This window comes from Saimiri boliviensis, chromosome 10 (assembly GCF_048565385.1).
Source record: "Saimiri boliviensis isolate mSaiBol1 chromosome 10, mSaiBol1.pri, whole genome shotgun sequence".
NCBI classification, from domain to species: domain Eukaryota; kingdom Metazoa; phylum Chordata; class Mammalia; order Primates; family Cebidae; genus Saimiri; species Saimiri boliviensis.
This window is the reverse complement of record NC_133458.1, coordinates 69647488-69791666: the sequence shown is the minus strand read 5'-3', so window position 1 is coordinate 69791666 and position 144179 is coordinate 69647488. Positions and strand designations below refer to the sequence as shown.

Below are 144179 nucleotides of genomic sequence, written 5' to 3'. Positions count from 1 at the left end.
ATTAGTTTGCATTCTCATTTAAGGAGAGGGGGAAAGCCTCTAACACTCCATCTACTATTTGGGTAGGAGACTACCATAGACAGCACAAGTATCATCAGATTCCTCCTAAGCAAGGGAGTCTGAAAGTCATCCCACCTAGGGCCCTCTCCTGCCTCTACCAGAGGCATATGACAGATGCAGGTCTCACTTATGTTTGGATGCAACATTAGTGTCTCAGGAGGATGGTGACAGCAGTTACTCGGTGTCAAAGAGTTTTAGGTAATTATGCATATTAATACATTTTGTCATGTAGCAGGCTAATGCCAAATAGAATATTGCCCTGAGAGTGGTGGCAAATGTAAGAAGAAGCATGTCCACTGGGATGGACCTCTTGTAAACCTCCAAATAGAGCATCAGGATGTGCTTTATTCAGTTCAAACAGACTTTTGGAGGTCATGCTTACTTCTTGGGCCAGAGCTTTCCCTGAGTGATGTGCAGTCCTCAGGGACTTGGATGTAAAACATGCTGAAACTTCAATGCTCTAGCAGGAAGACAAAACATCAGCAATGGGGGAAGAATGAGCTGTGCCTCAGATGGATGGTCTATCATGATAGCATGAATGGAGAAGAAAGAGACTGAAGATCAGAGAAGAAAAAATCTGACATTTAAATTTTTTCTCCTGGGAAATGTCTCTAAAGATAAATTCTTGAGAAAATGAATACTCAGGGTTGACCTGTCATAAAATTGGATATTTGCAGCACACAGCCTTACCCTTTCTAGAAACATTTTGTTTTCTTATCTAAGAAGATACAGAGTGAATAAGTTTATACAGATGCTTGCAAAGATTTTTTTCTACTTATATATTCTGAAACAATTCTTCAAACTCTTCACATCAACAAAATTGGTATCTCTCTAGGAAGCATGTTTCAAATCAATTACATTGGTCATATTGCATCATTTTCACTTCTGTCCAGATTGAGAAGTAGCACATTGAATCCATGGGTGGTGTGGTCACTGAATATTTTATCCTAAGGTATAGGTACCCATTTCCATAGCATCATGACAATTTTAATTATTCACAGATGTATATTTATTACCTTTACAATGTAAGACCTATTCTTGTATTTATTCTTTTATTTTTGTTTCAGTTTTTTTGAGGTAAGGTTTACATACAATAAAATGCATAACTCTATAGAGTATAATATGTTTTGATAAATCTACTGAATCATGTAATTCATACCCCTATCAAGGTAACAAAAAATATTTTTATCATCCAAAAATGTTCTTTTCTAGACCTTACCACCCCATTACACTCTCCCTAGGATACTAGTTATGTGATATTTTCCCCTCTAGTTTACTTTGTCCTAGAACTTAATGAAATGGAGCCATGCAGTATGCACTCTTTTGTGTACAGCTTCTTTCACTTACCATTATATCTGTGAGACAGTATATATAAGTCATTTTGAATTGTTGAATACTATTCCATCATATGAATATTCTACAATTTATTTTTCCACTCCCTTGTGGATGGATATTTAGATTATTTCCAGTGTTTGGATATTTTAAATAAATCTGCTGTGAATAATCTGTGCAAGTATTTAAAAGGTAGGTTTTATTTCTTTTGGGAAAACTTTAGGAAGGTAATTGTTGGGTTATTGTTAAAATTATTTTAAAAACTGCCAAACAGTACTTCAGTGTGGCTTTATTTTTTATACCCTCAGCAACATATAAAAGTTTTGATTACTTTACATTTTTGCCAACACTCAAAGTTGTTAGTTCTTTAAATTTCGGCATTCTAGTGGTGATATCTTACTATGCTTTTAATTGGCATTTTCCTAATGATAAATGCCATTGAGCAATTTTTCATGTGATTTTGGGCAACTTTTATAACTTCTTATGTTAAATGCTTCTTCAAGTCTTTTGCCCTTTTAAATTAAGTTGTCTTTCTACTATTGAGTTGCAGGAGTTTTAAAATATATACTGGAAATAAATCCATTGTCAGATATATGTTATGCAAGTATTTTCTCCCAGTCTGTGGCTTGACTACTCATTTTCTTAATAATGTCTCTTGAGAAGTGTAAGTCTGATCATCAACTTAGTCCAGTTTATCATGTTTTCTTTTATTTTTTTAAAATGTTCTGTTTCCGGACTAAAAAAATCTTTTCAAACTCCTAGATAGCGAAGACCACCTCTTGTTTTGTTGAGATGTTTTTTGGTTATTCTTTCTTGAATGAGTTTTGACAAACGGTATTTTTAAAAATGTGCTACTTCATATAAATGGTCAAATTTATAGGCATAAAACTGTTTATAATATTTCATTACTATCCTTAGAGTGCCTGAACGATGTCCTTTGTTATTCCTGATGATGGTTATTTGTATTTGTTATATCTCTTAAAATCAAACTTTCTACAGATTTAGCCATTTTAAAAATATTTTCAAGAAAATAATTTCTGGTTTTCATAATCTTATCCATTGTTTCTCTGTTTTATACTTATTTCAGCCCTTATATTTATTATTTTTATTACATTTTGGTAATCATTTATAACTTTATTAAAATGTAATTAACATTCAATAAACTGCACATATTTATGGATTCAAATATGTACATATACACACATATAAAACTATAACCACAATTAAGATAATAGCTACTCATCATATCTACTATCTTTAAGTTTTCTTTCTGTGTGATTCTTTGTAATCTATCCATCTATTCATCCATCCACTACGCTGTTTCCCCAAGGAATTACAAATCTGCTTCCCCCCCCCCCCCCCCCACTATGGCTTATTTTGTTATCTGGAAATATATGAAATGTATGTGTGAGTGTATATGTGTGTATATATATAAATTCATACAGTATATTTTTTTCTTTGTTTTCACTTAGCATTTTTATCTTGATGTTCATCAATGGTTTTGTGTATACAAACAGATCACTCTCTTTTTATTGTACTGTATGGATATGCCACAATTTATCCATTCACCTGTTGATAGACATTTGTAACATTTCTAATTTGAGGGTTATTATAGTAACACTTCTATGGACATGTGTTTACAAATTTTGTATATACACATATACATTTTCTTTTCTGTAAATACTTAAAAGGGGAGTGTCTGAGTCATATGGTAGTTATGTGATCAACTTTTTAGGAAACTACAAAACTGTTCTCCAAAGTGGTTGCTTCACTTTATAATCCATTTATCAGCATATGAATGTTCTAGCCATGCAATATTCTCATAAACCTTGGCATTGCCAGTCTTTTTAAGGTTAGTAATGTATATGATATGCTTATAGGGACCATAGGTTATTTCCATCTGAAAAAAAAAAAGGGTAATTTTGTTCTAACAGAAAGAAAGCTTGGCTGGCCTCAGTCTCTACTTTTGTCTCCTCTGTAGAGGGCAGGAGTTAAAATCTCCACTCAGTGCTTTCAGAATTTCAATTGGTATTTACAGAGGGCTCCCTACAATCTCTTCTATGCACATGGTTCATATATCCAGTTTATATTTATATTATTTCTGTCTTTTCTCTTATGGCTCTCTCATTTGGGGGCTTTCCAGTTATTATTACTGCCACAAACTCTATTGTCTGACTCCCACAAGGTTTAATGACCTGGGAAGAAAAGTCAAAATTAGTGATTTTTTTTTAAAAATTCTGTTTGGTCCAGAGTTTTTAGTTGATAACTGCAGGATGGTTATGCTGACACAAACTACTCTTCTATTATCATAAGAAGACATGCCCATGCCAAAACTTTTTAGAACAGATCATGGAAGACTAGTTATCAGAATAACCAAAGTTGAGTCAGACTGGTGACAATGAGTCCCTGAAACTCAATGGAGAAGAGTTATAGCTTGTTTGATATTTTCCTCTTACAAATAAAAACCATTCCATTCCTGGGTTGAGTACTCATCTGGGACTGGAATTAACCTACTAAACAGTATTCTTTGTGCTGGAAATTTGTTGTCTGAGTTCCTGTGGATTGAGGTATCCATTGTCCACACACAAGGAGCTAATGCACTGTTTCTTAGGAATGTACTATAAGAGGCAGGGTAAACCTTCAAATTAAGGTTACCTTTCTATGGATATGGATGAAGTGGAAACCAAGGTGAAACCAAGTTGAAAAAGCAATGAGTAATATTACAAACTAGAAATGGGGCATTCTATATAAATTTCTGATCTGCTGAATTCTTTTTTTCATTTACAGTCCATTGAATTTGATTTGCCACTATACAGCTCCAGTGGTGACTAACCTAACTTGCAGAAAGTGTTAAGGAATACAAAAAACATTGGGAGGTACAGACCAAATCCAGCTTTTACAGTTATTTCTCTCTAGGTAAATCTTACCAGTACAAACAATTGAGAGATCTACTATTAGATCAACAGATCTTCAGTTATCTTTGATGTATACTCAGCGTCATTTTTTTTGTCCAAGGACAAATATTTATTAGTTACCTGCACTGATGGTGATTGGAACAGATTAATATATCTTTATGTTTATATATCTTGTCCTGCTTGCTAAGGGAAGACAAGAAATATAGATAAATAGCATAAAAAATGTATATATCGGGCGATGTACCTTTTCAAAGTATTCCAGATGATCTTTCATTAATGCATAAACTCATATTACTTGGTTTCTATGTGTGAACTGAAAACAGGAAAAGAGACTGGCTGAATTTTGAGTCAGGCCATTTTCCCTATTAAATATAGTATTTGATTAAATTTAAAGAAATTTTTATTAATTCCCCACTTCTTAGAAACATGTGCCAGAGTTTGTAGTTCAGTCAAAAGTCTCTTTTCCTTCCTAATCTTGCTTTTGAATTTGGCAAAGGAATTTTATTGACCTTTATTGAAAACACAGATGCTAAATTGTCAAATGTCCTAGCTGTAGATAGATGTAACGTAAATCACCTCTCCTGTTGTTTTGAACTTTGAGTCTGTCAAGTTATTGATTTGAGTTTGTTAGCATGAATTTTAAATAGCATAAAATGTTGTTTTCCCAAAATTTTCCTCCAAAAAAGCACCCTTTACCATTTACTTGTGTTTTAAGAGGTTTTCTTTTTTTTCCCCACAACAAATCACATTTGCTAGACAGCAGTTTATGTTGTCCTATGATAGCTAACTATATAATTTTTGTTGGGCCTTTTAAATTATAGAAAATAACTTGTAAGTTCACACGTATTTCTGTTGTGTAAGTCAAAGAATGCAGGGACCTGAGTAGGGATGCAGTGAGTAAAAGAGCAAGAATACAATGGTTCTTTGATAACAACATCCATCTTATTAGAAACATACTTAAGACTAAGTTTCAATAAAAGAGAATCACTCTCAGGATTAGTAATTTCTGCTGATATCCAGAAAAGAAAAATGGCTGCCTGACATATTTGTGAACAATATTATAGAATGACATCTCATTGAATATATTTAATTTTTTGATTTCTAAGGAGAAAGTAAAGTTAAAAAAAAAAAAACAACAACTTCACAGAATGCTAAATACTTAACTGCATCTAAATGTTCTCAACATCCTTGATTTTCCAAATTTTCTCTTTTCTGTCATGTCAGTTGTTTCAACTTTCATGGAACTGCCCTGATAGAAAAGCATTCTCCCTCTTTAGAGGTGATAGAATGTCACTCTCAAAACAGAGTAATCCCCAAGCGCTTTCATTTATAAAGATTGCGCTTATGCTCTATTATACTTAGTGAAATTGTAAGGTTCATATCATCCTCCTTCTTACAGTTCCCACAGTGTCCCTCTCTCAGTTTTGGGGTCTGTTTTCTGTAGAGAGCTCCATATTATCCCTACCCCCCTGCCAGCTTCTGTCAAAACTTTTCCTTTCTATTTATGGTTACCACTGCAAATGCTAACTGTGTAGTAGCACAGGGCTAACTCATATGATAAATACACTTGTATTTTATGTCCCTAAATAGAACATGAATTAATTTCTAAGGGTGGAAGTCTTATCTTTATCTTCAGTTTTCTTTAAAAACAGGAAATGAAGTTAGTAACTTGGCCCTCTTCACTCTCCTAAAACTGCACACTGCTGATCTCCTAATGCTGTGCATAACAGGTAATTTTTAAGCTTATCTTATGTGCCATTTCCCCAGCACTGAGACATTGCTTCCTTCATTCTGACCATTTTTTTCTCCCTTGGCTTCAGAAACATGACTCTATCCTAGTCTTCTGTTTCTCTGACGCCTCTTTCTCCATTTGCTTAGTTCCCTGAGATAGTGGTGATTCCCAGGGTTCTATTCTTGCCACTTTTTTCTTATGTTTTTCTCCCTCACTGAATAAACCAATTTATTTCCTTGTTTCTAAGAATTTTCTCATCCTACACCTTCTTGAAATTTTGTCTGTCACACTCACATAGGCCTGTCAAGATTCAGTTGGCTGTCAGTTCCTGTTAATGATGCTTTGAAGCATCATCTCACTTACATTTAAAATCTAAAAAACTGAACTCAATGGTTACCAAAGGCTGGGAAGGATGGAGAAGTAGGGGGCAGGAGGGGATGGCTAAAGGGTACAAAAATAATAAAAAGAATGAATAAGACTTAGAATTTGATAGCACAACAGGGTGACTATAGTCAATAATAACTTAATTTTACATTTTAAAATAACTGCAAGAGTGTAATTGGGTTGTTTGTAATACTAAGGATAAATGCTTGAAGGGATCAATACCCCATTTTCCATGATGTGATTATTATGCCTTGCATGCTTATATCAAAACACTTCATGTACCCCATAAATATATATACCTACTATGTACTCACAAAAATTAAAAATGAAAAAAAAGTAAAACTGTATAAAAATTTAAACTTGTAGAAATAGAGAGTAGAATGATGATTACCAGAGGCTGGGCACGGGAAATGGGTGTGGAAAAGAGAAATGGTCAAAGGTTACAAGGCTTTAGTTAGACAGAAAGAATGAGTTCTGGTAATCTATTGTACAGCAAGATGGCTATAGTTAATAATAACGTATTTTATATTTAAAATTGCTAAAAATGGATTCAGGTGTTCTCATCACAAACAATAGGTACGTGAGGTGATAGAGATGTTGAGAGGTGTATGTTGAGGTGACAGAGATAGAGTTAATTAGCTTGATTTGCTCATTCCTCAATGTATATATGTATTAAACATCATGTTGTACCCCATAAATATATACAATTATTGTTTGTCAATAAACTAAAACTCAAAAAGAAAAAAGCCTGGCTCAGATTAATTCTCTCCTGGTTTTTGCAGAACAAATCAACCCCATACACTGTTAAGAACACTGATTTTTATACATACTTCTGTTATTGCTCTTATGATACTATTAACATGTTACTTTCTCCAGTGACTCTGTGAGTGACTGAAGGGCAAGTTTGTGTTTTATCGATCTTTGTCTCTCCCCCAGTGCCTGTCAGTTCCTGTTAATGATGGGGGATCATATTCACTCAGCTAAGCAAGAAAAAAAAATGGTTTGCTTGTTATATCATTACCTCCAGAGTATATTATGTGAGTGCCAATAAACTCTCTAAGTTCATTGAAACCAAGAAGGATTAGCATGGCACATGGTACATGCTCAATAAGTGTATGTCAAATGGATGACAGAGAACATATAAATATATAGGCAAATAAAAAAGTAAATGCTATTCACCTGTATTGATTCAAACTGTTTTAGACACCATAGCAGTTTACATAGCTACAGAGTTAGGAGGTGTTAGAAAGTTCCAGTTCTAAATGTGTGTAGTTAAATGGTACATTTTACCTTGAAATCATCCCATCACATGTGCTTCCAAAGTATATAGATTCATGTAAATTTGGCCAAGAAAGTACTTCTTCATTTCTACCAATTTTTAAATTTGTATTTTCTGATAGCCTTCAAAAAAATTCCACTGTCTATGCACAGTGGCTCATACAATTTTGGGAGGCTAACATGGGAGGATCACTTGAGCCCAGGAGTTTGAGACTAGGCAAACTCCTGGGCAACAAAGCGAGGCCCTGTCTCTACAAAAAATAGACAAAATTAGCTGGCATGCCATGGTGGTGCATGCCTGTGGTCCCAGCTACTCAGGAAGCTAAGGCAGGAGGAATGCTTTAGCCCTAGAGTTTGAGGCTGCAGTGATGTATGATGGTGCCACTGAACTCCATCCTGGGTGACAGGGTGACACTCTGTCTCCAAATAAATAAATAAATTCCACTGACAAATCCATTGTGTCTCCATTGTTCATGCTATCTTCCCTTATGCTTTAATTTTATGACATTTAACGATTTTCATTTATTTGAATTAATTTGATTGCAAATAAAATCTGACTAGGAAGCAAAAAAGAAATGCCAAAGGAGACTACTTCCTCTTCAGAAATAAAATCTGATTTTTAAAATTTGTTAATACAATTAATCTTTCAACATTCAGAAAAGTGCATCTGTGCCTAATGGTTAGAGACTTTGGGTAAGACTTATGATAAATAATTATTGCATTCAATAATACATTTGAGATAATTTCTTAATTTGTCTATCAGAAGTCTCTTGTGAAACTGAGAATTCTTTTTTTTTTTTTTTTTAATGGTATGGGAAGAAGTCCTTTATTTTATCAAGTGACATCATGTAACAGCTGCCTAACCACACAATGTAGATGTGAATAGAGAAGATGGCTCAGAAATAGAGTGTACTTATATTAGTGACCCAACTAGTGACCATTATGATAAAAGGATTAAAGTTTTGACTGATTTACAGGAGTTTTAAAATGTATTTTATATTGAGTAGTTATGTCATGGTTTCTTAGAGAAATTTTATTGAAATAAACTAGTTAGTTTGTTCACATAACAAATCTACATTCAAAAGACATGCTTACAAATTTTCCACTTAGTCTATTTTTCTGCTCACACCATTATTACAAATGTCTCATTCTATCATCATCATGTTGAATTCTTCAGCATCTTCTATATCAGCTCCAGGGGCATCTCTGGGATATACTGATGCCTATATTCCTTCAGAAGCACACTGATAACCCCAATGCACCCACAATTCACACCCTTTCCCTTCTCTGAGGTGTGCTGCTTTTTGGTACAACCAGAAAAAACATACCACTAAGATTTGAAAAATTCAATTCTGGGCCTGGTTAGGTCATAAACTACAGAAACCTTAGGTCATATATTCTCCCTAGGTGCTTGTTTCTCCACTGCAAAAAATAATTCATATTTGCTTGGTCCTTTGTAGTCCTTTACTATTTCATTTATCTTCAGATAACCCTTAAATTTAAGTAAGGTATCATTATACTCATTTTATAAAAGAAATTCAATCTCAAAGAGGATATAGTCTCCCAAAGATCCCACAAGTAGTAATATATTAAGCAGAGCTAAATAAACTCACACACTCTCACTCAAGATCCCAGTACTGGTACATGCCACACTAATTAGTTTGCTAAAATGGATGATGCGGCAATTTTTCAGGTCCCTTCCAATGATCCTGTTCTCTGCTTCTCCTTGTATTTTTTCTCTCTTGTCTCAACTAGGGTTAACATCCGAAACTATACATAGTTACCAAATTTCATTACCATGATGTTTTGATTTAATTATCCTTTAAATTTTTCTATTTCCATGTTAAATCCAGAGAAATGTTCCTTTTTTGAAAGTTTCTACTGCTGCCTGCCTCTCTGAAGGCCATGGGACTTACCTATTTGTCAAAGCAGAAATTTTCAACATTTTGTAAACACACTAATTACTTTTTATAACTGTAAAGACAATTATTCCATATTGAAAACCAATTCAAAATAAAATAAATCCTCAATACTTCTCATTCCCTGGAGTAGTAATTTTAATTAGACTCTACTGATTCATTATTCTCTACTGTGTGCCTTTATTTGGGGCCTACTTTGCTATCAAGTCTTCTTTCCCTAACAAGAAAATGTCAGCCTTAAGAGTCAGGAAAGCTTTTGCTTTCACTATCACGTATGAAGAATGAACTAAACACCTAACTTGTAAAGTAAAACTTAAATGAGGGATTCAGGACATTTTTGAAGGTGTCATATGACCAAATTAAAAGTTGGTATGATGTGTCTAAAATAACAAATTAACTCTTACTTTTAATAAAGGTACAGATGTGCTGATTAGTCATGCTGACATGTACATATGAAATATGCCTAAACCAAATTAAAAGAAAACAAAATACCTTCTAGGGCAATCTTGAAAATTCAGGGAGCTCAATAAATATTAAGAGTATGCTGCACAATGAGAGAACACTTGGTAATTAATATAATTGAATATGCAAAAAATGAGAAAATATACAGGATGAAGGTTGAGGACTACACATAGGAAATTTTTGTGATTTTCTTCATTTTTGATTGTATTACTTTCTTGTCTTCAGGAGGGAAGATCTTGACTTCAAAAGTAACAAAATATTTAAGAAAAGAATTCAAAATGGTTTTGTTCTAAATGATATTCCTGCACTATTTTCTCAGCAGTCCATGTTTCTGGACAAAGTTTATGATTATTGAGAAATGTCAATGCTTCTACAATGGAAATTTTGCCTTTAGGAATGTTCTTAATATTTATCATATCAAAATGATGGCCTTTCAGCAATCTGAATTCCTTTGGCTCTTGACCTGTTTCAGTAGCTTTTACCTGCAAGACACAGGATCTTTGGAATCAACATACACATCTTTTAGAAATGACAGTAGCTTGTCATCTTTATGAATAAAGTTCCCCTTAATTTCTGGATAGAGACTAATCTGCTCTTGCAGGAGGCTGTTGGTAGAGGGGTGTCTGGGAGCCGGAGAGGACTTCATCTTGCTGGTTTCCCATTCCACTGCGTTCTCTCATTGAAACTCCTGATCCCATGAATCACCACAGCCCCCATCTCCTCCTAACAGGATATCCTCAGGTTCATGCTACACGTGGGAACACCGGCTCAGGAAACCTCCAGCAAACCAATAATTCTTATAATATTTTATGCAATTAACTGGTCTTTTAACATTGTGCCATCATTTGTAAGAATTATATTCGATACCTTAATTTAAGCCACTCCAAAAATAGCGAAGCTGACAAAAATGACTAATCCTTGAAACATACCATCTTGTATATTCTAAGATCAACCATTCACCCATTACTTAACATTTGGGAAATAACAAATTTGAAATAATAAGGTTTTTCTCTCTCAACATCTCAGGTTTTGAATATCTTTTGGAAAAAAAGAGAAATTTCATTCTCAGACTCTTCCTATGGTTACAATAAAATCTTTTTGTTGACTTTTTTCACTCAGCTAAGAAAGAGAAAATAAAATGGTTTGCTTGTTATATCATTATTTCCACAGTAAATGATGTTGGTGCCAATAAACTCTCTAAGGTCACTGAAACCAAGAAGGATTAGATTGCAACACACAAACAAATAATTTGTCATGATTGCTGCTTATTTTCAAGCACATCCTTGCATATAATTAGTTCCTCTTCCTCAAAACAGTTCTTGTTTTATGCTTTATAACTTCATGTCTAAGATGAGAATATACTTTTTTGAATTTGATTTACACAGCTTATCCAGGGAGTAGTAGCATTATTTATTGTATTGGATAAGAAAGATTTATTGGAAATCCTACCTCTATTTTTTTCTTTGAATCTGCTTTGAAGACAAAATTATGAAACAAAGACATAAAAGTCCAATTGCTATTTCTCGCAATATTGGGTGAGCAAAAGATGGTAGCCAAAGAAAAGAAAGAAGAAAATTGTAGTAACTGTCATGGTTACCTTAATAGTAAAGTGCAGGAAAGTTTCCAGAAACATACCAAAGGAGTAAATTACTTTTCTCTGGATACATTCATGGCATAGAAAACAACTCATCATAGAGATCTCCTTTGGGAGTTGTCTAATAGATATAATGACAAATCTCATAAATGCACGTATCACCCTAAGATACAGCCATGGAGTTATGCCTTTCTATTTCCTAAAAGTTATTAGCTTAACCCAGTAACTATAATTGACGTTGCCATGTCTTTTAAAATTCTGAACCTTAGTTCATTACAGATGGCTATATTGAGTCAATGCAAAGGTTGAAGAATTGTTCTGGAGATCTAGAAATCTTCTCTCTATGCACTTTCTTCCTTTTCAAGATGAATTTAATTGGAATTCTGTAAGCCTGATATAAGAGAGTGGGTCATTATTCAGCATTCACAGTCTTTTTAACCCAAGAATGTAAAACACTTTAAAGACCAAACTAAATGCAAAATTTGGGTTGAACTCAAGGCTAAAGAAAATGCAAGGAGGCCGGGCACGGTGGCTCAAGCCTGTAATCCCAGCACTTTGGGAGGCCGAGGCGGGTGGATCACAAGGTCAAGAGATTGAGACCATCCTGGTCAACACGGTGAAACCCCGCCTCTACTAAAAATACAAAAAATTAGCTGGGCACGGTGGCACATGCCTGTAATCCCAGCTACTCAGGAGGCTGAGGCAGGAGCATTGCCTGAACCCGGGAGGCGGAGGATGCAGTGAGCCGAGATCGCGCCATTGCACTACAGCCTGGTTAACAAGAGCGAAACTCCGTCTCAAAAAAAAAAAAAAAAAAAAAAAAAAAGAAAGAAAGAAAAGAAAAAAAGAAAGAAAATGCATGCAAGGAGGTAGAAAAATACCTAAAATCTTGCATCCATTTATTGTTAAGGGCCAGTTACCCTAAATTGAAGAAGGGGAATGCAAAATGCAGTAAGGAGGTTACCACATTAGCCTAAGGAATTTTGATAATTATAGGAGTTAACTTGAACATCCACAAATCCAAAAAAAAAAAAAAAAAAAAAAAAAAGGAACAAAAATTACCAAAAGCAAAAGAACATAAAAAATTAATTGTATACCACTAAAATAATCTTAAAAAATAACTTGTAAATCTAATTCCAGTGGAAATGACATAGTGGCACGAAAGAGAAAGAGATATAAATTGCTACATAGTATCAGAAGGGAGTACACTATAATACCCTCTGAAGAGATCACTGTACTATTCAGGAGGCTCATGGAGGTGCTTCTCATCCAACTTCCTACTAAGCAACGTAATAATTTTTAAAATATTTTTTATGAAGGAGTAAGTCACACACAGACACATGAGTTATGTTCATATTAAGCCTTCCAAGAATGATTGAAGCATTACTGTGACTGCTGAAAGAGGTTAATGTTTTTCTAGACAAAGTTGCCTTAGACACGAAGAATGAATACCTGAAGATTATTTTGTCTAAAAGTTTCATTAATGCATGTAGAAGCATGGTAAATCTTCCTGCATATACGCCAAGAAAAAAAATTAGATGAATTTTGGGAACATGACCTTACGTTCCTGGTGGGATTTTAAATTTTGGTCTAATTAACATGGCATGGGGTTATCTTTCAGAAAGTCCCAAAAACACATATGTGAATAGGAATGCTTAAGATATACATAATTGTCCATGTTGAGTAAATCACATTATGAGGGCATTAAGTCCCCTAATAAACAGACTGATAGAAAATCACACAAATTACTTTTTTAGTCAGAGTCTAGAGAAAAAATTATACAAAGATAAAAAGATAAACTAGTTATATATTCACTTTTCAATTTACCTTTGATGTGATAAGATATATATCAGATTTAAGATCAATTAACTAGTAAATACTGTAAATCAGTTTGCTTATAAACACACCAGACATATGCTTATAATATTTAAAAATAGATTTCTTAAGGGAAATTTGACTTCTATCTATTTTTAAACTGTTTAATTACTTTGAACTACTTGGATGAAATAGTTAAATGGGTGTTAGTAAATAATAAAACATGTTACGATTTTGTTGTTTTAAATGCAAATTCCTCATGAAATGATACTTACAGAATAAACTTTTTGCTTTGGGGAATTTTTTATGCCAACAATTGTTACCAATGAGTCTTTGATGAAAACTGAGAGAGGCTAATAGGCAGTAATACAACAATTTCTCCCTATAGAGTGGATTTAATGAGATTAGACCAAGCTGTGATGCCTGTGTACACACACAGGCAATGCCTCTTGTTCCTGATAACCTGGAAATGTTTCACTGGGCTTATTACTTTTCATGACCACATTCTTATAAGGTATGTTAGCAAATATGTGGCAGCCTAAGTTCAAAAAAATAAATAAAACTACACAAGCCACATTATAATGCTAAAAGTGAAGCAAAGTCTTGCACTTTGTGTAAAAAATTCAGGTGTGAGCACAACCAAATTGGATAATTTGGACATTTTAGGAAGGGTCACCCAAATCAATATTTTATCATCATTATGATCAATATTTTATCATTATATAAACCAGATATTTGCCAAATAACTTATTTAATTTGTGAAGAAACACTATAAATTATAAAAATGGTTTAGTAGAAAACTTATGCTACATGATAGATTCTTACAAGTGAGATAAATCTGAAATGTAACCCTTAAGAAGGTCCATCACAACTTTTAGTGAATACTTTTAGTGACTTTTTGAAAATATTTTCCTACCTGAATGCCACTGAGGCTGTTATTCCCATAATTAAAGTCATGAGTCTAGGTTAGAAAATGTTTACAGCCTGGGAAAAGTAAGACATTAATATTCCATAAAGAATTAACCACTATCAGAAGGGTGTCACTTCCGACACATCGTGTTTAGGGTTATGAAGGAAAAGAACATCAAGAAATTTTTAACATGGAGATAGAAAGAATGCAAACTGTAAACTGTCTAGGGGAAGTTGGGACAATAGAAAGACAGAGAATGAAGGTTTACGGTCGGAATATCCACTTCAGAAAGGAATCTGAAGATTTATGTGGGAGGAGGGAGAGGAGAGGTGGGAAGAATAGAAGACAAACTGTGAATCTTCAGAATTGAGTTTGAAGGTGGTCTCTGTCTAACACTCATCAGAGGAATGAAAAGTTTGACAAGAAAATAACACCTGTTAGAATCTGTCATTAATAGAGTTAAGAGTGGGGTTCTAAAGAAGAGTCTCTGTAAGCATAAAAATCACAAGCGAGATTGACAGATTCCCTTTCCACATAAAGTCTGACAGGTAAAATTTCACAAAATATTAGTCTATGGATGACCAAATTTCCTCCTGTGAAAAACAGGAACCATGCCTTGTTGAAGAAAAGTAAATGGAAGGTGTCCAGTAAAACAGACAAGATTCTGTCGCTAGATTTTCACTTTATATTGACAACTATTAACCAACTGCTGCTTTGGGTGATTGCCTGGGTTAGGATGTCAGGACGTCAGGACATCAGACTTTGCTGTAATCTCAAACAGTACCATCAGGGTATTTTCTTGATTAGTCTATTTTCCTTTTTTGTGAGCTTTTAAGGTTTTAATATTATTGGGCTATTCATTCGCCTAATTTCTCTCCTTCCTGCAGATTATTTCCCAATGAAACAATGTTTCTGAGGGATAATATGACTTGATGATATCAATTAAGGGCTGCTCACCCAAGAGGATAATTTCCCATTGGCATATTGCTGGGCTCTCAGCAAAAATAGACACCTCCCAGGCAAAGAGCTTGAGGTTGACAAGAGCCAATGAAGAGGACATTTATGTCCAACTATATGAAATGGTCAGACTATGAGCAGGTACATGTTCCTATTATTCTGACAATCATGATGTTCTGCCTAGGGCACAATAGTTTTCACTATAATGAATAATATTGCAGTAAACATTCTGCTTCTGTAATACCTACATCACACAATTGTACAGTTGAAAGAGACCACGTATACTATCTAATCCAATAGTTTCCCAATTACTATAACTGAAATTCCTTTTTCTCATATGAAATCCTATGTAGCATTTCTCTGTCCCTGCACCACTCCTATGTGATGTAGTGCCTTAGTTGTTTAGAGGAAGGAGAGAGGTTTTTTGTTTTGGGTTTTGTTGTTGTTGTTGTTCTATCTTTCACCCTGAAGGATTTCCTCCATTTTCCATTTTGTCTGGGAGGTGCCTTTCACACTTCTTCACACTGACTTCACTCTTTAAAGTATTGAGCACATGGTTGGAGATGTCCTGCCAATAGGTTTATGTTGGCAAATTCCAAATAGGGACAGTAGTCTTGATAAACAATCTCATCAGTAATCACAATCTTCCTTCTCCAAACCTAGACCAGTCATTCCCCAGATCTCAGAGGCTTTTATTTTATTTAATAAGGTACTTTCACAGAAAGGCATCAAACTTGACACGTAAGGTTAAAAAAAAAAAAAAAAAAAAGAATTCCTAACAGAGGCTATTTTTATTATTTTCAAATAGTGTAGAATGATGTAGATACAAAATTGCATCTATATAATAATTTTTATTTCTCAAATAAGACAGTTTAGAAAAATTTTTACTCTTCAAATCAGAGGATTAAAGCATACATGTACCTAGAGCTCAAAATTGGAATATTTATCTAATAGTTCTGAACATTGTGTATATAAAAATCATTTGTTGTTGTTGTTGCTGGTTTGTTGAGTGATGGGTTGGGGGGTGGGGGTGTTCTACTAACTTGTGGCTGTTATTTTCTACCATCTCAATCCAAAATAGAAATTTATATTGGAGAACACAGAAATATATTTTCTTGCAAAGACGGTCACCTAAAACTAATAGAAAGATTTTAAAATGTTGAGTATTTAATATTGTCTTCAAGTGAAATAATGAGACAAAGATTTGTTTTCTTCCTTCTTTTCTTTCTCTGGCTCTCTCTCCTTTGTCACATTAACTGCTTTTGTTTTTCATATAGCTCAGTGCCTGCCATTTATTCATCTATATATGGTTCCTTTGGAGCAAGCAAATAGAATATTTTCTTGGCTTTTGTGCCTGGCAGGAACAGGACAAGAAAATAATTCCAGCACAAATATTTGGCTGTCTAGATCTTTTCCACAAAACAAAAATAGAAAATAGAAAAATGTTAAAAACTTGACTCTCAGGAGCAGCTGTCTGGCAAACTGTTACATATGCAAAGTAGTTTTTGAAGAGACAATCCCAGGAGAAGCCATCCCCCTTGTTTACAAGGCTTACAGGTCAAAATGAAGTTTTCTTGCGTGCTTACTTGGCTTTCTTCAAACACCTAGTAGTCACACTAGATGACTGGTAGGCAGAGGCTTTAGAATCCAATCAAAAAAGATACACATCTCAATTCTTAGGTATGTTTTCCAAATCTCCAAGCTGGGATACACAGTGTTCAAAGCAAAATTCTCAGTGTTGAAATTATTATGCCAATGTAGGCATATAGTACTATTTCCCTCAAGTGAAGGAAAATAATTTTATGACTGAATCAATATTATGCCCATACATAAAAATGAAAAGGGAAAATTTCAATGATCAAAATCAGCATTTCCAAAACTTACTTACAAATTAAAAAGAATTGACTAAAGTCAAACAGTATAAGAAGAGTTGTAATGCAACCTGCAATCTTGAATTTAGGAAAATGCAGAAGGCACTGATAATCCATTTGACACAGCATGAGGGGAGAGATTGTATGTTTTCCTCTTGCTTGGGTACATCCCCTCATCTGGGGCAATGAACAGCAACCTGCTTGAGTGAGGTGTGGTGCAGCTGGAATCTTAGAATAACTTGGGTGGTTGTTCAAACCAATATAAACTTTTATTGTCACACAAGTCCTTGATTTTGCAGGATTATTAACCCAGTAGGGATTATGGAAAGGAGTAAATCTCTGGTTTGATCATAAACCCACTTTGTTTGACACGTGCCTTTAAAATATTTGTCATCCCTTTATGAATGAGTTTTTAGGATTAGCATGGTAGATGTCATGTATCCTCTAAAACTGTTGGAAGGAAGGAACTAGAAACTGGAACTAGGAGTTTTAGTTAGAAGAAGAAAGCATTTCTAAGTGTGAAGTACTGAGTATGAGAGGTCAAAACTATCAAGAGTGAATAGCTGCAGAATTGAACTGATAGAAAATTAATATTAGTGGTCTCTTTTTAGTTGATTTAAAATAACTTATTTATTATCAAGTTTCAACTGAGCCTAAAATATGTCTCCAAGGATGAAAGACTGGAGTCCCCTCTCATAGATGCTCAATTTTATCTCTAGGTTACCTAGGGCATCAAATAAGCTCTTAGGCTGATCTAAATACAGAACTTAGACTATTAGCTCTTATTTGATTTTTCAATAAAGTTCTTCATATTTGATATGGGAATTTCCCTGTCATGCTGCTGCTTCGAGCATTAACTGATGATGCTGCACAGGTTAACAGCACTCCATTGTTTGTTATTGTTGATGAATAGACTGAATAACCCCTCTTTTTCTATCTCCTTCAGGCAAGCTATCATCTCTCTAACATATATATATATATATATATATATATATATATATATATATATACACTTTTGCCCTCCTCTCTTTGTCTCTCTCTCTCTCTCTCTCTCTCTCTCTCTCTCTGCGTGTGTGTGTGTGTGTGTGTGTGTGTGTGTGTGTGTGTGTTCCTCTGCTTCTCTTCCTGAATCATTTATTTAACCTTTGAGGAACTTCTATGATATGATTATGATAGTAGTTGTTTTTTAAAAATCTCCCTAAAACTTCTTAACATCAAATTGATTAACCATTATTAACAGGAAAAAAAAAAAAACTCAGAAGATTTTTTTTTTTTTTAACAAATTTTATACCACAATTCAGAATCCAGAGTATTAAAGGGAAATACTAGAAACTTTTCAACAAAGGACAAGAAAGCCCACTATCAGCATATCTGCTTAACATGACATTGAAGCTATTATCCAATGCAATTAGATAAATCCACTAAAGGACAAATAGTGAAAAGCAAGAGATAAAACTAGTGTTATCAGCAGTTGATATGATATGATTGAACTTTTCAAAATCCAAGAGAATTTATGAAAAAAAAATTGTTTTCATCTATGAGAATTTAGTGAAGGAGGTTATAAAATTAGCAGACAGAGCCGGGCGTGGTGGCTCAAGCCTGTAATCCCAGCACTTTGGGAGGCTGAGGCGGGTGGATCACGAGGTCGAGAGATCGTGACCATCCTGGTCAACATAGTGAAACCTCTTCTCTATTAAAAATACAAAAAACTAGCTGGGCGTGGTGGCACGTGCCTGTAATCCCAGCTACTTAGGAGGCTGAGGCAGGAGAATTGCCTGAGCCCAGGAGGCGGAGGTTGCGGTGAGCCGAGATCGTGCCATTGCACTCCAGCCTGGGTAACAAGAGCGAAACTCCGTCTCAAAAGAAAAAAAAAAAAAAAAAAAATTAGCAGACAGAAATTATTAGTCTTTATGTATACCTGCAATAGTCAGTTAGAAATATGAGAAGTCTCATTTATAATAGCAAGCAAAAATAATTAAAAGAAAAAATAGTTAAAGCCTTAACATAACAATACCTTTAAAAAGCCTTAAACTTAAAACGCTACTGAAAATTATACACTATGCTTTAAAAAGATTAAATTATCATGTTTTCAACAAAATATTCAATATCATAAATAGATCCATTTACTGATAATTCATAAATTAACAAATTTTCAAAATTATGTTAATTTATTTTTCAAATAAATTGAAAAAAGAATTCAAAAATGTTTTAAAGTAGAAATGATTATTAAATTGATATGGAAAAACAAGCAATAATAGTCACGATAACAGCAATTCATGCAATAACAATTCATAATAAAAATTTTCATCAAACTAAGTTAAGGTGGAAACTTTTTAATGTGACAAAGAACAAGCATGGGCAGTGGGGAAGGGGGTTTTATAGCTAACATCATACTTAATACGGAAATATTAAAGACTTTTTATTTGATATTAGGAACAAGGCAAGGATGCTTACTCTCATCCTCTATTTAGTACTATCCTGGAAATCCTAGCCATCGTAACAAGATGAGGAGAAAAAATAAAAAGTAGAAAGATTGAAAAAGAAGAGGTAAGACTATCTTTATGTTCTGAAACAAGATTATTTGTTAAGAATAGCCAGAAAAACTTTGGAAAAAAAAAAAAAGCAATGTCAGTGAGCTTGCTTTTGTAATTTAAAATGTGTGATGATGCATGAAGAAACAGAAAGAACAATGGAATAGAACAGGAATTCCAACAACAGGTTCAAGTAATGTAGAAATGTAGTATGTTATAAAAACAGGCATTGCAAATCCCTGGGGAAAAGATGGACTTTTAAATTTTTACTTATTTTTTATTATACTTTAAATTCTGGAGTACATGTGCAGACCATGCAGGTTTGTTACATAGGTACACACACACCATGGTGGTTTGCTGCACCCATCAACTTGTCATCTACATTAGGGGTTTCTCCTAATGCTATCCCTCCCCTACCCCACTAACCCCCCACAGGCCCCAGTGTGTGACGTTCCCCCTCCTTTGTCAATGTGTTCTCATTGTGTAGTTCTCACTTTGCATGGTAGAAGTGAACATTAAAAATGACTGTTCAAGCTAACATCAAAGCAATCTTTGGGAAATAGGAAAATGATCATTTTTCCATTACTTTTAAAAACGCTTTTCTCAAAGCATTGAAAGTTCTCTTAATGTGGGTTTTAAGTGTACAAAAGAATAAAAAATAGTAAAAGCAATATTTAGTACACTAACTTAAGACATTAGAAACATTGAGAAAGTTGAGTACCCTTATAAATATTTATCAAGAGTTTTTTTTAACAGTGTTAAGCTTCTTCTTATTGGCATATAACTTATGAAATATCACTGAGAGTTCTAATGTGATTTTCTTTTTTTGGCATCAGTTTTTCTGGTACATCTTCATATTTTTCATCACAATCATATTAGTTGTGTATGTGCAATCTCTCAAGTGAGAGAAATGTCACCATTCCCACAGTCAGCTATTTCTTCTATAATTCCATTTATGTTTGATTCAAATTTACTTACAGTATTTTTACTTTTTTATCTCATTTTCATCTTTGTTGGCCACTTCTTTCTCAATTATTCGTTTTTATAAAATATCCCAAGGACTTATCAGTAGAAGACATGAAAGTAGCACAACCACATGCTTTGCTATTATATTTGAACCTAATAATAGATGTACAGTGACCAACTACTGACAGCCTTTGAAAGAAGTAGTGTGACTTCTTACTGATCAAGATGTGCATCTCTTCATGTACTTCTGTTATTTACATAGTAGCTTGTAAACTAGCAGCAAAGTTTGTACTTCATGTAATTATAGCTAATATACTGTGTTAACTGAAACATTAATCATTTTATTGAGGGACAGTGTTATTTAACTAAACCGTGGAAACGTAAATCCATGCATATTGGATCCATGAAAATTGAAACTGACTGTAACCAATGCTGGGATAACTGATTAGCCATTTGAGAAAGATAAAATCACCTTCATATCTCACTCCATCACTAGGGTAAATTTCACAATAAAGACCACAGATTTCAACATAATAAAATGAATGTCACACATAAGCTAGAAGAAAATATGGATGAATTTCTTTGAAACTTGGGTATAGGAAATATTTTCTAATTATAGCAACATAAAGAATGATTAGTAGATTTTTGTTTTAAAAAACACAAAATAAACAAAGAAAAACTCTATAAACAAATCAAAGGATAAACTGGGCACTTACTAAAGATATTTCCACTAACATCCTCTATAAAGAGCTCCTACAAATCAAAAGGAAAAGACCAATTTCTAAGAAAGTGAGGGAAAGACATAGAGCATACAAGAAATATTTGTTTCTTAAAAGATTATTGGGCTTATGAATAAGTGCCCAGATCCACAATAATACAATAAAAAAGAATTTAAACTATACTGAGATATTAATTGTCACCCATTAGATTTACAAAAAAAAAAAAAAAAAAAAACAAAACAAAACAAACACATAAATCTGTTGAGGAGAACAGATGGAAGAAGAAACTATCATATATTTCTGATGGGGTTTCAACATGCTACAGCTCTTAATGGACAATGATTTGGAGTATCCAGCAAAATTATAGATGTATTTACCCTTTAATTAATCAATTGAAGTTTTAGAAATTGTTTTCAAAAAATTGACATAAATCGGCCAAAATGACTTAGGTACAAGTTAATATTTGTAGCATTTCTATAAATGCAAAAGGTTAAACTCAAATGTTCATCAATTAAGGACTGGTGAATAATCTATGCTACATCCATTTAATAAAATACTAAGCAGGCATCAAAGAATAAAAAAGCTCTCTATATATTGACATGCACTATCTCCAGGATTTCTTGTTATCTGAACAAATAAAATGTCAGAAGAGTTTATATCATTTGCTTTACTTTTGTACGAAATGGGAAGGAGGGAAAGGGATGCAAATGGTAATTCTCTGATTATACCTTGTTATATACATGGCTCTGATTCTAAAAATTTAGATGTTTTATATACTTTTAAATGATATTAAATCAAATTAATAAAAATAACAAAAATTGAAACAAGTAAATGAAGTTCATTGTACAGCAGCTTGGTAGCATTTGTTAACAGAAAAAAAAATGATTTTGAGTGACTTTAAAGATACTTTTCAATGTGTTTCAACACATTGTATTAATTGGCCAAAGATGGAGCAATTGTACAGGAGAAAAGATTATAAATGTAATGTATAGAAGTTTTTTATAATTATCCATGAATTCATATCAATATTAAAGATGCTATAATCATAATCAACAATATATAACAATAATAAACATAAACGCTTTTGAGTACTATAGAGGTAACTAGGACACCAATATTTTGCCCTCAGAATTGGTGGTTAAAAAGAACGAATTAAGAATTTTCTGTGCTTCTCCTATATAAACCGCAATTAAGGGTAAATAGAGAGTCTAACTGATTGAGAAATGCCTTTATAGAAGGCTTCCTGTTGATAAATGTGAAAAGAATGATGGAAATATAAAAATGCCATTTCGCAACACTGAATAAAATAATTGATTAGGGTTTAAAATTTTAAAAAGTTAATACAAGATTGATGAAAAGCTTAATGGAATGATCATGCTGTCTGAGATGAACTCACTGATCAATATTAGTATCACTAAAATAAGACATTGTTTACCTCCTGAAGTGATGTATTATGAAGCATATAGTACCAACTATAAAGTATTCTTCCCCAAAAGAGAATTCCTTTATACATAGTATGTTGTCAGTTACTGTATTTGCTCTATTTTCTCTTGCTATTCAGAAAAGATATAGAAGACATTTCCATACTTACTTAAAGTCTGACCTACTTGGTACTGGCACATATAGAACACAAATCAGGGACTCTTGTCTAGATTCTGACAAGACTCTATTAAGATTCAGAAGAGCAGCACTGACATTGCTGGGTTTGATTTCAAAATGCATGCAATGGTGACATCGGACACAGACTGCCAAACCTGCCTTTTCTAGCTATTGCTTGTGTTCAGATTTTGGTTATAACTCAGGTCAGCTGCTGCAAAGATACAGGATGTGAATCAAAGTCAGAAGTGGCCAATATACCCAAAGTTTAATTTTAAAGATCCTGTGTGTTAGCTGTTACCTGCTGAGAAAAATTGATGGCTTTGCAGATGCTTATTTGAGTTTGGAGGGGAAAATATTCTACTTCTTTCAAAGATCTTCCCTTTAATAATATGATACAGGATCTCAAAAGCAGTACAGTGGCTGCTCAATGAAGATGCCAACCAAGCATATTCTTCTGGTCAGCTTTTTCAAGTACAGCATTAGAGATGGATTCCTTTGAATGAAAGTGAGACTTTAGAGAAAATATGCAATCTATTATCTTCATGATAGAGGAGAAAACTGGATTTCACAGAGGTTAACTGATGTACAAATTTAAAAGTGGCTGGATAAAGACTAGTATCTTAATATACAGTCCCCTCTCTTCACCCCTAAACTCTTTCTCTTAGTAATTTACAATAATGATTCCTGCTAATTGTCTTTGGCTTTCATCCTTTTTGCGAGACTGCTAATGGAATGGTTCTTCTGAAGATAGATTCTGATCTATTGAACATACTTAGAGAGTAATAAGGTTGAAAGAATAGGCTTTTTTATGTGCAGAATGTAAGTTCTAGTGATTTATTAGAAGCACATATTACATGGAAATAATTACTATTTTCTTATACATAATAGAAGAAAATTATGTGAATATCTATGGAATGTTAGGGAATCTTGAAGAAGTTAGAAATATTTTTTTCTACTTTAAAGATGCAGATAAGAAATATATATATTTATATTTTGTTCATTTTACATTAACTTAGCCCCTCTGATCTGAATTAATTAGCAGAGATGACATAGAACTACAATTAGAATAATTAAATCATATTATTGCTGTCAGCATTATCCCATAAACCAAGTTCATTTTAATGCCTAAGGCACATTCTGCTACTCCGACAAATTAGGCCAAATTAACAAAACAAAAATTGATATTTATTTATTTATTTATTGAGAGGAGTCTTACTCTATAACCCAGGCTGGAATGCAATGTCATGATTCCTGCTCACTGCAGCCTCCACCTCCCAGGTTCAAGCAATTCTCTCGCCTCACTCTTCCAAGTAGCTGAGGTTACAGGCATGTACCACCACACATGGCTAATTTTTGTATTTTTAGTAGAGATGGGGTTTTACCATGTTCGTCAGGCTGGTCTTGAACTCCTGACCTCAGGTAATCCTCTGTGAAACACATAGGTCAACCCATTAACTGTTCAGAAAGGGATATAGAAGCTCAGATTTTCTTGGGTGGTTGCTCAAAGTGACACAAAGAGAAATGTAGCAAGGACAATAGCAACAATCTCTCAGTCTTTCTAGAAACACCAGCGGAAGTCCCTAAAGGAGAATCAAAACTGTAAGTTTTCCATACCTCAGAATAACTATTTCATCAGATATGGTTTTCTCACAGCAATTAGTATAACCTAGTCACTCTAAAGATAGGGGTTAGTGTGGGGTAAGGGCCACTGATAAGGAAGCTCATTCGAAGGAGAGCCAACAAAGAAAAACCGAGAAGGCTGAATCAGTGTAGAAAAGGAAGAAATCAAATTAACCCCGTGCTAATTTCCTCTGGAACTTATAAGAAAAATTGAACTTAGTGTTTGAAAACTGACAAATTTCAAGTGACCTCTTTGGCATAGTTGCATCAGATGGCAAGTGATTCATTTATTGTACTAGTTGGATCTAACATACCACCATGGAGTGTGATTTAGCAACACAGGAGGATAATCTAATAGTTATTATTTGGACAAGTTATTAACTTCTTAACCTTTTCCCCCTGTCATTGGTCATTGCATAGCAAATTGTAATGAGTCACAAACTACTTTGGGGGAAATACTGAGCATCATTGATGCTGGAAAATTTATGGATTGCCAAATGGTTGGTCTCTTGAAAATATCCAAGATTCATGTAATAGTAGAAAGTAATTATTCAATTCATTCATCCTTACAACTTTAGGATACGGTATTTTCATTCCTCACCAAATCCTGTATTTTGCTTTCTTAATCAAATTTTTAAAAAATGGTCATGCATTTCTGCTGATTGCACAGCTGTGGATGAATTTATATTTAAATTGAAGTGAATTAATTTAACTCAAAGTGGACTTGAAATATTAGCTGGAGACTGAAGTAATTTTTCAGATTGTATTTTCAAAAATAATTTCAAATGTACTTCTTAATCCTATGTTAAGGTAGAGTTTGTATTTCATACGTGTAATCACAGCTCATTCAGTTTAGCAAAGCTCACCACCCCTAAATACAAGTGATTTAATTCTAAGAAGATTAGATTTCAATAAATAAGTGATATGTGATAATGCTTAAAAGTGATAATGCTTTTAAAAATTTCAACATAAAATCAGTTTTATTTTGAAAGACATTGGGTCAAGAATCCAGCCAGGCAGGAATCTACAAGGTCATCACTTGAAAAGAACACTTAATTTTGTCACTTTGGGAGATATGAAGGCATAGTGCTGTCAGACAATGCAAACAGAATATACCATCAAGAAGGGATTGATGGTTATTTCTTATTTGAGAGTCACAGAAGTAGGTCACCTGGCCTGTAGAAAAGTGGCAGATTTAAAGATAGAAAGGTAATGACAAAAAAATTTAAAAAGCATGGAAGGAAGTTTGGAAATGCTTTATACCTGTTTAAGTTACATTAAAAGTAGATTGCGGGGGGACTTAAAAGACAAAATTGAAAACAGGCTTTATTAGTAGCATTAAGAAAATCCAGATTCCAGTTTCAATTCTGTTTCTTTTCATTTACTACTTAGTCACTTCGACCTCTTTTTTTTTTTTTTTTAATAGGATCTTCCTTATTAAGGTCATTTTTTTCACACTATGACTTCTACTATTTTGTGTTCTTGCCTCCCCCCCCACCTTTTTTTTTTTTTTATCATTTCCAGAAACCCACTCAGTATCTTGCCCATATTCTTTTAGGGGAACCCTTGAAGATGCCAGGAAACTTGACACATGCCAGCTCCCATTGCTTATGCTAGCCTGTCTCTTACCCTTTCTCTGGCCAGTGAACTTACCATTTCAGTCCAAGATTATATTTTCCTTAGTCTGGAAAATGTAATCTAATTCCTCTTGTGTGTACACACTTATTATTCAGAGATTTTCCAGAGTACTTATTACATAACAGTCATATGTTTACTCTCAGCCTTTTTTTTTGACATACCAAGTGCTTCTCTGGGCAAGAAAAACTGTTTACTACATTTGAAAAAGTTCAGTATATAAGATAGTGTAACTTTTAAACAGAAATAATGGAATCCAGAAGACATATTGATTAATTACAATTTTTATTTTGAGATTATTTGAGATAAGCATATAGTTGTAAAAATTAATACAGAGAGATTAGTCTTCCTTTAAATCAGTCTTCCTAATGGTAATATTTTGTTATATTATAATGGTTTTAATTTATAACAGTTATAATTGAAAAATATTATTTTACAACTAGGATGTGAACATTGATATATTCAAGATATATAACATTTCTGTCACCACAAGGATCCTTCATGCTGACCTTTTATAGCCATCTGTCTTCCATTTTATAATTCTGTCATTTCACAAATGTTCTATATATTTGGAATTATGCCTGAGACCGTTTCAGACTGGCTGTTTTTACTCAGCATATTCTTCTCAATAGTTGTCGAAGTTTTTGAACGCATCAAATAGTTTATTCCTTTTTATTGAGAGTAGTATTTAACGTGATGGATGTACCACAAGAGGTTAACCTTTCACCCAAGAAAGGATATCTGAATGGTTTCCAGTTTTTGACTATTATAAATAAAGTTACTATAAACATTTACGTACAGTTTTTTTTTTTTTTTTGCAGGCATAAATAATCATTTTTCTGGGAAAATGCCCAGGAGTGCATTTGCTGAATCTCATGGCAGTCATGTATTTTTTTTAAAAATAAACCGCTAAACAATTTTCCAGAGCAGTTGTATCATTTTTGCATTCCCACCAACAATGAAGGCAATCCACTTTGACTGTCTCTGTCTTTTGATTAATGTATTTAGATCACCTAAATGTCACATAATTATCTATATATTAGAAGTTAAATTTGCCATTTAAATTTTATTTTTTTGTTTTGTTTTTTTTTGTTATTTTGTTCTTAATAGTTACTTGGAAACATTTTTTTTTAAGTTTCCTTTTGAGCCGGGCGCGGTGGCTCAAGCCTGTAATCCCAGCACGTTCGGAGGCCGAGGCAGGTGGATCACGAGGTCAAGAGATCGAGACCAGCCTGGTCAACATGGTGAAACCCCGTCTCTACTAAAAATACAAAAAATTAGCTGGGCGTGGTGGCGCGTGCCTGTAATCCCAGCTACTCAGGAGGCTGAGGCAGGAGAATTGCCTGACCCCAGGAGGCAGAGGTTGCGGTGAGCCGAGATCGCGCCATTGCACTCCAGCCTGGGTAACAAGAGTGAAACTCCGCCTCAAAAATAAATAAATAAATAAATAAATAAATAAATAAATAAATAAATAAATAAAGTTTCCTTTTGATTATAGTGTCTTTGAATGTACCTCTCTTATGATTTTCTAGTGATTGTTCTATGTGTTACAATATATGTTCATTATATAGACAAAATTTATCATTGAATACTAGTGTTGTGTCTTGTCATACTCTGACAATTATCATTTTCCAAGTGATATATAACCCTCTCCTCTAGTCTTTGAGCTAGTATTCTGGTCTAGGCTGGAAAGAAACAAGGTGATTACATACATTGCCAAAACTGAAAAATAAATACACCATCTGTATTAAGTTCATACTGTGGTTGCTATTCTAGTACCCCCACCCCCTAGATCAATAAATTTCACTACTTCTCCTTGCAAAGTACAGATACTCTTCAACTTACAGGACTATATTACATCCATTGTTAGTTAAAAATATTATGTCATAAATGCACTTAACACACCTAACCTACTGAACATCACAACTTAGCATAGCCTATATTAAATGTGCTTGGAACACTTACATTAGCCTACAGTTAAGCAAAACCATGTAACACCAAGTCTATTTTGCAATAGTGTTGAATATCTCATGTAATTTATTTAATACTGTACTAAAAGTGAAGAACAGAATGGCTATTTTGGTACTAGAGGTACAGTTTCTACTAAATGCATACTGTATTACTTTTGCAAGCTCTTAAAGTAAAAAAGAAATAGTAAGTTGATAAGTAGAGCCATCATAACTTGGGGATGGTCTGTAGATCATTTGCTTTTGGTTAGGTTGACACCATCTTGAAAATTCACTTTCTTCTTAATAGTACTCAAATAGTTTCTGTTTTTTGCATTGAATCCCAACTGAGACAACATTGTAAAATCTCCTTTCCAGTGTGTGGTTTATCTTTTGACACTGCAGAATTATTTTGACTAATATTTTTTTATTGTGTAGTTAAATTTATGGCTTTTAAAAATGACTTCTGGTGTATGTGTCATACTTAGGAAAGCATACTTCATTGACTTTAATACTTTTTTCAAGTTTATTGAGTTATAGCTTATATACCAAAACTCTACTTGTTTTATGAGTATGATTTTTTAAAAATTTACATGTTGTACACTTCTTCAATTTGACTTTAGAACATTTTCATCACCCTAAAAAAGAAACCTTGTGCCTTTTTGTAAAAATGACCCCCTACCTTAGTCAACCATTAATCTACTTTCTGTAATGGAGATTTCTTCATATAGATTTTGTCCATTTTTGCTAAGTTTATTCTTACATGTTTTTTGAATATGGAAATCTTTTCTCATATTGCATTTATTAAATGATTACTACTGAGAAATAGGAAAGTCAATGAATTTTTAACAAATTTATTGAGATAATTTATATACCATAAAATTCACACATTTTAAGTACACAGTTTGATTTTTTTTAGCATATTCAGAGTTGTGCAATCATCCACAGCCTAATTTTAGAACATTTTTATCTTGCTAAAAAGAAACCCAATGCTTATTAAAAGTAACTCCCCATAATCTCATCTTTTGGTAGTTCATTGAGTGATTTTTTCATGAAAGTGTTGCATTTTCCTGAATGGTTTTTCTACACCTTTTCAGATAATTACTTTATTGTTTTTGTCCCTTTTGCTATTAATATGGTATGTTAATTGATTTTCATTTATAAGTCACACTTGGACATGGCATAAAATCCTTTTTACATGTCGTTGAATTTAGTTTGCTATTATTTTGTTAAGGATTTTTGCCCCAAGACTTATCACAGATATTCTTCAGTTTTCCTTTTTGCACTGACTTTTTCCTGTTTTTGGTATTAGGGTGATATTTGACCTCACAGAATATGTTGGAATGTTTTCCCTCATCTTCTACTTTTTCAAATAGTTGTGAAGGAGTAGTACTGATTCCTAAAATTAACAAGTAAAGGGTTTTCTTTGTGTAAAGTTTTAAATTTACTAATTCAAACACTTTACTTATAGGTCTATTCAGATTTTCTATTTCTTCTTCCATCACATTTCACAGCTTGTTTTTCTTGAGGTTTTTAATTTCATTTTTTTTTTTCTGGAAAATTTTCTATTTCATCTTAGTTATATAAATAGTTGGCATATGATTGTTCATTGTATCTTCTATAATCCTTTTTATTTCTCTAAGGTCAGTGGTAATGTTCCCTATTTGATTCCTGATTTGAGTAATTTAAATCTTTCTTCCTTTTTTCTTGGTCAGTCTAGCTAAAGTTTTGTCAATTTTGTTGATCTTTTCAGAGAATGAACTTTTGGTTTCATCAATAGTCTGTATTGTTTTTCTCATTTCTATTTCATTTATTTTCACTCTGACCTTTATTATTTCCTTTGTTTACTTTGAATTTAGTTTGCTCTTTTTTTAGTTTCTTAAAATGGAAGTTTAGATGATTAGTTTCAGAAAACTTTTATATTTTAACATAGAACATTTTTATATCTATATCACTGCTATAATATTTTCCCAAGAACTGTTTAGTAATAGCAGTCACAGTGTGCAAACACTTTTATTCTAGCCTATAATGGAAAATTTTCTATTATTTTATCATGATTTTTGGTTTTGACTCAAAATATATAGAAACATATAGGCGCATATCAAATAATATTTATACATATTATGTTACATATATTATCTTGTTAAAGAAATGTCTAGATTACATCAAATATCTTCTTACAAAATAACTGTATAGTTTATATTAGTATTTCATTATCCACCCCATTTAGCTGAGCTGAAGCTGTAGGCTGCAGAGATACTGAGAAAGTAGATACCTGAAATTATCAATTTGGGAGTCTCCAAACCAAGGAAGGGAGTTCACATGTTGGCTAACGACACTAATAAACAGAACAACAAAAGGCAAATGACAAGTCAACATAGATAAAGCCAAAGACTAAATGAAAATTAAAATAAAATTGTTGAAGTCATATTATTGCTAAAAGATTACCACTAATCCACTTGGAATTGTTCATATATTTAAGTATTATTTCAAGTATAAAACCATCAAAAAATATACCCTGTGAAGGATAAAGTCACATAAAATAAAGCATTTAAGAGGTATTGATGATAACAAAAAAAGATAAAACTATTTTCTAAAAAAGGAACTTTATTCTTCAGACATAATAAAAGACATAAGACACAAAAGAATCTGATCTCTTATGAGTTGGAATTGATTAGACAAATTGTGTGAGTCTCAAGAAGTTTACATACAGCCGTTTTGGCTCAATTTCTCATTTTATCTGAGACAGAATCTGCTTTTGCCAATCAATAAACTGTAATGTATCATCTGAATTTAAATGAGAATGACCTCCTATTGCTAGTTCAATGTCCTGCTGTTCCTCTTGCTCTCCAGCCTTGAGAACAGCATATACAATTTCCCCTCAGATTGACATTCATATGGAAACATTAATTGCCCAATAGGTGGTTAAGATACTCTTGCTCTTCTTCCACAAACTGTTGAAGGAGCTTTTCCACTTGATAAGTAGTGATTCTACAGTTTTCGCAGAACTCTAAATCTTTCTACTTTAGGCTTATTACTCTGCTAATGCTTGAGTATTTGTGTAAAACAAACCCAAGTAGGAGTTATCTCAACTTACAGATGGTATTGAGTTCATTTTAGTTTGTTAGCATTTGCAATTAATCTGAAGTATTTTTTTGGAATTTAATAACAGTGATAACTGTTATTTATTCTTGCTAGTCTAATAGCATTTTTTCTAAGTCATTTAATCCTGTGAGTTGTGGACTATTATCATTTTTATATAATAGTGAAATTCAGGCTTACAGAAAAAAAAATAATTTTCTCAGGATCCTACAGCTCTTCACAGGCAAAACCAGCTTTCAAACGCAGAGTTTTAGAAACTATTCTCTTAATGTCTAAACTCAGACTCTTTCTAACACCTTTCTCTTAACCCTTCATTAGTTGTTACTTGCTACTGGTAACAAGTTTCACTCAGAAGAAGGAAATGAAAAAAGGAGAAAAAACTCAAACGAATTTATCTTTCAGTCATAGGAGAGAAGTAACAAGCAAAATGTTCCTTTAAGATTTTGTTTATTTTCAAATAAATAATTATCACTGTGAAAAACAGCAAAAACTGATTAATATCTACCTTTCCAATTAATGCCACTTCATTTCACTGGGATGTAAAGAGTTTCAGCTTTGGAATTGTCCCTTGTCAATATCAAAGTCATGGCAAGGGAGACTTAAGTTTTATCTATTAACATCTTCACTGACAGGGATTTAAAAGCAAAATACTGGAGAAAAGACATGGATACAGAATCATTTGCATTTATTCCCCATGTTTCACTATAATATGCTCAAATTATAGAAGCAAAAGATTTATTTCCCTGGAAGCGAACAGAATAAACATAATTTATTTCCTTCAACAAACACTTCTGACCATCTACTATATTTGAGGCATTAGAAATCCAGTCATACAGACCCAAAAGCATCCAAGTCTGAATTTTTTAAGGTGGATCTCTCTAGATATTGTATGAAATTTAACTTTAAGGAAGGTATGACCAAATTTCATCTTTTTGATAATCAAATACTCCCAAGGGTTGAATTTATCATCATAGATCACTGTAAGGCAAATATGGCTTGCCTTAATAAGTATTATACAAAAAGAAGCCTGAGATTGGGTTGTTGTTGTTCTTGTGGAGAGTCAGAGAGTAGCTATATCAGAAAGTATCTGGGTAAAGTTAATTATAAGTGATTTAAAAATTGATAGAAGCTAATTATGAAATTAGTCATTGTTCTATTTAATATAAAAATTGAATGTAACAGGCCGGGTGCGGTGGCTCAAGCCTGTAATCCCAGCACTTTGGGAGGCCGAGGCGGGTGGATCACAAGGTCGAGAGATCGAGACCATCCTGGTCAACAAGGTGAAACCCCGTCTCGACTAACAATACAAAAAATTAGCTGGGCATGGTGGTGTGTGCCTGTAATCCCAGCTACTCAGGAGGCTGAGACAGGAGAATTGCTTGAACCCAGGAGGCGGAGGTTGCGGTGAGCCGAGATCGCGCCATTGCACTCCAGCCTGGGTAACAAGAGTGAAACTCCGTCTCCAAAAAAAAAAAATTGAATGTAACAAATTTAAATAAAGAAAATACAGGCCAGGCACAGTGGCTCATGCCTGTAATCCCATCACTTTGGGAGGCCGAGGCAAGTGGATCATGAGGTCAGGAGATCGAGACCATCCTGGCCATAGTGAAACCGCTTCTCTACTAAAATACAAAAAATTAGCCAGGCATGGTTGTGCACGCCTGTAGTCCCAGAGACTCAGGAGGCTGAGGCAGGGGAATTGCTCGCATCCAGGAGACAGAGGTTGCAGTGAGCTGAGATCGTGTCACTGCACTCCAGCCTGGTGAAAGAGCAAGACTTCATATAAAAAAAAAAAAAAAAAAAAAAAGAGAGAGAGAGAGAAAAAGAGAAAGAGAGAGAGAGAGAGAGAGAGAGAGAGAGAGAGAGAGAAAAGACAATAGAATTCTTTGACTTTATAACTAGTTAATATATTATGATTGTATAGGTATCATTTTCCCTGCTTATAGACAGATCTTCTAGCTCAGGAGCATGATATGTGACTTAATTTCATGGTGACACATTTTACTTAAACTGGAATAATACCTGCTCTGCTTTAAACCACATGGTTCAGATGAATCTGCAAGAGGCTAAAATCGTGACTCTAAAAAGTTTATATAGAGAATGAGATGAAATAAATTAAAAAATTATTTGAGGCCTTTGAAACACCATCCAAATGCTAGTAACTATTATAAAAGTTCTTTTAAAGGTCACACAAAATTAGCAGAGAGCCAGAAGAAAATCTCGATTCCCGTTTTCTAGATTGGACTATTTCTATCACACAACACATTTATAAGTACACAAGCCTGAAAGATGCATGGGGTGCAGCAGATAAGCTTTCTTAGCACAGTAACTTAATTTTTAAAACTTTATCCCCATTCTATGACAGCGACTCAATTTGCCAGTTCTTAAGTACACACTTAAGATTTTAAAGTTAAAGAAAGTAACCAGTGGGTTTAAAGAATCTGTCTTTCATGTGGCCCAGACATGAAACAGGTTGTGAAATAAAATGCCAAAAATGTTGTATTTTTAAACGATGAATTGCAAGCAATTTGTTTCTGTGTTGAAACTTGGTTTTTAAGAAGGAAATTTAAAAAAACTGTAATTACAGCCTACAGAAGCAAAAAGGTCAAAAATGATGTCTATTCAGCTTAATGGGATTTCTTATTGAACCAATATCACATTATGGGGCGGTTGCTTCTCTCTTTATTAGAAGACTGTACACGTAAACCGATAACACCAGTGCAAAATTATGAATGTGCCATATTAACCTGCTATTCGATTCAATTGTGAAGCTCTTAACACCTGAATTATACACAAAAAGCTGAGAGACAGATTTTCTTAGGAAGAAAATACGTGAGATGTCAGGAATGCATGAAAGTCTGAGATGTGGAAATACTACAGGCCATTTCCACTTCAATGACTCTATACTGAGTGATGCAAAATTATTACTTTATTAAACTAATTTTTTCATCTCATTGCTTAAATAAATGAAGTCTACAAAATAGTTATTTAGTATAAACCAGAAAAAGGCAAGGTCTTTTAAGTAATTTATTTTAAAGTCACAACTTATTATGTTGCTTGCTTTAACTTATTATTATATTTGAATTTGCATAATATAATATGAATGTTTTATAATACATGTATAATACATATGTTACAACTTTACCACTGTTTCTAAGCAAAGATATATAGTAAAGTGACCACAGCCTTGTGGAAAGTAATCTTAAATGTTAGTTTAAATGTGTATGGGGTATAGTTTGTTGAAGTCGCAAGATGTAAGTGTTGGTTACTTTTAAATTGCAATTCTGTGGCCTAGAAATTTGATAGTACCCTAGTTGTGGGGCTTTCTATTGCTTTTTCCATATCATTCCATATCTTGATCATACTAGATTATCTTTTCTAATTTCCAAAAGTATCCTTTATTACTCAGAATAAGAAATGCCACCTGTTGTGAAAAACAACGCTCAATCTCAGTGGTCTAGCATGATAATGATTTACGTCTTTGTCTTGTTTCTGTTGACTAGTTACAATGTCTGGTGATTCTAGGCTGCTTCCATCTCCTAACAAGGCCATTTGAAAACTTGGCCTAGGGCCGGGCGCAGTGGCTCACGCCTGTAATCCCAACACTTTAGGAGGCCGAGGCGGGTGGATCATGAGGTCAAGAGATCGAGACCATCCTGGTCAACAAGGTGAAACCCCATCTCTACTAAAAATACAAAAAATTAGCTGGGCATGGTGGCACGTGCCTGTAATCCCAGCTACTCAGGAGGCTGAGGCAGGAGAATTGCCTGAACCCAGGAGGCGGAGGTTGCGGTGAGCCGAGATCGCGCCATTGCACTCCAGCCTGGGTAACAAGAGCGAAACTCCGTCTCAAAAAAAAAAAAAAAGAAAAAGAAAAAAGAAACCTTGGCCTCCATGGTAACCACAGAAGGAAAAGAGTGTAGGCTTTTTGGGAGATTTTTATGGCAGACTTCAAAGATGAACCTATTACTTCCTCCCGCAATCCACTAGCCAGAATCGTCTCACGTGGTCAGAAGCTAATTTCAAAAGAAGCTCAGAAATAGTCTTCCTCTGTGTTCAGGAAAAGGAAAGAGGAATGGTGAGCACGTAACTATTTTCTGTCACAAACCCTGAACAACAAATCTGCAACTCCTGAACGTTTCAGATTGTCATCAAGACTCTTGAAACCTGGGATCAGCAGTAGTAGGAAGAGTTCTTGGGGCAGGTGAATACAGTGGGTAGATCAAAAAAAGAGATTTGATAAACAAGAGCTGTCAGTCCCTAACTACCATAGTGTGAATGATTCCTTTCTTCCTTCTGTCTTTCCCACCAGCCATCCTACATGATACTGAAAAGTATACCCTTAGATTAACTTTGGAACAGTTTGATTTGGTCCATGGAGAACAAACACCTTCCAAGGTTTCTAAATAGCTTCATATCTACTTCATGAAGAAACCAGACCATTTGCATTGGCAGCATTTATTTCTATTAACAGTTAAACTTCTGGACATATTTTCTTTCTGCCCAGAAAGAAAATAGAAATAGAAATAGTTAATAGAAATAAATGTTTATTTATGGAGATACTGATGTGCACAATACTGAATCACTATTAATAAGCTGCATATTGAAAGGAACTTGCAGAGGACTTTGTGGTCATACTGAGTCCTGTTAAGAATCTTAGTGAGCTGATGAATTGATTTCTCTAAAAAAATGGAAACATAAAAATTAAATTAGATGTAAAAATTAACAACAACTGAGAGCATTTAAAAAATAAATTTCCATCTTATCAGGTCCTTTCAAAGACTCCAATGATGAATTTGTTGTGAATGGAAGAAGTTATTTTATTTTCAAAGTTTTCCATTCAGTAAGATGACAAAGGTATCTGAAATTACAGATCTGAACTCACCAAGAATCAATGCTTTCCCTGCTGGCAACTTAGCAGCTTTTGTAATTGATGTGACAGTTTCATTTCCCCACTGCCACAGACAATCTACATGTTACTCCATCTCCCAAGCAAATCTTAAAAAAGAAAAGGTTTTCAGTTTTACTTTTTAGTAGATATTAATATTCTCCAACCAAGGTACACTGGTAATGACAGACTATATTTCAAGGCTGACAACATCCTTCTTTGGAAGGCTGACAATATCCTTCTCTGGATGATGTAAAACCAAAAGTTATCAATGTGGCTTTGTCAACATGCCTAATAGTTGTCTCAACAGAACAACTGATAATTTAAAATCTTTAAGAGATGTTAAAAAAAGATGTCTTCTTAGCACAGGATCAGGTGGGCATAAATAAAAGTAGACATTTGCTTATCCCTTGACCATTAGTGTTCAATAATTCTTTTTCTTGCTTGGAGAATACAGTAGAAAAACTTTAACAAAAGACCTTTCACACCTTGTCCCAACTAACCTCATCTTTTTGTCATCCTTGTGCAACCCACATGCCTTGAACAAAAACCACACTGAATTTACTCTTTCAGAAATACACAATGATCTTTCACAGCTCCACATTTTTCTGCACAAGCTGTTCTCTCAGCCTGAAATGTGCTGTATCAGTCAGAATTAGTTAGATTAATTTGTAATAACACATAACCTTGCACACATCAGTTTCTCAACAGAAATTTATTTTCATGCGTGCAACATGGGCTGGTGAGACTTATCTCTTTATACTCACTCTGGTATCAAGACTGGGAGAAACTTTATTTCAACATGTGCTTCCATGATCACTGAGGAAGTGAGAAGGGATCATGGCAAATTGTGTACTGGCTGTTAAACTTTTTATCTAACAGCCATAATCATCCATTCCACTCATATTTTATTGGCCAAAGAAAATCAGGTGGCTGTTTCAAAACTGAAAAAGGAGGAAAGTGCAATTTTATTATTGAAAGAAGAAAGCCAAATGTTTTTGGTGAAGTGCTAATGGCTACCACAGCATTCTTTTCAGCAGGTGAAGTTTCACTCACTTTTCTTAACCTAAACCAAATGTTACTTCTCTGAGAAGCCTTCCATGACATCTCAAGATAATTAACTGCTTCCATAGTATTACCCCCAAAATATTTTGTAAACATTTTCTTGAAATATTCAATATATTATAATAATCTATTACCATGCCTATATCCAGAATTATATTAAAAACTGTATTCAGCCGGGTGTGGTGGCTCAAGCCTGTAATCCCAGCACTTTGGGAGGCCGAGGCAGGTGGATCACGAGGTCAAGAGATCGAGACCATCCTGGTCAACATGGTGAAACCCCGTCTCTACTAAAAATACAAAAAATTAGCTGGGCATGGTGGTGCGTGCCTGTAATCCCAGCTACTCAGGAGGCTGAGGCAGGAGAATTACCTGAACCCAGGAGGCGGAGGTTGCGGTGAGCCGAGATCGCGCCATTGCACTCCAGCCTGGGTAACAAGAGCGAAACTCCGTCTCAAAAAAACAAACAAACAAACAAAAAAAAACAACAACTGTATTCATACTTTTCTGCCAAATTCCTGGTATAGTTGCAGCACATGCTGGGTGCTTGGTAAACACTCATTGGAAACATATTTACCTATTTTCTTCATTAGACCATAAGCTCACTGAGGATGTAGACTATGTGCTTATTATGTACCACACTGATCCCAGAGTCTTGCAACAATATTTGGCACTAGTGTATACTCATTATATTCATTAATTATCTTTGTTAGTATAAATGACATATTAATAAGGTAGACTAGATTATGCTGCAGTAAGAAAATTGCTCCAAAATATTAGATAAATTCAGCAAAAGTTCATGATTTGTTCATGTTACATATTCTCTATGGGTAAGCAAGGTGCTCTTTTTCCTCCAGCTAGAGACCTATGCTGATCTAGGCCCTACATAGGATACTTGTATCCTCTGTAAGTCAAGGCCTTTTAAATTACCCTGGCAGAGGAATAAGAACCACAATAAAATACAATAAGTACTATCTGCTATGAAAATTATAGCCACCTCCCCCTGTCACACAAAAACATACATACACACACACACACACACACACACACACACAGAATGTGAGAGAGAGAGAGAGAGAGAGAGAGAGAGAGAGAGAGAGAGAGAGAGAAAACAAGTAAAGGAGGGGGATTGCCCTGTGTTTGTAATCATATTATAATGGCAGGGTCAACAAATCGTGACTTCATCACATCTCTTTAGATTTCAGAAATGTACCTTCTAGGAATTAGTAGGCACACAATCACCTACCAGAGTCAGTGCCTTTGTAATAGGTAAATTATATTCTTTGAAGTTAAATGCGTATTTGGCAGGCTACCACCCAGACTTCTTGAAGGGTCCCAGGGTGAGAATCTAAGCAGTTTTTACCTTAGGAATGAGATAGTTCTGCACTTGTATGCTCTATGGTCTGATGTAAAAATCTATTAGGAATCTAAGAAAATAAAGGTATCAAGAAGGGCAAATTAGTTCAATGACAATGCTTTCTATCTGACATGGTTTTTCTGTGTCCCCATGCAAAATCTCATGTTGAACTGTAATCCCCATATGTCAAAGAGACCAAGTGGAAGTAATTGAATCATAGAGCAGTTTCTCCCAACCTGTTCTCATAATAGTGAGTGAGTTCTCATGAGATCTGATGGTTTTATAAGGGGCTTTTCCCCCTTTGTTCATTCACTCTTCTCTCTCCTGCCGCCATGTGCTGCCATGTAAAGAAGGTCATGACTGATTCACCTTCCACCATGATTGTAAGTTTCCTGAGGCCTCTCTAACAATTTGGAGCTGAGAGCCAATTGAACCTCTTTCCTTTATAAATTACCCAGTCTTGGGTACTTCTTTATAGCAGTGTGAGAACGGACTAATACACTATCCAAGAGAGGAATGCTTTCAAGACACCTGGGAATGTTATCTGAGATACCTAGGACATTAATAGATTAAATAACAATGGCAGGGATCCAATTGTTAGATGATTCAGAAATCAAACTGTAGATGGAAATTTATATGCATTGTTTTGAAAATCATTTCCTTGGGAGGACTAAATTCATAACAAAATATAATTCAGCATTTTACTATTGATGATAAACTTCGTTCCTTGAAAAATTTGTTTGCCATGCTATTAGGGTTTTCATATGATTCAACCATTTAAAGGACACATCACACTTAGCTTCTGAACTTGAAAGTCGACTACAGATTGAGCAATCAGAGTGATCAGGACTTTTAAATAAATTCCACTTCAAGTTATACTCAATCAAACTCATCTCATGGACATAATTTTGTATTGATTTATAAGGAAATAAAGTAGTGTTTTGAAAAGATTTTATTTTCCTTTGAATCTCCAAAAAATTCAGAGTATTTTATCTGGAGGTGTCAAATATAATAAATGAATCCTCTTGAAGGCCTGAATCTGTACCTCAAGCATTAATGGAAGAAATCAGTATCACTCCAGGCATAAAGTGTTTGAACTTGTGTTTGTGAATCACTGGAGTATAAGTGATATCAAAATTAGATATGTCTAAAAGAGTATTTCTACCATTCACTGAGGCAGCCTTTAAACTGTGAAGTAGAAATTTGAAAATGAGAAAAATAAAAGTACTGGAAGGTACCCTAAGATATTATTTTATTTATTTTCAAATAGAGATCTACTATCTACATTCCTAGTGGAAGTAGTACAATTTGGTAAGAAACAGATAAGACTTTTGAAATAACTGGACTTGAACCTTTGTTCTTTCAAGCCTGAATTTGAGCAAAGGCATTATTTTTCTGAACTTTGATTCCTTTACTGTAAGATCGAGATGATAGTGTATTTCTCAGAAGTACAATAGTGTTATTTTGCAAAGCCTTACCATATTAATAAATTTTTACATTTAAATATTAAATGACATAAATTATTAGAAAGTACTCTCTAAAGTCTAAAGTTCCATAAAATTCATATATTAATTTAGCTAATGTTTGCACAGTACTTACTCTATGCCAAGTGTTGTCCTAGGTACCATGTGTTAGACAGGTACATTAATCCATATGGGATATAGCGGTAAATGTTAATTATGTAAGTTCTTATATTTTAAAGTAGGTTTCTTAAATTTCCACAAGATTGGAGAAATAAAAACCTTACTTTTCAGGAAAAGTTGCATTCTGAAGCTTTTTTCATTGTTCTTCTACTTTTCTTTCCCTTTGGAAGGTTTTATATTTATAAAACTGTCCCAGCTGCCCTCTGAACTGACTCATTATAGCATCTTCCACAGTAGACCATCCTCTCAACTCCCTTAAACTCATATACTCTGTTCTTTTTCTTGGCAGTTCACTCCACTATGAATAGCTCTGTCCAGAAATTCTTCTATTTATTTATTTATTTATTTATTTAGAGAAGGAGTCTCACTCTGTCCCCCACGCTGGAGTGCTGTGGTGTGACTTCAGCTCACTGCAGCCTCCATCTCCTGGGTTCAAGCAATTGTCCTGTCTCAGCCTCCCAAGTAGCTGGGACAGGCGTGTGCCATCATGCCTGACTAATTTTTTTTCTGTGTGTGTTTTTTTTTTAGTAGAGACAGGGTTTCACAATATTAGCAAGGATGGTCTCGATTTCCTGACCTCATGATCCACTCACTTCAGCCTCCCAAAGTGCTGGAATTACAAGCATGAGACACTGTGCTTGGCCCAGAAATCCTTCTATAATAAGAGTCTGACTCAATTTTATATGCTTAGATAACATTTAAGCCTTACCTTTCTTTTTCCCATTTAATCCCACATCTGGGCAAGCTGATAAAAAAAATCCCAGGTCTTCCCTCCTTTAGAAGAAAATTCAAACCATACAAGCCCCTTCCAACCACTCCTTAATCACCATAAAAACCATAATCCAGCCTCCTTTTTCTGTTTTCTCAATTGATTTTTTGACCTGCTTAGGGAAATTGCTTTCCTCTCCCCAGAAAGCCTTAACATATTAAGTAATAAATTTTTGTTATATCGTTTTGGGGTGTCTAGAGTCTTTATACTTGAAATTCAAACCAAATTTTGGTGAAGATCTATTCTGTCTCTGCAGCATGGCCCCTGTTTCCACAGGATGTTCACAATTTGCTTTGAGAGTGGAATGCATAGACAATGATCACCATTGCTGGGAATCTTTCTTCTCTTTCTTTGGCTCCCTAATGGCAAGCATGCATTTTGAGCTGCTCCTGTTGGGTAGCCTGTGCTTTGAGCTGTGAAGCTTTGTGCTGCATTTGCCGAATTCTACTGACCCTCTGTTAGAGGTTTAACCAATCTATATCAGAAGTTTTAATAACTAATTGAGTTTTCATGAAGGAATTATAGGTTTTGGGACCTCATTAGGGTGCCCCGAGTCATGTGTTTTGGCCCAGACCTATCTGTGTATTTTAGATAAAATCATGTGTTTCAGTTCTAGCATAAGATGTGACTGACATTAAATGAAGGGAACAATTCTTACCCTGTGAACAACTGTGACCTGGTGTGTTTCAAACAGGTATAGTCCTTATTCTATAGCTAGCTCAGTAGGAAGACTATACCCTGTGAGATATATGGCTTTACTGAGTGCTCACTTGCATGAAGGATATATGGCCCTACTTGACTAGAAGTTATTTGAAAATCTGAATTATTAATGTCCACACCCCAAAAGGTAGATGGCTCATTAGGACTCTACAAAATGCCTTTACTGGTGCTGGTGCTATGCTCTTATGTCTCTGTTGCCAGAAAGATTCTAACCTTGAGGATTAGACAGAAAAACACCCAGAGCATTCCTGTGGTACAACCAAGGGATAATTCAATCATCGTTATTAAGAAGGCCCCTAACCCAGACAATACTGATTTAAAGATGTCTGAAAGAATCTAGAATATACTACAATAATTTAAACAGCAAAGATAAGAAGCTACTGACTTGCCTCTATGTCTCTATAAAGTAGGGTTTTAAATTAACTTAAAAAGCTGAGATATATCAATTGGCAAACCTTCATGGCCATAATCAATACTGGGGCTTGAATTACAGTTATACTTGGGGAATACCACGAAATTTAAACAAAGTACACCCCATAATCTCAGGAGAGTTACTAAACATAAAATAGAGGGCACGAGCCTTACCTTAACCTTTGATACTATTACATTACATAAATTCTTCATATTCAGAGAACCCATGGCCCTAAAATATTGCATGGTGAGCAGAAACACCCTGGTCTAATGTGGAGTAAATTAACTTTGTCATTACAGATTTCCTTGAAAAATAGGGCTATATAGACATCCCCTCACCCCATTCCTCTTAGCTGAAATAGTGTGGCACAATAGAAATTAAAACAGAAGCTGTCGTGACCTATCATTATATAAGACCTATTTGTATAAAGACCTCTTTACATTTAGGATCCCCACTTTTCCATTTAATAGTAATATTTGGCCCTTTTTTCTTCTGAGATGGAGTCTCACTCTACTGCCCAGGCTCCAACCTGGAGTGCAGTGGTGTGATCTCAGCTCACTGCAATCTCCGCCTCCCAGGTTCAAGCAATTCTCCTGCCTCAGCCTCCTGAGCAGCTGAGATTACAGGCCCGTGCCACCACACATGGCTAATTTTTGTATTTTTAGTAGAAACAGGGTTTTGCCATGTTGGCCAGCCTGGTCTCGAACTCCTGACCTCAAGTGATCTGCCCAGAAAGAAACTAGGGGTTCTTGAGGAACAGTTACCTCTTCAAACACTCTAGCATATAGCAAGGGACCAAGAACTGAGGAGATCAGCCCCTTCTACAGCTGGGATATACCAGAGGTTGCAGGCTCAGTTCTAGCCTATAACAACTAGGACCTAGTAGTCTTATTGAACTTGAGGGCTGTTGCTTCCATGACAGCTAGTTATGGAAGGTCATATGCCCAGTGTGTGGACAGAACCTGCCAGTCTAATGACATATAACACAAGCTAAGGAGAGCAGTCTCTTACATGTAAGCCTATGGACCATGTATGGCCATGGTAGATGATCCAGAAACTCCAAAAGATATGAGAGGAAGTTGCCAAAGCCTCTAAAATAAAGGAGTCTCTGGAGGCAATAATAGGAATGCCTGTTGTATTACAATTTGAATAGTTCCCAGAGTCTTTTGTTGTAGTCTACAGTAACAAAATATTTACAAGTCACTATGTGTACAGTCAGTACTTTCAGTAATATTGGGTATGGGGTCTTAATGGATGGGACCAAGGTATTAAGATTGTGTTAGTGCACTGTTTGACACTATTCATTTATGCCAAGTATAAGAAGAGGTCAAATTTTACTATTAAATGGAGAAGCAGGGATAATGAATGTAAATAGATCTTGCATAATGGTAGGTCCTAAAGCCTTCTGTTTTAATTTACATTGAGCCACACTAACTATTTCAAGTAAGAGGAATGAGGTGGAGGGGGCTTCATTTCTTAACTCTGTGGACTGTTCACATGGTAAACTTGACCTCCCTCATTGCATAGTGTTCTCAAGGTAGCTGAACTTCTTAAATGGCTGCTGGTTTTCCCCAAATGCAAAAGTAGAAAGTGAAAACGCAAAAGCTTCCATGTTTTCTTAAAGCTTCAGCTCAGAACTGGCACATTGTAATTTCTGCTGCATTTTGTTCCTTAAAGCAGATTTCAGGGCCAGCCCATATGTAAAGAGGGGAGATTATACAAGGATGAGGGTACTGTGTGTCTGGTTCATTGGCTGGTGACCGAAATAATAACCTATCATAACTTCCAAAGAAATTTCTACTTCCAAACTTCCCTGACTCCTGGCACATTGAACATGTTTTGACCACAGAATGTAAGAGTAGCAATACTCACAAAATATGTGGGGATACATCATAAATATCACAAAACAAATAAAGTATGTTAGAGGACATGAAAAAAATCACAGAAAACAGAAAATCAGAGCTCAGATTTCCTTTCTCTTAATAAGACTATAAGGTTGAACAACTATAAGTAATTTTCCAGCATCTAATTGGCTCAAGGACTTTCTTCTATTATATTGATATCTTATGCTTACTATCTTTTGTTTAGCAGGGAACGTTATAAGAAAAAATAGCTAGCTAGGACTTCTATCATTTATTCATCTTTTATAAGTGTTAAAATTCATCACTTAAAATATATGTGGATAAAAGAATGAGCAAAGGGGCACTCACATGTCCATAGATTATAAAGAGGGAGAAATTGAAGCGATCAAGTGAAAATGAAACAAATTGCCAAGTGACCATTTAGATAACAAGCAAAATAGTGTTATTTACTGTTCTATTCCATCACTGACATTTTCTTTCACACCACAGGTTGCCATGACCCCTCATTTTGTAGCATTTCACCATCAGAATTCTGCCACATGACCTTTCACTAACCACATTTCATTGAACATCTCTTAACCCTTGACATTTGGTCACTGATGATATATTTTGAACCTGCAATCAGAAACCTTTTCCAAAGAAGTAAGCCATGTTTTCAGTCAATGAAAGGGATGGAGATGTCCTCTCTTGATTTTAATAAGACATTTCCACTCCCCAGATGTAAGATTTTCTACTAACATTCTTTAGATGCCAGTTAAAAATATTATTGTCCCCCTATTATGATTTGCTCAGCACATGTTATAATCTTGATAACTGCTATAAAGCTATTCAGAAGAAACATCTTTTCTTTTAAGGATTACAAGTAGCTTATTACTTTTTAACTATTCTTTGCCTGTCAGATCTACCTGCCAAGAAGACTCTTATTTAGGATTTTTATTTGTAAATTTCTCTTATATTTTACAATTATTAAAACAGTATATCAAAAGTTAACTTAAATTTTAATTTTCCTTTGAATTTCTACATAATTTTTAGCAACCCAATGAACTTTCATGTCTTTCTCAAATAGCTCACAATACTTGCTAACCAACTAAATTAGGAATTGGCAAACTGCCGTGTATGGGCCTAATATGGTCCATGGCACGTTTTTGTAAATAAAGTTTTATTGGAACACAATCAATTCATTTCCACAGTATCACAGCTACTCTTGTGCTACAACTGTAAGTTGAGTAGTTGCAAAAGACACTGCAAAACCTAAGATATTTGCTATATTGCTTTTTACAGAAAAACTTTTCTGATCCATGAGAATATTGTAGTTCCTAAGAGAGCATTTTGAAATATTTTGATTCACTTTTGAAAGACAAAAATAGTGATATATCTCAAAATGAGATATGTACACAAAATTATTGATCCATAAAGATATGTAACTGTTCTTCTCCATCATCCATACTGTATATTTTATTTTTCTTTATTTTCTTCTGTGCAAATTGATGGATTTTTTTTTTTGACAATGTTTCTTAAAGTGTGGTTTCTTGACCACCTCAAAGTCACCTGATATTTGTCAAAAATCAAATCACTGGGGTCCATGTCACTGAAGCCAGTGATTCTTCAGATTTCTAAAGTCACTTCTTTTTCTTTGGTGTCAGGGCACACATTCTCATTCCACTATGCTTCCTACCGGTAATGCAAATGATAGATTTTTAGCAACTTCCAACTTCCTTTTGGAGTTCACGATTCCAGAATTAGTTAATAGTTTCAGATATCACTAGAAAACTTGAAGGATTCTCTGCTTTAAGAGCAAATATTATTGATTTAATAAGATTGTCCTGTAAGAAAAGAATTTATGTAATTTCTACATATTGGAATATCTTCTTTATATTTGGTCTATGTATTAGTTATTTCTACATATTAACAAATTACCCCCATAATTTAGTAGTTGGAAATAAATATTATGTCAGGAATTCTGGGCATTGGCTTTGCAGGGTGACTTTGGGTCAGGGTCACTCAGAAGACTGCAATCAAAGTGCTAGCCAGAGTGACAACCATTGTGTGGCTTGACTTCCATACTCACTCATTAGATATTTAGAAGGAAGCCTTCAGTCTTCAATGGAAGTTCACAGCAAGGCAGGCGACTTTCTTCAGAGCAACCAAGAAAGAGAGCAGGAGAGGAGAGCACAGCTGCCATATTGCAAAGTGTCCTAATGGAGAAGCCCATATGACAAAGACCTAATATCTTTGATCAGCAGCCAGTGGAGTCACATGAGGACTCTTGGAAGCTTAATTCCTAGCAAAACCTTGTGGCCTTAGACTCTGAGCTAAGAAATGTAACAGAGCAATTATTTAATGCTAACATCAACCAAATAATGTTTGTGTTGTTCTATTAATATGAAATGAAGTTTTTAAGACCAAAACCAAAACCACAGATAATTAAATAATTTATATTTTTTAATTAACTTAAATAAATTTTTCCATAGGTTATTGGGGTACAGGTGGCATTTGGTTACATGAGCAAGTTCTTTAGTGGTGATTTGCCAGTTTTTGGTGCATCCATCACCCAAGCAGTATACTCTGGCCCTATTTGTAGCTTTTTATCCCTCACCCCCTCCCACCCTACCCACTAAGTCCCCAAAGTCCATTTCATCTTTCCTATGCATTTTTGTCCTCATAGCTTAGCTCCCACATATCAGTGAGAAAATACAATGTTTGGTTTTCCATTCCTGAGTTACTCAGAACAGTAGTCTCCAATCTCATCCAGATTGCTGCAAATGTGGTTAATTCATCCCTTTTTATGGCTGAGTAGTATTCCATCATAAATATATACCAGAGTTTCTTTATCTCCTCATTGATTGATAGATATTTGGGTTGGTTCCACAATTTTGCAATTGTGAATTGTGCTGCTATAAACATGCATGTGCAAGTATCCTTTTCGTATGATGACTTCTTTTCCTCTGGGTAGATACTCAGTAGCGGGAGTGCTGGATCAAATGGCAGTTTCTCTTTTGGTTTTTAAGGAATCTTCACACTGTTTTCCATAGTGGCTGTGTTAGTTTACATTCCTACCAGCAGTGTAGATGTGTTCTCTAATCACTGCATCCATGACAAAATCTACTTACTGTTTTTGATTTTTTGATTATAGCCATTCTTGCAGGAGTAAGGTGGTATCACTTTGTGGTTTTGATTTGCATTTCCCTGGTCATTAGTGATGGTGATCTCTTGTGATTCTTTTCCTATTTTTTTAATCTTTCTTTTTTTGTTACACTCTTGTACAGTTGGTTGCTCTTCATGGAATACTGGATATGCATTAAAAATTTTGGAGGTAATTTGAAACCTGGTATGATGTTTTATTCCTCCAGACAGAATATAAGTTTGCTTTAGTCAGGTATTTAGGGACACTAGCCATTCTGGATTTCTTTCATTCAATTAGAGATTAGATTATTTGTAATTGGGTTTCAGAGTTAAAAATGAATGTTCTATTATTCTTTTACTCTTATCTCTAGGCTAGAGGTTATCCAGGACCCAATTTAAACTTGGGGTTTTAATAATTTCCCTCCTTAGTGACTCCTGAATTTCAGCCTTTTTGCTTAGCACAACTTCTGCTGACAGTTCTTTTCAGCTCCTTTGCCTTTTTTGCACTTCTAGTGGAATCAATTTATGCATCTAGGGGAGAAGTAACCCCCAAATGCCAGGCTCACCTCTCTAGATTTTCTTCTTTGCCCTGATGTTGTTCCATAATTCTTCCCTTAGTAGTCTTCTCCTACCCTCAAACAGGATGATTTTTAATAATTTGATGAGCCTTCTAAATTGTTCTCAGTGGGATGATTTAGTACAAAGACACATTCTGCCATTATCTTAAGTGAACCACATTTATTTGATTTTCTGACACAGTATAATTTTAGGGTTCTGGCGCAAACTCATGGAGATGACTGTGAATAAAATCCCAACTATTACTTGATACTAGACTCTTGTGTATTCTAATAGGTTGTGACTCAGAAAATACTTAATTTTAACTACACTAATAAAGTTTGAGACATTTTTACACATGAAAGAACTGTTGAAACCATTCACAACTGATTTAGTTATCTTGGGATATCTAGAGTGCAGATTGGCATAAAAAAAAGTGGCCCAGTCTTGAACAAGCATCATCTACCTTCTCTTCCCCATCAGTTCTAATATTTCTTTCTATTTATGTCTCAGAAGTGTTGAGTTCTAATGACATGCTTGTACCACGTTCTTTCTCTTCCACTTGCCAACACCCACCTTCAGTTTCTCCTCCTATGTCTTGTGCCTGCCTCTATGCATAGAAGTCCCATTTAGAGATCATCTGTAACTGACTGTGCTGTGAGACTACCTGGCCAGCGTGTTTGAGCAACTAAGCATACAGGTTTCTGGGCCAGATAATATTCTGTCTCATGCCTTGCAAACAAAGGTAGTTTCTGATGTTGGTAGTAAGAGTCTGAGCATTCATTTATATGTGGATGCATGTCTGCCTATGAAAGTATGTGACAGTGATTAAAATTGTTTACATCAACATTATTTATTTATTTACTGCTTTTTTTTTTTTTTTTTTTTTTTTTTTTTTTTGAGACAGGGTCTTGCTCTGTCATCCAGGCTGGAGTGCAATGGCGCAATCATGGTTCACTGCAGTTTTTAACTCTTAAGCTCAAGTGATCCTTCTGCCTCAGCCTCTCAAGTAGGTGGGTTTTCTGTTTTGTTCCATCAGTCTATGTTTCTGTTTTTATGCCTATACCATTCTGTTTTGGTTACTATAGCTCTGTAGTATAATTTGAAGTAGACAATGTGATTCTTCCAGTTTTGTTCTTTTTGCACAGGATAACTTAGGCTATTGTGGGTCTTTTGTGATTCTGTATAAATTTCAAGATTTTTTTTCTATTTCTGTGAAGAATGCCATTCGTACTTTTATAGGAATTGCATCAGTTTTGTACATTGCTTTTGGTAGTATGGCCATTTTACAAATACAGATTTTTCCAATCCATAAATGTGGATTATCTTGCCATTTTTTTTCTGTGCCCTCTTCTATTTCTTGCATCAATGTTTTATAGTTTTCATTATAGAGATCTTTTACTTCTTTGGTTAATTCCTAGATATTTAGTTTTATTTGTAGCTGTTATAAATGAGATTACTTTCTTGATTTCTTTTTCAGATTTTTCACTATTGGCATATTGAAATGCTACTAATTTTTGTATGTTGATTTTATATTCTGCAACAAACATAGGTTTTGGTTTATTGTGTTTCCATTATCATTTGTTTCAAGAAATTTTTAAATTTTCTTGTTTATTGACTCACTGGTCATTAAGGAGCATACTGTTTAATTTCCATGTATTTGTACAGTTTACAAAATTTCTTTTGCTATCAATATCTAGTTTTTGTTCCCATTGTGGTTGGAGAAGATGTTCAATATTATTTCAGTTTATTACAAATAGGGGATCTGGCCAATGCTGAAAGTGAGATGTTGAAGTCTCCAGCTGTTATTGTATTGGGGTCTACCTCTACCTTTAGCTCTAGTAATACTTGCTTTATATATCTGGGTGCTCCATATTAGGTACATATCTATTTTAAATGGTTATATCCTCTTGCTGAATTGATCCATTTATCATTATATAGTGACCACATTTGTCTCTTCTTATAGGTTTTGTCTTCAAATCTATTTTGTCTGATATTAGTATAACTACTTGTGCTCTTTTTTGGTTTCCATTTGCATGGAATATTTTTATCCCTTTATTTTGAGTCTATATGTATCTTTACAGGTGAAATATATTTATTTTTCATGTAGGCAACAGCTTACATCTTGTTATTGTTTTATTTTTTCATTTTACATTCAGTCACTCTATGTCTTTTGATTGAATAGTTTAGTCCATTTACATCCAATATTATTACTGAAAAATAAGGACTTACTCTATTTTATTGTTTTAATTTCTTGCTTTTAATATTTTTGTATATCACTGTACCTTTTTTTATCTGAAGTTTCCTTGCAAATACTATCTTATTATTTTAAGCTGATAACAACTTACTATTTGCATAAACAAATAAGCAAATAGGAAACTCATAGAAACCCTACACCTTAACTTCTGGCTACAATATTTTTTATTGAGAAATCCTTGTCATATTTTCTACTTTATATCACTTATTCTTTGATATTTGGCAATTTGTTTGTGATGTGATTAGGCATAGTTTTAGTTGCTTTTTTTTCTGCTATGCCATATTTTTTAAACATGTAAATTTGTCTTTCATCAAATTTGGAAAATTTTCAGCCACTATATCTTTGAATATTTTTTCTGCTCCATTCTCTTCTCTCTACTAAGACTACAATTACCTGTTTGGTAGACCTTTTGCACTGGTACTTTAGCATGGTCTTTTAAAAAAATACTTTTTCCTCTCTATTTCAGACTGAATAACTTTTATTGATCTATATTCAAATTTACTATTTCTTTTATCATCTCCATTTTCCAAATGAACTCATTCTGTAAATTGCTTGTAACAATATGCATGTTACATTAATATTTGTTTGTCTGTCTTTTATATTTTCTAGATTTTTTACTAAGACATTTTAGGGTTTCATTCATTAAGAGAATTGTTTAGCCTTGTTGAGCACCATTATAATAACTGCTATAGAGTCCTTGACTGAAAATTCTGGCATATAGGTTACCTCAGACTGGGGCTCTACTGATCATCTTTTCCCTTTAGCATTGTCCTTTCTATATCGAGTGAACTTGAATTGTATTTTGCACTATGTGAATGTTAATATGGTAGAGGCTCTACATTCTGTTACAGTGCTCCAAAGAGTGTTGATGTTTTGTTTCAGCAGGCAAATAACTTTGTTAGACTCGAACCCCATTTCCGATGTAACTTAGGTATGCGGCATTTTCAAAACTCAAGTGAATTCTTTCAATTTCAGCTGCACTGTTTTGCTTCCACCTTGAATATGTATGATTCAAAGGTAAGGCAGAATTTTAGGGAGAGTTTTTATATAAAATGTGGGGTTTCTGGCTCATCTTTTCTCCTCTTCAGTATTTTCTGTTTTCCACTTATAATAGCTACGAATGGATTCTGGGTTCCTTATTACACTCATGAGGATGTCTGGTAAATTTGCTGAACAAACAATAGCAGGTCGTCCTAAGGGGATAGCCGGGGTATTTGTAAGGTTTAGTAAATTTTGCCCTGACATTTACCAAATTCTTACATCACTAGCTCCCTCTTCTGTTTCCACAATAAAGTACAGTTTATTTAATAGAGGGTATTTTCGATCTTCAATTCTTTGAAAGTATTTTGTTTCCTTAGAGACTTTCTCTCTGTCACTTCTTTCTTTTCTTCTTGCCATCATGCTTCTATGGGATGTCTCTCTAGAAGGTGCTTCCTGCTCTCCAAAACAGTATCTTCTCAAGAATGTTGCTTCTGGCCTACAGACTTTTCGATCTCTTCATATTCTGTTGGTCTAGTAGCCAAGCATTCTGATCAAATTATGGACCTGCTCTCAGCATGTCCCCAGTCAACATGGATACCTCTGGGCCTGAACCCTAGCATGGACTCCATGTTTCATCATTGCTGTTACACTCTTCTCTTCTGCCCCTATCTTGCCTGACTCCCCAACTCTACTAGTTTCAGATATTTTTTCTCTACTTAAAGGTATACCGAGGTTTGTAATAGAAGTGTTCTGTAGGAATAAGATATTGGTAGTTTTATTTGCTCCCTTTTTTGGTGTATGGTTGTGTTTTAAAAGATGTATGGAGATGTATAAAATTTAAGGATACCCCCTCTTTGCTTTTTTTATAAAAAGAAAAAGGAAGTCTTTTACTGGCTTTCTTTATATTATTTTTTATTGAATGCTTACAACAAACCTATAAGATACACACACACACACACACACACACACACACACACACACACACAGAATTATGTCATATATACATGTCAACTTTCTGAAAGTCACAGGGCTAGCATGTGGGGAACACAAAATCTTAACTTGCGGCAGGGTGCGGTGGCTCACGCCTGTAATCCCAGCACTTTGGGAGGCTGAGGTGGGTGGATCACGAGGCCAAGAGATCGAGACCATCCTGGTCAACAAGGTGAAACCGTGTCTCTACTAAAAATACAAAAAATTAGCTGGGCATGGTGACACGTGCCTATAATCTCAGCTACTCAGGAGGCTGAGGCAGGAGAATTGCCTGAACCCAGGAGGCGGAGGTTGCGGTGAGCTGAGATCGCGCCATTGCACTCCAGCCTGGATAATAAGAACGAAACTGTCCAAAAAAAAAAAAAATCTTAACTTGCTTAATCTGAACTTCAGCTCCTACACACTTAGGAATAATATTATATATATATATATATATATATATATATATATATATATATGTATATACATATATATTTTTCCCCATTTTTCAGATCTGAAAGGTAGTTTACCTGATACCACTTTTTTTGCAAAGGATAAAGTGTGAAGATTAAACCCATATTTAACTTTATAGTTATTAGCCACAGTACTATGCCACTCGGGTAATAGTTTTATATCTTAGTGTATAGGAGCTGAAGTCAGACTGCCCAAGTTAAAATCTTGTGTCTACCACATGCTAGCCATGTGACCTTCAGAAAGTTGTAGAATCTAGAGGTAGCTCTTGGACATTCTTCTATAAAATGAAGATAGTATAGCATTTTTTCTTATAGAAAAATATTAATATTAGATGATGTAATAATCCATGTATATTTTATAGCACACAGTAAGTACTCAATAAATATTAGTTATATTAATTTCTAAGGGATACTAAATTAGTTGTGGCTCTTGGTGTCTTCAATAACCTTCAGAGTAAGATGGTTTCTAAAATAGAGCTCATAAAATATAACACGAAATATTTAATTGCAAACTTGAAACCAAATACAGAACAATTTGTAATCGTATACTCTCCACTTGAACTTGCAATAGCTGATTTTATTTTAGACTTCTTTCAAGAGATAATTCTTTCTAATAACTTCCAACTTTGAATGACTATTTGTACTCTAATGACAGGAGGGTGCTGTCCTATTTTTCTATCATGGCAAGATTTCCTGAAAGTGTCCTTATCAGACACTTTCCAAATTAAATCCCATTGCATTTAGTAGCTACTAAAGGTGGTTGAACTATACATTTTCCCCCAAAATTATCATGTAAAAGGAAACAAATTTCAAAATGGTCACACTAGAGACAGATTTTAAGCAAATATTTCTGAAAGAAGCTTTAAAAAGCATTTTAATAAAGCTGACCAATGATATATGAAATTGTCCATGATACTGAAATGAGTGCTGCTAAGCAGAAGGGACATAATTATTTATCTGAATAATTTAAATCTTGATGTTTATCAAACTGAATTTAAGGAACTAAATAAAAATATATATGTATGTATACACACATTAGTTATACATATGTATATATTCTTAATGCAAAAACATTTCAAATGTTTGAGTTATTGTAGTGCCATTCTTCTGGAACAGATTGCTTGGGTCATAAGTTGTTGGCGAAAAACTCTCTTTGAAATGATATCTAACATTTGTTCTAATATCAAATGTTACATTTCTATCTATAGGTCAGCAAACTGCACCATCACAGTTATGAAAGAAAAGCTAGAATTTATTTTAAAGATGGTACAGTGAAACCTAGAGCTCACTCTGTCACTCTGAGATCCTATGATTTCATGTTATTTTATGTTCACTTTAGAACTGCTGAAAACTTGGCAGGGAAGACTAGATTTTAATATTCTATTATATCATAAATCTGTTGAAAAAAGAACTAGTGAGAGTACTAAGAAGTAATGTGGTTTTCAGACTTATTTCCCAGGGAAAATTGCCTTTTAAACTGAAGTTGGAAGTTCTAGTGTGAATTAGAGAAAATGTTTTTACTTAGCTCTACAACCAGTATAGGCAAATTAAATTATTTTCTGCATTTTCTCATCCCTGATATGCATTGTTGGATTGTGGTTTATGGAGTTGTTCACATTTATGAACTATTTTTAGTAATTATTGATCAGTACGATCAGCTATTTTTACTCAATTATTGTTTGACACTTCCTCCCCTTCTGTCTCCCTATATCTAGGAATATATATACATGAAAATAAATATATATTAAAATAATAATCACCTGCTGAGTTATGTCACCCTAAATGAAGAGTGGGTAAGAAGTGAGGATTTGGGGGCCTTTTACTTAATCTAATGTCTTCTGCCAGTGGTAAAGATTTTTGAAAAAGAGGGAAAGCTAAGTAAAACCAAAGGGCTGAGAGGTCAGTGTGATGCAGCATGATGTCTCCTTATGTTCTGCATCAAGGGACATAGCGATTAGCCTTTCTGTAGAGCTCCTCTCTAGTTATGTATTATCTAGACTGCTAAAGATTTAACTAACCTTGTTGACAACAGTTTAGAAGTAGGATCTGAGCACATAATATACTTTCTAAAAGCTGCACAGTTATTTCTGTCATGTAACCATAATTGAGAACCATTGATGCACAGCAATGGACTTGATGGTCATATTGATCTCTTATAATTATAAAATTGAAGGACATAGTGGAGATTGAGTTTGATGGACCCTCAAAAGACCACATTTAATTTCATGCTAATATGTGAAATTGGCTTAAGTGGATGATATTTTGGTATAATGAAAGTCTGAAGATACATGGTTAGCAAATCAAGTCACTGACAGAAGAGGTGGGCTCTTTAACTTTTTCCAAATTTTAGTATAATGCTGGGTGCTTTCACCTTAAGTATAAAATCCAGAAAATAAAGATAATTTAAATTGCCATGGGAGATCAGTCAAGATGGTTGGAAAGAATATAAAATTATAGAATATAGTCACAAACCTTGGAAGGCCAGAGGTTTGCATTGTTTCAGTAGAAGCTGCAGCTGAAGGCAGGCTAATCCCCTTACCTTTAGTTGAAAAAGAAAAGCAAATAACTAGGGCATGTGGGGGAGTTTATCTGAATAATTTGTTTACTCATGTGGTCCTAAAACTAACCTTTAATCTTTCGTGGGCTGGATGGCTTTCTTGGGGGGAAGGCAACCAGATTTATCACCCACAAATAGTGTTTGCTTTAGGCCTTTAAACCTGGCCTTTAATCATTATCCTTAAGTGTGTTGACTCAGGGCCTCTGTTATTAAATCTATACTAAATAAATGCCTAGCATATCAGCTGGTCAGGGCCATGGCTGCTATCTCTCTCAGCAGTGTTTGTGAGTGGTCACAGACACCTCTAGCCAAGTCTTTCACTGAAAATCTGTGTATGAGTGAATTTATTAATCCATGACTCGGTCAGGGTCTGTGGGTCAGACCCAGGCAGCTGGTACCCTGAATGAGGAGAGCTATATCCAACAAACTGCTTTGTATTGTTTGTAACATAGTGTAATCTATTTTGATAGCTTTTATTTTCTATAACATTAATTTCCTACTAAACTATTTCTTAAATAACAAATAGGTGCCTAAATTTAAAATGTAGATGTAATTCAGCATTCAAATTTTCTTATGTATATGTACATATGTGAAATTATACATAGGATAGACACTTTTAAGACAAAAGATCTATGCTTGAAGGCACCATTAGCTCAATAATATATTGTTAGTGGAATAAATATTAGAAAAACAAAAGTATATGAGATATGTTTATTTTCATGAAGATGTATGCTAGGCTGGGGCATGGTGGCTCATGCCTGTAATTCCAGAAATTTGGAAGGCCATGGTGGGAAGATGGCTTGAGCTCAGGAATTTGAGGTTATAGTAAACTATGATTGTGCCACAGCACTCCAGCCTGGGCCACAGAGTGAAATCTTGTCTCTTAGAAAAAAAAATAATAATTAAAATAAATAATAAATAAATAAATGTATGCCATATTAATGGGAAGATAAAAAAGGAAACCTAAATGTCCCTAGCCTGGTAAAACTATACCTAAAGTTCAATTTAATTTTTACATATAGATTATTATGACTTGTCTGTGTGAAATTAGATCCTAAAATGTACCCCAGTTTTTAGAGTTTCTAAGCCACACATTTGGTCTGGAACAAATCTGTCAGTTTGTACGGTTCTCATCTCTGTGTTCTGTCATGATATTGGTAACTCTCATGAGCCTGACACTCAGCTGGGCTTGGCTGTCATTGTGGGTAACTGTTGTGGATGCCTTATTCTTACTTGAGAAGAGCGACACTGCTTAATGTCAAGTAAGTATTTGCTCAATGCTCTCAGTCACCCTTTTTCTTCTTAACATTTCAATCCCAGCTCCAACTCACTCTAATAATCCTGTCCCACCCAAGGTAGAAAAAGTCTGTAAATCACATGTGAAGTTCACAATCCAGAGGCATAGGCTCACTAGAAGACTGAGACCTAATTGTTGGTTACTAGAACACTTCCTCTCATCTCACATCTGCCCACCACATCATTAAAGCATTATTTACTGCAGTTCACTTTACATAACACATTACGCTTGGCTATCCAAAAAAAAAAGTTACAAGGCAAAAACACAGTTTGTAGAGACAGAGCAAACATTAGAATCAGACATGGGAGAGATGCTGAAATTATCAGATAGGGAGTTAAAAAAAACTATGATTAATGTACTTAGGATTCTAATAGATATAAAACAGACGGCATTCAACAGATGAGCAATGTAAGCAGAAACATTAACATTCTTAAGAAAGAACTAAAAGAAGCATGCTAGAATTTAAAAAAATACTGTAACAGAAATGAAAAATGCTTTTGGTTGGCTTTGGACATGACTGAGGAATCAATCTCTGAGCCTGAGGATATGTCAATAGAAATCTTCAAAACTGAAAAGCAAAAAGAAAAAAAGACTGAGCAAAACAATAGAATATCAAACAACTGTGGGGCAGCTACATAGAGTTGGTGGTGTATAAGTATAATATATGTAAATGGGAATATCAAAGAAATCAAAAAGGGAGAAGGAAACAGAAGAAATATTTGATAAAATAATTACTGGGAATTATCCCAAATTAATGTTAAATCCCAAACCAGATCCAGGAAATGCAGCAAACACTAAGAAAAGTAAATGCTAAAATAAATAAATAAATAAATAAAAATTATGCAAAAGCATAGACAGATTAAAAAAAAATCCTTAAATAAGACAGAGTGTAAAAGTACATTATCTATAGAGGAGCAAAGATAAGAATTGCACCCAACATATCCTCAGAAAACACACAAGCAAGAAGAGAGTGAAAGTAAAATATTGGAAGTGTTGAAAGTATAAAAACATCACCCTAAAATTTTCTAAACTGTGAAATTTTCCTTCAAAAATAAGGAGCAATAAAGACTTTCTTAGTCAAACAAAAATTGAGTAAATCTGTTGCCAGTAGACCTGACTTGCAAGAAATGTTGAAAGAAGTTTTTTAAAGAGAAGAAAAATAATGTAAAGCAGAAACTTCAATCTACATAAAGAAAAAAAATCAAAGAATAAATGAAGGTAAAATAAGAAATTTTATTTTTATTATTCTTAATTGGCCTAACAGGTGTTTGTTCAATAATAAAAGCAACAATGTATTCAACTATACACATATTATTATGTGTGTCTCTGTAGGAACTAAGTTGTTTTGTTGCTATTATGTACCCATAATGGAAAGTGGACTTGAATTAGTCATAAAGGCATATTGTACATACTAAGACAACCATTAAGAAAAGTAAAAAAAGAAGTATAATTGAGGTGCTAAAAAAGGAAAGATAATGAAATCATTAAAAAATGCTTCACTAAAACCACACGAGGTAAAACAAGAGTAAAAGACAAAAGCAGGAACAAAGAACAAGATGACAAATAAAAAACAGTAAAAAAATGTGGTAGATACCAATCCAACTATATCTAGAAGCACTTTGAACATCAATAGTCTAAATGCAATTAAAAGACAAAGTTGCCATGGTGCAATAACAAGATAAAGCTGTATGTTTTCTATAAAAATCCACCTTAAACATAAACACACATAAAGAATAAAAGTAAATGCATGAAGAAAGATATACCATGCTAATACTAATTTTTTAAAAGCATGAGTAATTATATTAATTTTAGACAGAGGAGATTTCAAAGCAAGGAAAATTATAAAGGATAAAGTCGGGCACTACATAATGATAAAGGAGTTAATGCTCCAAAAAGACATAAAAATTCTTAAAATGTATGTGTCTATCAATAGAGCATCAAATTACGTAGGCCAAAACCTGAAAAAATAGAATGGAGAAATAGAGGAATTCATTGTTATAGTTGGAGATGTCAACACTCCTATATCAGAAATAGACAAATCTAGCAGACAGAAAATCGGTAAGGACACAGTTGAAATCAACACCACCATCAGTCAACTGAATATAAATCTATAGACTGCTTCATCCAGCAATGGCAGACTATGCAAAAGTGCACTGCTCTTCTATATAGAAGCAATGAAAAAGTGAAATTCACATTAAAAAACATAATACCATTTACATTACCACCTTAAAAATGAGATACTTTGATATAAACATAAACTGTGTAAAACATCTATATCAAGAAAATTATAAAACACTGTTGAAAGAAATAAAGAGCTAAATAAATAGATATTCCATGTTCAGAGATATTGTCAAGATGTCAGTTCTTCCCAACTGGGATTCAAAACAATCCCAGGCAAAATCTCAGCAAGTTATTTTGTAGATACTGACAAACTGATTCTAAAGTTTACATAGAGAGTAAAAGATCCAGAATAGCCAGCATAATACTAAAGTAGGAGAGTAAAATTGGAAGGCTGACACCATCCAACTTCACAACCTACTATAAAACAACAGTAATCAACACAGTGTATTATTGGTGGAAAAAAAGTATATAAATAGAAAAAGTATATACATAGAAGAGAAGGCCCTAAAATAGAGCCATGGAAATACAGCCAACTGACTTTTGACAAAGGAGAAAAGGCAATACGATGGAGAAAATAGTCTTGGAATACAATACAATGAAATACAATACAATGGAAGAACTAAATGGTGGGTGAAATAACTCACATGCAAAAAAGAAAAGAAAAAAGAAAGAAAATCCTTAGAAAACTAATCAGGAAAAGAAAACCAAACACCACATGTTCTCACAGGTGGGAGCTGAGCAATGAGAACACATGGACACAGGGAGGGGAACAACACACAGTGGAGCCTTTCCGAGGGTGTGGTGAGGGGAGGGAGAGAATTAGGAAAAACAGATAATGCGTGCTGGGCTTAATACCTAGTGAGTGGGTTCACAGGCACAGCAAACCACCATGATACACGTTTACCTATGTAACAAACCTGTTCATCCTTCACATGTACCCAGAACTTAAAATTAAAAACAAAGAAAATAAATAAATCGAGAGAAGACCTCACACTTAACAAAAATTAACTAAAAATATATCACAGAGCTAAATATAAAACACAAAACTATAAAACTTTTAGAAGATATCACAGGAAAAAATCTAGATAACCTTAGATTTGGCAATAATTTTTTGGCTATGACACCGAAAGCAGGCTCCCTGAAAGAAATAACATAATCTGGACTTTGTTAAAGTTAAAATTTTTTGCTCTACAAAAGACATTGTTAAGAGAATGAAAAGACTAGCCACAGACTGGGAGCAAATATTTGGAAAAAAAACAAACACCCATTTCTGATATAGGACTGTTACCCAAATTTATATAACAAACTCTTATTAAGAAATTATAAGAAAATAAACAGTCCAATTAAAAAATGAGCCAAAAACCTTAACAGACACTTGACCAAAGAAGATATACAGATGGCAAATAAGCATATCAAAAGATGTTCATCGTATGTTATCAGGTAAATACAAATTAAAACAACAGGATACCATTACACACCTACTAGAATGAAAAAAAATCCAGAATCCTGGCAGTACTAAATGCTAGTGAGGATGTGGAGTAATAGGAACTCTCTTTCATTGTTGGCGAAAATGCAAAATGGTACAGCCAAGGCAGTTTGACAGTTTCTTACAAAACTAAACATATTCTTACCATACAATCCAGCAATCACACTCCTTGATATTTACCCAAAGAAGTTGAAAACTTATGTCCACACAACACCTGCACATGGATATTTATAACAGCTTTTTTATAGTTGATAAAACTTGGAAACAACCAAGATGTTCAACAGGTGAATGGATTTTAAGAAAGCCAAAACACACTATTCACGATAGCAAAGACTTGGAAACAACCCAAATGCCCATCAAAGATAGACTGGATAAAGAAAATGTGGCACATATACACTATGAAATACTATGCAGCCATGAAAAATGATGAGTTGATGTCCTTCGCAGAGACATGGATGAAGACTAACACAAGCAAATTAACACAAGAACAGAAAACCAAACACCACATGTTGCCACTCACAAGTGGGAGTGGAACAATGAAAACACATGGACACTAGGAAGAGAATATCAAGCACTGGAGCCTGCTGTTGGGTGGGGGACAAGGTAGAAATAGCATTAAGAGAAATACCTAATGTAGATCATGGGTTGATGGATGCAGCAAACCACCGTGACATGTGCATACCTATGTAACAAACCTGCATGTTCCGCACGTGTACCCCTGAACTTAAAGTCTAATAAAAAAGCCAAAACATAGAACTATGGTAGTCCAAACAATGAAATATTCATTGCTAAGGAGAAATGGGCTATGAAGCCATGAAAAGATGTGGAGGAAACTTAAATGCATATTGCTAAGTGAAAAAAGCCAATCTGAAAAGGTTACATCCCTCCAACCATACGACATTCAGCAAAAGGCAAAACTACGGAGATAATATTAAATTTAGTGCAAAAATAATTGCAGTTGTTGCTGTTACTTTCTATGGCAAAAACCAAAATTATTTTTACACCAATCTAATAAAAAGATCAGTCACTGCCAAGGGTTAAGGGAAAATAACAGAGGATTTTTAGGACATCGAAAATACTCTGTACAATACTAAAACAGTGGAGATATAAGTTGACCAAACTCATCCTATCTATCTAACTATCTATCTATCTATCTATTTATCTGATATATATAGTTAATATACCTATTGTGTATTAATAAATGTATAGTTTGTATTTTATATAACATAGGTTATATATGTTTACTATGTATATTAGTATATGGTAGACATTTTCCATACATATGTAATTTGTCTTCATTATTCCAATTCAATTTTTTGCACTCATCACAGCCTAGGCTTCATCACCACCTGTAAATGAAATAGGCTGAGTTCTAGAGTCCAGTTCCTCTCAAATGCCAAAGTGCACCACAATTACAATACCATATCATATTTGAACTCGATAATCAGGTTTTTCATCTTCAAATACATCTGACCCAGGAATTCCTTGAAACTTCACTGATTTATTCATTCAATATATATTTCTATTAACTATCTTCTATTTCTGGGCACTGTACTAAGTGATAAACAAATAAATTATTGAAAAAAATAGATAAGCCTGTCTTATTTCCCCACCCCATCTCTGGACTTACGCTGGCAAAGTGCACCATCGACTACTTCAATTTCTAATCCAATGCATATCTCAATTCTTATCTGTTTTTGTACATTTGCTTCTTGTAACATTAATGGTTTTTTCTTTTTTGCCTTTTTAAAAGCCCTCCTTTCACTTCTGAGACATCAACATCTCTTATTTACCCCTTAAGTTTCTAACTCTTCCTTCTTTCCCTGTTGCTGAATCCTCTTCTTCTGCTATGGCTGAATGCTTTAAGGCAGTTCACCAAGGACTCTTGCATTCTGGTATTTATAACCTCGTGTAGTACCTCTCCTCACTGAATAGGGCTGACCAAAGTAATAAACTCCATAGAATATTGCAGAAATGGCATTGTGTAATTTCTGAGACAAAGTCATATAAGACATTGTAGATTCTACCTTACTCCCTACATCACTTGCTTTGGGGAAACCAGTTGCCACGTTCTGAGGACATTCAAGAAGTCCTTTACAGACCTCCAATTAACAAGACACTGATATCTCCAACAGATAGCTCCACCTTGTCAGACATGTGAATAAGCCATCTTAGAAACAGATTCTTCAGCTTTAGGCAAGTATAATCCCCAGCTCACCTCTTTTCTACAAACTCATGAGATGCCCTAATTCAGAATCACCCAGGTAACTAGCTTTTATCACTTACCAGAGACATAATTTGAGATAATTAATGTTTATTTTTAATTTAAGCTGCAAATTTTGTGTAGATAACTAATATATCTGCTTATTTAATAAATACTGTCACGTTATCCTAATTATAATTGGAAAGCTGTATTAGGTTTAAATCTCCTACTTGGAAAAACTAGGAAATCTAAGTAAAATTCAAAAGAATGGTTGTTTTAAAGAATAAGTGAGAAATCAAAGCAACCAAGATATGAGAGGTCAGTATCCCCTAAAGAAGGAAAGCTCAGTGAATTTGACCCCGTATTTGCAGGCATTTCCTCCTCAGGGCATTTATTTCACCTTGCAGGCCATAAAATCTGGATAAAAAAATGGCAGCCTAGAGTTTGGAACAGTCTTACTTGTGCTAGAGATACAAAAATTTGATTTCAGGGTTACCAAGAGAGTTATAACTTGAGAGTCCAAGATTCTAGAGTAAGGGAAACTGCAGACAACTGAACCCAGCATTCTATATGCAATTTTCCTTTAAGACATTTCCTGAGTTACAGGCTGAGTATATGAAATGTAAGACTCCTATAAGCACTAGTCATTATGTAGGTATCAAGAGAAGCTACATAGCTAAGTAGAATTTTCATTAATCTCAAAGTCCTGTGAAAACAAAAACTGAAATAAATATACATTAAAGGGGAAGAAATCTGATAGCCCCTCCAGATTTATTTGAGACACAAAGAAGATTTGCCCTTTGAATTTTAGGAAACGAGAAACAGGTTAGCCTTGAATCCTCAAGCTGATCTGCCTATGCTCTCTATCTACCAGAAGAAAATTATATCCTCTTGGGAAGAAAACGGCACCAGTGAGAGCCTCAAAATTTTTTCAGACATGGTATCTGGAATTTAACTCAAAATTGGTAGGCATGCTAGGAAACAAGATCAATTAATAAAATCCAAGAAGGGAAAAGGACAACAGAAATAAATAGTCAATTAAAATGTTTTCTAAAAAGAAAGAAAATATAGAATATCTCATTGGAAAATATAAATTTATGAAAAATAACCAAAAATTCAAGAATTGAAAAATAAAATGACTGAGTACATGAGTTTTGAAACAGATTTAGAGACAGCAAAAGTGAGAATAGTAAGTAGGAATATAAGTGTGTTAAAAGGAAAATATAGATAAGAAATACTGAAAAGAGTCTCCAGGCATATGGGAAGTGAAAAAAAGTATCCGACATATATGCAACTGGAATGCCAGAAGAACAAGAATAGAAGAAAAACAATGCTAGAAAATCTAATGGCCAAGAATTTCTCAAAGTTAATTTTAAAAATCAAACTACAGATACAAACATTGATATAAACCTAAGAAAGGATAAAAATAAAAACAACCATATTTGGGTATGTATAGCAAAATTGCTGAAAACAAAGGATAAAAATAAAATCTTAAAAGTAGCTGGAAGAAAAGACACATTGTTTTCAAAAATTCTCAAAATGTTAGAAGCCAGAAGGCCAAAAGAAAATACCTGCCCAGCAAAAAGATCTTTTTTTTTTTTTTCCACAAAGCAAAAATCAAAAGATTCAATGTCAGCAAAATGACTCTAAAAGAATAATACTAACAGAAGTTCTTCAGTTAGAAGATAAATCGTCCCTTGGAAGAAGTATGGTAATGCAAGAAAGAATGAGACACACCAGAAAGATGTTTGTCTTTGATCACCCAGACACTTTTGAGAGGAGAATATCCCTCAGTTGGGATTTGTTTGATGTTTTCCCATGATTAAACTGGGAATATCTGAGATTAAGTCTACACAAGTAAAGTGTCATTTTCATCACATCATATGCTACATACTTCCCATTGCCTGTCAATGTTGATATGAATCCTGATCACCTGGATGAGGTAGTTTTTGTCAGGTTTCTCCACTATAAAGTTACTGTTTTTCTCCCCTTTCTATGCTATGCCATTTGGAAGGAAGTCACTATGGTCAATGCACACTTAAGAGAATTGGGAGCTGAACTCTTTGAGAACAGAATGTCTCTCTCTCTCTCTCTCTCTAAATATATATATATATATATATATATATATATATATGTGTGTGTGTGTGTGTGTGTGTGTGTGTGTAGATATATATATATAGATAGATAGATAGACAGATAGATAGATAGATAAGATAACTTTAAATTCTTCAGTACCAGAGACTTGTCTCTTATCCTAATTTATTAATTAAATCATTTATTTATATGAATATGGACTCAGGAATATCTATTTTGTACTTCAGGTTATAATCTAATATCACTTTATTTTGTTGCTCAGATCATTTCAGCCTTGGACTTTGGGAGCTTTTTAACTTGACTCTATATTTTTGTTTACCCAAATGTCATATAATTGGAATCATACAGCGTGTAGGCTTTTTAGGCTGGGTTCTTTCACTTAGCAATGTACATTTTATGTTTCTTAATGTCTGTCCATGGCTTGATAATAACTCATTTTAAATACTGATGAACAATATCCCATTGTATGTATATACCATAGTTTGTTTATACACCTTATTGCTTCCAGGTTTTGGCAATTATGAATAAAGTTCTTATGGATATTATCATGCAGGTTTTTGTGTAGACATAGTTTTCAGATCAAATGGGCTAATACAAAAAAGCATAATTTCCGGATAAGATTATGTTTAGCTTTGTAGAAAACTACAAAACTGTCTTTCAAGATGGCTATATCATTTTTCATTTCTACCAGCAGAGAATGAGAGTTGTTTTTGCTCTGTATCCTTGCTGGCAGTTTATATTGCAAGTTTTTGAGCAAGCCAAACTAAAAGGTAGGTTGTGGCACCTCATTGCTTTATTAATGACAAATGATGTTGTACATGTTTTTATATGCTTATTTGCCATGTAGATTTTCTTTGGTGAGGTAACTGTTCATATATTTTGCTCATTTTAAGTTGGGTTGTAGGCTTTCTTATTGTTGAGTTTTGAGAGTCCTTCATCCATTTTGGATTCAAGTTTTTAATCAGATATTTGCTTTGGAAATATTTCCTTCCAGTCTGTGGCTTGACTTTCCAGTCTCTTTCACAGAGCAGTTTTAAATTATAATAAATTCCAATTAATCAATTTTTATTTTATAGACAATTCCTTTGGCCATGTATCTATAAACTCATGGAGAAATCTAAGATAGTAAATATTTTATCCTGCTTCTTTATTTATAAGAATAGATTTTGAATTTATTTTTATGTTTATAATTCATTTAATTTAATTTTTATGAAAGATATAAGGTCTAAGTCTAGATTCCTTTTTAAAAAATATGAATTTCCATTTGTTGAAAAGTCTTTTTCCCATTTCCTCTTATTCTTGTGTTAGAAATTTAGCTGACAGTATTTGTGTTGGGTTATTTCTAAGCTCTTCATTCTAATCAGTTGATCTATTGTCTATTTTTTTTGCCTTTACCATACTGTGTTGACTTTGTAGTTTGATGGTAAATCTTGAAGTTAGGTAGTATCAGTTCTTCAACTTTGTTCTTAGCATTGTGTTGGTTATTTTTGTCTTTTGTCTTTTCATATAAACTTTAGAATCACTTTGTTAATATATACAAAATGGCTTACTGGGGTTTTGATTAGGATTGCATAGAATCTATACTTCAAAATGGGAATAACTAACATCTTAACAATATTGGGTCTTCCAATATGTCAATATAGAAAATCTCTCCACTTGTTTATACTATTGGTTTCTTTCAGTATATTGACTCTTTAGACAACAACAATAATAATTTCAAAATATGACTCACAAAACTACTAAAAGTAGAAAATTTTCTTAATTGGATAAAAGTATAGGAAATATCACACTTAGTAATGAAATATTGATAGCTTTCCTTCTGATATTGGAAAAGAAACAATAATGTTATCTAGTACCATCTTTTTAAATGATATGTAGGCTGTCCCAGCAAGATCAATGAGGCAAGAAGAAAATGAAAAAAGTCATAATCCAAACAAGTTTTAACATAACTCAATAAAATTATTTTATAAAATGACCAAAACACCTTTCCATTGCTTTATAATAAGCCAACAACAAACACAACTGAATAATTATAACCATGACACTGCTAAATTCTCAAATAGAATTACAAGACCTGAATATTCTCCTCCACTTAAATTGCATGTTAAAATTGAAATGCACACTTCTGGTAAGAACTTAAATATTTTCATGTAGAATTGATAAAGAGGTAAAGAATATTATTAATAAACTTACTGCCTATGTCTGATCATGTAATTTTAAAATACATTTTAAGTGACCATCCTAGGCACTTTTAAGAACCTAACATCTTAGTCTTTTTACAAACTGTCTGCAGAAAGAGCTGTCAAGAAAATTGTTCTATAATCCAACAACACATAGAAACTCAGCCCTCATTTCTACTTCTTTCCTCATGATGGAACATGTAGTCAGCCTTTAACTTGACCTGATAAAAACTGTGAAAGCAATGACAAATATTCCATCATACAAACAGGAAGCCCAAATTGGTTATTGGGGAAAAAAGGGTGATACTTCTAAATATTTCATATTATTCTGGAAACATTAGCACCTTCCTTTCAGTGAGTACCAAATAACTGTGGATTAAGTTACCATTTTGTTACTTTCAATTCATCAGCAAGTTACCTGGCAAGTATTCTTAGTACTAGCTGAAATTAGAAAGGGAGAGGGAATGTGAACAAGATTTACATGACTTGCTTCAAACGGTAAATCTAAATCATGACTGTTGGGATAGCCATCAACAACCTGAAATTTCTTCCTCTAAAACAAATTACCAAATCAAACATATTTTTTTAATCTGAGGTTTTATTTCTCTTCCTGAAAAAACACAAAAATTTTCTCTAATAATATACTAGTTAGAGTTTTGCTAATTAACTCCTGTGAGTAGCTTTGTACTTCCAGATTAAATGGTCTAGCTGGCTGCCAGGAAGAGGTTTTCATAGTTTATGACTGTAGCACATTAAGTGTTCAAGATGTGAGTAAAGACTATTTTAATTGCTGCAATAGCAGAATGTTAAGGCATATCAAAATGCAGAGGTGTTTTAAAACACTAAGCCTACTCCCTGCTTGGTAGAGCCAAACGATTTAAGACATTACTAAATCTCTTAAATAAAAACTTCCCAAAACAATCTATTGAGCTTGCCTTTGCAGTTTAATCTTTTATATTTTGATTTTTGTGAGAGAGAACCCAGGGCTATAACTCTCCAGCAAAAAATAAAAATAAAGAAATAAAAAATTCAATATCTGATTTACAAAGCTTATAATAAAGAAGGAAAAAATATTAAATACATTTTTCTTGTTTGGTGACCATTCTTAATTATCTATTTTTATACTGTATCCAGGCTATTGCCTAGGTGTGGACAGGTAACTTGGATATAGAAAACATCAAGTACCACATCTGGAAGAATGACAAATTAGACAGTAAACTTCTCAATCAGTAAATCAACAGTCAAGGTAAACAAGAAAAGGACTTTACCAACAGATTGCCTCCAACAATTTTTGACAGGACTGAATTACAGAGCAAATTCACTGAAGCAATAAAGAAACTTCTGTCCATATAAAAGGCTATTTGTTTTTACCCCACAAAGACTGTTTCAATTCTGATACTCACACCTAGAGTGATAAGCTATCTAGACAACTAGATAAGCAAATAAAGTATAATGTTCAGCAACTAGGCATCCTAACTAACCACCATAAAAGGAGTTCGGTGTTTAGCTCTCTCTGGCAACCACTAAGGTCAGCATGGCTAGGGGTAGGGAGAATCTCTCATATGTCAGCACAAGCGGCTTCTATCTCCTTTTTGAAGCCTTGGATGGAGAGAATATAGGTCACCTCTTCTGTTTTCTTCATATCTTACTACAAGCCATCATAGGGCTTCCTTAGACAATAGTATTTTAGGCTGAGAAGGTGGAAATCGGGATCCCCCTCAATGTTAAAGGTGGTGACTTGGAGAGGCTGGGAGTTATCTCCAGCAGTCACATCACTGAGGGACAACCTGAGTAGCTCACTAGCAAGAACTCCTCAGAGAGGATTGTCCACATCCAAATAAAATCCTTTCTCCTAATCTGGCTCAATGACACAAATTTCTGTAATGACTTCTGGAGTTTCTGTTTCCAAACACACAACAAATACTGGGAAGATGACTGAATGCTCCAACACAAACCTCCAGGGCTCATGAACTTAGTAGCACACCATTCAGCAGGCAACTTGCTCTTCAGAGGTGTTGGATGTGTTTTTACTGTACCCAAATGTACCTAAGCTTTCAAACACCTCTTTAGAATGGCTTGAAACCTAGCAGACTGATGGCCTGAAACCTAGCACCTTAACTCTACCTTGTGGTAGAGTTAAAAATCTCTCCAGCTGTTTGTTGTAAACCATACAACTTTTCAGATTTCCTCTTGCATGTCCTGCTAGTCAGCCGAAAATCCCTGTAGCTCTATGAAGATCTCAGTCACAGACATGGTGCCCATGAAGGCAGTGAGAGAAGTTCATTCTGCAGACAACTAGCTCAGTCACTACGTCGCCCTTTATTAAAATAAAATGTTTAATATAGAATACATAGTTATGTCTCTTTCCTATTGAAACTCTCACCAACCCCCTAACTCCATAGATAAAGATACCTTAGGACCACACAAAGCACAGAAGAGTTTCTGAAACACAAGGCCCTCATTATCAGGAGTCTGTTTATACATCTAGGCTTATCTTTCCTTCTCCCTCCTCTGAACTTTATGCTAGATTATACTAAACTATCTGTGATTTTCCAAATATATCACATTGTGTCATAGACCTGTGACTTTCCACATATAGAGCTTCCTCTGCCTGGAATGTCTGTATCTCCTTACCTGCGTGAATATTTTTGTTATTATTTCAAAATTCAGCTGAAATATCAGCCCTTCGGACAAGTTCTTCTTCCTGAGTATTCCCACTACAAAATTACTTCTTCCTGAGTATTCCCGCTATGCTCTGTATATATTTGTGTTCTGCCTGTTTTATTATCTTTGAAATGCCCTTTTATCTCCAACTTTACAATGTGAGCTCCCTGTGGGTTAACCTCCCTGAGATTTTCTCATTTCTCTCTTTATTTGTGTGTCTGACATGGCATATGGACAAGTATGGATTCTGTTAATAGGTTGAATTGATGAATCTTTGATCCAAAAACAATTAAATAAAAGGAATTGTATGTACTGTAGCCACATGAGTTCATAGAGATGATACAAACATTACAGACATAAAACTGCAACCATACTGGATCTCTATAGGGGGATTAGTCCTCAGATAAGCTCTCTTTCAACGAAATGGCATTTGATTGTTAAATTGATTGATGTAGTTCTCTACAACTTTTTTTGAGTGGAGGGAAGTCTTTAAGTATACTAGATATTTCTGGGTAGCTTAGCAACAGAATTTAACCTTCAATATTGCCTATTTATCCTAGTCATTAAGGAAGAGTATCTCATAAGACCAAACTGTCTCTGATCAGCATCTTTCAAGTCTAATTTTTTAAAGGTTTTAGACAGAAATGAATGTGTTACATCAGAGTTTGAATTAGAATGATTTTGAAATATCTACAAGCGGGGTGATCTGAAGGCCTTATATATCCGAAGTCCTTATATATTGAGCAAAAATATTTTCTACCTAATGTTCATGATGCCAAAGAAGAAAAAAAAAAACACCTTTAATTGAAAAACAAAACACCTAGGTGAATTTTATGGGATTCTTATAGTAATACATTTCACCCAAAATAAAATCAAAGTAGTCTTAGATTTTGATTAAATCAATTAAAATAAGATTGAAAATGAAATCATCAGGAAATAATTTGGTTGCTTTATTTAAGTCATAAACATATATACTATTTCTTCCCCTAAATATTTAACATTGGAGACATTCCACCTCTGATAAAGTTAAATCAATATTTGAATCTTTGAATAACTGACACCTTCAAAGAAAGGGGTAATGATCAATAATATATGACACCACATTTATTTTACCAGTACATTAACCTGAATGTTCATTCATTCAGTTTCACTCATTCATTCAATAAATATTTAATGAGTATTTACTATATTCTAAGTAGAGCACCAGATGCCAAAAACACAATGAGGAGAAAAAGAAATGAGTCCATGCCCTTTCATAATCATCTGACATCACCCACCCCAAATCTGTTTCTTTTCTATTTGCAGATCAGATTTACTTCTCACACCTCCTAAGTTACATTTCTTCTGTTCAAAGGCCAACCTGCATGGTACTGTTTTGAATTCCAATTCCAAATCTTATTAGTCCAGAATCAGTTACCTATGGCAGAGGGAAAGGGCATTGCAACAAAAATTGAGCTGCTGAGAGCACATCCCTGTGTGAATGGTCCAATTGCAGTAACTGCTTTGGGTAGACAACTTCAAAAATACCTTCCACAAGTTTGCAGAACTGAAAAGATATTTCTTTTATGAGTTGATACATCTCAAATAATGTTTGAAAGGACAACTTATTAAACGTCAGAAAACCCTAGTTTCACTTCTAGCAATCCATTGCTTCCATGAGACTGGCAGAATAATTTGAAATAGATAAATAACTCACTGTATTGGCAGTCTCTAGTATCTCGTGCATTTGTCATCTCCTCTGTTTCTATTTTATCACTGCATAAATATTTAAAAGTGCAAAATTCTTTTGCATATAAAATATTTCCTTAACCCCATATTCATTTTTCAAATGTGTTTCTCTACTTCAAAGCAGATAGTGCTTATTTCTTTACCTCTTATTTACTCCTCAACCCACTCCATATATCTTCTCTTCCTAAAATGTCCCTGAAACTGCTTACTGAGAACACCACTAACTATAGACTTTGTGAATAAATATTAAGAACAAATTTCTGCTCTTATCTTATTTAATCTCTTAAAAATATTTGGCTTCCTCATCATTCCCTCCATGAAAAACATATTTTCTTAATTATAATGATACCACACTCTCCTAGATAGCAAGAATAAGATTTTTGTGAAGAAGCACATTGGAGATAAGAGAAGGATATCTTAACCCTTGGTGTGGAGTAGGAGGAGGAGGAGAGAGAGAAATGGCCCATCCATGGACTCTTTGAGATGTGGGAATAGAATGGTAGGAAGTCTGCCCAACCTCAAGACCTATACTTGTTCAGGATCCCAATGTGAAGTGGATAGACATCTCTTTCCCAGGTGCATTGTGGTCTGAGAGCAATCCCATGTTGTTCAAGTGTTTTTGCTCAACCCACTTAGCCCCTTCTGCTGAAGGCAGCAGGTAAAAATGCCAAAACTAGATGGAAGAAAACGTGATTCAGTCTTTTTTCACCATCCTAACCTTCAATGGGGAATGGGGTAACTGAGAGATGTTGGTGCACTGGCTGGAATCTCTGCCTTCATCATGAATATTCAAAGGAATACAGAATACCCAACATTTATAAGCCTTAATACACCAGATCAGCTCACTTGATTTACTATTAGCAAGTGAGCTGCACAGGCTCCCAGGAAATCTAAGAAGAAATATCACATGGAAGAGAACTGCTTTTGATCTGTCCTATGGATATGAATAATGAGGAATATATTAATAACTTCAAAGCATGTACCAGAGGCTATCTTGATTATCTTGAGTAAATATGCAAGATATCTGTCTACCTGGTTACTATACTCCACTATCATTTATTACAATCCACAGTTTTCAACAGGGGTTACTCAGGTAAGTTGAATGGGAATACAATAGGGAATATTAACCTGCATCTTTTAATTCTTTAATAGTGGAAATAACTCTATATTGCTTTTGATTTACTATACTGAATGGCAGGGAGACAATTTTAGGATCTCTTACTTGGTCCTTACTTCCACAGTGGTTCTTCCTCATGCCATATTTCAGTAAACCTATGTGAGGTTTGAGCAGTAGCTAAGTATACCTATCCCTAGTGTGCATTTGAGGAGGAGGAAATTTTATTCCTGGGCATGACAATGCCTCATCTTATACCAATGCTGCTCACCTCTTACTTTCCCAGTGAGGATCTCCTGTTAATACTTATATATGATATATCATAAGATACACTTAGTACAAAATATGCAAAATCCAGACATATGATGGAGTGAATACTTCATAGAGGCAAACTTTGACCAATTGGAGATAGGATAAGATGGATAATTTTTCACTTTCTCCCTTTTTGTACTGTTTGGAGACACAGTAGTTTCATAGAGGCTCTCTGAAGACGAGTAGTCTCATAGAGCCTCTCCATTTGTCATGAAACCGTGGCCAGATCAATAACACATTCCCTCATATTTAGAATCCTTCATTCCCTTCCTTACTCTTTTCACTGATCCCTGCTTTCCTGCTTGAACTCCTCCAGAAGTTAAAGTACATAAGTATTTGGCACCATTATGTTTTCTAATACTATGTAGCATGTAGTTTATTTTTACCATTTTTCATTTAATTTGTAAAATTATTTAAAATTTTTCTGTGGGTACAAAGTAGGTGTATATATTTACGGGGTACATGAGGTGTCTTGATACAGGGATGCAATGTGAAATAAGCACATCATGGAGAATGGGGTATCCATCCCCTCAAGCATTTATCTTTTGAATTACAAACAATCCAATCATATCATCTTCTTTAAAATATACAATTAAGTTATTATTGAATATACTCATCCTGTTGTGCTATCAAATAGTAGGTCTTATTCATTTTATTTTTTCCATGAACCATCCACACCTTCCCCTAAGTCTCCTCCTATTCTTCCCAACCTCTGGTAATCATTCTCTACTCTCTATGTCCATGAGTTCAATTTATTTGATTTTTAGATCTCACAAATCAGTGAAAGCATGTGATGTTTGTCCTTCTGTGCCTGGCTTATTTCACTTAATGTAATGATCTCCAGTTCTAACCATTTTGTTGAAAATGACAGGATCTCATTCTTTTTCATAGCTGAATAATACTCCATTGTGTATATGTACCACCTTTTCTTTAGTCATTCATCTGTTGATGGACATTTAGGTTGCTATTATAAACAGTGCTTTAACAAACGCAGGAGTGCAGACATCTCTTCGATATACTGATTTTCTTTCTTCTGTGTATACAACCAGCAGTGGGATTGCTGAATCATATGACAGTTCAGTTTTTAGTTTTTTGAGGAAACTAAACTGTTCTCCATAGTGGTTGTACTAATTTACATTCACAGAAACAGTGTATAAGGTTTCCCTTTTCTCCATGCCCTTGCCAACATTTGTTATTGACTATGTTTTGGATGCGAGCCATTTTAACTGGAGTGAGATGAGATTTCATTGTAATTTTGATTTGCATTTCTCTGATGATCACTGATGTTGCGCACCTTTTCATACACCTGTTTGCCACTTGTATGTCTTCTTTTAAAAAATGTCTATCCAAATCATCTGCCCATTTTAGATAGGATTATTGGATTTTTTTTCCTACAGAGTATTCGAGTTTCTTACATATTCTGGTTACTAATCACTTGTCAGATGGGTAGTTTGAAAATATTTTCTCACATTCTGTGGGCTGTCTCATCACTTTTTTGACTGTATCCTTTGCTATGCAGAAGCTTTTTAACTTGATGTGATCCCATTTGATATGGTTTGTCTATGTCCCCACCCAAATCTCAACTTGAACTATATCTCCCAGAATTCCTATGTGTTGTGGAAGGGACCCAGGGGGAGATAATTGAATCACGGGGTCTGGTCTTTCCAGTGCTATTCTTGTGATGGCAAATAAGTCTCAGGAGATCTGATGGGTTTATCAAGGGTTTCAGCTTTTGTTTCTTCCTCATTTTTTTCTTGCCACTGCCATGTAAGAAGTGCCTTTCATCTCCTGCCATGATTCTGAGGCCTCCCAAGCCATGTGGAATTATAAGTCCAATTACACTTCTTTTTGTTCCAAGTTTTGGTCATGTCTTGATCAGCATCATGAAAATAAACAAATACACCATTTGTCTATGTTTGTTTTGATTGTCCATGCTTGTAGAATACTGCTCAAGAAGTCTTTGCCAAGACCAATGTCCTGGATATTTTCTCTAATGTTTTCTGGTAGTAGTTTTGTAGTTTGAGGTGTTTTCTATTTTACTACTTTTAATTTAATTATTATACTTTAAGTTATGAGATACATGTGCAGAACGTGCAGGTTTGTTACACAGGTATACACACGCCATGGTGGTTTGCTACACCCATCAACCTGTCATCTACATTAGGTATTTCTCCTTATGGTATCCTCCCCTACCCAACCAGCCCCTGACAGGTCTTGGTGTGTGATGTTTCCCTCCCTGTGTCCATGTGTTCTCACTGTTCAATTCCCACTTATGAGTGAGAACATGCAGTGTTTGGTTTTCTGTTCTTGTGTCAGTTTGCTGAGAATGATAGTTTCCAGCTTCATCCATGTCCCTGCAAATGGCATGAACTCATCCTTTCTTATGGCTGCATAGTACTTAAGTCTTTGATCCATTTTGATTTGACTTTTGTATATGGAGAGAGATAGGGGTCAAGTTTCATTTTTTTTGTATATGGAGATGCAGTTTTCCAAGCACCATTTATTAAAGACGTTGTCTTTTCCCCATCTTTTTAGCCTCTTTTCTCCATCTCTTCTACCTTCCAATCTTAACAACATTATCTTTCTTTGTGTCTACCTTTGCACTTTTATATGGTGAGCTTCTGCTACTTAATTTGTCAGCTTTAAACAATATACTTTGATTTGAAACATTCCATCTTTTCTCCCCTTATCATTCCAATTTTGCTAGTTGCCATTTCTATATTTTCAGAATATTCAACATTTACAAATCATTCTGCTACTTTTATTGCAGTATTTTTAGTGAAAATTTTACAATTAAGTATATTCATCATTTATAGCCATCTCTTTAATGAGTTTTTCCTATCACTCATTGATAGTAATTGTTCTGTACTAAATTTTTCTGAAAGGCTCATCAATACAATGTTCCCTAATTTTTTTTATATTCAAAATCATCAGTAGCCTTTAGACTAGACAGCTTGAGTGGATAAAATACCTTTGGTCCACATTTTTTTCCCTTAAGCATCTTAAATATCTTTTTCTGGTGCAGACTTTGTTATTAAGAAAACTTACATGAAACTTTCTTTTGCTTAAAAGTGACTCAGAATTTTTGTCTGGATGTACAAAGAATAATTTATTATTACATTTCAATAACATTAATAGGCTATATCTTAGTGTTGACAGCATTTCTGATAAGTTTTTGTTATCTGCCAGAATGTAGTATTGACTTTTATATTATGTCTCCTGGTGTCTTTAAATGGAGGATGACCAAATTTCTAATACTCGTATTCAAATAGATTATTCTGCACTAGTAGCAAGAGTTTTTCTGAAAATGAGGACAAGAATATATAAGGCTCTTTTTCAAGCTTCATGGTTCAAAAATGTCTTTGTCTGTTGTTTCAATGCATATCTCAAAATACAGCTTTTCTACATGGTTGCTTTTACTCTGATCCTTACATCCCAGCTTGTTTTGGGAAGTTTTCTACCTCTTGGCCTGTTTTACAGATCTCTTTGCAAACATCATTTTCCAGCCTGGTGTACTCTTATTTAGATGTTAAGGTTTGCTGACATTTTCTAAAATCTTCCACCTCCATGCTTTCCTAAATTTTCTATACTTCTCACTTCACTGTTCCCAGATCCTGCCCTATTCAAACAAGAACATAGGTCTCAGAGTAAACTTTCTTTTTCTTTTTCTCCAATATTAGCTATAGATTTATGAGACCATCAGACCTCAAGTCCTCCTCTCCCTTCTATATTCTAATTAATTGCAATCTGAGAGTAGCCTGTTGATCAATCAAGTTTATAGCACAGTGGGCCAACAAACCACATAGGATAGGCAAATGTACTTCAAACAGCGAGACTGGGAAGTAGCATGTGCACTTGTATGCAAAAGGTAGTTTTTATGTAAGATTTTTATAGCTCTGCTAGTATTATTTAGGATAATAGTAGCTCTTCTAAGGAAAAAATAAAACAGACCAAAAATTGGTTTGTTTCTTGCTCATGCAAAAGCCCAGTGTGAGTGTTCTTGATTGGCATCTTTCGTCCACTTGATGATTTAGGGTATCTGTTCTTTTTCTATATTGTTGTTCTCTGATTGGGCTTCAGAGTCCTCCATATTCAGCTAGAATGGGACGAAAATGCAAAAGAAATATAGTTTCTCAACCCCCTGACCCCAGAATTGACACACATTCACTTTTGCTCACATTTCAGGTAAGAATTATTCACATGGTTCCACCTAAATGTAAAGCTGAGGGCTTTCCAGACTGTATAGGATGGAGAGCAGGTTCATTAGAGGAACAACTCTAAATAATGGAAAGGAAGCATAAATACCTGATGCTATCCATTACTGTTCTCTTTATCCTTCCATATGGTTACCAGAAGAAGTGGAAAGATTCGGAACTAATTTGATAGAAAGAAAATCTCCAGAATAAGATTTAATGAAATCAAATGTAAGCAAGCCATCTGTCTTTTAAATATTCCTTGAAATATTAGTGTTTTATTGTTTTGCTTCTGCTATTAACTGATTTTCTTATTATGAAGGACTCAATTGGTGCTTTGCTTTTGTTCTAAATAGAGATATAATATGCCACAGAGACTCCAAAGAGAACTCAGTGATTACTATGGTTTCAAAGTGCGACTCTAAAATTTTGTGTGGACAAGCTAAGCATTAGCAACTCATGCTGAAAGCTTCTTTTTGATGTGTGTACTTCACAATTTTTAATATAAAAACATAGTTTTTAAAAAACTTTTATATTCAAGGGGTACATGTGCAGGTTTATAACAAGGGTATACTACGTGATGCTGAGGTTTGGGGTACAAATGAACCCACCACCCAGGTACTAAGCATAATACCTGATAGATAGTTTTTCATCTCTTGTCTGCCTCCTTTCCTTCCTTTTCTTGTAGACTCCAGTGTCTATTGTTGCCATATTTATGTCCATGTGTCCCCAGCATTTAGCTTCCACTTACAAATGAGAACATGTGTTATTTGGTTTTCTGCTTTTGTATTAATTCACTCAGGTTAATGGCCTCTAATGGTATCCATATTGCTGCAAAAGGCATAATTTTATCCTTTTTTTCCATGGCTGTGTAGTATTCCATAGCGTATATATATCACATTTTCTTTATCACATCCACCATTGGTGGGCACCTAGGTTGATTCTATGTCTTTGCTATTGGGAATAGTGCTGCAATAAACCTATGAGTGCATGTATGCTTTAGGTAGAAGAATGTATGTTCCTTTGGGTATATACCCAGTAATGGGATTGCTGAGTTAAATGGTAGTGCTGCTTAAAATTCTTCGAAAAATCTCCAAATTGCTTTCCATTGTGGCCAAACTACTTTACATTCTCACCAACAACGTATAAGAATTCCTTTTTCTCCACAACTTCACTAGCATCTGTTGTTTTTTGACCTTTTTAATAATTGCCAATCTAACTGGTGTGAGACGATAGCTACTTGTGGTTTTGATTTGCATTTCTCTGATTATTAGTGATGTCAAGCAACTTTTCACATGTTTGTTGGCTACTAGTATATCTCCTTTTGGGAAGCATCTTTTCATGTACTTTGCCCAGTTTTTAATGGGGTTGTTTTTTCTTGCTGATTTAAGTTTTTTACAGATTTTGGATATTAGACCTTTGTCAGATGCATAGTTTGTAAATATTTTCTCCCATTCTCAAGTTTTGTGTTTGCTATGTTAATGGTTTCTTCTGCTGTGCAGAAGCTCCTTAATTAGTCCCACTTGTTAATTTTTGTTTGTTTGTGTTACAATTGCTTTTGAGGATTTAGCCATAAATTTTTTGCTAAGGCCAATATCAACAAGGGTATTTTCTAGGTTTTCCTCTAGTATTTGTATGGTTTGGGGTCTTACATATAAATCCTTAACCCATCTTGAGTTAACTTTTTTTTTTTTTTTTGTCTCACTCCACTCCCAGCTAATTTTTGTATTTTTTAGTAGAGATGGGGTTTCACCATGTTAGCCAGGCTATCTGGAACTCCTGGCCTCAAGTGATCTGCCCACCTCTGCCTACCAAAGTACTGGGATTACAAGCTTGAGCCACCATGCCCAGCCAAGTTAACTTTTGTATATAGTGATAGGTTGGGTTCCTGTTTTATCCTTCTGCATATTGCCAGTTATCCTAACACCATTTATTGAATAAAGAGCCCTTTCCCTATTGCTTAGTTTTGTTGATTTTGTCAAAGATCCAATAGCTGTAGGTGTGTAGCTTTATTTCTGTGTTTCATATTCACGTCCATTGGTCTATTGGTCTGTTTTTGTACCAATATCATCCTGCTTTGGTTACCATGGCCTAGTAGTATAGTTTGAAGTCAGGTAATGTGATTCCTCTAGGTTTGCTATTTTTTTCTTAGAATTGCTTTGGCTATTTGGGCTCTTTGTTCCACGTGAATTTTAAAATAGTTTTTCTAGTTCTATAAAAAGTGACACTGGTAGTTTGACAGGAATAGTGTTGAATCTGTAAATTACTTTGGGCATGTTAACAACATTGATTCTTCCAATTCATGAGCATGGAATGTTCTCTTATTTATGTCATCTCAGATTTATTTTAGCAGTGTTTTTCAGTTCTTATAGAGATCTTTCACTTCCTTAGTTAGATGTATTCCTAGTTTATTCTTTTGTGACTATTGCAAATGAACTGTGCTCTTCATTTGGTCCTCAGCTAGAATGTTATTGGTATATAGAAATGCTACTGATTTTTGTACATCGATTTTATATCATGAAACTTTACTGAAGTCATTTTTCAGTTCTAGGAGCTCTTTGGTAGGGTCTTTAGAATTTTCTAGGATATTGAGTCATATTGTCAGTGAAGAAAGATAGTTTGATGTCTTTTATTTCTTTCTCTTGTCCAGGTGTTCTCTCTAGGACTTCCATTACCATGTTGAATAAGAGTGGTGAACGTGGGCATCATCGTCTGGTTCCAATTCTCAAGGGTAATGGTTCCAGCTTTTGCCTGTTCAGTATGATGTAGGCTGTCGGTTTGTCATAGATGGTTTTTAATATTTTGAGATATGTTCCTTTGAAAGCATGAGAAATTTTGTATTCATTTATGTAGTAACTACCTCAGGTAAAACATTTACAAGATCTCCTTGCAAATGAATTGAATTGCAAAGCTTTGCTCATTTATATTGATCACTTTCTGGAATCGTGATTGTCAATAAAGAAGATAATTTGGACCAAATCTATTAATACAGGTATAATTACCTGAGAGCTTAGATTTATTGTATTAGTTCACTATTTGTTCAGCTGTTTGACCTATACATGGGCTCAGTGAAGATACATATTAAACAAAGTTCAAATGGCAGAAATTCTTTAGAAAAGCAGAAAATGGAAACTGAACTCATGAAGATATTGGAATGGATTTTTCCATTGTTTGCTTACTCCTGTATATCTCTGAGAGCCCAAGAAAATTTTACTTAATTAAATCATTAAGAAATGCATGCTTGAAAAGTGCTCTAGGGTTTATACTTTAAAGGACAGGAATAAAGGTAAGAAAGGCTGCTATTGAAGCAATTCTCTGGTATGAATGGGAATGTTGAGATTCTGAATTGTTAGAGCTCAAAGGGCATCATTTATCCACCAGAAATCAGGTGGCCATAGTTACTGCATAGGTGACAGGGCCAGAGAGATAATCAGAATGACTGGACTCTCAGAGATCACTGATGGTGATTAACTAATAAAGGGAATCCATCTTACACATCAGTTGTCTTACTGAATTAAGTTTACCCCTCTATACTCTGCTCCATGCTCTGAGATGCTTTTCTGATGAACTACATCACCATATGATTAGCTTCCAATTGTTTTTTTTTTTTTTTTTTTTTTTTTCAGAATGAGATTGGAGGGTAAAGGGTAGAAATACTGAGATATTTATTTATCTTAGCTCCTTCTTTGTTTAGCTGTGGATTGCCAATATCTGAATAACTTCAATTAAGGCCACAGCTCACACCAGACAACCTGTTTTCACAACTGCAGCCCTCACTAGACTCTGCTTACAGATCTTTCTCTTTGCTTCCTCATGTTCTGTTTGCTTTCTGGTTCACCTACACTTGCCCACATCTTTGTGAATGTCTCCTTTATAAGTCCTTGTCTAATTTTCTCTTAGTGTTCTGTCTGTTTTCTGTTATGACCCTGATGAATAAATAATTAACATCAGCAATGATCTTAGAAAACACAATCACTGGATAAAATTGCTTACACATTAGGTGACTGAATGTATCGTAACATCACTGGGAAGACATGGACACTAGAAATATGTAGTGTATACTAGCATTGCAAGAACTCACATTATTGCCATGGAAGGCAATGGATGGAGGGCAGAAAAAAAAAATTATTGGAAAATCCAGTAGTTTAGAAGCTTAGCAACTGTGGTAACAGTAATACTTAATAAGACCAAGGGATGAAATTACTACTTATTCTTGGCCTAAAGATAATTCAAAAGAAAAAAGAAAAAAAGAAAGTCTGAACCCTCAATTCAAGACTTGGGGTGAAGGCTGGGGGGATCAGAAAAATGCCAAGGGAGCTTTAATTAAAATCATTACTTCCTATAGCTAGGGAACTTATGGTTGAAGATTAAGGACAGGGCCTTTTTGTAACAACTGTGGTTTTATTAACAGTTAAGTGTTCAACAATTCCAAGTCTCTGATGCTAAGGTAAAGCATTGGTTATAAAAGACTGGAACCCTGAGATATGGACTGGGAAAAACTAGGGTAAATGGGTGAAGCTGAGAACCTTGAAGTCCTAAGTCCCCAGGAACTTTTTTTCAAAGTAGAAGCAGCCTCTCCTGTTCTCCAATGTAAGGACAATTCAATTGCAAGGAAAACATCCAGTGATTTTGCCCTAGGAAGTCTGCCTCATAAGGGAATTCCCAATCTGTATGGGACTCCTCCTAAACATTCTCATTGTGTCTAGGTCCAAATAAGACCAAGTTCTCATTACATACAGACCAAGCAAAGAAGTAGAAGGCATGCTTAAGCATGTTATAGCTTACATACAAAAGACATTATAGAGTTTTTTCAACATATATTAGCAGTGAAGAAACATATATGAGAATATAACAAATTCTTGGAATATTAGGACAGATTCTAGTTAGACTAGGCCCAATTTGTTGACATGAGACTTAATGTTTTGCCTTGAGAACCTTGAAGTATTAGGTATGCTAGTTTGATTAGTGGATGATTAAGCTTTCCAATAGCCTACATCTGGTGAGGTTGAAGCTAGAATTTCCTTGATACAGTGTAGAGCAGGAATTGGCAAACTATGGTCCACAGGCCAGATCCAATGTACTACCTGTTGTGAATAGTGTTATTGAAAGCCACCCTAAATGTCTATGGCTGCTTTTATAGCACTGCCTATGGCAACACTACAATAGTGAGTTGAGCAACTATGACAGAGGCTCACCAAGCCTCAAACAGTCACTATCTGGCTTTTTACAGAAAACGTTTTTTGACTCCTGATGTAATGTCTGGAAAATGGAAATGGCTGGGTAGATATACTGCGTGCAATCTAATGGTCAGCCCCTAACCATGGCTCCTAGAAGGACCTAAAAGACACATCTTTATTAAGACATTAAGAGATTCACTGTTGAAGGAAGCATTCACTTTGAAAAATACTGTGATAGCTGTGTTCTATAGATAAGTTCCATAAGTGGCAGGGATCTGGTGACAGAGTTTAAGAGACAGTTGCATATAATTTTCATAATTAGTCCAAGACTGAGTGGCAATCAAGGTGTCTGGACCCATATAAATTTGTGATTTAAGTCTAATTAATTATATAGTTCCTAGGGATGAAATAAGTGGGCAGTTATTGAACAACACAAACAAGCTGCAAAATTCCAGATCTAGTGGGAAGAAACCCAAATTTATAACCTACTACTTAATTCACTGATATAATCCAATTGCTAGAACTGGAACTCCTTGATTGAAAGGGACTCCACAATAAAAACTGTCCTCCAAGTCTTACCCAGGGTGACCTGAAGATATTTTTCCAGTGTGACTGCACTAAGAAAAGAGAAATACAGAATTTCTGAGGACAATTAGACACTAACTCTTAGCTCACATAAATCCTAAACACAAATGCAATCCTTTGATTAATGTTGGGGCATATGATGGTCAGAAGATAAACTGATATGATAGAAAGATGTCACACACATGAATCAAAAGTAACTCTATGTACTTTGGAGTAGCCAAGTGTTAAGTGTAACTATATTTCCAATAGCAAACTGACAAGCCCTTGGCACTTTTTTTTTTTTTTTTTTTTTTTTTGAGATGTAGTCTCTCTTTGTCATCCAGGCTGGAGTGCAGTGGTGTGATCTTGGCTCATTGCAATCTGTCTCCTGGGTTTAAGCAATTCTCCTGTCTCAGCCTCCCAAGTGGCTGAGACTACAGTTGCATGCCACCACACCTGGCTAATTTTTACAGTAGGGATGGGGTTTCATCATATTGGTCAAGTTAGTCTTGACCTGACCTCAGGTGATCCACTGTCCTCAGCCTCCAAAAGTGCTGGAATTACAGGTGTGAGGCACCGTGCTGGGCCAGCACTTCTTAGGTAGATATTGACTTAGAAAATGCTTTTTTTGGTCTTATCCCAATAATTAAAAAATAATCAAAATAATGCCAATATGGCAGGAAGAGAAGCACACTGTCATTATCTTACCTCAGAGTTATGTCAACTCTATTGTTCTCTAATATTATATTGTCCAGTTCATTTTGATATCCTATAGAACATTATGCCATCCATTATGTTGATGTCATATATTAGACCAAATGATAAAATGAGAGGAGCCATAAATGTCTTAAAACACAAGTATAAGAGAGGACATACAATCAATCCTATGAAATTTTTGCCATGTCAGAAAATACATAGGAGTCTTTTGGTCTGAGGCATCTCAGGTGTCTTCTCTAGAATGAAAGAAAAGTTGCAGAATGTTACACTGTGTAAAGAATCACAGTATTTATCAGACTTTGAAATTTGAAAGCAACATATATCATACTGGAGTTTACTATTCCACTCATTTAAGGGGAACCCACAAGATTGCAAGATTTTAGTTGGATCCAAAGCAAGAGAAGCTCTGCACAATATGACATAAGCTGTAGTACCATTTGAGCTTATATCCAAGCAGATTCAGTGGTAATGAATGTGCAACACATCAAAATTTCATATAGTACCTTTTGCCAGTCTCAAAGAACAACCACGGTATAGAATTGCCCCTATGGTTTGTAGTAAGACCATTGCTTCCTCTGCTGAGGACTAGTCTCAATTTGAAAATTCAGCTCTGGCTTACTTTTGAACCTTAGTAAATAGCAAATATTGAACCCAGGAATACAAAAGGACTACACTACCCAAACTGCTCAACATAATTTTTTTTTTTTTAGAGAGAGTCTTGCTCTATCACCCAGCCTGGCATGCAGTGGTGCCGTCTCAGATCACTGCAACCTTCACCTCCCAGGTTCAAGTGATTATCCTGCCTTAGCCTCCTGAGTAGCTGAAATTATGGGTGCCTACCACCACACCTGGCTAATTTTTGTGTTTTTAGTAGAAAAGGCATTTTACCATGTTGGCCAGGCTGGTCTCGAACTCCTGATCTCAAGTGATCCACCTGCGTTGGCCTCCCAAAGTGCTGGGATACAGGCATGAGCCATCCAGCACCTGGCCGTATCATAAATTGATTATCATTTGATCCCATTGAATCATGAACGGAAGCATGCCATTCTTCATTGGACATACTGTACGTATGATATGGGCCCTAGCATTTCAGAAGGGATAAAAATTTGCATGAACAGAGTTATCAAGCTCCCTTTTCCTATTGTTTAATTGTCTTGAACTTATTCACATCTATGGCTTTATAGAAGTTCCGTATGACCAGTTATCCAGTGAATAAAACAATGTGGTCTGTTTTATAGTTAACACAGGTAGAAGTAGGGTGCCGTGCTGAGCCTATTGACTCCAGTGAGAATGGCTTCAGGTTTAAGAAGCTGAGGAAGGGAACCAGAACCAGCAAACAAGGCATGGGGTTTTATGGGGGGCTTACATACAGAAGAGGAGTCCAGTGGCGGTGGGCTAGACAGGAGAACCATATAGCTTGTAAAAACACATGCTTTACATAGCATTTTCACTTAGCATCCTGCCATTAAGCAGTCTCCAGCTGGAAAACTGAACCCAAAACAAAGGGTCTCAATCCCCTGTATCTGAGGGGATCAGATCAGAATGGGGGTTGGGGGACTCAGATGCTCTTCATAGATGAATAATGAATTTCCAGGTCAGCCACTCCCAGATTCCATAGTTCAGAACTCTGAACTGCATTCAAGTGTATTTACCATACAAGAGGTTTTCTCTACATGATATTCTGGCATCAGCCAAAACCTGATGGCTACTACATAACAGAGCTCTTCAGTGCTGGCTTGAATGACAGCAATGAAATAAATCATTTTAGTTGTTTTACTTGTCCACAATATATGGTAGAAGAGTTAGCCTGAAGTATTGGTTTACATTGAGACTATTTCATCAGCAACTGCAGTGATTTCCTAAGTCTTTAAATATGCTGTAATAAATCTATCTCTGCTCAAATCCATTCAAGAGCATTCTAGTCTCCGCAACTGACCCTTGAGCAAAAATCTTTAACTAGTATTTTATAACTTAACTGTGTAACATATTTCATAGTTTTAAAAGCATTACAGTTAAATGGAATACACAAAGACCAATTGTTGCTGCTTTTATCTGTACATATATATGAATATGTGTGTCTGCATGTAAATATGTAAGTCATGCATCACATAACGCTGTTTTGCTTTACAATGGACAGCATATACTATGGTGACTCCATAAGATTATACTGGAGTTGAAAAATTCCTATTGTCTAATGGCCTTGTAGCCAACTTTTGAAGTCAATTAACTTATTTTTTTTTATAAATTTAGTGTAGCCTAACTGTATAGTGTTAATAAAGTCTATAGCATCATGCTATCATGTCCTGGGCCTTCACATTTACTCATCATTCTCTCAGTGACTCAACCAGAGTACCTTCCAGTCCTGCAAGCTCCATTCATGTTAAGTAGCCTGTAGAGGTATACCATTTTTTTTATCTTTTATACGTATTTTTACCATGCCTTTTCTATGTTTAGATACAAAAATGCTTAACATTGTGTTACGATTGTCTACAGTATTTAGTACAGTAACATGACATACAGGTTTGCAGCCTAGGAGCAATAGGCCATACCATATAGCCGAAGTGTGTAGTAGATTGTACCATTAAAGTTTGTGGAAGTATGACGGCAATGCACGGCTCTGTGTGTGTATATGCGTGTGTGTGTGTGTGTGTGTGTGTGCATGTATGTGTAGTTAAACTAATGCAATCTCTATGTTGACAGAGTGGTTGGCCTGTTATAATGTATCTTGGGAAAAATGCTTTAAAAAAAATAATTTCACAGACCCTAAAAACAGAGGTGAATTTGACAAGTCAGAATTCATCTTTTCGGCAAGAATCACAGAAGTTAAACATTACCTTTTAGTTAATAAGTCAACTATCCTGCATGCTTGGAGTCTTTAATAAAATGTCTAATCGAGAATTTTAAGCTGCAGCTTTACATGACTTGTATGAATGACTAAAATATTGATACTCTGGAAAGAACATTAACTTCCTTTCCTAAATTTAAAAGTCAGTATTATCTAGCTAGCCTGATAAAGAAACTACCATTAAAAAAGTAGCAGCAACAGCTGCACACTTAACTTCAGCAAAGGAACAGAAAACTACAAAATAAATAATATAACCGTCTTGTTTTCTGGAAACTTTCAGGCCAAATATGCCTCCTTTGGAAATGTCAGTACAAAACACGTAATCTATTTCATTAAAAAAAATAAAATTTCCTTTTGAAGGTTGAACAATGTTTTTGTCTACAGTATATGGTGGCAATTCTGGAATTAATTAATTTGCTATTAAATTTATTCAGAATATGATAAATAATACTGATAATAATATCTATTAGCATTTGGCAAGTCCCTGCTTTGTGACTGGCTCTGTATTCATTGTCTCAGATAATTTAAATAATCGTGGAAAAATTACAGAGATCAAATCTGAACCTGGTTTGTCTGGCTTCAAAACCTGCAATATTTCTCAGTGTCACTGAAATAAATATACGTGGGAATGCATTTGAAAAGACATTTTATAAAAATGAAAAAGTAATTTAGGCAGAAAATTGTGTACCATTCATGCTACTTAAGTGATCATGATATTAGGATGACAAATATGAGATAAATATGCTGCAATTTTTTCATATCTAGGCCTAGCTCTGGGCTAAGTCGTCAGAGAAGTAAAAGTATTATGTCTTTTTTTTTCTTAACGTTTTGTCACTTCCTGGTGCAGAATTCTTCAAACTCAGAGGTCTTCTGCCCTTCTCTGGCTCATCAGAAACTCTAGACTTTGGTCTCCTACATTCTCTACTCCTTTGATAATGCTCCATGTTCTAAAATTACATGATACTTCTCTTATCAAGCACCAGAACTATCATTTCCTAAAGAGACTTCTTCTCAAGGAATTGTTAGAGGGAAGTGTGAGAAAAATATGTGCTTCTTTGTGTCCCATATCAACATGAAGTAAGCTGACTCATCTCGTGGAGACTAGCCAACTTCTCCTCTCATTATTCTAGTGTTTTCACATGGTTACATGAATGGAATAGCGTGGTGGCCAAGATACAGGGTACAGACAAACCAAACAGTATGTTTTAGATCTCACCAAGATTGATCACTGAATGTCCCCAGCAGCAGCAAAAATTAACACTGAATCCTCCAAATACTACTATCTCACCTTTAAAATAAGCCCACCCAGCTCCTTGATACCAATGAGGACATCTGACCCCTTCTGCCCTGTAAGGGACAGTAACTCTCCTTACTAAGATTAATATGTATTCCAGTTATGGGGGAATTGCTGTTCTACCCACAAAGCCTTGGCCAGGTAAGTCCAAGGACTCAGAGAATGTCTGACTGATCATCGTGTAGTATTGCTTAACATTGTTTCACAGTGAGGAATCCACTAGTTCACCGCTTACAAGATGCTGGACTTATAGAAGGTTGGCCTGACTTCTTGGAGTGGCCAAGGATGACTTGCAGGGTTGGGCATGTTATAGTGCTGTTGTACACAGAATATTGAGGCATAGAGCCAAAAAAAAAAAAAAAAAATGGAAGTAAGAGTGATTGCTCTCATTATCACTCCAAGTGATCTAATTGAGCAGTTCTTCCTTTCTGTCCATGTAAGTTTACATGATTATTTGGTGCTCTTCAAATCTACTGCATAATAGAGAGAGAGAAAAGCATGTCTGAAGCTTGAGAGATCCACTGGCGTGCCTATTTTGTTTCCACATTCAATGATAGTCATGAATGGGCATTTTTAGCACTAATGGCCTGAAAAAGACATAATAACCATAGGTGTTCAGACCTTTGAGTGAGAGGGCCTGACTGTCTCCATTGGGCCAACAAAAGTACTGACAGGGTTGAGGGGAATGTAGGAGTAGCAGAGGAAGAAGATGATGAATAACAGTTTTGCGTTCAGAAACAATGGCAGCTTGTCCCCTAGTTCCTCTTTTTTATAAACTGCTATTGGTCACTGCTTTGGAGAAATAATGACAGGACAGAATCACCTTAACATAGCATATGTATGAATCTGAATATGAAAGGTGTAGACTGTAACCCATACTGTCAGTGCCTGATTCATTTCATTCTGGCTTTACCATTTCAATGAACTCCAGCCTACTTCCAAACTTTTCAACTGCTAGTATCTGCATCTCTTTGCCTGAGGGCTTTTTCCAAAGTGACACTCTAAAAATGTCAAGCCTCCTTGAATTAGAATATAAGTTAAATTTAATCCCATCCAAAATTCTACCTGATACATATATGTACATAACATATATATATAGTTACATACATATGTATACACACACACACACACACACACACATATCAGGTAGAAATATATATGCATGTAATATATATATATATATATATCAGGTAGAATTAATATAAAGTGTATATATATATTTTTCAATGAACAAGTCAATTCTAAAATATGTACAGAAATTATAAAGTCCAAGAATAACCAAGGAAAGTTTATATAAAACCAGAAAAATCAAATAAGAACTATTGTAATACTCTAATATTCAAGATAGTATTGTATTAGTGCACAGGTAAACAAAAATAACTATACAGGAAAGGACTCATAAATATATAACAAAAACCCATCTGTGCAATGGAGAGAGGATGGGCTTTTCCAAAATGATGCCAAATCAATTGAAGATTGCTACAGAAAAAAAATATATTGATCCATTCCTCGAAATACACATAAAAATTAATTACAGAATTACAGACCTAGATGTGAATAAAAAAATAATAAAGATTTTGGGAGGAAACATGAATAAAGCTTCATGATCTTGGGGTAAGCAAGGATTTCTTCAAAAATATGCAAAAACACCAACCACATAGGTAAAATGCAACATACAGCATTACGTTAAAAGAAGAACTGTATTATAATAAGGTCTGCTGTTCATTAAAAGACAACACTAAGAAAATGTAATGGCATGCCACATATTAGAGAAAAGTTGTGAAGACTTGTGTTGGAGAAATAATTTATGTCCAGAGTGCAGAAAGACTTCTTACAAGAACATTTTTGACAGACAAATCAGTAAAAATTTTGACAAAATACATGGATAGGTATCTCATGAAAAAAAAAAAAGCTATACAAATGATTAGCACACATATAGCAAGGTGCTTAACTTCATTAGTCATCAAGGAAGTACAAAGTAAAACCACAATTTTATGTTTATGCACATTTACCAAAATAGGTAATCAGAAATGACAATATCAAGTGTTGGCAAAGGTGAGAAATATTTAAAAGACTTCTAGTTGACTGATGGGAGTGAAACTGATAAAATTACTTTGGAAATCAGGTTAGTAGTATCCACCAAAGTTGACGTTATGCAAAACCTAGGACCTAGCAACTTCACCCTAGGTGTGATCACAATAGCAATGAGTACATATGTGCTCATTATTGTATGTACCAAGGACATGTGCAATAAGTTTTTTAGCAGCATTATTGAAAAAATAACCAAAACTGGAATACCCTTAATGTTTGTCAACTATAATATTAATTGTAATATATTTTTCCAATGGAGTATTAAGCAATGCAAATGAAGAAACTATTGCTATAAATAACAGCCTAGATGAAATTCACAAACATAATCTTGAATGGATAGAGCAAAAAATAAGAATGATTACTGTATAATTCTACACATAAATTTCAAAAACAGTAAAAAGTAAAGTGTTAAAAATCAGGATAAAGGTTATATTAAGGATTGTTAATGGCCCCATGAAGTGTCTGGGGTATAGATAGTATTCTGTTTCTTGATATGGATGCTGGTTATACATGGGAGTGTGTTTACTTGGTGAGAATTTATGTATTATATTAAATATTGTATATGCATATAAAAATATATATTACATATGTACTTTGCACACTTTCTATAGAAATGGTACATTTCAATAAAAATTTGCAAAGTAGATGTTTTATGAAAGAAATAAATATAATTTCAAGTGTATGAGTCAGAAAATTAGGCAATATTAAGTCATTGTAATGTAGAACATATGGTGAGGCATATTTCATAAAACTGTAATCATATGTGTATCACTGGGATATTAATGTCACTCTAAAATAGTAACAGTGGCTTTCCTAAACAACGTTACCAATATTAAAGCATCCTTTTCCGTTAAACTTTTCAAAAAACTTTATAATGCAAGCAACAGGAAAGGGACATTAGTGTCTGGTTTCAGAAATTTAACTGCTTTAGAATGTTGCCTACATTCAATGTAAAATATAGACAGCTATTCCTTTTGCTAACATTCTATGGAAATAAGTGGTCCCATATTTCAAAATATCTTTCAGATGCAATCTGTTGTTACAGAGAATGAATAAACTAAAACCTTCCTTTACTACTGAAATGGCACCAGATGTGGAAGGGGTAGGTTTTCATTTGTTTTCCAAAGGATAATACAAAATTAACAAATAGCTTAGTGGTCACCCACAACAATCACTGTGAAATAGAAGAGCACATGTAACATGAGCCAAATGATCTGTGATAAAGGGTGGAAATGTTCTAATGAGAGATTTAGAATGGCATATCCCGGCTGGGCACAGTGGCTCATGCCTGTAATCCCAGCACTTTGGGAGGCTGAGCTGGGTGGATCACGAGGTCAAGAAATTTAGACCATCCTGGCCAACATGGTGTGACCCCATCTCTACTAAAAATGCAAAAATTAGCTGAGCATGGTGGTGTGTGCCTGTAGTCTCAGCTACTTGGCAGGCTGAGGCAGGAGAATTGCTTGAACCCAGGAGGCAGAGGTTGCAGTGAGCCGAGATCGAGCCACTGCACTCCAGCCTGGAGCCTGGCGACAGAGCAAGACTCTTTCTCAATCAATCAATCAATCAATAGAATTACATATCACTCCAAGAATAAGATAGGCTCACTATTATGGCAATATACCCTAGGAAGTACTGTTTTATAAGTAAAATAAATATTTTTGATGATTTATTTGAATATAAATACAAACATTTCAATAGAAATAAGTATAGATTACTTCTTAAGTAATAAAGTTGCAAGGATTACTTCATATTTTAGAACAGGCAGACCGATCTTCCTCTGTAAAGAACCAAAAAGCCTGCCATGATTTGAGCATACGTGAATTCGAAAAAGAATCCCCAATATTTCCAGTGTGACACTGTTTCACCTTTGAAGTGCTTTTTTGAAGTTATACAGTCTAGTAGATTAGGAGCTTCTACCAATAAATAAAATGCACCTAAGTTTGGACTCAGCTCCCTTTCTTACATGTTATGCGGTCTTTGCTAAATAACTTAGCCTTGTTAATCCTCAAAGTTCTTATCTGGAAGTAGCTGCAAATTATTTACGTTAAGCTTACAGATATCAAATACTTAGCACAGTACCCAGTACCCATGCATATTAGATTGTCTTACTTTCATTGTAAGATATGTTAATCACCTAATACTTCCAAGCTTAGTCTTTCAGAAATACGTTGATTTATCTTTAAAATCATGGGCCTGAATCTTTTTTCTAGTCTTCCTCATCAGAGCTGAGGGGTTGACACTACAAAAACAACTTAAGAAAATATTTGCTCAAAACTTGATGGAACCAAAAAAGAAAATCATTATATAATTGTATACAAAAACTATCTTGTCCTAAGATTGGTTTTTGGTCTCCTGAATCCCAATGAAAGCAAAAAGAGATTTTAATAAATCTCACAATCCCCATTGCCCCCTGCCCAGGAGCTCTGAGTGTAATCTTTTCCCTAGTGTTTTGGAGAGGCTGCAGTTGAATAAAGGAATACACATTTTTTAAACTTTGCAAGTGGTCCAAATCTGTAGCCAGGTGGGGGAATCACTGAATAAGATCAGCTAGCCTAAATCACTATGAAACAATCCATGGTGACTTACTGAAATGGATCTTCCCTTCCCATTTCTTTCCCCAAGACACAAGCACTGGGAACAAATCTTGTTCAAGTCTTTGCTTTTTGAGGTCACAATAATGCTTGTACCTTAGCTATTTTGCACCATAAAATATTCACAAAATATGAGTACCCTATAAGAGAAAAGGAAGGTGTTTTCATCTGATGCATACCCACTACTCCTTTTCTCCACCACCTTCTATGTCTCATAGATATTTTTTCCAAAAGAACTTCTTGGTCTGGTGACATTATCTGCAAATAGCTGGTTTCAGATTTTATTTATAAGATATATTTAAGATAATTCCTTTGAAGGAATGGGTATGATAACTGAATTTTAGAAGTCCAAAAGAGGAGAACACTGCTCACTGTAGAGAGAGTTATCAAATTTGCTCATCTACAAATTCTTTCAATTTTGATAGGAGGAAGAAAAAAATAACTCTAGTTAACAGCCTTTAAACTTCCTGTTTAATTTCAATATTCTTTTGTTCTGACACCTGTGTAATCTAAACTTTTTAAAAAAGTAACCTAAAATTACTTCCAAATTCCTTACATCCTACACTTGCCCATTAGATAATGACTAACAACAAAATTAACAGAGGATATTTTCTATTTTATTTTTAAATTGTTAAGACAATTTAAAATAGTAGAATATAACACAATGGCTTGGTATTCACTTTTGAAATCAGAAACCTCCATCCAGTATAAGTACTAATCCCACTTACTCATTCACTGAACTTACAAAATGTACTCAGCCTTTTAATCTCAGCCCTGGTTTCTTAGGAAAAACAAAGGCAAAATGCATCATTGATTTGGCCAGAGCCATGCTGATAGCTTGATTTGCTGGGACATTTTCAGAGAAGTCGTATCTTATTCTAATACTCTCTCTAAACAATCTATCCATAGGATAAGGGAGAAAAATTTATCTTCCTAGCCCCATTTCCCATTGGTAAAAGCTGATACTCATGAACTGCTACACAAATACAAGACCCATCAGTTTCTTAGATAACTCATGCCTCCGAAGCTACAGGGAAGACTCAGGGAAGAATTCATAAAGTAAGGTTAGGACTTGAGGCAAAGCACTATCATACTGTGTCCATAAGCTATAGAATGAACTTAGAGTGACCACTCTATAATTAATCCTTCACCTGTAATGGTGGCAGTGACAACAGGTAGCAGTAACAGCGTATCAGTCAGCTATTATCACAACAGTGCAGCCTAATAAGTCATCCCCAAACTCAATGGCTTATAATAATAAGCAGTTTAGTTTACATAGGCTGGGCTCAGTGAGTCAGCTTTGTTTTAGAATGCAATTCAGCCGCATTTGGCTCTAGGCTATGGGGTCATGTCTTGGCTTCAGCCTGAAGTGGTAAAGCTATTTAGGATATGTTCTTTCCATGGGAGATCATCAGAGCACCAAAGTACCAGTCTTACCCATGAACACAATTCCGGTGTCTGCTTGCTTTGTATGTGTTAACATTCTACTGGTCAAATCAAATTACAAGTCTCAGGCTAAAATCAAATAATGAAAAGATAATGTTCCAACCACCATGAAGTCATGGAAAGGGTGTGGAAGAATCATTTTTTAATAACAGAGTGGAAAATTCGGACCAATTATTCAATCTACCACAAAAAGAGACCTATCTTCATAATTATAAGAGCAGCACAAATTGTTTGGTGGGCAACTCTGACCAGCTATGAAGGCAAATGCTCAGATCTCAGTAAAACACTAAGTACTTCCAGTACTCAATAGTCCTACCTTTCCCATCTGTAAAATAGGAATAAAAAGAATCCTAAACTCATAGGGTTTACTTTTAGAAATTTCCATAAAATACCTTGCATAAATCAACTTCTAAAGCAGTATCTGGCATGGTGTTTAAGAAATGTTACATGCTTCCCAGACAAAACATACAGTTATCTGTATTTCAGATCTATACCACTGGGTATGAGAATGAGTAAACCACAGGATGTATGTGTTTAGTTTACTTCAATTTGTTTTTGTAAGAAAAACAGCTCCACACTTTTATTCATCATAATGTTGGGTTAATATTATAGCACAATCTTTATGAATGCAAGATAGCATTTTTTTTTTTTTTTTTTTTTTTTGAGACGGAGTTTCGCTCTCGTTACCCAGGCTGGAGTGCAATGGCGCGATCTCGGCTCACCGCAACCTCCGCCTCCTGGGTTCAGGCAATTCTCCAGCCTCAGCCTCCTGAGTAGCTGGGATTACAGGCACGTGCCACCATGCCCAGCTAATTTTTTGTATTTTTTAGTAGAGACGGGGTTTCACCATGTTGACCAGGATGGTCTCGATCTCTCGACCTCGTGACCCACCCGCCTCGGCCTCCCAAAGTGCTGGGATTACAGGCTTGAGCCACCGCGCCCGGCCAAGATAGCATTTTTTAAATGAGGAAACATGCCAGGGAATCCCTTAGCTATTCCTTGTTACCTTCATGAGTTCTGCATTACCCTTTGATTAAGTTAATTTCAGTTAATTGAGTTAATTTTGATTGAGTTAATTTCTGTTGTGAAGCAAGGCTACTTTTGGTATAAGCATCTGGTCTTTGCGATCTCTAAATTAGAGGGAATTTAAGTCAATCCAAAAAATTGTAAGTACTAGAGAATCATAATTTCAAATTCAATAGTAATTAAAGAAAAATAATTCTAAAATGTCAGTGTGGCGAAGTCACTTTGGATGACCAAAACGTAGTCTGTGATACATCTTGGGGGGCTACTTCAGTTTTCAACAAAACACCATTCTGTAATGTCTTCAATGCACCTCTGAAGTTCAGGATATTTTCTATGACTTCTAGTTACTTTTCAGAGAAACCTGACTGTTCCGTTAGAAGTAGCTTAAACTTTTGGTAAAGAGGTTACAATCACTGTTGTGTTTTATTGTGTTTCCTTTCCCTCTAACTTGTAATATTATACTTTTATTTATTGCCTACTTTTTACCAAATTTTCCTTAGTTGTCATTACATATTAGATTTTCCTGTCACTTTTTTAAATACAAATGGCTATTAAGAGTTCTAGTTTTGTATCTGACTGCCATTTGGTTTTGTATTATTCCTGCTCTTCTTTGAACAAAATTGTGATTTAACCTAATTATTCTCAGCATCATTCTGTTTCATTCCCTTCTTGTCCCCGGAAATTTTATTAAGAGAGGTATTTCTGATCAGTCACTTACATTTTAATGATCAGGTGACTCAGCATGTGCCATCTAAGATATTAGATGTCTAAAGCCTTAGCGCTATAAAAATAAACCTACTGAGGCAAAGTTTTGCTACGTTTGTGAATATTTTGTTTGAACAGTAATTTTCTTAAATGCAACTGAAATTACATCCTGTAAACTCTTCTCATTTTGTTCAGTTCCCTTGATTATCGTATATAAACATCTTGTCTCCAAACAAAATTATACGTTCTTTAAGCTTAGGTGATATTTGAAGATACTTCTTTGGAGCCTTCATCAAGTCCTAGAACTTAGAATGCTCTCACATACTTATTCAAGACATCAGATACAGAAATTAATGTAATTATATACCAGTATTTGGAGTTATTATACATACAACTGAATAAATGTGATTTCAAAAGCAGATTGCCTACATTCTATTTGTGGGTAGATCATGGTATATTGTGGAAACCAGGAAATCCTGGTCACACCACTTGTTAACAACATTTGAAATTTCTGGGTAAGTTTCCAGTTCTGAGATAAGTCATTAAGAACCTCTTCATGAGCACATTTTTAAATTATCTGTCTAAATTCATATTTTAGGGTCCTACAATGTACACAACACTGTGGTAAACCCTTTTCATAAATATCATGTCATTTAGCTTTCTCCTTTGTTCTGATGTGGAAATATTAGCTCTCACTGGAAAGAAAAAGATAAAGCTCTAGGGCTAGACATATTTGCAAAATAATATATATATGAATAACATAGCACAATGAGGAAATTTATTTTAAATTCTAATAGCTGTATCTGAATTAATCAGGTACTTTTCAATTGCAAAAGACAGAAATCTAAGTCAACTAGGTTAATTAAAATAATAGAATTTATTGAGTGATGTCATTGGAAAGTTCAAGAGCCTTTAGATGTGGTTGGATCCAGATTTACATGGCATTAAGAGTCTATCTGTATCTTTACTCTGCTTGCTGCATTTTTGGTTTCCATCTCAGGCAAGGGTAATCACAGGAAGCCTGAGGCTTGCATTGTCCTTACAACTTGTGATCCCATAAGAGAGAGGTCACTGTGTCTGCACCAACATTCATATCAATTTCTGAGAAGAACTTGAGCTCTTGCTTGGGCTACACATATACTCTTTGACGAGTGAGTTGGGGCTATGAGATTTATTGCCCCAAAAGAATCATGTAGAGTTGAGGAGAGACACTTTTGAAAAGGAAAGTACTTTAGGAAACCAGGTAGAAATAGAAGCCTATTACATCACTGAAGTTTTTATATATTTAAGTTTTATGGGATTACATAAAATCAATAATTTAGACTAATTATAAATAATATGCCTATGCTAAGAAAATTTTCTAACTACTGAGAAGTTTCTCAGCATACTGTCAACTTGTAAGCCATACAACACTGTTATGGAGAAAGCAATGTTGTAACAGAACCTTATAAATTAGGTACTCCTGGACTTAATGCATGGCAAAGCTGCTGCATGTTAAAAATTTTATATGCTGTACAACTTTATCTGCAATATACTGAGTTTATATGTTTTGATAATGGTTTTTATAATTTACTCTATTTCAGGATGAGTTCAGGAGATAATAAAATATTTAATATATAACATTATCTAATTCAGTTCCAGGCAACATATTTTCTTTGAAGGGCTAACTAGTAAATATTTTAGTTTTGAGTCATAAGGATTCTGTTGCAACTAACAACTCTGCCATTGGCATCCAAGAGAAGCCATAGATACATAAATAAATGAATGTCACTGTGTTTCAATAAGACTTCATTTAGAAAAACAGGTAGTAGACTACATATGACCTATGGCCTATAGTTTGCATACTTAGTGAACTTGGTGAATACTCAGTATTTGCCACACAGTCACAATACACATGGAGAGAATCATGACCTCCCTTGAACATTTGTGTTAATCACAAACAATTCTAATTTAAAGAAAGTCAATTTATTTACCCCTCATTTGTGTCAAGTAAATTGAGAGTTTTCCTACAAAGTAATTTTAACAATTACTAACATTTTTATTTTAGCTTGTAATACTCTTGTCTTAAACTGTTGTCACTATAACAGAAATAAATGAGACCGGGTAATTTATAAAGGACAGAAATTTATTTTCTCACAGTTATGAAGTCTGGGAAGTCTAAGATCAAGTCATGGTGTCTTGTGAATGTTGCTCTCTACTTCCAAGATGGTTCCTTCCAAGGGGAGAAGCCTGTATTCTGACACGGCAGATAAGAACAGAAGAAAGCAAATCCACTCACAAAAGCCCCTTTTCATGACAGCATTTATCTATCTATGAGGGCATTCTTATGGCCTAAACACCTCCCAAAAGGCTCCATCTCCCAATGCTACTGCAGTGGGGATCAAGTTCCTAACATATGATTTCTGGGGAACACATTCGGATCATAGGACTGTTACGAGAAAATGCATTACTTCCGCAGAACAAACCTGTGTGACACTCTCTTTCTACTCTGTGTCTTTCCCAACACCTCTCCACACTTGGCAGGGCATAAAATAGACTATTCACTTTAAGGAGTTTAGTTATAATCACTCTGGGAGCATCAACATGAAACAACAAAAAATGCAAAGGTGAAAATTTTTCTCATCTCTCATATTCATAAATCCTAATATATTTTTCCATATATGTAAAATTCTTCTATTTTCTTTTAAAATAGATAAAAATTATAATGCATCCATAGTTCCTTGACAAAGCCCATCTAATTTGTCAAGTATTCCAAAAACACATTAACATATTACATAAAAATACTGTATCACTGAATAATAGAAAGCATCTAAAAAATTTAATTGCTTAATACTAATGAGTTGATTGATAGGCGTTTGTTCAACCTGCAATTATAAAGCATAGCATTGTATACAAATCACTTTTTTCTTTTCTGTCATAAACAGAAAATGTATTATTAATAAAAATACGAACACATAAAAAATGCAAATAACGCGTGGCAAAATAAAATCAGCAAACAAGCAATAGTTAATGAACGATTACTTAATATAAAAGCATTGCCTGGGTGAAGGTTGGTGACAAGAAGAGAAAATGGGAGTAACAGACTTTCTTGTTTAATGTTGGATGAATGGAGCAAGAGTGAGATGGGACAGTGAGTTAAGTGGTAACACCCAAACGTGTTCAAATCCAACAAATTGGTGAATTATCTTTTCTTTTGGTATTAGAGTCTCTGAATATGGAAGGTTGTCAAACATTCCCCAAAGGCATACAAAAAAGCAATGAGACTGACAACAAATAAAAATTCAAAACTGATATGTTGGGACTCTTTGCTTATGATTATACAGCTCCTAATAATGAGACAGCATTTTTATAATGTGATGTGACTGTTCGTGCTGTAATTATTCTCTTATGTGACGCCAATTATTTGAATTCATCATCTCAAATTTATTTTTAAAAACTTGGCATTAAATATTTTTGGCTACTCTTTTTTCCTGTCTAGCAAACAATAAGCATCAAATTGAGAAATTTGCTTGTTAATGGTTTTTTGCAAAGTGGTCCACAACTTCAGTATTTTCATCATCTACTATAGAAATTCCAGTTTCCTGAGTGAGATGTAATTTGCTTTGTGTTGATTAATCCTTGCCTTGAAATCTTAAATGTCATTGTGAGACAGAGGAATACATTTGTTCCAAATTTTGTTCTTAGCCTGTTACCATATTTTTTGTTTTCAAAACTGACTGGTGAATTTGATTTCTTTATGTCAAATCTCTTAGATTAATTCACCACTGAAGCAGTGTCACTAGCATCGGCCTTAGCATGAGATACATCAATGCATATAAAATGTTTGAGATTTGGCATAAATATTTGATTGATTGGCTGCAATTAAGCAGTTTTGCAAGTATCAACCAATAGAGATATTTTCTCCACAATTGATAGCACTGTGAAGTTTTCTGGCTATGTTACCTGTTATTCAAAAGGCTTCATTTGTAAGATATTTCTTCTTATTTGTATGTTCTTCTTATTTGTATGTATACTTCCTTGCATCATTATTGAACATGTTCTCTATTACACATAGAAAGCCATTACACATGTGAAAGCCATACACTGTAACATTCCCTTAATCTCTCTATGGGTTGTTCAAATAATATATAATAACAAATTGAGCTTAATATCCTAATTTCTGTTAAAAATTAGCCTTCTTTGAAGCTTTATGTTCTCACACTTTTTCTTGTTACCTGCGATAAAGATGAGATGGCATTTGTGTCCAACAAAATAAAAGATCCAGTAAAATCAAGATTGAAAACTGGCTTGGCTTTATAATCACTATCATCGATGACTTTCTGCAATTCAATTTTGGAAGACTGCTGCAACACTATCGGCAAAAGCTGCTTCACACATTATACTCAAATCCTTCTCAAACTCTTTCAAAAAATAGAAGAGTGGGGAACCCTTCAAACTCATTTTATGAGGTCAGCATTACCCTGATACCAAAGCCAGAAAAAGTTACTACAAGAAAAGAACTTTCTGTAGTAGTCCTTTATAGTTCTGTAGACTAATATACCTCAAGCATATTGGTGCAAAAATCTTCAATAAAATACTAGATTATTAAATCAACAGAACATTGAAAAGATTATACACTATGACCAAGTTGGACTTATTCCTGGGTTGCAAGGATGTTTCAATATACAAAAGTCAATCAATGTAATACACCACAATAACAAAATGAAAGACAAAAATCACATGAACATCTCGACACAGAAGTATTTCACAAAATTCAACACTCTTTTGTGATACAAAGTCTCAGGAAATTAGGTAAAAAAGGAATGTACTTCAATGTAATAAAGGCCATATATTACAAATCCATAGTTAACATAATACTCAATGGTTGAACAGAGGTGGCAAGAATGAGCATTCTGCCTTCTTCTTGATCTTCACCACTTCTATTCAATGTAATACTGAAGTCCCAGCTAGAGCAATTAGGCCGAGAAAAAGAGAGAGAGAGAGAAAGAGAGAGAGAGAGAGAGAGAGAGAGAGAGAGAGAGAGAGAGAAATAAAAGCCCATTTATAATAGCATCAAAAAGAAAAAAAATACTTAGGAACAAACTTATCCAAGGAGGAGGAAGACTTGTACAGTGAAAATTATAAACATTGTGGAAAGAAATTTCAAAAGTCACAAATAAATGTGAAGACATCCTTTGTTCATCGATTGGAAAGCTTAATATTGTTAAAGTGTCCATATTACCCAAAGTAATATAGAGATTCAATTCAATTGCTAACAAAATCCCAGTGGCTTTCTTTCAGAAATAAACATTCTAAAATTCATATGGAATCTCAAACAATCTCAAATAGCCACAAGAATCCTTAAAAAGAAGAAAAATATTGGAGATCTCATACTTCCTGACATCAAAATACATAGCAATTCTTCTGTAATCAAAACAATATGCTACTGTCATAAAAATAGACATAGAGACCAATGGAATAGAATAAACAGCCCAGAAGTAACCCTTGCATATATACTCAAATTATCTTTGTCAAGGGCACCAAGAGAACACAATAAGGAAAGAAAAGGACAGCCACTTCTGCAAATAGTGTTAACTAGATATCCACTTGCAAAACAATGAAAATAGAATCTTACCTTAAACTGTGTACAAAAATAAAGCCCTAAATATCAGTTCTGAAACTATAAAACTACTGGAAGAAATGATAGGGGAGTTTCATGACATTGGATTTGGTGATTGCTTACAACATCAAAATCATAAGCAATATAAGCAAAAGTACAAAAATGGGACTACATCAAACAAAAACTTCAGTGTAGCAAAGGAAGCACCCAACACACTGAAAAGGCAACCAACAGAATGAGATAAAACATTTTCAAACCATATATATGATAATATCCAGAATACATAAAGAATACCTACAACTTTGCAACAGTAAAACTATCAAATATCCCAATTAAAAAATGGGCAAAGGACTTGTTTGGACATTTATACAAAGAAGATATACAAATGGCCAACAAACATATGAAAAAATGCTCAACATCATTAATTTTCAGAGAAATGCAAATCAAAACCATATTGAAATATCATCTCATTACTATCATCAAAATAAAAAAATTACAAGTGCTGGTAAGGATGTAAAGAAACTGTAATCTTTGAGCTTCGTTGGTGGAAATGTAAAATGGTACAGCCATTATTAAAAAACAGTGTGGAATTTCCTCAAAAAATAGAAATAGAATTATATGATCCAGCCACCTCACTTCTGTGTATATATCCAAAAGAATTGAAAACAGAGTCTCAAAGAGGTATTTGTACATCCACGTTCATTGCAGCATTATTCACAATAGCTAAGAGATGGAAGCAATCTAAATGTCCATCAAGAAATGAATGGATAAAGAAAAAATGTTATATACATACAATGGAATTTCATTTAGCTTTTAAAAGGAAGGAAATTCTGTCTTATGGTAAAACACGGATGAATCTTGAAAATATTATTTTATGAGAAATAATTCAGTTTCAAAAATAATACTGCATTATTCTACTTCCATGAGATTTTTGAAATAGTCAAACTTATAGGAAGAGAAAGTAGAATGTGGTTAACAGGACAAGGGGTGAGGAGGAGGAAATAGGAAATTGTTTTTCAATAAAAATGAGTTTGTTTTGAAAATGAAAAATTTCTAGAGATTTGTTGTACAACAATGCATATAGTTAACATTACTGTACTGTACACTTAAAATGTTTAAAATGGTAAATTTTATGTGCTTTTTCACCACTATAATATTACCACGAAATAATTGTATCGTAAAGTGGTCCCAATTCTTGTCATTTCTTTGGAGAGCTGTTATGGAGAGTTCATGAGATAGTCTGTTTGACTTTTTTTTTTTTTATTTTTGACACAAGGTCTTGCTCTTGTTGCTCAGCCTGGAGTGCAATGGCATGATCTCAGCTCACTGCAATCTCTGCCTCCCGGGTTCAAGCAATTCTCCTGCCTCAGTCTCCCAAGTAGCTGGGATAAGGCGCCAGCCAGCACGCTTGGCTAATTTTTGTATTTTCAGTAGAGATGGGGTTTCACCACGTTGGCCAGGCTGGTCTAGAACTCCTGATCTCAGGTGATCTGCTCACCTTGGCTTCCCAAAGTGCTGGGATTACAGGCATAAGCCACCGTGCCCAGCCTGATTTTAACAGTTATTCTACATCTTTATCTGTGTGTTGCTTACATATTTATATATGAAATGTTCACTGAGCTGTATCCATTCATGATTTGTGCACTTCATTCTTTTTTCTCAATTAAAATGAAAACAAACCACTGAAGAAACATAAAAATATATGCCAATTAGAATCCAACAATGTATAAAAATAATTATATACCACAAATATGTGGAATTTATTACAGGTATGCAAGACTGGTTCAGTATTTGAAAATCAACTACCAATGTTATCTGCCACATCAACAGGCTAAGGAATCAAAATCACATATGATTGTACCAACTGATGCATAAAAAGCACTGACAAAATGCAATAGTCATTATCATTAAAACTCTCAGCAAACTAGAAACATGGGGTGACTTGCACAACTTGATAAACAACACTTACAAAAATTTACAGATAACATCATAGTATTATAAAACAACCTCACTTAAAGGGCCGGGTCAAAAGGTGCTGAAAAGTAACTGAAAAGAAGTATAGTCTGTGACTAAAGGCAAAAGAATCCACACATAAGCACTATATTCCATTTAATAAACTGTCTTGCACAGAGGGGTGGGTGAACAATGCTGAAACTGTTATATACATATTTTGTAACTGAATAAGTAAATGAATGGAAAATGACAGGAGCCAAGTTTCTCACTGGGGCCATAAGAGGTTATAAACAAGAAAGGAAGAGAAGGCCAGAATAAGCCTGTGCTAATAAAGTTCGTCATGTCACTATGATTTTTGTTTAGTTTAATATAGATCCAGATGGAGATAGAAGACAGACATAAAATTGCATATAAACATATCAGTATACATGCATATATTTTCTTGCTCTGTCAGTTGAGAGGGCCTGAAACAAAGACACCCCAACAGCAGTAAAGACACCTAGAACCCAGATCTTTGTTTCTAACATCATTCTGCAATAAAAGGGACAAAAACTTTTAGAGAATTGACTGATTCTAGAACAATATAGGACCATGTTATAGTGCCAGAAACTGAGAAAGTACTAAACACACTCAAAAAATGATGAAGGTATGTCAAAGGACACAGGAGCCAACTAAAAAGTTTGCAATGGCCACCTCTAGAACAATTTGAACAATAAAATAAAGTAGTATTGGATTATAATAAAAGTATGAAATAAATATTCATGATTCCATACTAATAGAAATAAATAACCAAACAAATAAATGGGAGAAAAGAGACAAATATGCAGAAGAATTCCAAATAATTTATGCAGATACTCTGCCATCATGAAACTATAGCATAACTGTCCACTTGTTCTTTTTTTTTTGAGATGGAGTTTCACTCTTATTGCCCAGGCTGGAGTGCAATGGTGTGATCTCGGCTCTCCGCAACCTCTGCCTCCCAGATTCAAGTGATTCTCCTGCTTTTGCCTCCCAAGTAGCTGGGATTACAGGTATGCACCATGACGCCCAGCTAATTTTGTAATTTTAGTAGAGATGGGGTTTCGCCATGTTAGTCAGGCTGGTCTTGATCTCCCTACTGCAAGTAATTCACCTGCCTTGGCCTCCCAAAGTGCTGGAATTACAGGTGTGAGCCACTGCACCTGGCCAACTGTCCACTTCTTACATGTCTTAAATCATGACTCCCATCTAAATATATGGAATAAAAAGAGAAACACAGGCACATTACAGTGAAGAAACCTGACAAATGCTACATCTGCCAGGTGATCAACATTAGTATCAACAGTAAGTCCTACTGACAGTGTATACCCTTAATATGATATGTTGAGAATGGCACTTCACCTCTGTAAACTTCCTCCCAGTAATTCACAACATTAGTCTGATCCTCAGGGGGAAAAAAAAAAAATCAGATAACTCCCAATGAGAGGCATTCTAGAAAACAGCTTGCCAATATGCCTCAATAATGCCAAGTCCATCAAAAATAAAGAGAATCCAAGCGACTGTTATGATCTAGAGGAGGCTAGGCAAACATGGTGACTAAATGTTTGTGACAACCTACATAATACATTGGTTGGGATCCTGGAACAGAAGAAAGATATTAGGTAAAAGCTACAGAACTGTGAATAAAGTATGGACTTTGATTAATATAGTGTATTGTAGTGGTTTATTAATTGTGACAAATGTATCATATTAATATAACATGTTAATCATAGGAAATACTGATGTTAAGGTTTATGGACTTTGTATTATCTTTGTAACTTTTCTATAAACCTAAAGTTATTCTAAAATCAAAAATACATTAAAATAATGTTTAAAAATAAAAAAGTAGTTCAAAGTATTTCCATTGAAAAATATCATAAAGTTAATAGACTTCTTAAAAATTATGGTAGAAAAAAATCAAAACAAAAATTATGTAAGAACAGAAATTCACACTAATGGCTGTAATGACTCCTCTTTCCTCTTACTTTTTCCCTTATTACTCTCATTTCTAATTTTGTAAAATTCTCTACAAAGTGTTGTACTATTTTTTTAAAAAAGTAATTTTAAATAAAAATGAACTGATATATACAACAATATTATTGATTTTTTAAAATATTTTGTTGATTTTAAAGATCCACATAGCGCCGGGCGTGGTGGCTCAAGCCTGTAATCCCAGCACTTTGGGAGGCCGAGGCGGGTGGATCACGAGGTCGAGAGATCGAGACCATCCTGGTCAACATGGTGAAACCCTGTCTCTACTAAAAGTGCAAAAAATTAGCTGGGCATGGTGGCACGTGCCTGTAATCCCAGCTACTCAGGAGGCTGAGGCAGGAGAATTGCCTGAGCCCAGGAGGCGGAGGTTGCGGTGAGCCGAGATCGCGCCATTGCACTCCAGCCTGGGTAACAAGGGCGAAACTCCATCTCAAAAAATAAATAAATAAATAAAAATAAAGATCCACATATATACTGGATGATTACATTTAAGTTATACATTTAGTGCTTCAAGAGATTCACTTAATTGCCTTTTTGCCTATGTATCTTATGTAATCTATTTCCAACTGTTTTTTTAAAAAATGACATTAAAAGAATAGTTTATGTAGCGAAACATTAGAGGATGTTAATTGTCTCCCCACCTGTATTTATGGGTGTTAGCGCAACTGCTTTGCTAGTTGCAAAGCTGTATTATCAGAGTAAAAGTGTATTTGTAAACTGCATGGGAACTACAAATTAGGAATAAAACCATTTTCTTATATATATAAGAGAAAGAAAAACCATTTTCTTATATATATAAGAGAAACCATTTTCTCTTATATAAAAAGAGAAAGCTTATTTGTGATTAAAACAATCACAATGGTTGAGGCCTTGGGAATCAGAAGCTGATGATAAATAGTCATAAGAAAACTTTCTGGGATGATGGAATATCTTGATAAGATTGTGGGTTACAAGTATAAGTGTATTATCAAAACTCATCAAACTATATACATAAAATTTGAACATTTCACTGTATGTGAAGTGTACCTTAATTTAAAACTGCATGTTATGATGTGCCCTATTACAAAGTAAAACTTTCCAGAATTAATAATATTTTTATAGTTTATAGATATTTTCTTACTTGTAGAAAAAAACATGATACTATGCACGTAGATAGGAACATGTTTATGGCCTTTGTTTATATTGTATTCACCTATGTTAAGATACTTTATGACCTTCAACTTTTCTTATAATTATAAGGGTTTTTCAAAAAAATTCCCTGAGACTCACCTGTTTTCCTCAGACTCTCCAGTTTATGAGAAGACATTTTCAGTCAGTGATATAGGGAAGGTAATAATATTAATAACCAACATTTTTAGACTATGTGAGCATAAGACATGATTTCTTTGGGAGAATAATTGAAACACAATCATATGTATTTAACATACTTGAATACATGCTGCCAGTTAACTAAATGTTTCATTCTAGTAGTTTGAGATTTAGGGTGTGAATTTTGGGTGAAACATCTTTTGTAAGTTACTATAGCAAAAATGTTTTTAGTGAGAATTCAGTTATGGGCAAACACCTATATTTTGATGGACCATAAAATCTATACTTGATTATACAAATGCAGAAAAGTACAAGAAGGAATGTCTGAAAAGTTTGTTTTGAAATTCTGATCTTATGGGCAGTCAAGTAATGCTGCTAGCTATGGTGATGATAAAGACAAACTGTTGGATAAGAGATAGTGAAAAGAAACTGAATTTAAATCACATTGTTTTTATCTGGATTCTAGGCCTGGAACAAGGAAGGTTGATTGAAGGTAGAGAGAAATTGGTGTTTAGTTTCATTATTTTAACTTTAGCCTAATTATTCAGGTTGATAAACTACATCTTCATGTTGGCAAGTGAAATAAGAGAAAGTAAAAAGCTTTTGAATCACATAAATTTAGACCTTTTCTTAGCTCTAGTTTTTTATTATTAATTTTACATAAGGCAAGTGATAGCCCTTTAATCTCTAAGACCTAGTTTTCTCACCTACAAAACACTAGAACAATACTTAACCACTTAACCCTCTATGTGAGGGAAGTAATGAGACAACGTAGTTCAAGTACCCAAGAGAGTATGTATAATATATGGCAATCATTATAATTCTTTCTCATTTTGGAGAACTCATTAAAAAATAAACCACTCCACAACTAGCTATAAAAAAATGAAAGCTCTCTGTGAAACGTTTTAGATTGTTTTTAGCTTAGAATAAACCCTAGGTTTCTTAAGTATAAATATAAAAGTACCAATAATCTCATTCACAGAGTGATGAATATTTATTTAGTAAATATTTGTTGACAGACTTTCAGAATATAAAGTCACTTAGATTTAATAACAATAGATTGCATAATACATCACTATCTAAAAAGTTTTCTTATGTCTAATCTCATATAATCCTTCCAATAGCCTGACTGGTAAGCAGACAAGAGGACTTTCTCTAGCCAAAGTGGGGGAGTTTGGAAATCATGTCACTGGAACTAGAACCTAGAACCACTGATATATAGTGCAATGCCTCTCATTCCACTATGCAAGCAATTGGTCTACAACCTCAAGGCAAGCAGTATATCAAAATATCATAATCTACTGTTTCATTTGGGATGTATGTAACTGAAAAAACAAACAAACATCTGACTTACTGGGAATTTAGTGTTTATTAACAAGAGAATCATAGGTAGGGCTAATTCTAAGTGCAGTACATCAGAACTACACCTCTGCTTTTCCTGTGGTTCTCTTGTTCTTTCCTTCTTCCTATCTTAGCTTCAACCTCAAGCTGGTAGCAGGATGGCTGCATCTGGTCTGGAAAAGACATCCAGAGGCTGAATTGGGATAATCCTTCCTAAGGCCTCTTTCTCAAGTGATCCTCTCATGCCTCCTTCACAGCATTGGATCAGAGTCACACAATTTCCTGGTAACTATAGTCACTGGGAAAAAAATTAGAATAATTGTACTCATCTACCTATTAGAGCAAAGATGGGGTCAGATTCTCTTGAAACACATGCTTCTCTTGAGGAAGGATGTATACCTGAACAAATGCAGCATTTTTACTTTTAGGCAGATGGGAAATAACTTCAGTAATCAGGGCTTATCTAACCTCCTACCCAACTTTCCTCTGGATATGCTCCAATTAAATTTTATTTTTTCTACTTTTGTCAGTGAGGTACTAAACACACTTGATTTCAGTTATGAAGAGCTGCTGATAAGCATTAGTAGATCAGATTGCTGAGTTAGGTTGAAAAAAATTATGATCTGAAACCTGCTGCCAAGTAAAACACCACTTATTTGCCTATGGTTTGTAATGATTGGTGGCAAGAATGAAGAAGAAAATTCCCTTTAAAAGAAAGAAATGAATAATGATGTTATGTGTGGCAGGAGATGGGGCATACAACTGCTTGAATTTCTGTTTCTGTTTTTTCATCTGAAGCTTTCTACAAGTGTTTACAAGTAAAGGCTATTTTCTTGGCATGCCAGGGTAACTGATAACACTCTCTAAAATAGGCACATTTTTGGAAATTTGCCTATTATTATTAATGCAGTTTGACATAGGAGGGAATAGGGAAGCTTTATTGCTTTTCCAAAGCTGAAATCAGGCAGAGAACACCCAGCCCTCTCAGTCAACAGCAGGGTCCCATACACATAGTTGTCTGTATTATTAATAGAGTCATTATCCTCAAAGTGAATAGTCTTCTCAGATGAGCCTCAAATCTCACTATCATTTGAAAGGGAGTAGCATTGCATTCAAAAATAAGTTGCTGCTAGTGGCTGTTATTTTTATAGTCCTGTGCTTAAAAACTTGCAGAACAGAAATTGTGGATTTTTATCCAGATTTTATCATGTTTCAGCTGCAAAGATGAGCAACAAATTTCCACTATCTGACACATGATATTGAGTAGCATACTGAAAGACAAAAACCAAAACCAAAACCAAAACAAAAACACTGTTTTAACAGTTTCTATCCCAAGTTGAAGAAGGTTATTATTTTCTTAGTTTCAATGAATGATAAGATCTGTTTTTTGGTCTTATAAATCATCATTAGTTATGGCAGTACTATGACTAAAACTATGTTACTATAGCACAGAACAGTATGTTAGCTACTGACTCCAAATCTACCTTTTAAATTTCATTTATAATTTACTTCCCTCCTGGAAATTTAATTTTGGTATATACTATTCCATGGGTGTTGCTTACCATTTCAAGGATGATCCTAAACCTCTAGTTCTTTCAAGCTACCAATTCCTACCCAACCATATACTCTGCATGTTCTGGATTCTTTTTAGGTGTTTATTAAAGGAAGAAGCAAACTTCTCATTTTCATGATTAACCTGGCTTCCCATGCCTTTGTCTGTATTCCTCATGTCTCCTTTTCATTCTGTCCCTTCTGTACCTTCATTTCTTCTTCTCATTGAGTCTGTGCAATCTGTATTCAGATTCACCAACTCATGCAAAGAAAGGAGTGGAGAGGGAAGCAACTCCACCTGCACTTGAAACTACTGCTCTCCCAACTAACTGTATTACCTTTCCTTTTGTAGTCAAAATTTTCCACAAATTTCTTCGCAAGCATTGCCTTTACTTCCTAAAGCCTCCTATTTTCTTATAATTTCAAATTCTGGCTTCTGCATCACTTGAAAATTCTGGAGCATGCACCAAGGCCAAAAGAAAATGTCCATGCAATTTTTCAGTAGAATCTAAAGAAGATGCACTAACAAAGAGAAATGTCTACAAGGAGTCTAAAATGCCAAGGACCAAGAATTCAACAGCAAGATTCCAACACAATTCATCAAGTAATTTGTCTCTGTTATTTTCCCAGATAATAGTGTAAAATTACAGAAAGATCAATCAATAGACCTTCAAACTTACCAGTGTCCTGTGAGTTTAAGTAGTATGTAATTTTCCCAAACAACTCAAAAGTGAATGACTACATTTGATTTTCTTGACCAGAAAAACCATTTTAAAACTCTACCACCCAAAACTTTCTCCCTGCAAGTAGCCAGCCAATTTTTATTTATAAACAAAATTTCTAAATAGATATTTGGTAGTGTAGCATAAAAAATATACTGTGTTTTGAATCATGTATGTCTACGGCTTAAAAGGTATAGAATTTAATCAAAACTATGTATCTCATATGAAATTGGAAATTTCACCAAATGTTGGTCTCTCAAAAGACAATGTCTTTGGGTATTCGTATAAAAGAAAACAAATGGAACAATTGGTCCCTCTTCAAACAGGTTCTCTGGAGTACAAATGTAGTAGAAATCAAGGCTTAACTGCTTATTCTAACTGCAAGATTTTCTTCCCAGACTTGAATATGCTTCATTGTCCTCTGTTTGTGTTCAATCTCTACCAGCTGGTAATTGTTTTATGTGGTAGTCAAAAGGAAAAAAAAAAATGGAAAAGAGAAAGTGAAAACAAAATGAAAGAGAAAAGAAATATTTTATTTCCAAACATGCATACAGGCTTTCGTCCAACAAGGATTTTCTAGAATTTAAAGCAATGGCTTCCAGATTAACTGGCTCTGACTCGAGTAGGAGCTGATTCCATAGTTTCTGCTGCAAATATTCATTTTCTAGAGAATTGGAGAGGCAGTCTGATAAAGAATAAAGTATCAAAACACCTACCAATAAGCTGTGAGCCTTTATATTTCTTTGTCTCCATTTTCTATGAAGCAAGATCTGATTCTTTAACATTTCATGGTTTCTAAAGATTGCACTGAAAAGGCTGTATTTTGTATGCATGGTGTACTTGAGGCTACAGCCTTAAAACATTGTGATATAGAGTAACTTTTGCAATCAGATCTTGGATCATTTGCTAGCTGCATCTACCAGAGCAAGTTACTTAAACTCTCTGAACCTCACTTTCCTCATTTATAATGGGAGACTTGCACTTGTGTTAATTAGAGGTATTATAAGGATTTAATTATACAACAAATGTTACTCCAATGGACAAAATAAATGTTCTGTAAGTGCAGTTTCCTTCACCATTGTCTCACACTATAGTTCATTCACTTATGATCTAAAAAGAGTTGATTTGGGAAGCATTTACCAGATGCCTAGTTCTATCATGCCATAGATTCTGGTTCTAGGGAAATATATAACTGACAAACTAGTAAACTAGAATTTTGGTCCTGCTTTTGTCCATAGCATTAAACAAATCAATAACAATTAGATAATTCAAAATCTGAGTTTGCCTTTTCATATATAATTTATAGATGATAAGATCCTCCCTAATTATAAGTCAACTGACTATATAATTTTTCATTAAGCTGGAATACTTTTGAAAGTAAAAGTGAACCCCATTTATACTTTGACCAGAATGTCGTGCTATTACTTTAACTGAAAGATTATAGTAGTGACAAATGAGAGGATGTATGTTTTCTCCATGAGGTGCAAAAACTCTAAGGAATAAATTCTACAACAGCTTGAAATGCAGTCAGTTCAGGAAGTGAAAAAAAACATTGGCTAACATTTCTCAAAGTGTGGATTACACCTGAACCAGTCACCTGAGGAGCTTATTAAAATGCTGATTCTTCACCCTTAACCCAGAGCTAGTGAATCAGTACCTTCAGGCATGGGTCCTGGGAATATGTCATTTATCAAGCTTTTTGGATAATTCTGAGGCATTCTAAAATCTGAGTCTTTAGAATATTTAATGTAAAAACAAGTCTCAAGCAAAAATCCACCCATTTGCTTATTTAACAAATATATTCTGAGTGTCTCCTCTCTGTGCTCAACTGTGTAATTAAAGGTTCTGTGGAGATGGGATCCATGCCTCAGATGGCTCTGATAAAGTTGGGGCAACTACATACAAGTTAACAAAAGAATATAGAAGAGGCTTGCAATGGTCTGATGGATGTAATTTTAGTTTGGAGAGAGAGACCTGGAGACATGGTTGATTTTTGTTTTCTCATGTCTTGTGCTTGCAAAAATAATCCATATGTGGAAAGCCCTTGAATTTGGATACTATGTGCTGATATCTGCTTTTACTTAGTGGTCTCAGTTGTACTCTAACAGCGTGGTCAATGATGTACAATCTCTTGTAGTCAAAAATATTACCAATTAACATAATTCGTTTCTTTTAAATAGTTTCTAAAACTTTAAAGCATCCTCTAGTTGATAAGCAATCAAAAGTTACAAGTTCAGTTCCATCACTGAGCCATTTCTCTCCTTCCATCCTCCTTCTAGAGATGGTGGCTGAGTGTAGAGGAGGCTTATGAACTGAATGGCAATGGGTGAGAGGCACTTAAGTGGTCTTAATGCTGAATTCTACATCAGGGCAGGTCCGGTCCTTGTAGATTCTCATTCATTGCTGTTATCAATTGAGGTATGGGGATCTATACCATCACTGTGCCTCTTTTGTGGTAATAGCAGTTGGTTTTATCAGGACTCAGTGGTCCTCCTTAATAACTTTGTTTTTACTGGCAATGTGGATATCCCTTAATTTCTGGCTTTCACTGTTCTTTTTGCTGAACCAGACAGCCTACCCTAAAGCTTTCAGCAAAAAGGGTGCCAGTTAGCTCCACTTCAGTGAATTATTCTACAAAGAGTTCTAATACTATATCCTCTTGGAAAATTGCTTGAACTCTACATGCCTCAATTTTATTTGTTAAATGGGCATAATAATAGTACTGTCCTCACAGTATAGTTACACAGATAAAATGAGTTAATAAATAGACTGCACTTAGAAGGGTACATGGCATATTGCAGTTAATACACATTTGCTACTGCTATTACTTCTTCATTCCCTCTCATTGCCCCCTTTCTCTTTTGTGCACATGGCATCCTGGGAGCCAGGAGCATGGCTTCAGGTTCACTTATAGCTGCATCTTTCTGCTACAACTACTGTATCTACCACATCTGCATGTAATCACCCTACATGGTATTTTTCTGATACTTTTGACTTTCTCCTCAATGTAACAATCCCTCTTTCTTGTGATTTTGCTTTAGAGACGAGAAGCAAAGTCACATGGAGAGTTGACTGCCTCTCCCTCTTGGTTTCCTCTTCCCATAAACCCAGGGCCAGAATACATAATCTGTTCTTCCTTTTCATCTTGAAAAGTTATTTCCCTTCACCATCACTTGAGACCTCTGCATGGCTTGGAGTAAAATATTCAAAATCTCCAGAACCGGCTCTTGATGTTAACACAAGCTTAAATAAGGCTTTTTTTTTTTTTTTAAAACAACAACAACAAGCCTTTCAGAACCATTGTCTTATGATAAACTCCCAAATTCTATTTTGAATGTCAAAAGCTGCACACTGATTACATCTTTTTATCTTCTTCAATCCCTTTAAGACAAATAATGCCTCTTGAAGAATAGTGAGAAAATCATACACAATGAAATATAAACCAAAAATACACAAGTATAGATTTCAAAAATATTATTCCTATGTTCTGCATACGTATTAAAGGGTTTGATGTGTTCAAAAGCAGGAAAGTGATTAATTGGGTGTTAGAAGTGTATAATTGATATGTTTGTGTGTGAGAATTGGGGAGGGGAGGTGTTAGGGTAGAAGAGAAAGTAAATAAGAAGGGGTTACTGATGAGGAGCAAAATGCCAGTTTCAGCCAAATTGAGAACATTGTCACGCTAAGAAAATTTTCTTTCAGGTGAAGCAACACCTGAGTGTTAAGTAGGTTATACATTTTAAGCATATTTCATGTACTAGAAAACTAAAGCTCTTAGATATTGAGCTTTTCCCCTACATTATCACTGTAATTGTTATAGCTACGATGAAAATTCAGTTCTACTGATGTATAATCTATCTTATCATATTTTTTAAATTCAAGCAATTTCTTTAGAAAAGTTATAAACTGGCATTTTCACTTTTGAGATAAATGGGACAAATCCTATAGACAAGTACTTAAATCAAAAACATTTCTTTGCCTCTGAAATTCCAATGCCTCTAGCAAAGCAAACCCCCAAGACTGTGTTCAATAAGATCCTCTGATATATTTATTGCTTGTCTGCTACTTACTGTCTTATTTGTTTTCACAGCTGGTAAAGACTCAGTAATTTTAACTTGATGATATCAACTTGCACTTTTGTAGAGTCTAGATCAGGCGTCCCCAAACTTTTTACACAGGGGGCCAGTTCACTGTCCCTCAGACCGTTGGAGGGCTGCCACATACTGTGCTCCTCTCACTGACCACCAATGAAAGAGGTGCCCCTTCCTGAAGTGCGGCAGGGGGCCGGATAAATGGCCTCAGGGGGCCGCATGCGGCCCGCAGGCCGTAGTTTGGGGATGCCTGGCTAGATAATGTTATTTTATTTTTTTAACCTATATAATTTCTGAAAAGAAAAGTATACTTTTTAAGTTTCTGCTAGATTAACTGCAAAGCTTTGGTGGAGATCTCTATGAATATATACTTTTACATCATGGTGTCATTTAATCAAGACCTAAGAGATACAACAAGAAGTTGCTCTAGACACATTTTTTTTTAGACTAACATGGCTCTGTCTGAAATATTATTTAGAATCATCTTAGAGAAGTCTATTTGCTAATATTGCATGGGAGAAAATAAAGTCTTGCAGTTAAATGATTACGTTTGATTCTGCAAACATCCAATACAATAATTCATGACAGAAAGTAAATTCCTTATATAAATAATTCTGTTGCTGGTTTCATTGGCAGTCCAAATATTTCATTAATTCAAACAAATATTTATTGAGTATCTATTGTTCTTGCCACTGGGGATGCACAGATGAATGGGACAAACAGTTTTTGTCACCCTGGACCTTACAATGCTAACAAAAGTTAGAAGGAAAAATACAGTACTTAAGAGAATCTCTAATGAATAAATATTAACTGATATGAGCTACCAGGGAAGACCTTCACAAAGATGTGATCTTTAAGCAAAAACATAAACTAAGTAGAATTTATCGAGGTGACTAGTTAGAGAGAGAGAGATTCCCATAGAGAAAGAGAGAGAGATATACATACCCAGGAAAACAAAATAGCATATGCAAAGGTTCTGCTTGGGGATAAGAGGAATTCAGGGAATTCAAGAAATAAAAACGTTGGAATGGCAGATGCATAGTAAGAAGGAAGACAGAGCCCGATTATGCAGAGATTTATATACTAACTTAAATATTTTGAAATTTAAGAGGAGGAGAATAAGACTGAGAATTTAAACAGAATGACGTCATGGTTGAGTTTTATTTTTAGATTACTTCTGATTACAGCCATGCTGAATGCAGCTTCAGGAAGGCACCATTCACATTCACCATTCATAAGAGGTCATGTGTCAGATAATATGTGGAGAAAGGCTCGGAGGTGATGAGAGTGAAACCAGGACTGTCACAGGAAGAGAATACATTGGTCTAAGCAAGAGATAACAATGGCTTGCATTTAGATGGTAGAGAATTAATGAAAAGAAATGGATACATTTGTAAAATATTAAGGAGGTAGACTTCATAGTAAACAATCTGTGATTGGATATGGGAGATGATTTACAGAAAACAATACAGTAGTGATTCATTGCTTCTTAGGTGGTTAGTTGTGGATGCCATTTTGGGAGAAGGAGCAAGCTGAAGGCTGTGGGCAGGGGCTGATGGTGCGATGGGAGGATCATAACTTCTGCTTGGGGCATGGTAGTCTTGAAGTGCCCACCATGAAATATATGGTGGAGATTTATAATAGAATGCATAATATTTTGTTCTAGAGCTTGGAAGATAAATTTGAGCTAGAGATATAAAGTTGGGAATAACCACTACATAGATGGAATTAAATACATAGAAATGGTAAAAATTAATAAGAACAAGTAACGAGAGAAGAAAAGAGAGGTATGTGTGAAACCATCAGGACTCCTACGGTTAAAAGCCTAACAGAGGAAAAGTAGACAGGGAGGTGGAAGCAAGACTATGAGGATATAATGGAGTCAAGAAAATCAAATCTTTTAAAGCAAGGTGATTCTGTAGCTTGGTATAAGGCTGCTGAAGGCTAGTAAAAGTGTTCTTTACATCCTATGGTGTGGAAAACCTTTTCCATAGATATATCTAGGGAAGCAGCCATATTGAACTGAAATGAGGAATGAATAGAGTATGAGGATGTAGGAATAACAAGAAGTTTGACTGTGAATTGAGTATACAGAAGCAAACTACAAAAGAATATGGGGTCCAAAGATTTAAAAGTGGATGGGAACTGTCTAGTACAGAGGAAGGGTTTTCAATATACATGAGTGGTACAAGAATATCTGGAAGTGAGAAATAGGAAGAAAAGAGATTCTGAGCCCATCCAGGAATTTGGTGTTATGAAGAAGAAAAAATAATTCCTCTACTGGGTTAGAAATAAGAGATTGATGGAGAGACAAGTATGTTTGCAGATTTGGACATCATAATTTGTATTGGTAGTTGATGAGGGTTTTTGCTTTCATCTAACTATTAATGGTTTCTGCTTTCCCTGCAAAGTGTAAATTAAAGAGTTAAAGCAGAAAAAAGTGGTGTCAGGGATTCAAGAGAGCAAAGGACAGCTTGAATGCTTTGTGTGGAGACAGGGAGATAGTTGACTAGGACACACTGCATTGCCAATTTAAATTGGACACCAAGAGTCAAAATAGCTAGAATTATCTTAATGAAAACAGAAAAGCAGAACCTAAAATTCTCAGGCTTCCTGAAGATCTCAAAAATTGTTCTACTGTGCATTAAGTACCCAGGGCCTAGTGTATGTCTGTGATAGAAGAAGGGGTGTGCACATGTATTTATGTTAATGAAAACAGACCCTGGAAAGTACAACTCTAACTCAAGGTGATCCAGTAAACTTTAAGTTTCCAAATTGGAATAGTGATATTAATTAGCCAGCTCTTGAAATTTATCCCGTGAGAATGATCTGTGATTGTACCCTGTTAGTAGAACTGGGGCTCAAATTAAATGAAAGGGTTCTGGGCTTCTCACAACAACAAAATTGGTTTCTTGAACATTTTCAGAAAGATCATTGCAAGATAAAATTATTATTTTGAGATCAGATAACTCAAGTTTTCACTCAAATCCATTTGTTTGTAACTGTGGGGAAAAAATTAATAGTATAGAGCAGTGGTCCCCAAACTATGGCCCGCGGGCCCTATGCGGCCCCCTGAGGCCATTTATCCGGCCCCCGCCGCACTTTGGGAAGGGGTACCTCTTTCACTGGTGGTCAGTGAGAGAAGCACAGGATGTGGATGCATCCTGTGCTCCTGGAGTACTGTATGTGGCAGTGCCACAAAGCGTGGCGTCGCTAACGTACAGTACTACTTCTGGTGATGCGGGACGCACGCGTCATGGCTCCCTAAGCGCATCATATGACACACATCTGGTCTGTGGCTGCGGCGCCCCACATCACTGGAAGCAGTGTGAAATAACAGCAGAGTAGGAAGAAAGGCAAAGCACTATAACCATTACTACACAGTACAATGGCCCCCATACTCCCCCAAATGTACAACAACATAATGGCCCCCATAACCCCCCTTTGCCCAAAAGTCTCCCCCCACATTACTACACACCGTGTTCCCCCTTTTATAAGACCCTGCCTTATATTAATTTTACCCCCAAAAGATGGGGGCTGTCTTATTTTTAGGAGATGTCTTATAATAGGGGAAACATGCAGCAGTGGGCTTCCCACAGAAGAGGCCCACGGCTGCTGCAGATGTCCAGGACGTTGTATACACAGTGTCACAGGCTGATCACCGCCATCCCTGTATACAGCACTGGAGGCGGTGCTGGGCCTGTGACACTGTATATCACTGTCTGGGATAGTGGAGGCAGCAGCGCTGGCTGTGAAGGGTGTCACACCTTGCATAGTCCGGCCCTCCAACGATCTGAGGGACAGTGAACTGGCCCCCTGTGTAAAAAGTTTGGGGACCCCTGGTATAGAGTCACTAAAAAATCACCATCTGGTAATGTGGTGAGTGACATGGCAAGTTAAGCTATATGTCACCTTACAGTTCAGAGATAACCCCTATTTGGTGAGTCAATAATTATTTTTCAAAAATGGTAGTGAAGAAGATACTGATGATAATGATGCTCCATAATTCCAAATTCATCAGAATTATTCATTCTTTCCTCTGAATTTACCCAAAGTATTAATTTTAACCTTGTTTAATATATTATTTCATCTGCCCTGTACTGTAATTGGTTATTTATATGTCTTAGTCTTGCGCTACATTTTTTCCTGGACTTGAATGACAAGTGTGACAAATGACTGTTCCTACTTGGTTTCTAAAATAATGTCCTACTCAATTATAAAACATTAAATTATTCATTAAGCAATTATTATTTATTTTCTGCTGTATGCCAGATATTATGCCACACACTGACTAAACAGTGGCAAAGCAAAACAGATACATTTCCTGTTCTCGCATAACAGTCTAGTGGGGGAAATAGGCATTAAACAAATAGATGCAGAACTGAATACACAATCAAAAATTTAGATGAATTACTGAGGAAAAGAACCACATGCTTTCAAAGAGAAAAAGTGAATTAATTTTATGATGACTGAAAACACTGAAGAAGTAATAAGTAAGCCAGGGTTTCTCAACCCTGGAATTATTGACATTTTGGGATGGGTAGTTCTTTGCTATAGGGCTGTGTCCCATACGTTATAGAATGCTGAACAGTTTCCTGACCTCTACCTACTAGATCCCAGTAAGCAGCACTATCCCAGGTGTAACAACCAAAAATTATCTTCACACTCTGCTTTTCTGAGAAGTCCACTCAAATATTTTATCTGTCTACCTACCTTTGAGTTAAGTTTTCAAATATTGTTTCTTCCAAGATATAGCCTGAGATCAATATAGAATCACACTTACAAAATTTCTTCTTCTGTGCAGCATGAACAAGTAAGTGTTCTGCTGAGTGTTTTGCCTACTTGGAGAATTTTCCTTTCCTGCAGTTTTTTTAAATGAAAAAAAAAAAAACATTTAATAGACTATTTTTATAGACGTTGTAAAGTTTACAGAAAATCTAGGTAGACAGCACAGATAATTCCCATATGTCCCTGTATTACTCACCTAGGACTACCACACACAAAAAAATACCACAGGCTGGGTGGTTTAAAAAACACAAATTTGTTTTCTGTTGAGGCCTGTTTTCCTGACATACAGATGGCTACCTTCTCTCTCTGTCTTTTCATGGACTTGCCTCTGTACACTTGAAGGGGAGACAGCAAACCCTGACAATATATTCCTCTACTCAGAAGGCACAGTCCTATTGACTAGGGCTTCATCCTTATGTCCTCTTTAACCTTAATTACCTCCCTAAAACCTTGGAAGGCGACTTGGTGTTGGTGAGGAGCCCTCCAGAGTGTTGGCCTCCTCTCTCTCTGCTCTTTGTGGTATGAGGACACCTCCAGAGCTGCTGCTATTCACTGAACTGCACTCACATATGAGTGCAGTTCTGAAGACGGACTGAAATCTTCAGAATAGAGTCTTTCATTTGGTGTGTGTTATAAGCATCCTTGAGGAAGAAGGGCATGTGTACACATGGGCACTTTTATATCCATTGGAGATAGGCACAGTGAAGACCAATATTTCAATAGTCTGGCATAGGAGCTGATTTTTTTTGCATTTCCACGGAGCCCCAAAACTCTGCATGTGTCTTAGTGGCTGTCCATGATCCGGCTCAGTGGGGCAAGCCAAGCCATTTTCTATGCCAGATGCCAAAAGGAAGTCAAAGCTCCTGCAAGAATGGGAAGATAGATAGCAAGGATCCCTGGTAACACCAGGCACTGGCAGGGATTTGTCCTTCCACTGGGCATAGTGTTTCTAGCAGACAACTGAAGGTCACCTGGGTTTTGTTCTTAAGGAAGGAAACTAGCAAGCAAACATTCATTCCTGACTAGATGCTAACTTAACTGACTGCACTGAATTCTCCTTGAACCCTGTATTAATCAGTGTTAACCTCATTTTACAGAAGAGGAACTTGAAGCTCAGTCTGAAAAGCCTAGGTATTTTCTGGTACAAAGTAATCTAGAACTTGGAAGTCAGGCAGCCTAGACTCCAGAAGATTGGTGATTTTCACCCTATATGCAAGATATAGAAATATGAAAAAGAAAAGAGTTTGGGGATAAACAGATGTTATTTCAAGTCCTGGCTCTACAGCCTTACCCTCTGTGTGACTTTAGGAATTAAAAGGAACTCTGAGATTCAGATAAAAATTGTAATACCAGAAATAGAAATAAGGTATTGATGCCTGCTTCACAGGGACTCATAAGAAATAAACGAGGGAATGCATCAAAAATTCTTACCTCTCCATTAATATGTGACAGGAAGGTATTATTAATACTTTCCATGGATTTTAATAATGAAACAGCATGAGGAAGTGTGGACTGGGTGTCATTAGGAAGGAGATGAAGAAGAAACTGGGTTGAGGATCTATTCTTATGCTAATGTTTTAGGAGAGCAGTACAGAAGGGAGGTGAATTGAAAAGGTTTTTATTTATTTATTTAAATAACTGTAAAAGACAGGTGGGAAGAAAGATGTAGATGAGAAAACTATTGTTTCTAGAGATACTAGAGCGAAAAAACACCCCAACTTCACACTTTAGAAATGATGTTATTTAAATTTATTTTGGTTACATACTTAAAAATATCTTTAAAAATTAACCTACTATGTGGCACACACCTGTAGTTGCTGCTGAGGCAAGGGAATCACTTGAGCCCAGGAATTCAAGGCTACAGTGCACTATAACACTATAATCATACCCTTAAATAGCCACTGCATTCCAACCTAGGCAAAAAAAAGCTTGCTTGTTGCTTGGTTAGCATAGCAAATAGGAAGGTTGTTTGAATGTAAAGAAAACAAATATCTTGAAAAAATATGTCTGGATTGAAACTGCATTGAATGTATGTATCAGTTTAATTGCCATGTTTTAGACGTTGTGTTTTCCCTTCCATAAATATAATATATATTTTATTTTAATCATGGCTTCTTTTATGTTCTTCAACAGAAAGTTTTATAATGTCTTATGTAACAAAATTGCAGGTTTGTTAGGTGTATTTCTAGTAATGCTAGTAATTTTTGTTGCTACTATGATTGAGATCATTTTTCTTTTCTTTTTTAAAATAATTTTAACTATTCTTTTAGATTCAGGGGTCCATGTACAGGTTTGTTATCTTGGTATATTGTGTGATGCTGAGGTTTGGATAATTAGCATAGTATTCAACAGTTTGTCAACCCTTGTTCCCAATATCTCCCCAGTCCAGCCCCTTATGGCCACCATTCTACTTTCTACTTCTGAGTAGACAGGAGAAATAAGTTCAAGAGATTTATTGTATAATTTGATGATTATAGTTAACAACAATGTATTATATTCTTGAAAATTAGTAACATAGTAGATTTTATCTGTTCTCACCACAAAAAAATAAGTATATGAGGTAATGCATGTGTTAATTAGCTCAATTTAGCCATTCTACAATGTATACATATTTCCAAACATATTGTGCATAAGTATATACATTTTTTAATAAAGTTAATTAATTATATAAAAATTAATGACGTTAAAAATGAAGAAAATCAATGAAACCAAAAGCTGGTTATTTATTAAAACCTGACATGTTTATAGCTAGGGTAATTAAGCATAAAAAAAGGAAAGACAAAAATTAACAATATAAAGAATGATAGATACAGACATTAAAATGATAGTAAGAATATTAAGAACAACTCCATAACTATAAATTCAAAATTGACAACTGCATACTGCCAAAATTCACTCGAGGAGAAATAGATAACCCAATTAAATTATCAGTTAATAACTTTTTTTTAAAAAAGCACCAGGTCCAGATGGTTTCACTGGTAGATTTTTCCAAATATTAAAGGACAAAAGGACAACATAATACCAATTCTATGCAATCTCTTTCAAAAATACAAAAAAAAGAAAAAAAAAAGGGAAATCTTTGGCAATCAGTTTGATTAGATCAGAGTTATCCTAATATCAAAATCAGACTAAAACATTACAACAAAAGAAAACTAAAGACCAATATCACTCATGAACATAGAAGCAAAGATCCTTAACAAAATATTTGAAATAAAATCCTGTAATATACAAACAGGATAATATATCACAGCAAAATGGGGTTCATCCTAGGAATACAAGGCTAGTTCAACATTTATAAATAAATAACATATTATCATATCAATAAACACAAGAAATTATTTGACAAGCTTCAAAACTCATTCATGATAATTAAAAAAACCCTCAAACTTGAAGTAAAGTGCAATTTTACCTTACCTACATAACTAACAAAGAGTATATATGGAAAACTAATAGCTACTATCATACCTAATGCCAAGAGACTGAATGCTTTATCTTTAAAATCAGACCACAAGGCATGAACATCTTTTCTCACTGCTCATATTCAGCATTATACCAAAGTCCTACCTAGCTCAATAAGGTTAAAAAAAAAAAAAAGAATAGTTACACATATTACAAATAAACTCTCTTTGCTGGCAGATGACATGATAATCTATGTTGATTTCACTAAAAAGTAGAATGACTAGGTTATTGGTTTAAATTTGATAAACAAATAGTATGTCATAGTCCTAGTGTTTCTGAATAAACCAGAAGTCAGACATATGCTATTAGTAAAAGAAAAATGTTTGCTTAGTGTGAAAAGAGTGTATTTACAAAGAATATCTGGAAGAAAAAAATCAAATCCTCACTTCTCAGAATGGATATCAAGGTCTGTGATCTTTAAACAGGTGCTAAACTTCTTTGTACTCTGGGTTTCTCTCCAAAAATATTTTGTAGCACTTTTGAATTATGCATTGTTTAGAGCAATAATATTGTCTGCAATATGCTTGGTGAGAAACAGCTGCTTCTCCAGTAGATGACATTATCCTTAGCTATTGAATGAATATTCATTCCTAGAACATAAATAAGAATACCTAAACAATAGCTACATCCACACAATCGGCAATAAAAATGAAGGAAAGCAGTGATCATCTTTTTCAAAAGTTAATCTTTTTTGATGAAAAATTCCAGAAAAGCCCTTCCACAAGCAAAATCCCAAAACTTTAGCAGAGAAAGGCCCTTTCCAACACCTCACAAAATTGCTTTCCAAAATGTCTTTAATCAAAACTAAATACTATAGTTATCCAAACACAGAGAAACACACTGGGCTGACTTACACCTACGGTTTCTGCTTCCTCATGAAACTGGAAGTTCTTTCCCCTCTCACAATTTCTAGCTTCGCAAATGGAATAGCACAATACTTGGACTTTGTTTATTTTAGGAAATGTTAAGTGAGCCCAAATGCTAGTAAAATTTTACGAAACCAAAGAGATGGCAGCTTCCCAATTTTAGGTGCTAAGCTAAACACACCGGGGGATAAAACATATCCACATCCTTGCTAAGGAAAAAATGGTCAGAGTGGTCAGACTTACTGCATAAGCTGGTCATGTGATGCCCACACTGCTTTTTGGTCTTATTATTATTGTTACTGGTCTGCAATTGGAGACAAGTCAGGGGAGAGGGGTGGGAAAAGACTTGTCTCTCTCACACACAGAACCCTGGGGAAGAAGCAATCAGATTCATATAAAAAAATAAAGAGAGAAAAAGGAGAAGGGGTGTGCACTGTTAATTATGGAACCCCTATTGAGATAAGTCGTCAGTGCTCATCATCCACTAGCACAAAGCCTCACAGCCTTAACCATCATATACCCACGTGGTAGTTCCTTTGCCTGCCAGGATACACACTTTAACTCCACACTCTATTCCTTTCTCCCCATATCTAGTCATCCTTAGTGCCTCACTAATCTTAACTCTTCCATTCACTAAAATTCCCCACCTCCTCTCCTTTTCTCGGCTAGACTTGCTTTCCAGCCTAATTTTTAGAAATTCTCCTCTCCCAAATGCCTGTTGCTAAGAAGGGAGATAATCTTAGTTTTGGAGGAAGGACAGGTGGAAAAAGTCACTGAAATGTTGCGGTCTCTCAGTGGCAGATTATTTTTTTCTTTCTTTCCTTTTGATAGTTACTTAAATTTTTTTAAAAAATATGTATATTGTTAAGACCTTTATTATGCTCAAATAGTATTTTGTTATGTTTTGTTTTTGTTCTAGTGAGGAAGTTTATTATATTGTAACGTTAACTTTCATTATATTATTCCAATTTGGGAAATAATTTGTGTGTTTGTTTTCCTGGCTTGTTTGTTTGCTGTAATTTGTAGGAAATGTGTCATTCTCTCACGTCAATTAATTAAATATCCCTGTACATTTGTATGTGGTAAAATAATTACTGAATAAAGCAAATGTTGAAATGTCACACCCACTGGAAATATAGCACTAATAATATGTCATACTGATAATTCTTTCCCATACCTTCACTGGATAATTCAGTTCATGCCAACAGCATTATTTAAGACAATAATTCAACATCAGAAAATAAAGAAAGAACCAAAGCAATGACAGTAAATGCTTGGTAATGATTAGTGACTCCTTGCCAGCACACAGATTTCCTCATCAGTGTAATTCTTGTTTAGCATGGACCCTCTTCCAAGTTATTAGGATTTCTCAGTGATATTCAAATTGAGTAACAAAAGAGATTGGCCCAGTTTATCCTCTGTTTTTATCACTGCAAGCCTAAACACAGTGATTAATCCAGAAATAGCAATTATTTCCTATTTTCTCTAAAAATAACACTTAGAAGCTGGGCAACTCGGCTCCGAGACTCAGATTGTGCAATTTGACATCTGATGTCTGCTGACCTCAAACTGCATTATATAAATTAAACAATAATCATGCATACAAAACAAAGCAAAAATAATGAGGAATATTATAGTATAAAAATCATTTATGTTATTTTCTTAGTTTCCACAGAAATACCTATGTACCTTAACTCTGCTTATAATAGTTTTGCCATACAGACTCCATGTTTGGGTCCCCTTCCATGAACACTCCCTTCATGGAAGCTGTCTTTCTCTCTACTGGATTTCCCCTCTGAAGTCCCCTTCCATACTCTCTCGTGGAAGCCTGTCTTCCCCTCCTAAACTCCATCTCTCTCTATTCCCTTCCACTCAGGGTGGAAGCTGCTTTCCTCTCCTGGATTCCATCTTTCTGGATTCTCTCGCTCAGTGTGAGAGTTAGCATTTCTTTCTCTCTCCTTCTCTCTCTCTCTAAATAAATCACTTTCTACAAACAAACAAAAATAATAATAGTTTTGCCATAAAGTGAAATTTCTTTTCATCCCATACAATATCTCAGTCTTTTCCTTTATAGCGTTCTTGTCATCACTCTTTGGAAGTTATTTTGCCCAAACACTATGTAACATTCATGCATAATTTATCTTAATTTTTTTCAGTCTCTACATTTTAATATTTAATCCAGTTATAATTTTGTTACAAAGTATGTAACTTAGTTATCTAAAACATCTTTCCCTGACAAATAATTACTCAATTGTCTTTTGAAATGGAATGGCCAAAATTGCTATCACCATTTTACAGATGAGTGACAGTAACTCAAGGAGCTGAAGTGATTGGCAGTGGTGTGGGAGCCAGCTCAAACCTGCTCTCAAGAGCCAATTGCAGGTAGCATTTCTGAACTCCACCAACAAACTGGATATAACGGAAATAACCCATGAAGATCAGCAAACACTAAAAACTTTCACCTTTCCTCCCTCCCTCCTTTTCTCCCTCTCCCTCTTTATCTCTCCCTCTCTCCCCCCTTCCTTCCTTTTTCTTTCTTTCTTTCTCTCTCACCCCATTTCTCCCCCTTCCTTCCTTCTCTTTCTCTTTCTTTTGGTTCCCACCCTCCCTTTCTTTGTTCCTTCTTTCATTCCTCTCTCCTCATTTCCTTCCTCCCTTCCCTCCTTTTCCTATGTTTAAAGAGGTTTTCAAGTGCTCTTTAGTGCACCTGGGTTGACCTGATTTTGCTGTTCTCTACTATGTGGTTTGGGATGTGGTTTCAAAATCAATACCACCACAACTTATTCAGGCATGATGATCTCTCCTATTTCATTTGAATAATCATTATGACTTCCTGGAGAACTGGGGATTACTTCTTTGGGGCCACAGGTGGCAGGTGGGTAATACTTAAGAGGAGGTATTGTCAACTGTTTGTGAGAAGAGAGACTTGCTGTCTGAAGCTTGGTAAGTTGTTGCCTACAGGTCAGTAGCAAGGCCAGGAATATGACCTTGGATTTAAGATTTTCTGTCATTTCAATAGAAACAATATGCTGACCATTTCTTTCACTTCCTAATCCTTCATCACATAGTCTCCCTTCAGAAGGTTATCTCAAGTACAACTGATGTTGATTGCAAAAATTTAAAAAATTCTGATTACTTTTTCTCACTGGTCTGACACTAAGGGACTGCTTGTTTGGCCTCACTCAGCCTAGCTGAGCTTACATATTGATGTTTATACTCTATTAGACAAGGGAATGGGTTAATAGAAAAAAACAGTTCTGGTTAGTTAGTTCTATTAACCAGTCCCCTTGTCCAATAGAGTCAAATAATTCTGAATCACTGTTGGCCATTATCACCCTGGTCATTACTCCAGTATGACCAACTTTTGCAAAGTATATATATACATATATATGTATGTATGTATTTGAGACAGCATCTTTCTCAGTTGCCTAGGAGTATTTCTCGGTTGCCCAGGAGTATAGTGGTGTTATCACAGCTCACTGCAGCCTGGACCTCCAGGCTGAAGTGGTCCCATCACCTCAGCCTCCCTCCTGGGTAGCTGGGATTACAGATGTGTGTCATCACACCCTGGCTAATTTTTAGTAAAAACAGTTTATGTTGGCCAGGCTGGTCATGAAGTTCTGAGCTCCAGCAATATTCCCACCTTGATCTCCCAAATGCTAGGATTACAGCCCTGAGCCACCAGGCCTGGCCAAAAAGCAATCTATAATTGTTACAGCTTACCCTGTGAGGTCTAAAGTTGACTTGGAGGTGGGAAAAAGCATCTCTGACAATACATCACATTTTCCTTTGTGTAAACCCACAGCTTCTTGCACAAGAGCTTGCATATAGCAGGAGTTCAAGATATTTGTGAACTGGATGAACATACAAATGAATGACAGTAACAAGACTACATTTGACAAAGGAGGAGAAGACTGGGCAATGAGGATCCAGGGGACACTTAGTACAGATAAATCTTTGAGATGGGAGAAAGGAAAGACTGAGAGTGATGAGAATATAGGAAGCCAGGTGTGGGCAGAGGACAGAATCCAAAGAGTTGCACACAATGAAGGTGTGTAAATGCATGCATTTCACAGGGCTGACCTCTTTAAAGTGGTATATTTTGAGGTTTCCCCTTGTTTCTTTTCGGTACCAACAAAGCTGAGTGTAACGATTAATTCCTGAAGATGCCTAAGCCAGGAATGGGAAAAGAAAGTATTCATAACTATCAAACAATGAATAATCAACATTTATTTGACAGTTCTTGAATATTAAAATTGAGGTAAGCTCTACATTATAATAAGAAGTAGTTATAATAGGGAAATAACATGTTTCTAAAGGCTATATGTCATTACTATGATGTGAAAATGATACCAAAGATTAGTACTTTCAACACTTGAATCACTTTGCGGTTGCAGTGTGGCAATGTCAATTCTTATTTTGTCTTAGTTTTTAACAGTGTAAGGTTGTATAAAAATCATCCATGATATCTGTAGTATTATCCAACTCTGTGTCTCACCAGCTGTGTAACTTCAGATTAGTCCTCATTACCTTTCTGGGTTTCACTTTCCTAATCTTAAATGAGGTCCAAGCTGAAAAATCCATCAAGTTCCTTCCTGGCCTAGCATTCATTGATTCTAGGATGAATGCTTATGCCACGTAAATATGGACAAGACTTTCCTTTTCATTCCCCTCTTTCCGTGTAGACAGGTTCCTTCTCTCTTCATAAGCCACGGAATTATTCTAGGTCAAGGCTTCCTGGACCACAGAAGCCCCCTTGTGGCCACCTGGAGAACTCTATTACTAGAGGTTACCTTCTACAGTTCCTAAAAATTAAGGGGATTTTTGATACCCTACAAAGCTTCCTATCTTTGAACTCTAACACCTACAATTGGGTTGATACTACTTGAGTAATCTTTTTTCATATATGCATGAAACTTTCCTTTTCTCTTACAACACTTACCCCAAGAAAATATTTTTCTTTCCCCTTTACTCTTTAATTTCCCTGTTTTATTTCTCAGATAAAATTGGGGCACTCTTTTTATTATTTAAATGACTTCATTTCTAAAAAATGTAATATATTCTTTTCTGAATATACAAGGAGATACATGTTTGTTGTGGAAAATTTGAGAAATAATAAGAAAATAAATTAGACACAATATAGGCATACCTCAGAGGTATTGTGCATTGGTTCCAGACCACTACAACAAAGTGAATATTACAATCAAGCAAATTTCGTAAGGTTTTTGGTTTCCCAGTGCATAAAAAGGTTATATTTACACTTTAGTCTATTAAATGTGAAAGAGCATTATGTCTAAAAATATATATACTTTAATTTAAAAATACTTCGCTGCTAAAAAAAATACTGATAATCATCTGAGCATTCAGTGAGTCATAACCTTTTAGCTGATGGAAGGTCTTGCCTCAGTGTTGATGGCTGCTGACTGATCAGGCTGGTGGTTGCTGAAGGTTGGGATGGCTGTGGAAATTACTTAAAATAAGACAACAATGAAGTTTGCAGCATCAACTGATGCTTCCTTTAATGAAAGATTTCATTACGTCATGTGATATTGTTTCATAGCATTTTACCCACAGTACCTCTTTCAAACTGGAGTTAAACTTCTCAAACCCTGCAGCTGCTTTATCAACTATCAACTAAGTTTGTATAATATTTTAAATTCTTTGTTGTCATTTCAGTGATGTTCAGTATCTTCTCCAGAAGTAGATCTCATCTCAAAAAAAGAAAAAGAAAAAGAAAAACACTTTTTTTGCTCATCTGTATAAAGCAATTTGTTATTCACTGAAGTTTTATCATGAGATTACAGCAATTTCTTTACATTTTCAGGCTCCACTTCTAATTCTAGTTCTCCTGCTATTTCCACCACATCTTCAGTGATTCATCCATTGAAGACTTGAGCCTCTCAAAGTTATACATGAAGGTTGAAATCTTCTTCCAAATTCCTGTTAATGTTGATATTTCAACTTCTTCTCATGAATCATGAACGCTCTTAATGGCTTCCAGAATGGTGAATCCTTTCCTAAAGAGTTTAAATTTACTTTGCCCAGGTCTATCAGAGGAATCACTATCTATGGCAGCTATCGCCATACATAATGTATTACTTAATTAATAAGAGTTGAAAGTCAAAATTACTTCTTGATCCATAGGCTGCAAAGGAGATATTGTGTTAGCAGGCATGAAAACAAAAATAATCTTGTACACCGCTATCAGAGTTCTTGGTTGACTGGGGACATTTGTAAATGAGCAATAATATTTTGAAAGGCATGTTTTTTTCTGAGCAATAACTGTCAAGAGTGGGTTAAATATATTCAGCAAATCAGGCTATAAACATATGTGCTGTCATGTAAGCTTTGTTGTTCCATTTATAGAGCACAAGCAGAGTAGATTTAGTACCATTTTTAAGAGCCTAGTTTTGGAATGATTAGTGAGCATGGGCTTCAATGTAAAGTTGCCAGTTGCATTGGCCCCTAACAGGAGAATCAGCTTGTCCTCTGGAGCTTTGAAGCCAGGCATTGACTTCTCCTCTTTAACTATGAAAGTCCTAGATGGCATCTTCTTCCAATACTATATAAAGCTTTTTCATATACATTGAATATCTATTGTTTAGTGTAGCCACACTTCTCCATGATCTTAGCAAGATTTTCTGGATAACTTGCTACAGCATCTACATCAACACTTGCTGCTTTAGTTGGCACTTTTATGGTATGAATACTTTTTATTTCCCCTTTAATATGATAAACCAACATCTGCTAGCTTCAAACTTCTCTTCTACAGCTTCTTCACCTCTCTGAGTCTTCAGGGAATTGAGGAGACTTAGAACTTTGCTCTGGATTAGATTTTGGCTTAAGAAAATATTGTTGCTGTTTTAATCTATCCAGACAACTTAAGATTTCTCCATATCTGCAATAAGGCTCTTTCACTTTCTTATTATTCATGTGTTCATTGGAGCAGCACTTTTAATTTCCTTCAAGAATTTTTCCTTTTCATTCATACTTGGCTGCTGTTTGATACGAGAGGTCCTTCAGCCTATCTCAGCTTTTGATGTGTCTTTTTCACAAAGCTCAATCATTTCTAACTTTTTTATTTAAAGTTAGAGATGTGCCATTCTTCCCTTCACTTGAACACTTAGAGGCTATTGTAGGGTTACTAATTGGCTTAATTTCAACATTGTTTCTCAGGGAATAAGCAGGTCTGAGAAGAAGGAGAGAGATGGAGGAATGGCTGGTCAGTGGAACAGTCAGAACACACACCACATTTATAGATTGTCTGCCATCATTATGGACATAGTTTGTGCTGTCTCAAAACAATTACAAGAGTAACATCAAAGATCATTAATCCTAGATCATCATAGCAGATATAATAATAAAGCTTGAAATGTGTAAGAATTAACAAACATGACACAGAGACACAAAGTGAGCACATGCTGTTGAAAAAATGGCACCTATAGGCTTGCTTGACACAGTGTCGCCACAAATCTTCAAGTTGTGAAAAATGCAGTATCTACAAAGTGCAATAAAGCAAAGGGCAGTGAAAGAAGGTGTGCCTGTATTTTTCTCTAACGCTATCCACTGGAAATATTTCAGGATATTTTCTTTTGGACTTCTTTTTATTTATGTATAATATGTTTCAATGTATAATTTGAATTATGCTATATTATTTTTGTTTTATTAACCAGAAAAAATTCACCGAACACTTTACACTTTAAATTCTAAGTATTTTTTAATGTTAGCATTGCTTTAAGTTATACTTTGAACAACGCTTTAATTCTTTAATGTTAACATTGCTTTAATCCTTTAATATTAGCATTGCTTTAATTAATACCTTTAGGCTATTCAGTGTTTTTACTAAAGAAGATGCCATAATTTATTATTTACATCTCTAATGTGTTCCAACAGGACTTTAGTAGATTTTATCAACTCATAAATTATAAAATCTTCAATATGTAGATGAAGAAAATAGGGCAAGAGGAGAAAACAAAACATAAGCTATAATTATAAGTGAACTCAATACATAAAATATACTCCAACTGCTTCTGTACACTTAGTGGAGGGACCCACAAATCTGTGTGTAAGCAGTGGCAAACATATCATGGAGAGGGAGTTCAACAATTTCCCTAAGATTTTTTAAAGTATCTGAAGTGAGAGAGCAATTTCTTTCATAGCAGGACTGAAGAGGTCCCTGAGTTGTAATGAACAGCATCTTCAAAGACATCTTTAGTGCACTTTTGCACAATATTTGATTGGTTATTGACTGTAGTGGAAACAATTCTAAAGCCTCACTAAGGCTTAAGGAAAAGAGATCTGGGATCACTTAATGATAACCAGCTCAGGGGTGAGTAGGTGAGCTATTAATTTACCTGATAGGAGAAAAAAAATTATGTAAAGTTTAAAAAAAAAACAACTCTTCCATATAAATTACTTTATAAAATATACAAATCTACAGACTCAAGAAGCTAGGCAAACTCCAGAAAAGATAATACAAAGAAAACCGAATGTACACAGTTCACAATCAAAATAAGACCAAAAATATATATATTAAAAGTAGCCATGGGGGAAGTGTTGGAAGAAAGAAAGTGACGATGAAGAAAATTAGAAGAATTTGTCTCCATGATTCTTCCCGAAAAGAAATTCCAAATAAAAATTTTCAGGTGAAGAAAATAATACCAGAGGAAAACACAGAACTTCAGGTATGAAGGAGGAGCAATAGAAATGGTACACATTTTGGAAAATGTAATAGATTATATTTTTCCTTAAATTTAAAAAAATATATTTCATGATTGTAATAAAAATTTATAACATTTCTAGGGAGACAGTTTCATCTATATCTATAACACACGTGGGAAGGATAGGACAAAAGAGAAGTTAAGAGGCCTATGAGGTTGTAAGACCTCTATGTTTTAGATGAAGTGATAAAATACCAGTCTAAGAAGACTATAAAAGCTTAGGCATGTATATTTTAGTTCTTAGAGAAACCATTAAAAAGCAATATAAAGTTATATTAGCCAAAAATCAATAAGTAAAATGTAATGCTTCTAAAAATTCAAATACCCTAAAGAAAAGTGGGAGAGAACAGAGAAGTAAAAATCCTAGAAACAAAAATGGAAAAGTAATAAAATGGTTGACTTAATCTGACAATAAAACAATTACATTAATGTAAATGGTCTAAACATACCAATTACAATACAGATTGTCAAAATGAATTTTAAAAATTGAACGATAAGCTACCTACAAAAGGACATATTAAATAAAATGACATAAACTGATTAAAAGTAAAAAGAAAAGATATAACATTTATATGGACAATTAAAGGAAGTAGAATAGTCAGTAACTGGAAGAGAAAGACAAATTTAGAGGATTCACAGTATCTGATTTAAATTTCACTGTGAAATTACAGTAATGAAGACAGTGTGGCATTAGCAGAAGAATGGGCACAAAAATCAATGGAACAGACTAGAGTCAAGTTATAGACCTATACACAAAGTGCAACTGATTTTTGAGAAAAATGCAAAACCAATTCAATGGAGAAAGAATAATCTTTTCCACAAATGGTACTGGGTCATTTACTCAACCATATTCAAAAGATTAAACTTTGTAACATGCACAGTATACTTTATACAAAAATTTACTCAAATGGACCACAGACCTAAATGTGAAATGTAAAACTAATGCAAAGTGATTGGACAAAATATTTGAGATCTTGGATTAGGCAATGACTGCTTAGATATAATACTAGATGCATAATGCATAAAAGAAAAACAGGATTAAATGGCTTGAAAATTAAAAATATTTTGTCTGTGAAAAATGTTAAGAAAATTAAAAGACAAGACACAAACTTAGAGAAAATGTTTGAAAATTATCTATCTGACAAAGAACTTGTATCCAGAATATATGAAGAAGTCTTAAAACTTAATAAGAAAATTCAATAAAAATTAAAAAAAATTTGAATAAACACCCCACCGTAGAACATATACAGATGGGAAATACACACATGAAAATATGCTTAACATCAATAGTAATTAAGGAAATACAAAATAAAAGCAGAATAATATTCCACTATCCATCTTTAAAATGATGAAAACACACACAACAACAAAAATATATGTGGTAATACCAAGTGTTGCCAATGATGCAGAAGAACAACTAGGACTGTCATATATGACGAGTGTAAATGCAAAGTAGTATAGCCACTAAGAAAAATATATTGACAATTTCCTATATAGTTAAACATACAATTACTTTCTACCCAGAAATGTCACTTACAGGTATTTATTTAAGTGAAATAAAAACATATGTTCACAGAAAAACCTTTTGACAAATGTTTATATTGCTTCACTTGCCAAAATTAGAAGCAATCCAAACATTCCTCATCTGTGGAATAAATGATCAAATTGTGTCGAATTTTTAAAAAAATCTTACTTTAGGTTCAGGGATACATGTGCAGGATGTGCAGGTTTGTTGCATAGGTAAACGTATGTCATAGTGGTTTGCTGCACCTATCAACTTACCACCTAGGTATTAAGTCCTGCATGCATTAGCTATTTATCCTGATGGCTCTCCCTTCCCCCAGCACCTCCACACAGGCCTCAGAGTGAGTTGTTCTTCTCCCTGTGTCCATGTGTTCTCATTGTTCAGCTCTCACTTATAGGTGAGAACATGCAATGTTTGGTTTTCTGTTCCTATGTTAGTTTGCTGAGGATAATGGCTTTCAGCTCCATTCATGCCCCTACAAAGGAAATGACCTCATTCCTTTTTACGGCTGCATAGTATTTCATGGTGTATTTGTGTATTTTCTTTATCCAGTCTATCATTGATAGGCATTTGGATTAATTCCATCTCTTTGCTATTGTGAATAGTGCTCCAATGAACATACACATGCATTTTTCTTTATAAGAATCATTTATATTCCTTTAGATATATACCCAGTAATGGGATTGCTAGGTCAAATGATATTGCTGCTTCTAGGTGTTTGAGGAATCACCACACACTCTTCTACAATGGTCAAACTAATTTACATTTCCAAAACAGTGTAAAAGCATTCCAAAAAGGTATGAACTACTTATGCCCACCACAGCATGCATGTATTTCAAATATATTACGCTGGCCAAAAGAAGTCACACTCAAACGTTTACATGTGTGTGATCTCTTTTGTTTGATATTCTAGAAAAGGCAATATTATATAAATAGAAAACACTTCAATGATACCAAGGGTTAAGGAAGTTGTTCTGACAATTAAGTGGCAGCCATGGATAACTTTTTGAAGGGGATGAGATTTGATGAAACTGTTCTGTACCTTGTTTATGGTAGTCATTACATGACTTTGAATATTTGTCAAATCTCACAGAACTATGCAACAAAAAGACTGAATTTTACTGTATATAACTTAAAAATGTATTTTTAACATTAAAAATATCTCCCAAACTTTCTGAGTAAGAAAACTGAAGGCAGATTAATATGTAGTGCTTTTTTCTTAAAAGAGAATGAAAAATTCACCATCTTTAGCTCTCTTCATTATTCTAACATTTTATCTTAGCAAAGAAAAGGAATCAAATTCTTGCCTTCCTATTATAAGGACATCAGTATACTCACTAGTGTTGCTAAAATGCTGTGTCAAAGAGATGCGAGGTAAAATGGAACAGAAAAGATGCTCTTTGATAAATCATTGCTCTTACATGTGTAGTTGTTCTATAAGCAAGGGAGCTGCTATCTTGGTAGTTTTCTAAATAGAACTGTCTAACAGCAAGAATCAATGAAGCCAGTGGCTGATTAATGAGCATGAAAACACAGAAGGCTGCTGTCTTTATTAATAGTGAAAAACAGACTTTATGAATAACTGAGCAAAAGACACATATTGTGTGACTCATTTTCTCTATCCCCACTTTATTGTTCTCAAGAACTGCATAGTGATGAAAATTAAACTTCCGTAAATAATATATAAATTTTTGTGTTTGTTTTTGTTTATTTGTTTTGGTGGCAAATGTGGATGAGTGTTGTGGGATCAGCTTGATTCAATCCTATAAACAATATCTAAAGTAGTTAATGTCAGTCTTTAACTTCTCAGTATTTCTTTTCCTAAACTATCATTATCTATCTTACTCCACATCTGCCTCTCTTTATTCTGTGCAGTAGAAGAAAATAAACTGCTTTTTATTTTAGGTGTGTTATGGATTTTACCAATTCATCCTTAAGGCTTTCAGTCTTAATGGAACTGGAAACTCCGTCAGGTCTTAACCACCTTGACAGCTGTTTCTGAAGCTAGCTGGTCAAATGGAAAAAAAAATTCAAGTAGATATATAGAAATTACATGTAACTATTTTCTTACAATTAATTTTCTGCTCTCAATCCTTGCTGCCTTTATAGCCCCATGCCCAGGTTACATTGTTGTAGTGGCCATAATTAAAACATAGACCTTATATATAAATATAAATACAGATGCATAATTATTTTACTCTGTATCAGATCATTCTCCGTTAATTTAAAATTTCTCCATTCAAACAGAAATACACTAAAGACAAAAGACAAATGTTTTAATTTGAATAATTTTCTGAATGTCTAAGTGTTGATCTCTAAATTAACTGTCGATGAGTAAATAAGAGGATTTATTAAAAGTTAAACAACATACCGGATTTACTCCACTGCCCAATTAACTGAGGTGTGCCCCAAATATATTAAAAACCCATGTTTACAATGAGTGTCAGTGTTTAGGATCCAGAGGTCAGGAATGAAAGGTGTGTGAACAACACAGGATGGAAATATAAGAGGTAATGACCACAGAATGGTAAAATAGGTCAATCCATGAGACCTTCAGAAAAAAGTAAATGGGGAGATTGAGTGGTCAGTGTTTCCTACTGTGTCACCCTCAAGTGAGGAAACTCAAGTAAACAACTCCTTTGTCTCTACTTCTGGAATTTTCCCAGCCTCCTCCTTATTCCATAGTCACCATCTCCTACCCTCATGTCTCATAATCTTGTCCCTATCACCTATCAAGTTCAATTTTCCTGTATCCGATCATTATCAGTAACTTAGATCGCAAGGAGTCTCTGCTTTAACTACTCAGAAGGTGGTACGTTAATGGAAAGGAGTCTAATCTTTCTCTAATAGAATAAAATGTCTCTGAAATACAACTAGAAATATATGTCTCCCAGACAAACAGTATGTATAATTACATTAATACAATACTATATCTCAAGTATATTTGGACTTAATGGAATCACCATGAGACCCAATTATCATATATAATATTTTCTTCCCCCAAAATATGTCTTCCAACTTCTGAATAACTGATTCTTAATCAAACTTTTGGAACAAATACCAGTGGGTAGCAATTTCAGATAGATGTATTTGTATCTGCTTTGCCTTCTTCATTAATAAAACTTACTGGATACTACAGACAAGGCTAACTCTTTTGCTAGATTAATGAGGAAGTTACAGCATCTACTTTGTTCCATAAGCCAGACTCTAGATAAAAGGAAATTAATCACCATCAATGTGTCTTTTATATAGAAATTTAGGTGTGCTCCATGCTTGGTCATTTCAAAAGAAACTAAACAGATCACTTTCTTCCCTCTGGGATCTTAAAATCAAATATAGGCCATTTTAATGAAGCCATAGAGATCCAGGAAACACATAAATGAAATAAGAAGTTATTTATCAGTCAAGAAATAAATTGACTTAAATGAGAGCTAATCCTCTTAAAAGGATAATCTCCAAAGCTCTCTGAACGACTACAATGTATCCCTTTGCAACAGAGTGATGGGTTGCATTGGTGTTGGTCTCGCTAAAGCACCTTGCTTTCCCGTCTCTGAAACTATGGAGGCCTTTTCCCTGCATCCAGAACATCACAATTACCAAGGATCCACTCTCAGACTTAACACTGCACCTGAAAGGAGATTTTAAACACTAATCAGACTCTCTTGAGTTTCTCTAGTTCAGGCGTCCCCAAACTTTTTCCACAGGGGGCCAGTTCACTGTCCCTCAGACCGTTGGAGGGCCACCACATACTGTGCTCCTCTCACTGACCACCAATAAAAGAGGTGCCCCTTCCTGAAGTGCGGCAGGAGAGGGGCTGGATAAACGGCCTCAGGGGGCCGCATGCGGCCCTCGGGCCGTAATTTGGGGATGCCTGTTCTAGTCATTCCAGACCTGAAGCTTTATCTTCCATTTTGAAAACAATGAATTCCTTTGTTGTGATATGCTGATTTAGTTAAAGAACATTAAGAAAATCTGGCCTCAAATAAATTGGAAAATAGAAGAGTGTTTTAATAACCTTTTTAAGATAATGTGATTCTATACTAGAACCGGATAAATGGTAGTTTCTTATAGGTTATTTGCAATATGAAATCTGAAATCAATAAACACTTTATATACTCTCACATTAAGTTGATTTGCCTATTTTCAATTTTTAATAAAACCTTTATGAAGATCTGGAAACATCATGCCTTTGTCATTTGGAAAATATTGTATCACTGAGTTATGCAGAGCTTCTAAATGTTGATGCATTTTATTATACAATATAAAAATTACACTTGTTAATATGTCTAGCAATCTTTTTAGAAAAGTATGTATTAGGAAGCTGACAGGCTCTTGTTTGTGGATACAGAGTTTCTTACTTTCTAATTTTTACTTGTGCTTTCTAGTTGCACGCAGTGGCTCATGCCTGTAATACTAGCACTTTGGGAGGTGGAGACAGGAGGACTAGTCGAGCCCAGGAGGTCAAGGCTGCGTTAGCATGATCATACCACTACACTCCAAGCTGGGTGACAGAGTGAGACCCTATTTCAAAGAAAAAAAAAATTTCTAATTACAGTATTTTCAGAAGTGTGCTATGGTTGATTTGCAGTGACTTATGAGACCTGATTATCTTTTCCCTGCTCTGTGTTTAATGATATCAAGTTGATGATAGCTTGAAATTAGTCATGCCAGGAGTATTTATACCACAAAAACTGGCTACAAGTATACAAATTAAGCTTTCTTTTTGCTCCCATAGAGCTAGTTGTTAAACATTTTCAGCATACAACTGTTTGTTTCCTTGAAGTGACAGGCTTATATTTTATTGAAAAGATACTTCCTACCAAATATCCTATATTTGAATAAATATGTTTGTCTGAAAGCTGTCTTTAAAAAATAAAAATGTTTTATGAAAAGTAGTGAATTAATATTGCAATTCAAACTATTGGACAGGTACTTCTCCTCAGGAAAGTCAATATACTTTTTAGTGTACAATATGCTTTATGCATATTTCCCTTTCCTTGAAATAGAATAAGACAGGCATGTATTCAAATGTCAAAATGTAATAAAATTCATAATTTTTTACTGTTTCATCAAAACATTCCTAAAGAGCTTGAAGTTTTACCCACCATTTCTTTTCAAAACTAGCATAAATGTCAACATGGTGGAAAATGCAAATAGCATCTTAGCATATATATGGAAATATTTTTTATGAATCCTCTGAAAGTATCTCAGGATCTCCAAGGTCCTGTAGTCTATACTGTGGGAATCACTGTTTTAGATAACAAAAGCCTAAGAAAAAATGCTACCACAATACTCTCACTTAAAGAGTCCAAAAAAATTGCCCAAATAAGGAAAATGTTATCAGCAGGAGAATTTGAGATGCAATTCAAGAAAGAATAATCAAAAAGTAAAGTAAACATGAATTAAACAAAAATTCATATGAAATAATTAGTATGAAATAATAACATATATATTGCGGGATTAAATAAGCAAGAGGGAACTAAAATAGTAAGCAATAAAAGCTTTTAATTCAGGAGATAAGGCAATTGAAAATAAGATATTCAAAATTCTTGATTTGTGCCAGATGAGAGACAAGATATTAACTTTAAACTACAGTAAGTCTAATATGAATGCTAAAACCTTCCATGGAACTACTAAAATACTTTAAAAAGTGTATATATCCTACATTATCTTATGTGTAGGCAGAATAAAAATAAAAAGAAGAGAGTAGAGGGAAAAAAGACTGAAAAAGGTCAAAACAACGTTCCTAAATATATATGTAATTAAAACTAACAAAAGATCAATTAACTTACTTCATTAAAAGGGAAAGATTGAGGATTTCCACCTTTGTATATGATACAGCAGTTTGTAAAAGACCAACCATTCATTGAGAGTAATTGTTGGTTGTACAAAAATGAATCAACCACCTGAACACATCAAAGAGCAGCAGAAGCACGTAGAACATAAGAAGCCTCTATTCCTGAGAGAATGAAAAATGTAGTGAGGTGGCCATGACATTCTCTGCCTCTTTTCTCCTTGAAGCATTTGCTTATAACTTTATCAACCTAGAGATATAGCAGAAAACAGCAGTCTTGATACTTCACATTCTCACAATACTGGGGGAACAAATATCAGAGTTAAAAGCTATAAAGAGAGCAAGAGCTGGAGGGACCGAGATCCACAGAGAATAAGCTCTATGGCCTGAACTGCTTTTTCTCTTGACATATTTTCTAAGTCATATGTTGGGTAAGATAAGCAACTTAAAAGCTGAGAAACAGTTCTCTTGTGAAATTTTATAATTTGACATAGATTTTCTTGACCATATGAAGCACAATTAACTTAATGTCCACATATGATGCTTCCAAAATCTAGTTCATCTGTGGACCTGTTTCTATTATTTGCTTTCTGCTTTATTTGTTTTTGATCATTTTTGTCATGTGGTTGGTCTCCTACATTTTTATTTGAATACTTAAAACAATGTGTGTGATGTAGATTATCTGTTTGTTGCCATCTTTGCCAAGAGGGAATTTAATTTTCTTCTGTCAGTTAGAATAGGGCAGTATCTAACTTGTGTGATGTGGACATTTGCATATTAATAAAATTTTTAATCAAAAGAAAATCTAATAATTTTAAACTTAGTTACACTTAATGGAATAGTTTAAAAATATATCAAGCAGAAAATAAGCAGAACAACAAATAAATAAATAATTCCACCATTTAACACATCTTTCTCAGTGATCAATAAATCCAAAACACAATCCCCAATAAAGGTACATATTGAACAACAGGATGGATAAATTTGAACTAATAAAATCTGAACACTACATTAAGAATTAAATTATATATATTTTTAAGTTAACCTAGAACATTTACTAAAATTGGCCAGGCATTAAGCCATTAATCAAGTCAATAAATTTTAATCCAACAGATTATTTTCTCTTACCAAAATGTAATTTAAATAGAAATAAATCACAAAATGTATCTTTAAAAACCACATACAACCCCATGAAAAAGTGGGCAAAGAATATAAACAGATACTTCTCAAAAGACGACATTTATGCAGCCAAAAAACATATGTAAAAAAGCTCATCATCACTGGTCATTAGAGAAATGCAACAAAACCACAATGGATACCATCTCATACCAGTGAGAATGGCCATCATTAAAAAGTCAGGAAACAACAGATGCTGGAGAGGATGTGGGGAAATAGTAATGATTTTACACTGTTGGTGGAATTATAAATTATTTCAACCATTGTGGAAGACAGTATGGCAACTCCTCAAGGATCTACAATTAGAAATACCATTTGACCCAGCAATTTCATTACTGGGAATATACCCAAAGGATTATAAATCATTCTTCTATAAAGACACATGCACATGTGTTTGTTTATTGTAGCACTGTTCACAACAACAAAGACTTGGAACCAACCCAAATGCCCATCAATGATAGACTGGATAAAGAAAATGTGGCATATATACAGCATGGTATACTACATGGCCGTAAAAAAGGATGAGTTCATGTCCTTTGCAGATAACATGGATAAAGCTGGAAACCATCATTCTCAGCGAACTAACACAGGAACAGAAAACCAAATACCGCATGTTCTCACTCATAAGTGGGAGTTAAAGAATGAGAACACATAGACACACGGAGGGGAATATCACACACCAGGGCCTGTTGGGGGATGCGGGGGTAGGAGAGGGATAGCATTAGGAGAAATACCTAATATAGATGATGGGTTAATGGGTGCAGCAAACCATCATGGCATGTGTATAATAACTATGTAACAAACCTGCACGTTCTGCACATGTATCCCAAAACTTAAAGTATATTTAAAAATACACAAATATTTGGCTATGTAAAGTCTAATAAATAATTCATAGACAAAATATTATAACAAAAATTAGAAAATATTCAGAACTAAATAATAAGGAAACTAGAGCATCTCGAAATGTTTAGGATGTATCTAAAAAAATATGAGGAAATTTTATACACTTAAATACCATGTTTAGAAAATAAAAGACTAAAAGTGAATGAACTAAGCTTCCAATTTAAGTTAGGAAAAGTCTAGCAAAATAAATCTAAAGAAAGTAGGAGAAATAAATATAAATAATCTAAGCAACCACTATACACCTATTAAAATGGTCAAAGCTGAGAACACTAAGTGCTGGAAAAGATAAGAAGCAACAGGAACTCTCATTCATTGTGATATATTGGAGGTGCTAGAAATCTCAAAAGTATAGGAAGAGGGCAGGCATGGATAAGACATAGAACAGAAGCAAAACTAAATTATTTACAGTTTATATGAGTTGCCTACGTATAAAATCCGAAAGAATACACAAACAAATGTCATGATTGATAAAAGAAGTCAACAGGGTCACTGGATATAAGGTCGATATGTGAAAATCAATTGCATTCCTAAGCATGAGTAACAAGGAGTTAGAACATGTAATTAAAACAAAAACTATCATGTTCAATAACAACAAAGGCTACACGGTGTCTCAAATACATAGTAGTAAACCTAACAATGATATTATAAAACAATTCTGGAAGACATTCAAAAAGATCTCCATAAATGAATAGCCAGCATAAAGAAGGAGCTGACAAAAGATGAGGCTGGAAACGTAGTCATGGTCAGATCACAATGGGTCTTTGAGGTCCTATTAAACGGTTAGAAATACTTCTGAGAGCAATGAGTAACTATTGATGGGTTTGAGTAGAGTATAAATATGAGCTATATGAGACTGTGATCATTCTGCCAATGGTATGGTGAATAGACTAAAGAGGGGCAACATTGGAGATAAGGTAACAAACTAGGAGGTTACTTGAATTTTCCTGGTGTGATTGAAGGTAAGCTAAACTACAGTGGATGCCCAAAATATTCTTTGTGGTCTGATCCCTATCTACCTCTCCAGCCCCATCCTTTATCAACTCCCAGCTTATACTCTATGCCCTGGATATTCTTGTAATTCAATGAAATCTACATGGTTTCTCATACCTACAGACCTGTTGTGTAACTGCCTGCTGGGACATCTCCAAGCTCCTCTTCCCTGATTTTGATCTGGGTAATTGTCATCTTTCATATCTAAGCTCTACTGTTGCATTCATTTGGAAAACTCTTACTGTTCTTTCAAAGCTGAGGCAGTTTGTTCCCATAATATTCTTTTCATACGTCTATGGCAAAACCTAAAACATTGTATTGAAATGTTCTCTTTTTCTGCCTTCCCTACCGACTGAAAGTGTCTCTCCATCATGAAGCTGGGTCTTATGAACTCTTGTATTCCTAAAGATCTCAAAGTTTTACCCACTATTTCTTTTCAAAGCTAGCATAAATGTCAGCATGGTGGAAAATGTGAAAAACATCTAGTATCTATATGAAAATCATTTTTATAGATCCTCTGAAAGTACCTCAGGATCCCCAAGTTTCCATAGTCTATCTGTACTTTAAGAATCACTGCTTTAGAAAACAAAAACCTTTAAAAAACCTGCCTTTATACTCACTTAAAGAGTCTAAAAAATATTGCCTGAAGAAGGAATATGCTATCAGCAGAAGAATTTGAGATGCAATTCAAGAAAGAATAATAAAAAAGTAAACATGAATTAAATGAAAATTCATATAAAATAATTAGGATAATTAGTATAATATTTTAAAATCCCAAGTATATATACTGGGGGTTTAAAAATATTAGTTGAGGGAAGAAATAGAGGGGAGTGGGGAGGGGAGGGAAGATAATTCTGCCCATTGTTTAATATTTCAAAGCCTTTTTCAGATCCTAAACATAAGACCAATGATCACTTGTTTAATGCCACTGTGAAGCTTAAGTCTGTCTGGAAAATGCAGCTCATGTAAGATTTCTACTTGCATAACCTTAACCTTGGGTGGAGGAAATGGTCATTGTTGGCCTGAATAAGGTATAAAGCAGGAGCTGGTAAGCTGTGGCCTGTAGACATATCTGCTCTTTTATTCTGTTTTGTAAATATATATTGGAACATAATAGTGTTTATTCATTACATATTATCTATGATTGCTATCATCCTACAACAAGAGAGCTAAATAGTTGTGATGTGGGCAATATGGCTCATGTCAAAAATATTGACTATCTGGCCTTTTATCAAAAAATTTTGACAACTCCTAGTATAAAGAGCCAGTGCTCACATGATCAGCTGGAAGTACAATTAAGGCTGTCTCCTGATGACAGAATAATGCAATAGAACCTCTGTTTATTCCTTGGTGTAGTAGATTGGGTTAGGCAAGAAAACAAGGCACCTTGGGGCAATAGAATCATTGTACGTACACACACACACACACACACACACACACACACACACACACACACACACAGAGAGAGAGACCAATTAAAGTGGCAAACCAAAAGAGAGAAGGAGAAGGAGAGACAGCCACTGACAAGAGTTAATGGTTGAAGTGTCAGACATAATCATCATACCAAGCCTAGGGTTTTCCCTTATTTTAAAAATAAATCTCTAAAAGATATAAGGCTGATAGTCTTGGAGGCTACTTTGTTTTTATTTTAGAAAAATATCTGATCTGAGACTATGAAGCTCTTATTATCAAAGTGTTTCCTTTTACAAAGATGCAAGTTAAAGCCACTATGAAATATTACCTCATATCTGTCAGAATGGCTACTGTGAAAAAGATAACAAGTGTTGGTGAGGGTGTGAAGAAAAGGGAACCCTTGGACATGGTTGGGAATGTTAATTTAGTCATTATAGAAAACAATATGAAGCTTCCTCAAAATATTAAAATGACAATTACCATATGATCTAGCAATCTCACTGCTGTAGATATACCCAAAGGAAAGGAAATCAGTATGTTGAAGAGAAATTTGTACTCACAGGTTTATTGCAGTATTATTCACAATTGCAAAGATCTGAAATCAAAGAATTTTTACATTTTGGGGCAATGACATATTTGTATCAACTACAGTTATTTCCCCAGGAAGGCCTTTGTTGTTGTTGGTTTTGTTTGAAGACCAGGTCTCACTTTGTCACCCAGGCCGAAATGCTGTGGCACAATCAAAGTTTACTACAGCCTGGAACTCCAGGGAGCAAGTAATCCACCTCCAGACTTAGACTCCTGATTATCTAGGACTACAGGCATGCATCACCATGCCTGGCAAATTTTTATTTTTTAATTTTTATAGAGAGGTGTGGTCTCACTGTGTTGCCCAGGCTCATCCAGGGAAGCTTTATTATATAGGTTATTTTTAGAGATCTTGATTTAATCTAAATAAAGGGTACACCAATAATTTACATAATTTATTATGGCTATGTTATCATTTTCAAGAATTCATCTAAAAGACCAAGATCATTTTAATATTGGGAAAAAAATCATACTTAGTATCCATTTATCAAAGAATGAAAAGTGATAACTCTGAAAATATCATACTGATTAGTTTTACTTGGATGCTTCAAAGAAT

The 144179-nt window shown here is 34.8% G+C and overlaps 1 pseudogene; it reads right to left on the bottom strand.

Moving 5' to 3' along the window:
* Positions 1–10245: 10245 nt before the first annotated feature.
* On the bottom strand, positions 10246–10799 carry LOC101044557 (NADH dehydrogenase [ubiquinone] 1 alpha subcomplex assembly factor 4 pseudogene; annotated as a pseudogene).
* Positions 10800–144179: the final 133380 nt, after the last annotated feature.